This window comes from Hydra viridissima, unplaced genomic scaffold, assembly GCF_058129835.1.
Source record: "Hydra viridissima isolate aposymbiotic clone 2 unplaced genomic scaffold, HvirCarnegie_v1 scaffold_4, whole genome shotgun sequence".
NCBI lineage: Eukaryota > Metazoa > Cnidaria > Hydrozoa > Anthoathecata > Hydridae > Hydra > Hydra viridissima.
The window spans coordinates 18243619-18386491 of NW_028324303.1; the positions used below are offsets into that span (position 1 = coordinate 18243619).

General features: G+C 29.2%; 9 protein-coding genes, 2 long non-coding RNA genes and 8 pseudogenes across 16 annotated transcripts; 10 read left to right on the top strand and 9 right to left on the bottom strand.

The window, feature by feature from the left end:
* The first annotated feature begins 3528 nt into the window (after nt 1-3528).
* Nucleotides 3529-5749, top strand: LOC149890261 (uncharacterized; annotated as a pseudogene).
* Nucleotides 5750-10731: 4982 nt separating this feature from the next.
* Nucleotides 10732-12435, top strand: LOC149890262 (uncharacterized; annotated as a pseudogene).
* Nucleotides 12436-12915: 480 nt separating this feature from the next.
* Nucleotides 12916-15670, top strand: LOC149890263 (uncharacterized; annotated as a pseudogene). Its single transcript, XR_016452237.1, has one exon. The product of XR_016452237.1 is annotated as an uncharacterized LOC149890263 (transcript).
* Nucleotides 15671-15786: 116 nt separating this feature from the next.
* LOC145193253 (uncharacterized) lies at nt 15787-18598 on the top strand. Of its 2 annotated transcripts, XM_090086356.1 has the most exons (9): nt 15787-16094; nt 16182-16275; nt 16399-16535; nt 16608-16741; nt 16990-17071; nt 17230-17276; nt 17539-17691; nt 17930-18089; nt 18321-18598. In XM_090086356.1, exons 1-9 carry the CDS (start codon nt 15896-15898, stop codon nt 18467-18469), a joined length of 1155 nt encoding a protein of 384 aa, XP_089942482.1. In that variant the 5' UTR covers nt 15787-15895; the 3' UTR covers nt 18470-18598. The 2 variants fall into 2 exon arrangements, with proteins under 2 accessions (XP_089942482.1, XP_089942481.1); XM_090086355.1 differs by having other exon boundaries at nt 15787-16275.
* Nucleotides 18599-24121: 5523 nt separating this feature from the next.
* LOC149890264 (uncharacterized) lies at nt 24122-24944 on the bottom strand (annotated as a pseudogene).
* A 39-nt stretch (nt 24945-24983) lies between these two features.
* Nucleotides 24984-25769, bottom strand: LOC149890265 (uncharacterized; annotated as a pseudogene).
* Nucleotides 25770-27867: 2098 nt separating this feature from the next.
* Nucleotides 27868-47913, bottom strand: LOC149890266 (uncharacterized). Of its 3 annotated transcripts, XR_016451700.1 has the most exons (5): nt 47758-47880; nt 46556-46600; nt 46117-46213; nt 45167-45259; nt 27868-27946 (listed from the first exon to the last, which is right to left on the bottom strand). It is a non-coding gene; the product is annotated as an uncharacterized LOC149890266 (long non-coding RNA). The 3 variants fall into 3 exon arrangements; XR_016451699.1 differs by lacking the exon at nt 46556-46600 and having other exon boundaries at nt 47758-47913; XR_016451701.1 differs by lacking the exons at nt 27868-27946; nt 45167-45259 and adding an exon at nt 45377-45406.
* Nucleotides 34222-44399, top strand: LOC149890267 (sialate O-acetylesterase-like). Its single transcript, XM_090084795.1, has 7 exons — nt 34222-34518; nt 34631-34812; nt 38841-38985; nt 42735-42894; nt 43121-43346; nt 43443-43814; nt 43973-44399. Exons 1-7 carry the CDS (start codon nt 34311-34313, stop codon nt 44255-44257), a joined length of 1578 nt encoding a protein of 525 aa, XP_089940921.1. The 5' UTR covers nt 34222-34310; the 3' UTR covers nt 44258-44399.
* A 3037-nt stretch (nt 47914-50950) lies between the features above and the next one.
* LOC149890268 (uncharacterized) lies at nt 50951-51833 on the bottom strand. The gene is made up of 3 exons (XR_016451702.1): nt 51776-51833; nt 51387-51422; nt 50951-51070 (listed from the first exon to the last, which is right to left on the bottom strand). It is a non-coding gene; the product is annotated as an uncharacterized LOC149890268 (long non-coding RNA).
* A 6425-nt stretch (nt 51834-58258) lies between these two features.
* On the top strand, nt 58259-59238 carry LOC149890269 (uncharacterized). Its single transcript, XM_090085243.1, has 3 exons — nt 58259-58741; nt 58838-59060; nt 59138-59238. Exons 1-3 carry the CDS (start codon nt 58259-58261, stop codon nt 59236-59238), a joined length of 807 nt encoding a protein of 268 aa, XP_089941369.1.
* A 13576-nt stretch (nt 59239-72814) lies between these two features.
* On the bottom strand, nt 72815-73417 carry LOC149890270 (uncharacterized). Its single transcript, XM_090085892.1, has one exon. The coding sequence runs from the start codon at nt 73400-73402 to the stop codon at nt 72839-72841; it is 564 nt and encodes a 187-aa protein (XP_089942018.1). The 5' UTR covers nt 73403-73417; the 3' UTR covers nt 72815-72838.
* Nucleotides 73418-78938: 5521 nt separating this feature from the next.
* LOC149890271 (uncharacterized) lies at nt 78939-84327 on the bottom strand. The gene is made up of 8 exons (XM_090084785.1): nt 83831-84327; nt 83621-83732; nt 83314-83451; nt 82933-83154; nt 80655-80945; nt 80302-80574; nt 79315-79522; nt 78939-79165 (listed from the first exon to the last, which is right to left on the bottom strand). Exons 1-7 carry the CDS (start codon nt 84146-84148, stop codon nt 79353-79355), a joined length of 1524 nt encoding a protein of 507 aa, XP_089940911.1. The 5' UTR covers nt 84149-84327; the 3' UTR covers nt 78939-79165; nt 79315-79352.
* Nucleotides 84328-85390: 1063 nt separating this feature from the next.
* LOC149890272 (uncharacterized) lies at nt 85391-86498 on the bottom strand. The gene is made up of 2 exons (XM_090085461.1): nt 86318-86498; nt 85391-86100 (listed from the first exon to the last, which is right to left on the bottom strand). Exons 1-2 carry the CDS (start codon nt 86496-86498, stop codon nt 85610-85612), a joined length of 672 nt encoding a protein of 223 aa, XP_089941587.1. The 3' UTR covers nt 85391-85609.
* Nucleotides 86499-86585: 87 nt separating this feature from the next.
* On the bottom strand, nt 86586-88175 carry LOC149890273 (uncharacterized). The gene is made up of 3 exons (XM_090085244.1): nt 88164-88175; nt 87390-87650; nt 86586-87332 (listed from the first exon to the last, which is right to left on the bottom strand). Exons 1-3 carry the CDS (start codon nt 88173-88175, stop codon nt 86586-86588), a joined length of 1020 nt encoding a protein of 339 aa, XP_089941370.1.
* A 3013-nt stretch (nt 88176-91188) lies between these two features.
* LOC145181652 (uncharacterized) lies at nt 91189-93464 on the top strand (annotated as a pseudogene).
* Nucleotides 93465-94556: 1092 nt separating this feature from the next.
* Nucleotides 94557-99919, top strand: LOC149890274 (uncharacterized). Its single transcript, XM_090084853.1, has 8 exons — nt 94557-95024; nt 95123-95234; nt 95404-95541; nt 95704-95925; nt 97913-98203; nt 98284-98556; nt 99336-99543; nt 99693-99919. The coding sequence occupies exons 1-7, from the start codon at nt 94707-94709 to the stop codon at nt 99503-99505; spliced, it is 1524 nt and encodes a 507-aa protein (XP_089940979.1). The 5' UTR covers nt 94557-94706; the 3' UTR covers nt 99506-99543; nt 99693-99919.
* A 5548-nt stretch (nt 99920-105467) lies between these two features.
* LOC149890275 (uncharacterized) lies at nt 105468-106070 on the top strand. The gene has a single exon (XM_090085895.1). The coding sequence runs from the start codon at nt 105483-105485 to the stop codon at nt 106044-106046; it is 564 nt and encodes a 187-aa protein (XP_089942021.1). The 5' UTR covers nt 105468-105482; the 3' UTR covers nt 106047-106070.
* Nucleotides 106071-124219: 18149 nt separating this feature from the next.
* LOC149890276 (sialate O-acetylesterase-like) lies at nt 124220-127414 on the top strand (annotated as a pseudogene).
* Nucleotides 127415-135033: 7619 nt separating this feature from the next.
* LOC149890277 (uncharacterized) lies at nt 135034-141904 on the bottom strand (annotated as a pseudogene). Its single transcript, XR_016452170.1, has 6 exons — nt 141634-141904; nt 138508-138726; nt 137203-138231; nt 136715-137045; nt 135709-135924; nt 135034-135580 (listed from the first exon to the last, which is right to left on the bottom strand). The product of XR_016452170.1 is annotated as an uncharacterized LOC149890277 (transcript).
* Nucleotides 141905-142873: the final 969 nt, after the last annotated feature.

The following is a 142873-nucleotide window of genomic DNA, read 5'->3' on the forward strand; positions in this document are numbered from 1 at the left end:
TAATGAAATAAGATCCCACAAATCTAATAGTTCAAAATAAAAGTTAAATCTAATAGTTCAATGTTCAAACTTATTATTCAAAGTTCAAACATAATGTAAACTCTCACAAACATAATAATTTCTATTAAACACTGCACTCTAATAGTTCAAACTACATTTTCACAAATATAAGTCTTGCTCTCATTCCATTGGATGAAACAAGATAAAAAGCCTTCCTCTAATTCTTTTGAAGTTGAACCTTAAAAGTGCGCTGAAAATCTGAAATTTTACAACAAACTTGCATGAGAATGAATCTAGATAATTAAATATAGAAATAATTGGAATTTGAAAGGAGATATCATGCTACATAAAAACATAATTAGAACCTTAATTGTTTACCTTTTCATATAGTAGAATTAAGAACAGTTGGAATAACAACATTCAAATTTCCTTCTTCAAGATCAACCTACAAAATTAACTGATGTTAGTGGAATTGAAAGTATTTCTCGTGCCATCATTTAGAGGATTGGTTTATTAATGCTATGCACCTCCCACCAACCTAGTACCTCAAAGGTAAAGTGGATTGACGGTTCACATTTGAAACGCTTTTCCTCAAGATAAAGTTCCAACTCAGTCTTTTCAGCTACTGAATTTGTGTCGCAAAACTGCTCAAAGTCAATAACTTGCTGCAAATTTGAGGAATATTGTTTTTTATCCTTAATGGTTGATCCCGTTGATCCCGTTGTCTCACTTTCACTAACATATGTTTGGTACAACTCTTTGAGCACTTCCATAACCTTCTTGAGATGATTTTGACTATCTACAACATTGTACAGTTGAGGAAAAAAGAACTTCAAAAACTCCATTTTTTAACGAGGATCCAAGACAGAAGCAATTGACATCAACATGTTGCAATCACCCCAATATTTGCCAAATTTAATAGACATAGTTGCTGCCATTTTCCTCCTGTACTCATCATAACTTGCAAGATGTGTGTTCAACATGTGTTTCACACTCCAAACTTGAATAAGATATAAATTTGCTGTTGGATATTTAGTTCCTGAAAATAGGTTATATGTTGTATTAAACACCGAAAAAAACTTGCATATTTTTTCAGCTTTAATCCAATTCTCATCAGAAGGCAACCATTCGTAGTTAGCATCCCTTGCAGCATATTCTTTCAAAACAAGTTTAAATGGCAGAATATGCTCTAACATCGTATAAGTGGAGTTCCAACGTGTTGCGATATCAAGTCGCAACCCCTTGTTCGTTGGAACATCCATTTGCTTTGCAATTTTTCCAAATTTATATAAACGAGCAGGAGACTTCTTTAAATACTTCACTGTTTCTCTAATACTTTCAATAGCAAAAGCAATCTCTTTTATCCCATCTTGCACCAAAAGATTTAATATATGTGCAGCACAACAAACATGAAATTTATGAGATTTGTTATGGATCTTATTTCGTAAAATTAAATTGTTTTTCAAGCAATTAGCAGCTACATCATTTGAACTTGCATTGTCAACAGTTATTGATTGAACCTTTTCTTCTATTTCCCATAATTCCATACATTTGGCAATACAATCAGCAATAAGAACTCCAGTGTGAGGGGGCTCTAATTCACAAAACTTTAGGATAAAACTTTTTAATATCCAATCTTTATCAAAAAAATGAATAGTGACACAAATATACCCAACTGTTTGATTTGAAGTCCAGTTGTCTGAAGTTAAACACACCCTACTAACATTTTTCAACATGTTCTTTAACTTGTCCTTTTCAGTTTGATACACCATGACACAATCAGATTTGAGGGTAACTCTTGACACCTTTTGGTACTTGTAATTCAAAGCCTTTGCAAAGATGTTAAACCACTTGTGTTCAATCATATTAAAGGGATACTCATGTGCAATAAACATCTTAGCTTGTATCTCTCGAATTTTTTTTGGATCATAATTTAAAGAGAGTTCTTTAAGATTAACATCCAATCCAGTATTACATTCTGGCAGAAAAGGTAATACCTTACTCTTCCCTCTAGTCATCAGTGGTATGCATAAGCCTATGTGTCTTTTTAGTTGTGTTGTAGCTCCAGAGTTTTGTTTTTACCAAGACTGAAGACATCCTTTGCACTTCACCTTACTATCAGTTTCAGACACCTCTTCAAAAGATTTCCATACATCAGAAGTTTTTTTCCTCTCTCTTCCATTAACAGCACTACTTGTATTCTTATCTTCCACGTCAAATAAATTGTTACCATTTTCACTGATATTTTCACCATTCAAATCCTCAACATTATACCCAGTTTGAACATTATCAACAACATCCATAATATTGAGTTTTTATCTACATTAATGAAAAATATGAAGTTAATTTCAACAAACTAAACATATAATGGAAGAACAGTAAAAAATATAAATAGTTAGCATCTATAACAAAAGAAAGAAGAGGTACCTGTTTCTGTTTGAACTTTGAATAGACAGTAGAAAAATCGTGAATAGTAAGCTTCTGCAATACGAAGAATTTACTTTGAAAAACTTCGAAAAATTTTTCGAACCTCGAGTTTCGCAGTTTAAAGATATGGACTTCTAAAACACGGAATTCGATTTTTTTGAAGTTGAACAAAATGGTCCTTATAATTGCGTATACAATCAAAGTATTTCGAAGTAATGAAATTCGAATTTTAAATTTTCAAAGTTCAATTTTTCTTAAAAATTTTTTTAATTAAAAGTTTGCTAATTTTTGCTTATCACAAATTATTTTTTTAAACTGTTTGACACTCTCCAACTTGTAGTTCTATTAATTATATTAAAAGTGTTATAATTAACATTTTTATTCACAAAGAGGAAGAGAAATGAATAAACTTTTATAATAACAGAAAGCAAGAAAAAATGTTATTATGCATTTAATCGTTTTAATATGATACGAATTATATATTAAAGTTAGAAAGTTAGTTGTTCGAAGTAATGAAATTCGAATTTTAAAATTTCGAAGTTTATTTTTTCAAAGTTAAAAAAAAGTCTGTTGAGCACTAATTTATAGTTCTAGACTTAGTAAATACAAGTTTTTAACAAAAACAATAATTAACGACTTTACCTGATCACGGTTTGTAGATTTGGGGTCCTAATATCAATGAAATACCCTATGAAAATCCTTTTAAGGGGTGATAGTGCATGCCTAAGGGAGCCCAAAATAAAGAGTTTTGAAATCCCTCATTAACATCCAAAGCATAATTTTGGTCAAGAAGTTTATAAGATTTTGCATACCATAATGCGATCTATTTAAGTGCTTAAAATGCTACAAGACATGCTTTGTTTAAACAATATATATAATATAAAATGTAATGCATAAAAACAAAACTTTTTTATTTTAAAAGTTTTTATCCAAATATGCATCTTATTGCTGTTCCGATGTATCATGAGAAGTTCTCAAGTTCGAACTTTGCCCCTCGGTTAAAAAATTACAAGCCAATAATTTTTTCGGGAAATGGCAGTAATTATTAAAAGAAGAAAGCAAAATGTAAACACAATGAGCGCTTTTTAAATAAATTTAAAGATGCCTATATTTGAAAAAACTCATGAAGATAGCAGAAAATCTGTTTGTGTTATATGCATGAAACAGGGTGATCAAGAGTTGACTGAAAACTATAAGTTGAAAATTCTTCAACAGATTCAAACAGACATAGATTTCAGTGATGAAAGAGTGCCTTTGACTACTTGTGTTTCATGCAGATCTCAAATTGGAAAACTTTGTGCTGGAAAAATCAATCATGTGCCTAAACTTTTTGACTTCAAGTCAATTTCTATCAAACCTACAACCAGAGTTTCGTCAGTTTGTGAGTGCCTTTTATGCCAAATTGCCAAGATCAAAGGAAAGGAGAAGCACCCGTTTGACAAAGTCAAAGAATCCGAGGAAAAAATTCCAAAGCAAACTTCTCAGAGTTCTGAAAAGCGCTGCACAAAGTGCTTGTCAATTGTTGGCTGAGGACTTCCTCACAACTGCACCATTGGAACTCGCCATGAAAACATGTGAAGAATGGCCACAGATGATCCCGTAGGTGCAGAGCAAGTGGCTGCAGCAGTCTTAGCATCCAAAAGCGCATCTCCAAATGGCACTATTAGACTCAGTCAGCCTTGTGGAAAACTTTTGCTATTGAGGAGAGGTAGTTACTTCTATTGTCTAGTTAATTATCATAGTATCATTATGCTAAATTAAAGGCACTCAAAATTTTGATTCACAAACATTTAATTTATGACCTGTAAAAATTAATTATGAGAAAAAGAAACCAGAATGCTTTTATGTTAATTAAAATGCTAATTGCAACTGCTTTTATTGAAAATTCATCTCTTAATTAATTACCCTGCTTCAACTTTATTTCATCAACCTAATTTTACTTTAAATCATTCTCATTGCAAGAATAATGGATGTAATTTTATTGTTTTTAAAGGTCCGTCATCGGCTCAGCAGCTATTCAAAGAACCACTCACAACAGAAAATATGGTTCAAGTTCAGCAAAATACAGGACTTTCAAACAATGGCATTCGAAAACTAGGTTCAGCACTAAATCAAATCAGCCCAATTAGATTGGTGGAGCAACGTTTTCCTTTGAAGTTTGCTCAAGCCGGCCAGGAACTTAATAATCAGTTCATGGTCAGCAACGTCAGATTGGCAGAGAATGGTCAAACTTGTCAAGTTGTGCACTGCCAGAGCCTCAGCATCTCAGTGATGTTTTCAGAGCATCACGAAAACTATCAGAATCTTCCATTTTAAAACTCGGGATTGATGGTGGTGGATCATTTCTGAAAGTGAGCTTCACTACCATTGTGTTGGAAGAAGATGAGACTCCTCCACACAGACCAGTACAGAAGACAATCAAGCTGATGGCACCAAAAAAACGAATGTTAAGCAGCAGATGCTGATAGCACTGTCACAAAACACTCCTGAGAGTTACCAGAATGAGAAAGCCATTTTCGACCTCATTCAAGTCAAAGAAAAATGGCAAACAGGTTCTTTGGTTGTCTCTTGTGACCTAAAGCCGGCCAACATTCTTTGTGGCATTCAGTCTCACGGTAGCAAACACCCTTGTTGTTGGTGTGATGCTGCATCTCAAGGTCTTGAAAATTGTGGACAACTTTGGACTTTTGGCCAGATCAGAAGACAGCATTCTGAATACATCCAGGCAAGAGGAAATTCAAGAAAGTCGAAGGAATTCAAAAATGTCATTCATGTGCCTTTGATTGAATTTCAAGATGACAAGTTTGTCCTTGGGGCTATTCCACCAATGGAGCTCCACTTATTACTTGGAGTTGTGAACCACATCTTTAAAAATCTTTGTGACCTGTGGCCAAGGGCCAAGGAATGGCCTCCATCACTTCATTTCCCTATCCAGCCTTACCATGGGTGGCATTTCAATGGGAACGATTGCATGATACTTCTAAGAGGTCTGGATAAGCTTCAACAGCTTTCAGAAAAAGAAGGTTTCAGTCCAGCTCTTGGCTTCATTCAAACACTCACACTATTCAAGACAGTGGTCACTTTGTGCTTTGGAAAAAGCCTGGACCCTGACTATGAATCCAAGATTGAACAGTTCAAACTTAGCTACACCAACCTTCCTATTTCTGTGACTCCCAAAGTGCATGCAGTGTTTTACCACGTGCCACTGTTCATCAAGATGAAACAAATTGGACTCGGCCACTTCAGTGAGCGGGCAACAGAAGCTCTACATTCCAACTTCAAATCTCACTGGGAGAGATTTAAGAGAGATCCTGGATTTTAATCCAGGATTTTCAAATCACTCATTTTGTGTTCCATATGACATGCACTATCACCCATTAAAAGGGTTTCCATAGGGTATTTCAAGGATATTAGGACCCCAAATCTACAAACCGTGTGATTAAATAGCAGAGTAAATAAACAAACATTCAATATATTATCACGAAACATTTAGTTTTGCAACTTGAAAAAATACCTCTCTACAAGTTAAAAAATGGCTCCTTCAACAAAATCATTGTGAAAAGAGTTTGAAAAAAAAGTTTTATATATTTATTTTTCTGTTTTGCATAATTTGTACACTCTTAAATCAATTAAAAATGGTCTAACACTATTGGGCCTGTTGGCAAATGACAATAGTCAATAGCAGCCTAACGTATTTACATTGTTTATATTGATCAATTATTTAGTGTTATAAGAGTTATATGGGTTATATCTCATATGGTTACACTTACACTATATTTTTATTATATACTAATATATATAATATCACAATTTTATTTATTACATATATATTATTATATTATAAATAAATAAATAAATAAATAAATATATATATATATATATATATATATATATATATATATATATATATATATATATATATATATATATATATATATATATATATATATATATATTGGAGCTTTAATCGAGCCTATATGAACAAGCCTACGATGTTCAAGCTCGGCTCGTTTAATAAACGAGCTTAATTTTTTGTTCAAGCCCGGCTCGTTTACCATTCGAGCCGAACATGAACGAGCTCTTGTCGAGCCGATCAACGAGCCGTTCACTAACACGAGCCAGGATTTACAGCCCAACGCATCAGCAAAATGATAATGGTGGTTGGTTTTTATTTTCAAGTTTGGTTTCAAGATTGGTCTCAAGCAGACTTGAAAAAATGACTTGAAAATTCAAAAATTCTCGTTTTTCAAGTCTGACTTTAGTTCAAATTCGCTTCTTGCATTCCGTTCAAGTCAGACTTGAGATTTGAAGTCTCACGGTTGTTTTGTAGTGCTATGTTATTACACGCATGCGCAATTTTTACGAAAAAAAATCAACACTTTCAAAATGGCTACGGTACTTTGCAACGAACGTAATCTTTCACTAGAAACCAAGTAATTGCATATTTGCCAACATAAATAAAATCTTTTATTGCTATTTTAATCCAAATTGATTTAACGATAACCCAGTTGTGTACTAAAACACTTAAAACAAGAGAAGGAACATCTAATCGTTCGTTAACATTTGTTGTTGAGAAAGGTGGCTGGTTAACTACACCTGATTTGTATACACTTTTTGGATCCTGCGTTCTAGATTTCTAATCGTGGAAATGTAACCAAATTTTTTGAAAAAGTTTGAAGACACCTTCTTCATTTATTTCTTTTGGCTGTTCTTAGCATTCAATTTTTTTAATGGACAAAAAAGACGCTTTTCTAGATTATCTTATTGATAATTAAAACTACATTTTATTTAGTTATGTTTTTTAATAAAAAAGGAGCTATATATTTTTTAACAATGTAAATGCTGTTGCCAAAAGTATTTTTAACTATTAAAATTTTCGTTTTTTTTCTTTCTTTTACAGGATTCAGGAATTAACACCTTACTTTTAGGATTAGTTCTTTGATGGTGACATTTTAGGATGCTTTTTAACCGCTTTGTTGGGCAAGGGAGAGATTGACAAATGCGCTTTTAATTGTTAAACTCAAGATGAATTGGTTCTCTACCTTGTTCGCTATAGAATCCTAAGCCAGCAATCCATTTTTTCAAAAAATGGAATTGCGTGATCTTCTAACATGTGTAACTTTGGAGGCACTGAAGCCTCAGGCCAAGTTGTACGGTAAAAATTCATCAATTCATCAATATTTTTTTCTAAAGAAAAAATGATAGCAACATGAATTGTAGTGTACTTATAATCCCAGCTTTATAAGTTAAATCATCATAATTATCTTGCTAGGTATTGTAACGATAACACAATAAAGTTTCCAATTGCTTTGAGAAACTCATTAAAAGTAGAAAGAAAAAGAAAAAAAAATCGAATAGTACATATTAAGTTCATTTAATATTTCTGCTGTCATGGTATTTTTTTAGGAGAATATGCTATAACATGCAGAAAATTTATGAAAGAGTAATTTATATTTTCTACTGATTTTAATTGCTTTTTCGTGAATGCTTGTTCCAGAAAATCCTTGATCAAAAACAAGCTTTGGAATAGAATTACACAACATTAGTATAGAGTTTTTCTAAAAAAAAATTGTCTCTTTAAAAGAAATGTTGCAAGATTTTATATTATTTGTTACTATCCCAGTAAACATCGAACAGTTCGTAAGTAGTTGGCCCGATCCTAATAACCAACTATTAGCTACAGTTGGGCCAACAGTCAGCTGTTTAGTTGGTACCGTGAAAAAAATGTAACACTTTTACCAACACTTAGCCAACTGTTTTTAAACTATTGGTTGCCATTAACGGCCCAACAAAAATAAAACAGTTGGCTAACAGTTGGTACCATTACCGGCCCAACTATAAGATATTTTTTCGCGATTTTTTAAATTCACTTTTGCGCTTAAATTGAAAGTGCAAAAGTTATAAATCATGCTTTGAATATTGCTTAGTAACTAAGTATAACTTTTCTTTTTAATATTTAATTTTCTATTTAATAGTGATTGTTTGTATATCAGATTTTACCAGTCAAACAATGCTACTGTCCACACAAAGTATTGTATTATTTATAGATACACTACCGTGCAAAAGTCTCCGCTCATGTGTAATATTTGCAAGGAACAGTAAATGCAATACATTTTAGGATGATTTTAAATATATAAAAAGAATAAAATGTTAATATAAAAAGTTGATGAGGCTAAATCATAATTTTGCATACTTTTTCCTTTTCTTTTTGTTTCAAATAATTTTGTTTACCTTTGTTTTGTTGAGTTCTGCTGCTAAAAACATGGCAGAAATTTTTCTATATGAATAACCTTTTTCACGTAAAATACATATAAAGTTCTTCAGTATTCTTTATTAAATTTAAAACTGCACAAAAGTTTTAACCAAAATATTTTTTGTAAGCTTAGGTTTGACAGTAGCATGATACTTTCCGGCATGGTAAGGATGTTTTCAGTAATTTTAATTGGTTGCTTTTAATAGACTTATGTTTATATTTATACTTGAAAATGGCATTAGTGTGCGCATTTAATGTCTTGAATTTAATAAAGAATTTGAGAAATGGTGAAAGTAAAGAAAGAATATTGTGAAGAACTTCGTGGCAAAATATGTATTTTACGTGAAGAAGGTTATTCATATAGAAAAATTGCTTCCAGGTTAAAAATATCCGAATCAGTGTGAGATATGCTCTACAACGATTGCATGATATTGGTTCCAACAGTGACAGATCACGTTCTGGAAGACCAAGAGTTACATCACGGCAAGAAGATACGTTTATTGTTGTGTCCAGCAAAAGAAATAGAAAAATTCCAGCCACAATTTTAACAGCAGAACTCAACAAAACAAGGGTAAAGCCAGTATCAACTGATACTGTAAAAAGAAGACTAAGATCAGTCAACTTAATTGGACGCATTGCTGCACGTAAACCTTTGTTGAGGGCAGTAAATAAGAAGAAAAGATTGGAATGGGCAAAAATGCATAAAAATTGGGGATTAGAAGATTGGAAGAAAGTTCTATGGACAGACGAGAGTAGGTTTGAACTTTTTGGTACCCGACGTCGCGTGCATGTTAGGCGTTTACCTAATGAAAGAGTGCTTCCTCAATGTATACAAAGTACTGTAAAACATGGAGGTGGTAATATTATGCTTTGGGGATGTTTTGGCAATGGGTTAACTGGAGATTTAGTTAAAATCACATCTACCATGGATAAACACATGTACCATAATATTTATGGTTAAGCACGCGATTCCATCTGGTATTCGCATAATTGGGAAAGGATTCATCATGCAGCAGGACAACGATCCAAAACATGCATCTGGATTATGCAAAAATTATTTGAAACTAAAAGAAAGGGGAAAAGTTTGCAAAATTATGACTTGGCCTCCTCAATCACCAGATCTATCACCCATCGAAAAGTTGTGGGATGAACTGGATCGGAAGATCAGAGAAGCAGGTGAAACATCTTTTATTAATCAGCAAATGCTATGGGAACGTTTGCAAAAAGCTTGGAATGAGATAACAGCGGAAACCATGAATAAATTATTAGCCCGAATGCCAAGATTATGCGCTGCTGTTATACGCTCCAAGGGGTCTCATATTGATGAAAATAAAATTTAACATTTACAACTTAGTATATAAACATTTTCTTGATTTTATATATTTAAAATCATCCTAAAATGTATTGTATTTACTGTCTAGTGAAAAATCTTTCAAATCTGGACAATGAATATTCAAAACTTAATAAGCATTAAAAAAGGGGATCCGCTGCAGATTTGGCAAAGCAACAAGATTTTAGAGTTTACCTGAACAATATATTCTGGCCTGGATCTGATTTAGACAACCTTGAGGATTTGGAGTTTCTGGAGGACCAAGAAGGGTAAAGAAGACTTATACTTGGATCAGAAGATAAAAAGTACAGAAAAGTAGTATTTCTTTTAAACTAAAAAACAAAAGATTGTTAGTCTTTCTAACCAACTTACTTACAATTTACATGCCACTTAAGACGGTTTAAAATAAAAATAGCTTGACCAAAAAAGACGATGTTCATTCACTATTTCAATCTCTCGTATAATTAGATTAAACTAATAAGTAGTGAATTTTTTGTTACATTTTTAGGCAATGGATAGTAGCAGAAAAAGAAAGCAGTCAGTGAAACAACGGTATAAAGAATTAGAGGGTACAACTAATCTTGAGAATAATAAAGATACTAGTGAGGACTCCTTGAGTGATACTGATTTTGATCCTGGAGAGTGGTTTAAAAGAAAACCTTCACAACAAAAAGTCTTTGCTGAAATTCCCATAGATGTTTTTACTGGTAATGTAGCTCTAATGGCTACAATCAGTGATATTTCTCCAAGTGTTTTACATAAAGTTACAGGTGCAATTCTAACTCAATCAGGAGCTGATCTAACAGATTTCAAATGTAGCTAGTCTACAGCAGCTAGAAAAAGGAAACATGCAAATCATAATATATGCATGATATCAAAAGAAGATGTTCAACAAGCAATGACTGAATCCCCATACCCATGCATTGTGCATTTTGATGGCAAAACATTAATTGAACTAAACAAAGAAAAAAGAATTAAAACTGACAGACTGGCTGTACTCGTAAATTTTGAAGGTGAGACACACTTGCTTGGAGTACTTCCATTACCATTATCCTCTGGTGAAGATCAGTGCAATGGTGTAACGGACCTTCTTAAGGAGTACAACCTTGAATCCAAAGTAGGAGGGATATGTTTTAATACAACTGAAAGTAACACTGGGTTAAAGAAAGGTTCTTTAATTAGAATATCCAACAATATAGACAAATATCTTTTACTTATTGCATGCAGACATCATGTATGTAAATTAAGAATGGTTCATTTTTATAATTCTGTTTCAGATGAACATTCCACAGGACCAGATAATCCCATTTTTAAAAAATTAAAAACAAATTTTGAAAATCCTGATTTTAATTACAATCAAACAGAACTGATAAAGTTTGATTGGAAAGTAGTAAGGGGAACCATGAGAAAGCTGCGGAAGAGTCTTTGAACTTTTGCCAAAAATATATTACAAAGGGAAAAGAAAATAAAGATTTTATCAGAGATAATAGAAAGGAGCATGCAGAACTTGTCGTATTTTACCTTTCTTCTTCTTCATTAACACTAAGAAAACCTGGAGCAGTTCATCATGCTAGGTTCTTATCCAAAGCACTTTACTACCGAAAGCTACAGCTTCTTTCCAGCCATCTTGAGTTTGTAAACCAGAACAATAAACTCAAGACAGAAGTCAGGCTAATAAGTGAATTTACAGTTTGCTTTTATGCCAAAAGGTATTTACAGACTAATGACGCTATTAGAGCTCCCTTTCTTGATATAAAAGCAATACACCAAATGCAACAGTACCGAAAACATTGTGCCGAACCAGATGCTGTCGATGCAATTTTAAACTCTCTTTACAAACATAGATGGTATTTAGATTCAAAAATGATTTCTCTTGCTCTGTTGGATGATAATATGTCATTTGAAGAGAAAGCAAATCTTGCAAAAGCAATTTTAACTTTTAAACTGCCGATTTCATCATGGTACAATACCAAAAACAAATCAAAAATAGATATAAAAGATAAAACAAAAATGGGAAACGAAATTAGTGAACATCCTTTTTTCACTTTCTCTGTTGGTTGATGAATTTTCATATCTTATGTTTGATAAAATTGGATTAGAGGAACAAAGGATAAAAGATTGGCTTTCGCTTCCCCCTGAGTTTTGGTTTGCTCAATCTGCTTTTAAAAGCTTTCAGAATTATGCCAAATCTTTAATTGTAGTAAATGATCATTCAGAAAGATCTGTTGGAATGATGTAGCAATTTGTTCACCGATACAATAATGAGGAAGATAAACAGAACATATTGTTAACTGTTGAAAAAGTTCGTTGTGCTTTCAGAACACCTGGAAGACGTTCAAACAAACTTTCTAAAAGTAAATTTGCAGAAAGCTTATCTTCACTTGAGAGGAAGAAAAGTGGTGAAAATGAACTTAAACACAACTGAATTTCTCTGCTTTTGAAACTTAATCCAATAACATGAAACTATTATCAAGTATTTTAATGTTTTCAAATCTAATTACAAAAAATATTTTTTTTTTTTTAAAAAACTGCGATACCATGTATTTTTACTAAAATATATAGGTAAAAATAAACATCCCAGAAAGATAAAAATTTCAAATTTTTTTCATTTAACTTTCCCCCTGGACCTGCAAAATCGGCTGTTTTTGATGGTAAGGATAGAGTGGACCTGTTGAGCTGAAATTTTTTGGGAGTTGTTTTTTTAACATTTGCCCCAAATCTAGTGTATGGTATTTTAGATTTGAAAGTTTCCTCAAACTGACTACCCCTAATATATATATATACCCTCTAAAAAATGAAGCGTTGATTGGATGTTGATCAACGTAGATTTTGCGTTTATATCCGCGATCAACAGAGATCAACTGTAAACGGATGTTTATTCAACGGCAACTTTATCAACAACAAATCAATGTTTACTTAGAAACACTTTACGTTCATTGATTTACAGTTGAGGTCTTAAAAAAGAAAAATTTCGTTGCGTCTTGAATCTAGGTGCCGTTTACTTAAACAAATGGACGACTTACTATAGTAAGTCGTCCATCTCTTTAAGTGTAAGCTTTGTATACAAAGCTACCCTTTAGAAAATTTTATTGGATTTTTTTCAGTGTTTTAAATGTTGATGGCAAAATATGTAAGCAATTGCTATTGTCCTTAAGGACAAATTTAAAAGTTATGTTTAAAAATATGGTATGATAAAATATCAATGTAAGCTGTTGTTTTATGAAAAATATGTGATTAAAGCACTTGCAGTCACAAGCACATTTAGTTAATTTTTTTGTTGTATTAAGAGTCAAGAGTTTGAACACGTCGCCAATGAGTTATATTTAAAAAGTGTTCAAACGCTAAATTCCTAATTTGATTTTCCAAACATGGTTAGAAAGTTAGATGAATGCAGATAAAAACATACTTTCATCTACTCTTTCATTTCTCTACTGTACCATTTAAATTAGCTTTAACAAACAATTCAAATATATTGACCAATTGGAAAGAAAAATAAATGGATATATAATACCAGCTATAAAAATCATTCATCTATAGATTTCTTTTAAGTTTCTCTTTCAAGGTTAGTGGAAAATAAGATAAAAATGCCAAAACGTGACAGAAGCCTATACATGAGAGGTTATATGAAAGAGAAAAGAGATTCAGAAAAAAGAATAAAATATTATCTTGAAGAGTGCAATATTGGACAAGAGAACTGTGAGCCTCTTTCTTCAACCAATAAAAGTATTTCTGATGTATCTGAAGATGTGAGCAGTGATAAAGAAATATCTTCAATCACCTCACCAAAAAGTGAAATTGAAGATTACTTAAGTAAATCAGAATCAAGTTATAGTGATGCTGATGATATTGCAGATACAGATAGTTTGTACAGATATATTGATCCTCAAACTTCAACAAAAGATTTTTTATATGAGTGGTCATTAAAATACCACATAAAAGATGATGCTTTAAATGCTCTTTTAAATCACTTAAGCAAATTTACTCCATTTCTACCAAGATGCAGACAGACATTACGAAAGTCTCTTCAAAAAGTTGATGTAGTTTGTGTTAGTGGAGGTGATTATGTATATCTTGGTGTTAAGAATGCTATTGAGTATTTTATGTCTGTATCAGTTAAAATTGCAGAAAAGTTTGATATAATTGTAAATATTGATGGTGCACCTATATACAATAGTAAAAAGACTTCAATTTGGCCTATGTTAATTACAATTAATAGGAAAGGACCATATGCTGTTGCAATTTGGTATGGTCAGGGAAAACGAACATGTTTAGATGATTACCTTAGTGATTTTATTCTTGAAATGAAAGACTTGCAAAGTAATGGATATAAACAGCTATATGTGACTATTAAAGCTTTTATTTGTGATGCACCTGCAAGAGCATTTGTAAAATGCATTATAGGGCATAGTGGCTACCATAGCTGCGAAAGATGCACGGTAGTTGGCACACAAAAGCATGGTGTAAGATTATTGGAAACAACTGCTTCTTTTCGAACTGATGTGGATTTTAAAAATAATTTATACAAAGAAGAAAGTCACCAACTTGAGAATCTTTCTCCACTTGTACAATTAAATTTTCCAATGATAACTGGATTCCCACTAGACTATATGCACCTTATATGTCTTGGGGTGGTTAAAAAACTTATAATGAACTGGTGTAAAGGTCCTAGATGCATAAGAATAAGTCAATCTGTTAAAGACAATATTTCAAATGAACTGATAAATTTACGAAGTTATACACCATCCAATTTTCAGCGTAGACCACGCTCTTTAAATGAACTTGATAAATGGAAAGCAACAGAGTTTCGATTCTTTCTTCTCTATGCTGGACCTGTTGTGTTAAAAGGAAAAGTAAATAAGAGTAATTATGACTTATTCATTTCCCTCTCAATTTCTATGCACATACTGCTTTCTGATAAAATGGTGCAAAATAAAGTATTAGTGGCCTACGCTAAACAACTACTTAGTTGGTTTGTTAGAGAAGTGCAAATTTTGTATGGGGAAATCTTTGTGACATACAATGTTCATAGCATGATTCATTTAGCTGATGATTGTGTTAACTTTGGGGAGAGTCTTAATCATCTATCGTCTTTCCCGTTTGAAAGCTTTTTAGGTCAAATGAAAAGAATGGTACAAAAATCACATCAGACAGTTACCCAGATAGTTAAACAACTGGATGAGAGAAAAAAGTTAGATATTTTTCTTAAAGAAAGGAATGGTAAAGAAGTTCCTTTCAGAATGACAAATGACAGGATTAAATCAAGTGTGCGAGACAGAGCTATTTTATTCAAGACAAGGGGTTTGTTTTAGTAGAGGAGGTTTTGGTAGATCTTGTAAAATGTAAAGCACTAAATCCTTGTTCAACTAGAAAATTTTTCCCAGGTTATTTTGAGACATCAGATTTAAATGTTTGTTATGTAGATTCATTAACCAACTTAAAAACAAAACATGTAAATAAAAATGAACTTTTTAATAAAGGCTTGATGATACCTATTCAAAAAGGTGGTTATGCTTTTTTTGTGCTGAGACATTGTGATATTGCCTGTGATCAATAACTGCTTGTATTATAAACAGACATTTTTTATATTGCTGATACAATCTTTGCTTCTGTTGTAAATGTCTACATTATATATAATTGAACAGTATTTTTCTTCAGATTGATACCAGATATATATATATATATATATATATATATATATATATATATATATATATATATATATATATATATATATATATATAATCTGCTATCTGAAGATATAAAGTTCTTAATGAAATTGTTGTAGCTAGTCTTTTATGTAGTGTTTCTTATTGTATATTTTGCATAACTTTTTTCTTATATAACTTTGTTTGGAATTAAATAGCATCAAATAGAAGACTATTGAAATGTCATTTGCCATTGTTGAATTTACAAATGGAAATATTAAAGAAGTGGAAGTGATAGCCAAAGGTTGGATGAAAAATGATGGGAAATGCTTCTGGCCCCCATTTAAAAGTTCCTCTGCAATTCGAAAGGCTGTCACTAGTTTGCAGGCACCAACCTCTGATTGGCAGATATATCCTGCTAGGGTTTTATACACCACAGGTTGGAATTCACTATTACCACCAGGTAAAATAATTGAACTAGACCTTAATATTGTGTACTGTATGTTGAGAGTATATCTGTGTATAGATTTCTATGAAGAAGCTCGAACACACTTGGAAAAAGCAGCGGACACTTCAAACATTGAAACTGACACAGAAGAGAAGAGAGGAACAAAGCAGAAGTAAAGCTCCCTAAAATATGTTTTTCTAAAAAAAAAAAAGTTTTCACTTTCTTGTCTAGTCCTGTGAAATTATAAATTATCCATAGCATGCAATTAAAGTTTTTTTAAAAATATATATTAAAGGAGAAAGATGACAATGGCATTTTGTGATAGTGATGATGATGTGGAAGTTAGTGACAAGGAACTTAAAGAATTTAAAAGACATCATTTAATGAGTTCTGATAACCAAAGTAGAATGAACTTGATTCCAAAAATATCAGGTTAATTATTTTCATTAAAATTAAAAACAATATTATGATAAAATAAACATTCATTTCCTTAATAAATTATAGATATTCTGAAACCAATATCAACTCCATGTTTAAGCAAAGAGGCAACTAACTTTCCAGTAGTTGAAAATACCATTGACTTCTCGAAAGCAAACAATGAAGTTACAAGCAAACTGAAATTGTCATCAAGTGAATTGGTACAAAAAGTGTAAATATTGCTTTTGATACAAATATAAGCAAATGTCTATCCTGTTTATAATCCTGTTTTTAATATTTTTTTTTTCATTTCCATAAATCAAAGTGGAAGATAATATTTTGTTATAAGTGTTACTGTAACAAAAGGTTTTATATATATATATATATATATATATATATATATATATATATATATATATATATATATATATATATATATATATATATATATATATATATATATATATAGATATGTACCCGGATAGAAAATGGTGCTAAAACCTTTCAGTCAGAAGAAGAGGATAGGAGACAAAAACAGTTGTCTAGTCATGGTAAATAACCTTTTAAGAATGTATAGCTTTTCTTTTTTTTTCTCTTTTTTTTTTATGTGTTAAATGGCGTTCCATATATATTTGCTAATTTATTTATTTTATATTGATAAACGAATGAAGGTTTCTTTTTCTAAAAAAAATTTACCTTATACTTTGAGATTTTAAAAAAGTTGTCTTGAATTGGATGGCAAAGATAGATAAAAAGGTACAATTACTGTTGTTGTTGTTTTAATGCTAAGGATTACAGCTGTTGTTGGTTATTTTATTATTATTTTTTAAACAAATTTACTTCTGAATGGGCTGCAAGCGGCCAGTACCAATGTCAGGAGTTAATCAAAATCTGATTTTTTTGGCTAGTTTAGGTCCTTTATCAACCCAGAAGCAAAGAAGGTACTAATAAAGGGTTGAAGTAATCTATTTGAAGAATATTATTTAACATGTGGAATATTTTTTCTTACCTTTTGTAGATTGATAAGTTATTGCAGCAGCAAGCCACAACATTATTAAATACTCCTAGCCCTGTGTCATCAGATACCATTTTTGAAAGGTGCCTAACAAAATCTGATGTTGATTTACTTGAAGAAAAGGTGAAGGCTAACAATGTTTTCAAGGGTAGAGTGGTGAGTTGATATTTGGTTGGTAACAGCTCAATCAACACCCAGCAAGTACACAACGTTGAAAAATAACGTTGAAATAACGTTGATCGACGTTGATCAACGTTATTTCAACGTTGTTTCAACGTTGTGTGCTTGCTCGGTATGCACTTAAATAAATATTGGACAGTCTTGTAATTTGAATATTTTGCTGATATTTCTTATTTAAACTTCAACCGTTTCTGTTTTTTCTTTTAATTACTAGTTGAATGTCCTTAGCCGAAGTGGAGGTTGTTCTGCATATAAATCAGCCTTTGCTATTGGAAAGCTGTTGATGAGTGAGGAAGCTGGGGCCTGTTTTAATGTCTCTGGTGGTTTGTTTAAAACAAATTTTAAAACATACACACTTTATCAATTGATAGTGGGTAAGAAAAGTTTTATTGATTTTTTTTAGTTAAAGTTTGTTCCGCCCCAATGTAAAAAAAAAGGAGGAAGAGATACAGGCAATTTTAGGCCTCCATACAATTTTAACACCAGCAAAACTAATTACTAAAAAACCGTCTCAATAACTCGTCTTATACTTAACAGATTTGTTTATCCCAGTCAGTCATTTGCTTATGTAATAATTTGCAATAAGTTCTGCAATTTGATTTTAGATGCGATTATAAGGCAGCATCATGATGCCAAAGTTACCGAATGCCATTCGGGAATTTCAGAATTTCTAAGACAATCTGGAACACGGCACAACCGAAAAGTTTTAAAGACGAACCACGTTGCAAATGCTGAACCTTCGAGCAAATGCTAAACCATCTATAACTTTTTGTTAAGAAAAAACAAAAAAAATTTTCCATTTTTTAATCAAAAATGGAAAAGTAAAATTTTGTAAATATGTAAAATTTTGAAAATATGTCAAAAAACAAGCTCTTTGATCACGCAATGCTTATTCTTTTTCATAATTCCTCTGAGTTTGTTTTGAATTAATCGATGTCCTATCAACAGTTTGTTTAAATTTCCCCAAATTTTTTGCCATCATCCTATTTCCAACAGTAAGTTATTAAATATAATTTAGGCTATATATATATATATATATATATATATATATATATATATATATATATATATATATATATATATATATATATATATATATATATATATATATATATAACAAGAGACAATATTATTAAGTAAATTATTAGCAAAACAACTAAATCGATAATTGTTGATTTAACGTTGATAAGCAACGTTTAATCAACGTTTGTTTTATACAACATATCAACGTTGATAAGTGGCTAACATTTTGGACAGTAAATCAATATGAAATCAATGTTGAAAAGAAACACCGAATCAACATTGAATCAACGCTATATTTTTTAAAGGGTATATATATATATATATATTATTTCTATTCATATATATATATATATATATATATATATATATATATATATATATATATATATATATATATATATATATATATATATATATATATATATATTATTTCTATTCATACATATATATGTATATATATTACTTGCTTCTCTTACTTATACTTCATTCTTTGTAGATCTTCTATTTGTTCTTGAAATCTTATCATGGCTACTTTGATGTTGACTCTGTAGTCCTTTGACTCAAAAATGTTGAAAACAATAGTATTTTCTTTACTATTTGGATTTATAATCTGGTAACTCATCTTAAATCTTCCTCCACCATAATCTCCTCCAATTTTAACTTGAAAACCTCTTTCAGGAATGAATTTATGATGTACAAGACTATTACAACTATATATATGTAAACAAAAATATAAGTAATTTGGCAACTTACAAAGATATACAAGTAAAAAGACCACAGAATGCAGTGGGACCTCAGAATGTCAGGTTTGAATTTAACCAACATAGAACTCGATTTTTTTAATTAAATTCTAAAAGTGTTGAATAGTCTGATTAAAGAATATAATGTTAAATCATTAACAAAAAAATATTACAAATTATCCTTACAAAATAATCTAAATTACGAAGACGTTGAAAATAGTCTATAAGCAATAAACTTATTCTTTAAAAATAATTTTGAATATTTCAATCCCTTCTAAAAATAAGTTTGCAGAACCTTATCAGAAATGTTGCCTTAAGACTCTAAAAACAGTGCTAAAAAGATGCGTGCGCAGAATAAGTCCAATTTTCCTAAAATCGCTTTTTTAAATACCTAGCATTTTTTAAATACCTAGCATTACTTTAGTAAACCCACATTAATTTAGTTTATTCATTTTTTCAAAAGCAAACAAAAAAAACACTCTAAAGTGTGTTTTGAATGAGGTTTTGTGACGAAACTATAAGCAGAATATTCATTTCATAATGTCGAGAAGAAACTGAATGCAAACAACTTTTTTTTTATATGTTAATTAGCTTTCATTAACCTAGCGTTTTGAGGTCCCTCAACCTAACATTGTGTAGTGGAATGCAAAAAGTATAAAAGATAAGTGAACAAAACATTTAAAAATATATTCAGCATTGAAAATAAGTAATATATGCAGAAATTCATTATAAACTAAACAATATTGGCAACAATACTACCTATTATTAAACCTGGCATTCTGAGGTCCCTAACGAAAAAAGCATGTCCTAAATATTTATCTAAAGGCATATGAAAATTGTATTAAAAAACTACTAAAATTTTTTGGCAATCTAGCAGGAGTATTATTTCAACTCTCAAAAGTAAAAACAAAGTATATGCTCAAATATTTGGGGCTTAACAAAATCTTTAAAAACAACTAACATTTTGAGATCCCTTTACCTGTACACTTGCAGTGTTAAAAATTGCTTTAATGTAAGAGATGTATCATTTGCAAAGTGATATATGCTTTATTTGCAGGGTTGGGGTCGTTACCTTTTAAAAATACTTAAGTAAAAAGTAAAAGTACTGACTGTAAAAGTAACGAAGTAAAAGTAAAAAGTCTTGCTGAACAAAAATACTTAAGTAAAAGTAAAAAAGTACAATATCTTGATAGTACTTTTTAGTTACAAAGTAAAAAGTACATTTGCGCGTCGCAAAAATAAACACATTAAACACAAACATACAAAAAATAAGTTTATCCATAAATCTTTTTTTTTTCTTGGAATAAAACAAATATATTAATCAACATTAATAGGTTTATTCCAATAGGTTGGCAGGTCTACCACAACTTTCCATTGACGCGCAATAGCAGTTGCTGTTCAAAATGTTCATCTGTCATTCTAGTGCAGTTTGTCATGAACATTTGTCCTGCTACACTAAATAAACGCAAAGCAGTGTACAGTTCAAGAAAGACATTTTTCAACAGTGGAGGGCCATGAAGATCATCGAGTGATGAACTGGTACTATTAATATATGTTGAAACAATATTATTTGTAGCAGTACTAGTGTCATAAGATGATCTAAATTGAAAGAAATCGTCTTCATTTCAGAATGGCTGCTTCATCTGCTGAATTTGCACTAGCAATTTCACTACTTTTAGTCAGCTGTTGCTGCTGTCGAATCTTGTTCTCTAAGAATTCCAGACCAATTTTTTTTTGTTCACTGTCTTTGATCCAAACTGTCTTAAATTTTGGATGGACAATTGCTGCTGCTATTAACTCAGCATTCATAATATACTGACTGAATCTGCTATCTATGGAAGCATCAATTTTTTCCACCATTGGCTTGCAGCACTGGATTGAGCTGCTGCGAAAAAGGAACTTCATTTTTTCTTTTAAAGTAATTATAGTTGGCAGCAGGTATGCCATGTAGACCTTTGTTTCACACTGCAAGATATCAAAAGCTTGAGCAAGAGGCTTCATAACAGTGACATACTCTGCAATAAATGCTACTTCAGCTCGTCACAAACGCCGTTCATCGCATCAATTCCTTTTTCAGTTATCAGCCTGTTTATGCGTTCCATAGACATGTACATTGAATTCCATCTCGTCTGATTAGGAACAACAAACTGTAGTCCAAATGATTCATTAATAACTTTTGCAAATTTATTACTTCGTGACTGCTTGTTCCATTACGCCTGACATTTTGCAAACGTCGATTGACTAATCTTTTTGAAGGCTGTATCATAGCTAGCAGTTGCAACATCATGAGTAACTATTAAATTCAAAGAGTGGCATGCACATCGCTGATAAGAGGGCAGATGATATTCAAGATCAGATGTTGAATTAGGTTTAGTAAGAATGTCATCAACGCACACAAACTCAATTTCTTGCTCTTCATCTACATTTTTTGGTTCTTCTGAAGAATGTGCGGCATGAGGGCTACTAACTAACTCTTGTGAATACAGGTTAAATGCTTTACAAAAGTTTGAACCATTATCAGTTGTAACTTTTGCGGTTTATCTTGAATGTCAAATTCTGAGTGGATTTGTTCTCGGACAGCTGCTAATACGTTATAGGTATGACATCCTTTCAAGCGTCGACATGCCAATACTGCTGATCCTCTCTTTAAAGGTGACTCTTCAATCCAGTGTACTGTGACACCAACAGTCAGTTGTAGTTGCAACAAAACGCTGTTTCTGTAACAGGCTAGTAACCTCTGACGCATGACTTGGTAACGTTCACCAATTTGTATTATGACAGATTTTCGACAGATAAGTGTTCGGTTTGGTGCCAGAGTTGTTATCAATTTTCTGAAACCAATCTTCTCAGTTGTGCTGAATGGCTGCAGGTCAGTTATTATATAATCAACTACAGATTTATCTAAAGTCTCCTGAGATGCAATTTTAGAGATTCTCACAAAGTTGACTGTTTGCTGAAACTAAACTCGTTGCGTTTGAATGCCCTGATCTTCAATCTTTCGCTTTCTGTAAGCAATCAGTTTGTCATACTCCTTTATTTTAGTGGAATGAATTCTCTAAAGAAACTCAAATTGTAACTATATCAATGCTATATTACTAAAAATACATAAACTTTTTAAATAACAAAAAGAAGCATCAAATATATGACTTAAAAAACATAAAAAGTGAAAAAAAAAACACAGAGAAGATTGTACCAAACAATAAAAACCCAAAAACTAAATAATAACCTGTCATGTTTTTTAAGGTTGCTGTATCCCAGCAAGATAAAAAATATATAACAACAACAGCAGTAACAGACACAAAATTAATCTAAAAAATTATATTTAACACACATGTGTTCAAAGGCAAGATAAATAACATTACAAAATCTCTATATTATAACAACCAACAAATTAAGCTCACAATAGCAACCAACATCAACTCTGGTTTATAAAATAAAACTTCAGTTTATTTTTAAACAGTTGAAGCAAGTATACAACTTCTGTACAAAATAAAAGTTGTAATAAAAATAAAACTGATCAAAACTTGCAACAAAAAACTTAAACGAACAACTAACTTATTTTGTAAATAATAAAATTCATTTTACTTTTAAATTAATTAATCGTTTTACACAACTAACTAAATAAAAACTACAGAAAAAAAATTGTAATTAAATTCCAGAATATAAATATATTTAAAAAAAACTTATAGCAGTGTGTTGAAAAAAAGAAAAGTTTTTGAAACTTACTTTATAGAACAAACAAATGTAGCACAACATAACAACGTTACAAAAAGCAAAGTAAAAAAAAAAACTTTCTCCCCAAAAAAATATAGAATTAAAAAAAAAATTAATTTAAACAGGTAAACATTAAAGACATTCTATCTAAAAATTGTTATATACTCTATAGAGAACTCATTCCACTATTAGTATGGTTTAATAACCATTAAAATGATTAACTACGACTACAAAAAATCTACTAAACACATTAAATTCAAAAAATCCTCTAAATACAAAAAATACATACCTTAACATGTTTCCGGAGGTTAGATGGAGAGTTAGTAAATGATAAAACCTGTTTAGGCTGTGGTGCACACATCAAGCAAACAAATTTACAAATTTTGTCAGTAACGTTAACACATTTAAACATCGGATTTAAGTGTGGCCAAGGAGATTTAGATTTATCATCTTCAATAGCACTACTGGAGGCTGCCATTATAATCAAGCCATATGTCAACAAACCCTAATTTCGATTATGGAAAACTTTAGAACATTTTACGCCTGGTACCGGTTTCAATTTCTTGATAATATCAATTCCTTGATTATATCAAGAAATTGAAACCGGTAAAATGTTCTAGAGTTTTGCACAATCGAAATACGGTTTGTTGACATTTGGCGTGACAATATTATTGTCTATATTATACTTCATTCGAACCAAAAAGTACTTATTTAAAGTGCTTTTTTCTGAAAGTAATTCGATACAAAGTAAAAAAGTCATAAAAGTAACGAAAATAAAAGTAAAAGTATTGCGATGTAAATGTAACTCGTTACCTGTAAAAGTACTTCAAAAGGTAACGAAGTACTGTAACGAAGTAAATGTACTTCGTTACACCCCAACCCTGTTTATTTGCTTAACTAATATTTTTTCTAAAGATTTTAACTTTTGCTTAGGTAACGTTAGACCTTATTAGTTGATCAAGAGGTCTAAGAATATGTGTTGAAAGATCTTTTACAACCCCAAGGTGCTAGATTTATTTCAACCTTTCCATTTTCTTCTTTGTAAAAGGTGAACCACAATGTCATCTCGAGACCAGGTTTCAGCAACTACTCTCTGAGAAGCATATGATGCTGTGCCTATGTCAAATGTTTGAAGCTACCTGTTAAGAAAATAAGTTATTTCAGCTTATGTTGATATCAATAACTAACTGATTAGAAATCAATATTCAATTGCAATTACCTGGAAATTGTTTTAAGTTTTTCCCATGGGATACCCATATCTGTTTTCATAGCTACTATTTAACTTGCACTTATTTCAATATGTCTAACTGTTTAATTTGCTAGTATCGATTGTCTGGTGGAAGAGCTTTTACTAATTTTGAAGTTTGATAGCCAACTGCACTATTTAAAGTGCCTGCTACAACTTCAAGATGTTTACAACTTCAAGCGGGTGGTTGATTTTGCTGCCTGATTGCTACTGACAAAAGCTTTTGGTGTATGTGTAAATAACACTGGCTGGAAAGTAAGCAAGTAAATTAATTTTAATTTATGGTTTGATAAAGCTAATTTTGTTTGTTTGTTTTGAAATAGAGAAAAGTTACTTACTCTTGGCCCTACACTTTTAAATTGAATTGATTTGCCTCCTGACTTTTCCATCTTTTGTTTAATGATGTGAAGTGTGGCTTTTTCTACCTCTAATGGAATATCACTATCTTTAGTTAGCTTAAACATCTCAGATATAGTGATACTTGATCTATATGGTGTGGATGGCGATGATGATGATGATAATCACGATATGATGATGATGATGATGATGAAGATGAAGATGATGATGATAATGATGATGATGATGATGATGATAATGATGATGATGATGATGATGATAATAATGATGATGATGATGATGATGATGATGATTATGATGATGATGATGATGTAGAAGATGAAGATGATAACGACGGTGATGATGACAACGATGATGATAGTAAAGATGATTTTGCAATACAGATAGTTTTATGAAACTTATATGATTGATATTCTTTTAATGCATCGAGTTTCATTTTGCATACAGAACATACAAGTGTCAACATTTTAAGCAGGGAATCATTTTTTTACTTGCCATCAAGTCGTCATAATAAATATTTTCTTTGCATTGTGGGAAAAATGTTTTATTTAAATGCTTTTGTTTCATTTCTTCAACTAGACATAAAAAGCAAAACAAATGTTCACATCGTTTTATTACACATACAGCATAGACATAGCTCTAAGTTAGGGTTTAGTTCATTTTTAAGCTCTGATATATCTATATTTTCACTCAGGCTGTATATAGTTTTAAGTGTTAAGCTTTCCTTTATTGATGTAAGCATGGCAACTGTCCAACGTTAATTTTTTCCAGGTCTTCCTTAAAAATCTTTCTTTGTTTTCAAAATTGAATGTGTGCCTATTGCTCCCTTTCGCAGTTTCTCAGCCATCTGACACACTACACAGTTGCTGTTGTGTAGCTGCCAGCCAGAAAAAAAAGTTACAGATGTTGTTTTTTTTGTTTTGCTAACATTATTAACTGTGCAGTAACATTTATGACATATTCTTTAGGGATGAACACTCTCTATATCTGTCAGTTTGACAAAAAAAACTTCTTCTATCCTGATTTTCAGGCTAATGCTCATAGGGTATGGCTTTTTTCCGAGCCATTTGCCACAAACTCTGCACATGAATTTCAAGTTTGTGTTGTGTAGTTCCATCTAAAGACAAAAAAATAATATTAGAGAATGCAAATTTATAAACAACGCTAGCAGTTTGAGTTGAGTTGTAGCACTTATACATAGTTTAGAACCAGCCAAAAACTGTGCAATATTGTCATCACTTGTAAGCCATCAATGTAAAGTAAAAAAATTGAATGCTCAGTAAAACTTGCTTTTTTGTTTTGTATATAGACTGAATTTCAGTATTAATAAAAAAATCTAGAAATTCTACGATCAGATTTTATTTTATCCTGACTTTAAAATTCTCAATTTTAAATTAGACAAAAATTTTTATCGACAAGCTGCTTTTTCAGTTTTAAATATTCGCGCGCAATCAAATATCAAGGTTTTATTAAGGCTGATGTAAACTTTGCTTATAATAGGAACTATCCCTACTTACCTTTGTTTTAGAAGATTCCTATTTGTAAAATTATTTGAGAATATGTTAGGATTGCAGCTATTGATAAATCATAAATTTTTTTCATTTTTACATCGCTTTCAATTTCTATTTTTGTAAACGACCGTGGTCTGACTTGAAATGTCAAGTCTGCTTCTTGCATTCGGAAAGAATTTTTGCTCTCCCAAGTCTGGTTTGTAGTCAGACTTGAAAACAGTCTATTTTTGGCTGTTTTCAAGTCTGACTAGAGTTGAAGTTCGTTTTATGCATTCGCTCAAGTCGCACTTAAGGTTTGAAGTTTGACTTCAAATTTGAAGTTCGGTTCTTGCATTCCACCCTAAAAGTTAGTTAAACAGATACGTTTGTGATTTGACCTAATCCCAGACAATCATTCCACACATGCAAAGTTTGTTGTCAGTTTTCTTCTTGTATTCCACGACGAACTAGCTCCGTTGCGTATTCTCTTTTTAGTTGTCCTAATTAACCCTCAATACTAAAATCATTACCAAAAATGACGTCATGATATTTATTTCTCAGTTTAATCGTATTTTCTATTGGGCCCATCAAATCTTTTTCTTCACCATTTTTTTCAGCTCACTTTTTTAATATTTGTTTAGTTTCCATTATTATATCTAAAATACAAAATGTAATTCTTTGAAAATACAAATATAAAATTTTAGTTTATCAAAATCAAACTCTTATTAACTTTTATATATACTATTTTCTAAATAATTTAGTTATATTATTTTTTATAAACATTTTTTGTTTTTTCAAATTGTTTTTTACGAAGTTTTGATAATTTTTTTTTTGGTCCTAAACATTTTGTTTACATTCCTTATTTAGCTTCACCAATTGACCACATAAGTAACAATGAACAATCATTAGATAATTTTTTGTCGGTAAACACATTTAAACTTTTACCATTTTGACACATATCTACATATCATTTTCTTTAATTTTGTTTGTTTCGTATTCACTTTTTTCGTCTATTACCTGTTCATAAACTTGACTTGTGTTTCCGTATTTCATTTTAAGTAACTTTCTAAAAATAAAATTTTTTTCCAAATGATTTTTTTATTAAATCATTCACAGTACAATTTCAAAGAGTTTAAACAAAAATTCATTCCAATTTATACACTTATTGGTTCTTATATCAAAAGCCGATTGAGGACCGTTGTATTCTTTTTCATGTTTAAATTCACATTTTTACACACCTGCAACAAACGTACATTACATTTTTTAATATATACCAATTTATTTCCGTGGAAAACTTTACAAAAGCCACACTTTTTGTACAACTTATTTGAACCGTAAAGATCTTAATATCTCATTCTGGTTTTATCATTTTTTCTTTTATTTTTTCTAAAATAAACATTTGTAGTAATATATACATTTCAAACATTACTTTTTAAAACAATATAACTTTTAAAAAAATAAAAAATAATGAACAGAAATGATTTAATGTTGGCATTATCATTTACATGTTTGAAAAATACGGTATATAAATGTTCATTTCTTTTCTTCTTCCCTATTTGTATATAAATTATTTGTAGCTAACCTTTCCAAATGTAATTGTTCGTGTTTTATATATTTGTTCGGTTCCACTGTCCAGTGTAATTGGTTCATTTTTTGTTAATCTAAAGGTATAAAATATTATAAAATTAATAACAATAACTTTTTATTAACCTAAAAATATAAAACATAATAGCTTTTAGGAGTTCGCGGATTCGAACCGCAGATTAGGCGATTTTTGGATGTATTGCATTTCCTTTTAAAACTTTATAACTTTTCAACTGAGTAACATCCGGTTATACATAAAAAAATAAATAAATAATTATTTTAAAATTTTTCACAAAAAAATTATTTACACTTGATAATTATTCAATAAACAACAGCATTTAGTTCCAATTTACGCACATATTTCGCAGAAATCTATTACAACTACCATGATATATATAGTTATCACCAAACACACAAACATAAAGTTTGAACATAATACACCTTTTATTTCAACACATCATGTTTAATTATATTTTGTGTTATTTCTCCCTAAAATATATTAAAATTCAAACAAATAATTGCCAAAGATTTACTTTTACATTTGACATTTTACTGAATACAATCTTCACATATTTTGTTAACACATCTGAGGCATTTACTGTTAGTAGCATTACAAAAGTTCAAATATGAACTACACGATGAATACAGACTTTCACTTGTCATTTTATATTTATCTTTACAATCCCGACAAGTTCTGTGTTCGCAATTTTAACTCAATTTGGGAGTATTTTCATCTTTAGCCGTCCACAGTTCTTCACATTCCAAACAAATAAAATGTTTTTTTTAAAACGGGTTTGTAAATCCAATAATACTTTATCTTATAAAGCGTAGCTTATTTTAATTTTTTTTTTTAATATTTCTTCATCATCTAATTTTCTTTTAGAAATTTAAAATCGGTTTTTAAATTTCTTAATTGCTTTTCTTGCATCCTCCTTTCCAATATTGTTTCTTTTATCTGTCGCTTCATTTTTTGTAAATCCAAAAAACTTTGCATTTGCATTCTGAAATGAATCAATAATACAAAATTTAAGATACTTTGAATTTGGCAAAGCATTTCGTATTTTTTTTTTTTTTTTTTTTCAGCTTCATGATCTTCAACAAATTAATTTTCTTGCAACCACTGCAACACTGTCTGCATTTCAGATTATGTTACATCCAATTCTTTTTCATTTGACCTCTTTATTTCAATGCATAAGGCATTTAAACCAAATGGAATTTTAAATTGACGAAATTCTAAATGAAGAATGGGAAAGCCTTAGAGAAATGGCAATTTAAATGTTGTGATGATTATTACTGTAATACATGCCAAATGTCACATTTGGATACACGTATTAAAGAAATGTGTGATGAAGGAAAGGAATGCTTGTATGATGAATGGAAGCAATATATTTCATGATTTTACAAGTTCATTTAATATGTTTGTTTAGTACCTGTGTGTATAATTTAAAATATTTTTTATAAAATTTAGGTTAACTAAAATGTTTTTTTTATATATAGCAACAAGGGTGTACGACTCCGCTCCATGTATAGCAGTATATTACAAATTATTATTAAGCAAACTACACTTAAACGCAAATATAAAGCGTCACTTATACATTTCGATTTATATTAATTGTTGTCAGCAGTATCATATATTTTGACACACATATTAAGAATAGAACACATGAACTCAATTCTTTCGACTACAGTAATAAAATTGACTTTTACGGATGGTGAAAAAATAAACTAAAACCAAATGTATGGTTCGTTTAGCAAAATAGAGTAAAATGATGATCGTTGTTATGCACACAAATACAACTTAAATTGAAACATTTTTGACTTATCAATAAATAGTGTTACCACCTCTTGATGTTATTACAGCCTGACAGTGCTGTTGCATACTCTCAATTAGAGATCAAACTGTTTCTTGAGATGTATCTTCCCACACGCCGATAAGACTCTGACTTAGTTCGTCTAGGCTGTTAGGTGTTGGATGTTGGCTGCTAACACAGCATCCCATTATGTCCCAAAGATGCTCTATAGGGTTCATATCTGGACTGTAAGTTGGTCACTCCAAAACTTGAATATTAACATTATTTAAGTATTCAGTAACAATATATGCCGTATGTGGTTTAGCATTATCCTACATAGAAAGGAATTGATCTCCAATGTCTGGTACAAAAGGTACCACAAAAGGTTCTAAAATGTCTGCTATGTATTGTTGAGAAGTGAGACGTCCATCATCAACAATAAAAGCTCTGTGCAGGCTGTTAAAGATATTCCGTCCCATACCGTCAATGGGCCCCCTCCCTATAAAGTGGTTTCTGGAATGTTACAAGCGAAATATCTTTCATTTGGTCTTCTGTACACTCTTGGGTGGCGCTTACATTGAAACATTTTTGACTTATCAATAAATAGTTTTGCCACCTCTTGATGTTATTACAGCCTAACAGTGTAAGATCTAATCGCTTCGCAAAGGATATCTTCCCATACGCGGATAAGACTTTGTCGCAGCTCTCATAGGCTGTTAGGTGTTGGATGTTTGCTTCCAACACGGCGTCCCTTTGGGACAAGATGCCCCAGTGGGTTCATATCTGGACTGCAAGTTGGCCACTCCAAAGCTTGAATATTAATTTTGTTTAAGTATTCAGTAACAATATGTGGACTAGCATTAACTTGCATGAGAAGGAATCCATCTTCAATGTATAAAGTGGTTTCTCGAATGTTACAAAGAAACATCTTTCATTTGGTCTTCTGTACGTTCTTGGGCGGCGATCAGAACTTAAAAGACAAAACCTTGACTCATCTGTAAAAATGATCTGTTCTTAATCATGTATTTCCCTATTCATATACTTCCTTGCAAAAACCAGTTTCTTATGGTATCTTGACTAACAGCAGGTCTATGAACCTCAGCAAGTTGTATTTGAAGACTTCGCGCAGAAGTGAACCTTTCTCTCAGTGTTCAAAGTATTAAAAATCGGTCCTACACGGCATTGGTAGCTCGTGGTTTGCCTTGGTCAAGTCTTCTAGCGTGATCATTGGTCTCTACAAACCTTTGTAGAACCCTACTGACTATTGTACACTCCAAATCTTCTATCAAATCGCAATTTGATAAGCCTTCATTAGACAAAGTAACAATTGCAACACATTCATCACGACTTCAGTTTTGTCTAGAACACTGATTGCGAACAGCTGTGTTGGTCAAATGACATTTATCTTTTCTAAGGTTAAAACAGTTTAAAACCAATCCATACTTTTTTAAAAGCGATGTTTAACTACAGCAAAACATGCTACTTATGAAAAGCTGCAATATTTTCAAAATAAAGTTAGGGAAACGGAATAAAACCTACGAAAGGCGTAACAATATCATCATCTATGTAAATGATAAATCCGGGAAATACATAATATTTCTCAAAATAAGCCAAAATTTATAAGTGGGGCGTTAATTTTGCGGTTAAGTATACAATTCAAATACTTTGTAAAGACAAACAGGAATAGGATGAGGAGATTCCAGAGTGCGTCAAGTTTCTATGGGAGTCCTTTGTATTGCAGCTTTCAAAAATTCAGCAAATATGCTTTCCACGATACGCTATAAGAGAAATTAAAGAAGATATTATACCAATACAGTTACATGCCTTTTCAGACAGTTCAATCCAAGCATACCCTTCTGTTTTTTACATTCGTGTTAAACTAACATTAAAAAATAAAGTTGCACCAATTAAAACCTTGTCCATCTCGCGATTAGAACTGTTAGGTTGTCCTTTATCACCCAAACTCATGAAACAGGCTTTCATTCCAATTGTGATAAGGTTATTATCTCAAAAATTGTAGCATGGTCAGAGCCTTTAGTCGCATTACTTTGGAAATAAAGGTAAATCATGTTTTGGAAACCAAGCGTAGAAAATAGAGTAGTAAAAATCAGGGGGATAATTGGTTGTGACAGTTGGCACCTTGTTCAGGATGAAATAAGTCCTGCTGATATTCAACTCATACTGATAATTTGCCTAATTGTAAAAGCAGTAGATAGGCGGAAGGCTCAGGACTTTTTAGAGAGGAAAGTGTTATTTTCCCAATGTTTAAGTTTGATAAGAATCATTTTATGAGAGATGCTGATAAGAAATGTAGTAAATATGTTAAATTTGGTGATTCAGAGGTTGTTAATTTGTCATCGTGTACATTGTTTTGTGGGAAGTCGTCCTCAAAAACAATTGATATAAACGTAATAGTTTTACAAATTTTAGTTAGAGTCCCCTCATAAGTTTTAGGTTTTGCAAAAAGTTTGTTAAAGAATATTAGAAATGTTAATGACAATAACTTATCAAATGATGATGAAAAGTTGATCAGTACAATTATGGTTTAAATTTATTGGTTAAAGAACATCAAAATGAGATTTCTAATGATGAAAAGTTTAATAAATAAAAATCTACATTTAATTTCTTTGAGGACCAGTGTGGTTTACTGCAACTAAAAGGACCTTATTTTAATAATGAAGTTTTAAGTTTTGATCAAAAGCACCTAACCATTTTTCTGAAAAGCAGTTAATTGTGTTACCTTGTAATAAAGGCACTCTTAATGAAGTATAAAAATTATTTTAGATCACCTAAGGCAGGAAGTCCGTTACATTAATTTTAATCAAAAGCGTCATTTGTAAATTCTTCGAAGGACGAACACTTAAAAAAAAGGCGAACTTGATCTTCCTAAATTTCGAATGAAATCAACCTAGAGCTAATTCTGATCTATTATTTATAAAGGATGGTAACGAGAGAGTTGATCTGTTAAAGGTATATGTATTGTTATTGATTAGTGCAAAAACTAGAGCGATTCAGTTAGAATTAATAAATGATCTTCAGACACTTTAATTTCAAAGAGCTTTGCGAAGATTTATATTCAGAAGTCCTGAGCTTTTAACAAGCGATGATGCAAAAACCTTTAAGGCAAAGCTGTACGTGAACTGATGTTAAATAGGGGCATCCGCCAACATTTTATTCTTACTGCTTCACCCTGGTAGCGTGGGTTTAATGAGCAAATAGTATGTTCTATAAAACTTTTTTTTAAGAAGACCTTACACAAAGAAAGTTACATACGATGGATTGTCACTTTATCAAAATAAATTTTTTCTTATATTACTGTTTGTTGGTTATATTTGTATTGGTGATTACAAGAGATGTAGTCATTAGGGGGACTATGTAAAATCTACGGTGGAGTCTCGCTACGGAGGAGCGCCGTAGCGGGAAAAACTCTACCGTAGATTTCACATACTCCTCCCGTATCTTTTTGTTATAATATATTTTTTGTTGAGAAATAGAGTTGTAGCTGAAAATGGCGTAGTTATTTAAAGGTTTAGTTTAGTAAACGTCTTTTTCCTTTCTTAAAATAATTTATATTTTAAATTGTTAATGAAGTAATGTTAATTATATATTACTTAATTTTATACAGGTACATTTATTTAGCTTAACACTCTTATCTATAGTTTTCTTATAATATGGATCTCATTGGATGTTTTACAGTAAAAAAGTAAATTTGATAAAACCTTTGTTGATATCTACTTTGCTCCAATTCTTATCTTAATCTACTTATTTAATAGGCTTCTTTACTTAAATATTCGTTTTCTTTTATGAATTCGTACTTTTTTTTTGCATTTTTTTAAATTTTGTATTTTAAGTAAATAATAATAAGTAAATAATAAATACTAGAAGATTAACATGCAGGCATTTCTCTCAGTCTCTAACAAACTAAGCAAAAGAAGGTAATAATAAAATACGGAAAAATGATATTTTCTTAGTTTTAATCAATAAAATTATAGAATTGCTAAGTGGAATGTAAATAAGTTAGTATTTATTCAAAAACATTCCATAAACAAGCTTAACTAAAAGAAATGAAAAAAAGAGAAAACAATCAAAATCTAAATATTAAAAGCTATTTTATGTAACACAAAGCAGCTATATATATGGATTTTTAGGTTAAATACAATTTAAGATGAAACGCCATGTTCTCTTTGAGTTTTAAAAGTTAAAAACTTCGAAAGACACACTGCTTAAAAATGCTGATCTTTCATAACTAATAGAACTCTAGCTTACTGATTAATTAGAAAATAAAAATAAATTACCCAAGTGAGCTCTAAAACTTCTTAAAAACTTGAATCTTGTCAATTACCCTTAAAACAGCCAGATTTAAAAAGGTTAGACCAAAACACTTTTTAAAAACATTCTTTCCAAAACAAAAGATTGATACTAAAATGTGGAAGACAACAGCGCAAATATTCCAAGTTTATAACATAAAAGATGCCATATTTAGAAAACGAAAGTTGGTCAAATTTACAGTTTCCTGAGTTTAAATATTTTCACCTTTAAACTTCTCAGCAAATATTTTTCTTTCATGGTAAAGATCTTTCTAAAGTCAACATTGACGATTAATATCGCGTAAAACTGCATAACAAGCGAGAATTGAGTTATAGTGTCGTCGATGAAAATGCTGACATTGTTTGGTTTTTTAGTTTTGTTAAGTAACAACATTGAGAGTTTGCCAGTTTTTCGTTTCGCCAATCACTATGCTGATCATGCTGTCCTACAAAAAAGTCCTTACCAAGCTGTAATTTGGGGTTTCGGTGAGGAAGGGAAGGATGTCACAATAGAAGTTAATGAAAAACGCTATCTAACAACTGTTCAAAAAGGTAGAGAAAACTTATTGGCTGTAAAAATATATGCTGTAGAAGTCTTTTTGGTTTTAAATATACGCTTTTATTTTTGAAATCACAGATGCTTTAATTAACATTCATTTTTTAGAGGCAAGTGGAAATAACATATGGAAAGTAACATTAGACGAGCAAGAGCCTGACTATCCCGTTACTGTGGAGGGTACATCAATTGTAGCTAATAATTTAGTGACCATTAAAATCAAAGATGTTGTATTTGGAAATGTCTGGTTCTGTGGAGGACAAAGTAACATGGTTTTTCCATTACATGAGGTAGTAAAAGGTTTTTTTTATATGTAAATACTTAGGGTATTGCTAAGTTTGCAGTTGATGATGTTGGTCAGTAAAAAGTTAAGTCGCTCATAAAAAATATTAATTTTATTATTAGATCCTTATTCTAATTCAAAAACATCTTTGTCTCTGCGGGATACAGGAAAGATGTCACAGTTGCGTTGTTTAACAACCGCTGACAGGTTATTTGACGCTACAACAGAATATATCTTTCACACTCAAAACAGAGAAAAAAAGTTTGATAAAGTATGTGGATAGAAACTCTCTGTTGAAAATTCATTTGATAAACTTCAAGGATTTTTTTTCTAAAAATTGGTGTTGCATGACAGGCTAGTGGGTCTTACAAATTTATTTCAAAAAGTCTATTTCAAAAAGATATTTTGAAACAGATGTGGAAAGCATATGTACCTCTGAGATTGAGAAGTTTTTTAGCCTATAGATTTATGAGTTGTGATGAATTGTCTATTGTCATCTTTTTTACAAAAGAAATTAGTTCATTTGATAATTCAATTAATGAGTATTTCAAGCAAAGTTTCATTAGTTTGAGATGAAACGCAAAATAAGTCCTTAAATCAAAACTCTATCTGTTAAATCGAAATAAAATATTGAAATGCACTTAATCTACAAAATTGGAACGAGAGAAAATAATGTGGCATAGGAATCTGTCACAAAATTGTTTAGTTTTAGGTTTCTTTCGCCATTTTGGATTTTGGAAAAACTGACGAAAAAAATTTTTTTCCAAATGTTTATTTTATAATATTTCTCATCAGAAAAATATTAGTTTTTAAATATCAGTCAGATTTTTTTAAAAAAAAGTACATTTCAATAGTGTTCTATCTTAAGGGCTCCCAGTAAAGTTCGTAAGTTTGGCCGTTTACTTTAAATTTTAGAAACCATTTTCATTCAAAAAAAAGTCCTATGGAAAGTTAAACAAGTTGCTTTTAGCTTTAAAATATTATTTTTCCGGTTTTTTTTAAAGAAATTTTAAAATTACATTATGAGTCGAAAAAATCATTGCCAAATATGACATAATTTTAGCATTATGTCAATGAGGTGCTGTAAGTAAAAAAGACATATGTGTGATAGAGTTTAATCAATGTTTAAAATTGAATTTAAAAAGGTTGCTGAGTTTAATTCTTGTTTTATCGCTTTTTCTGAATTTTGTTTGTGCCAACGCTCCAACTTATATTAAAGTTTGTGCGGGAGCAAATAAATTATTTCAGCCCTAAAATTATTTTTTCAGCTTCGACAAAATCAGACTAGTTTAGTAATTAGTTACAGAATCAATAATTGATCTTAACCGTTAGCACATTTAAAAATGACTTAGAGAGAGCACATCCAGGAAGCAAATAGTCTAATTTTTTTTTAATTCTTTTGATATTAAAAAACTCACTAACTTAAGAAAATAAAATAGGGGAGATGGGGGAGCAGTTGGTCTAAAAAGACTGAGTATTTGCTTAGTACACGGGCAAATACTAGGCCATTTTAGATCAACTTCAACTTTTGAATGCAGATACCAAATGTTGTTTATAATAACTTCTTCCACAGAAAATACTGTCAGGTTTTAAGCATTTGTTACCTGTAAACATACTTTTGGTTTATCTTGCCGCTAGGTTGAATTTTTGCACTTTTACCTGTTTATAGTGAATACGCTACTTTTTACAGTATTTTTTATCATTTTAATTTGCTCAAACTTAAGTTTAAACCTTAAAATCTAAACAAAAATTTAAAAGTTTTTAGTACATAAATAATTAGAAGCACTCACTACAGGGCCGGCGCAAGGGTATATGGCGCCTGTGGCCATTTTTCAATTAGCGCCGCCGCCCCTCCTCCCCCGTATAAAAAAAAAAAATTGTATTATGGACATTCGTGTTAAACTTTCAATATTTATTTACAATTTAATCTTTCTTGCTTTTATAATAGCAAATGATTTAATCATATCTTCTAAGTCAAATTCTTTTGTAATTGCTTGTTCTATTGATAGCATTGCCAGACCATACATTTTATCCTGTGTCATTGTGAATATATACGTTTATGATTAACTTTACTAGGAAAAGCTCCTCTCTGCTGTTGCAACAGATACAGGTATAGTTAAAAGTATTCTGAGAAAGACAAATAAGTTTCCCAAAGCTGCATTCAAATTGTTTAAACAAATAAAGTCTAAAGTATTTCTTGGAGAGTAGTTTCCCTTATAATGATTTTGCAAATATTTCATCTCTTCAAACAAGTCAGTTCCAGAAACATCTTTCAACTCATTGCAAGATAATGATTTTTCTAAATCCATGCATCTTTTTAGTAACTCATCTTTAGTAATGTCCTAGGCATTTAAACTGTAAAGAAAGTTGAACTGATTATTATGCTGCATAAGCATTTTCAAACCGATCCTGCAAATGCTGTTGAAGAAGTTAATCTTAAAATTGTCTTCTTTAGTCATTGATTTCTCTTGACTTTCATAAGCAAACATTCTTTTTTTGGTACGACCACGCTTTTTTTCAAATTCGGGCTCAATATCTAGCTCAACAGACAATTTTTTTAGGCCAGCTTCCAACATTCAAGTAATTATGGGAAATTTCTGGTTCAACTGCGCATGTTGTAGACTCAATGACGGCGTCCATTTGGTTGCTTGCTTCAGAATGATTACAGTTGAGATCATTTTGGCTAGTTGGTGGCTCACACTTAATCAAATTTTTAAATATCACTCAAATTTTTAATGATATTCTAGCCAAATTTAATATACGATGAATTGTTAAATGTTTGATTTTTTCTTACCTGAATGCTTTGAATACTTTTGGTATTAATAGATGGTACTGACACAACTTCTGAGCAAGTTTTTAAATACTTCTCCAAACTTCCCAAATACTTTAACTGAGAAACGTCTTTTTCTTGTTTTCTTTTTAGGTTTTGAGCTCTTGATAATTTTTTATTTCCAAACATAATGGTTGTTTTTATATCCTCTTTTGAAACATTTTTTTGTTCACTTAAATTTTTAAAGAGTAAAAAATGTAATATGCATTGAATTGAGTTAGCTTAATGAGCAAAAATGTATTTAATGTGGATTATACCAGTAGTACTGTATAAACTGGTTTTTTAGAGTTCCCACAATTATAGAAAATTTTCTTTAAAAAATTTTTTTATAAAATTGAAATCTTAATCTAAAAACTACCTTATTTTTTAATTTTTAATTTGATTTTTGAATTATCTATTTTTTTTGCGCCCCCTTTGAAGCGGCGCCTGTGGCCAAGTGGTGCTTGGCCACGCTGTTGAGTTGGCCCTGACTCACTATTAAAGGGTGAGGATTTGTACATTCAAATCGGGAAGCATTGGTACAGAATTTTTAATATCTGTTCTGTAGATAACATATATACTTGGTAAAGTGTGGTAAAATACATTTTTTACAACGTGGTTCTTATTCTTAAATGCTTTGATAATGCTTTCATTCACAATGCACTATGCACCTATGCAATTTAAATATAATTGTTGAAATACCAGTTATATAAACAAATTATCTATATATTTCTTGATATGTTATAAAATATTTTGTTGGTTTGAAAATCTGTTTTATTTTTCAATCAATTTGCCTTTTTTTTTTGATGAAATTTCTTACAGCAATAATGTAAACACTATGTGTACCAATGCTTCTTATGTAAGGGAGCGTTGGTACTAAAAAGTACGTTTACAAAATTCAAAAGTATTATACTTAACCATTAATATTTCTGAACATATGTTATGTTAAAATGTTGCTAATACATTTAAAAAATAGCGAATATTTTTTAATTCCGATTTTTTCTGAAATTCTTTTTGTTTTATAATTTCTTGTCGATAGGCACCAATCCTCCACCCTCTCCCCTGCTATTTGTAATCGACTTTTGAACAAGCCTACATCCAAATTCAAATTCTAGCCAAATTTTTTATTTCACATGCTGCAAGTATAAAATTGTTTTCATAAAGGAAGACCGTTTAGAGGATTGCTTTTACATCAATTTACATTTTATTGTGTATATTACTTTAAGGCAACTACCTCAGAAGAAGAAATGAACATATCCTCAAGCTATACAAACATTAGATTCTTTACCACCGGAAGATATTACTCAAGTCTTCCTGTTAAAGAAATTTCCACTAGCAATATTGAGCAACAGTGGACTTTACCATCCAAAGGTAAATAAGTAGCAATTTTAATTCCTAGTAAGCAATACTTAGTACATGAAGGGAGCTTTGTAATAAAATATTCCAAGAAACTAACAGCTTATTTAAAAAGTAATAATAAGGAGTAATAATTTCTGTTTTTTTTAGCTAATTATGCTTTTATCCCCATATTTTTCTTCAATTTGTAGTTTGTATTTGTCATTTCGCGCTTTATATTATAAATAGTTAAAGCAACCGATTGAGATGGGTTTAATAAATTAAACCAAATTTACTTGCAAGAGAAGTTACTCGTAATTTACAATAAGTTAATTTGCGAAGGTTTTTAAAGAGGTCAATTTGGTTCAATTTTAGTTGCTTACTAGCTTAAGTTTTTAAATATATTTTTCAAAGTCTTTACGAAACACTTTTTTCTTTTTGTACTATTGAATTTCATCAATCTCTAAGTTAGTTTCATTTGCAGTCGCGATCTTAAGTTTTGAACATATAAAAAACGTAGTTTTGCACTTTATTATTTTCTAAGATGAGGAATCAGAATATGTTTATTTTATATTAATGCAATGGGAACAAAGTAAAAATAAGAACTTTATTTCAACTATAGTTTATCTGGGAAAATTTAATAGACAAAGAAAGGTGGCTTGGGAACCAAAGTAACATAATTTTGCTAATATTTTGTTTTACTTTTTCTTAAAATCATATTTTAAAGAGCCTTTTGTAAAAAAATAAGAGTTGGGTTTTTTTGAGTCTTTTGATAAATAATCAAACAGATTTGAGTAATAAAGTACGTTTCGGGTTTTAGAAAATACTTCTTTAGAAATTCTTGAATCTTATTGATTATCAATAGTGTACTACTCCTGTGGCTGAATAACTTAAAAAATGGGCCTTAGGCAAATGTTCTGTGTCTATCTGGCATTTGTGGCCTGTTGTTAAAAATGACGGTGTTTTTAGCATAATCAGGATATGAGATTGAGGAACCCAACAATAATCATCTCTTCTGGACCAATTGAAAGAAGAGTTGGGTAAATGAGGATGCATGAATTTTTCAAGGGCGTCTTTTTTTTTTCATCAACTTTTAATACCAAGCCGACCCTCTTAAGAATATCGTATATGCAGATATAATATTTTCCAGCTTTAATTTCTTGGAGATAATGCATTGAGCCTGAAAGATTGAATGTTAAATTAAATTTCTCCTGCTCAGAGACTCTTTTGGCATTTATGTTTGTTGTATCGTGTGGAATAAGTTGATGAAAATTTCTTGTACCAGATAAAGTCTTTACATAATTGAATCGCGGAGAAAAAGATATACGGACTGAACAAATACCTTCAACTTTTTAAAACACGAACTTGATATCAGATATGTTGTCTTTAGAAAAATCGAACATTTCTTCAGCATTCTGAATTTGTGAGTCAATTGGAAGTTGAAGGCTTGCATCGGAAGCAAGTCTTTTAATCGTCCCACTAATGCCATCACATGGTGATGTTTCATGTGATATCGCTAAGAAGTTCAATTCACATTGCATCTTAAAATCTTTAGTATAATAACATAAATTTAAGATATGCTTGCAAATTTTGTACTGGCCAGCACAACCATCAGAAAAGTAGTAGATTTTTGTTGTATTGGGGAACATTTCTTGTAAAAATGTGACAGTTCTTTTCATAACACAAAAAACAAATTTAACATCATGTGCTAAGTCTTCAAACGTGAAACAAAAAGACGTTGGTTGACTTTCAGTACCACTCTGATCATGTTTTATATAAATAACTAGAGAATGACTTTTCTCCAAATTAACTGCACTAAGCTTAAGCTTTAGGTTCTGGTGCATCGTACAGACGCATACAGCATGGGTTCCTTTTTGCCAAGCATAAATATAGCATTTTGGTATATTTATGCTATACCTATAATTATTAACAGTAAAAATGGTCTATAAAAGTAAGAAGTATAATTTTTGAACTGAGAAAAAGAAACTAAAAAATTGTTAAACTATTTAAAAGCATAGTGCATGAACTCTTTGTTAAAGGTATTTGCATAATTAGTAAAAAAACAATTAATTTTACCTTTTATATTGGTTTAATGCCTTTTAAATGTGTTAAAGCAATTCTTCTGAGAATTAGCAAATTTGCTAAGTAAAAGTTGTTCATGATGAAAACAGTTTTTAACATTAGCATTTAATTTTCATAACCCAGATCGACATTAAAAAATCTCTCTCTGAATAACTGTGAATAACCCAATTGATTTAGTATATACCATTTTATGACATTTATCATTTGATAAAATAACAACTGTACATAAATCCTCGTTCATTTTAGATACATTACTTTTTATGAGTCAACAATAAATAAACACAAAATACACGGACTGCTACTCAGTGTCGTTATCATTTATAATTTAAGATATTGAACATGTTTTGTAATTTTCATTGAAAGGCTTGTTTTTTAATTTTACAATTAAATAGGGAGAAAGAACAACAGCTGGCCAGATGACTAATAATTTGATTAATCCTTAGTCTTTCAGTTTTAAAATTCATTATTTTATTTGCTTTAGTAAAAAAACCAACAGACTAAGTATGTCAGTAGTATTTAAAACGAAACAAACATTTGTTGATTTGAATAAAGTTCTCATTAGGAAAAAGAGTGAAGTAAGTTTTACTAACTTTTCTTTTGTATAAGTTTTCTGATTTGATTAATTAAGAAAAATGAATAACTAACAAATAGCCACATCCTTTCAATTATTTTTACACAAAAATGTCCTGCATTTTTAAAACAAATCCACAAAAAACCTATATCTCAATTTTTTACTAAAGCATTGTAAATATTTACTAAAACACGTATTTTGATTACAGAAAAAAAAATTGACAAAAAGTAGGCAACCTCGGTTAACAGGCCTCTTTTCTTGGTCTATTACAGTTTTAGAAATAAGTTGTAAAAGAAAAACAATCCTCAATTTGACTTGGTTTGCATTATTTTTATGAAAAATAAATGTTATATTCTGATTTCTCATCTTCAAAACTATTAAGGTGCAAAGTTTCTGGTTGATCACTTTATGTCTTACAATAACATGTAAAACAAATACAACACAAAAACCAAGATGGCCGCCAAACCAAAAAAGTCCCCCAAAATAGGTGATTTTGAAATAACGATATCTCAAAAACCAGTACTGAAATTTCACAAGATAATCTTTGTGAAATCGGTGATCATTTTGATAATCTGAGATGGTGGGTTACATGCCTGCCCCACTTTCTCATGGAGTACCTTTTTTGTCAGCCACGTTAACATATCTGACCTTTTTTTTTACAACAAATTACTCAAATGTCTTTTCTGCCAAAGTGTTAGGTTGTCTTGATCCTAAATATATTTTATGGTTGTTAGTGAACACTGCTCAAAAAATAAATATACTTTAAGCTGTATTGTTAAAAGATTTTTTCTAACCTTAATTGGAATATCACTATTCCGAATGAAAGAGATTGGTGATTGGAACAACTGAGATAATTCTTTTATTCTGTCCACCAATAGAATGCTTTTTTATGATGGAATAAAACCTCATGTTTGTTACATCACATAACGATTTATAAATTTTTTGAAATTTTGTTTTATCAAAATTGATCTAGATTTTTTGCTTATCAGCCTCTCCCATAGCTCATTCTTTTTAACACTTTCCAAATAATTTTTAAATTGAATGTTAAACTTTAATGTTTTAATAGTAAATACTAATATAAAACTCATGTTTAAGATATTATAGCTATATTACATATTTACTGTAACTTTAGAGACAGTCGGCTCATTTTCAGCAGTTTGCTGGATGTATGGACGACGGCTTTATGATCTTTATAAAGTTCCGATTGGTCTTATATCATCAAACTTCGGAGGAAGTTGTGTTGAATCTTGGTCCTCTCCTGAAACTCTCAAGATTTGTAACTCTTCATCTCCGTAATTTAATTATCTACTTCTAATTGCTTCTAAACTTTTTTTAAAAAATTTTTTTTTAATGATTGAAGTTTTACTATCATAGAGTTGATACTTAAAATAGAAGGCCGTTTATTAGAACTCGTCTTTTTTTTTTTTGACGAAATTGTGAAAAGATTTAGAACAAATTATGAGAAACAGTTTAAAATTTTTTTGACTATTTAATTTGTATTTTTAATGTAATTTGCAGCTACCCTCAATTGTACAACAAAGACAGCGTCCTCTGGAACGCCATGGTATCACCTTTTCTTATGACTACAATTTATGGAGTTATATGGTATCAAGGAGAACAAAATGCATTCCAACCAGATGGATACATTTGTTCTTTTCCGGCATTGATAAATGGTTGGAGAAATGATTGGAGTAATGGAACTGGTGGAAAAACGGATTCGAAGTTTCCATTTGGTTTAGTTCAGGTGACTAACACTTTCGTTAAAGAAATACACTATAAACATTAACGGAGATACGTATGTTATAAGTTAATAGATTGTCGTTTATGTATTCTTACTTAGCTTGCATCACTATCCGATGAAGTTATTCCTGGATTTCCTGTAATTCGGTGGCTTCAAACTGCTGGATATGGCTATGTACCCAATAAGAAGCAAGAAAATGTTTTTATGGCGGTCACAATGGATTTAGCTGATAATAATTCTCCTTATGGAAGTATTCACCCACGCGACAAAGATGATGTAGCGTTTAGATTGGTTTTAGGTGCGCGTTCAGTTGTTTTTAAAGAAAGCGTATACTGGACTGGGCCGTTATTCGATAGAGCTATTGTTTGTCTTCCAGTTAAAGGGGTGAAGTTACAGAGCATTGTTATATACTATAAAACCGAATCAACTCCTGCTCAGGGAATTAGCATTTTAAGCAAAAAAGGATTTGAGGTTTGTTACTATTTCTCAACTTTCTTGTTTCTCATGTTTTTGCATACCTGTTTTTGAGTTAAAAGATTAAATTCATAAATGTAAAAACGTGTTTGAGATCTCAGTTTTTTCTTTCTATTAGTTCTTAGATTTCATTTTTCAAAAATTCTAATCAACAGGTCTTAGAAAGCAATGGATCTTGGACAGAAGCTGAAATTTCATATACAACAGATAACAAGGTTATTATTGTCACAAATGCCACAAACGTTAACGGGATAAGATATGCTTGGAAACAAAATCCTTGCACTTTTAAGAACTGCGCAATATACTCAACTGAGTCAAACTTACCAAGTCCACCATTTATCAGTTACGGCCCATTTCAACAAGTTTCCGGATTAAATGATAGTCCAAAGATGAAAAAGCTCCGTAGCAAGGAGCGTGTTCAAAATTGCCAGAAAGATTGAAATAAAAAAAATCATGCGTTGTGCAAAAAAAAAAAAGCATATATTGAAAGCATAAAAACTGTATTTTTTAATTCTCAAATATAAGATAATTGTAAAGTACTAAGAAAGAGATATTTTATAGCTATTTTATAGCTAGTTATCATTTGCATTTTATTGTTAGTAGAAATAGGATAATAATAAAAATAATAATAATAATAATAATAATAATAATAATAATAATAATAATAATAATAATAATAACAATAATAATAATAATAATAACAATAATAATAATAATAATAATAATAATAATAATAATAATAATAATAATAATAATAATAATAATAATAATAATAATAATAATAATAATAATAACAATAATAATAATAATAATAACAATAATAATAATAATAATAACAATAATAATAATAATAATAATAATAATAATAATAATAATAATAATAATAATAATAATAATAATAATAATGATAATAATAATAATAATAATACTAACAATAATAATAATAATAACAAGATTATAAAAATGCTAGACAACACAATGTAGTAACACTGGAAAATAGCACCACAACTTAATAAGATATTTTATTAACTAAAATACTTGGACTAAAAACTTTTTATTTATTACAATATTTGAACAATCAAGGGACAATTATAGTTAAACAATTTGAGCAACTCTATCATAAAATAGCAAGCAACTCGTAAAATATTTCTTATAAATGTGTGGTATTAAGAAATACGTAAGAGCTCAGTAATTACATAAGTTTTATTAAATCTCCCTCTTATCTTAGAGAGAGAGAGGGAGAGAAAGAAAGTGTTTCCAAAGCAGCATGTTAACAAAAGTAAAAAAAACACGGAATAAATAGTAGTAACTGGTTTTATTATGTTACCAGTAAACAAAATTATTTTTACCTTGATTAAAAGCTAATTTCCAGCATTTCTTAATTAAGCTCCAGCTTCTCTGTAACTGTTGACAATGATTAATAGAGTAAATATCACATCATACTAAATTTACAAAATTAAAACCATGTTTATAATAGAAAAAAACATGATTATAATAGAAATTGTAAAAAAATTTAAATTATTTAAATTTAAAAGTGTCAATTTTTACTATAAAGAGTTAAACTCATACTTTGCTTTGTTCTAAAGTGTCTAAAGTTAAATCAAAATAACAGACATTAACACTGCTTGACACTGAATTCTGTCAAGTAAGTTTTCTGCTCACCAAGCAGCATTTTTTACATTTCAACAATGATTAATTTCATCCTGCCTAGATCTATTTTTTTCATTTTACAACTATTTTCAAGTTACCTATTAGCATTTACATTAATAACTTCGTTGAGCCTAATACTATCTATTTCAATTTCACTATTATCATTAAACATATTACCAGTAATCTTACTATTGTTACAACTGAATAAATGAACATAAAAGAATCTTACAAATTGTGATCTTTTCTAATCAAAGACTTTATTTAAACTTAAGATTTATTGAAGTCAATATCTTTTTATATGTTTATACACATTAGTCATTTATCAAAAATATTAAAAAATATTTATTTACATCAATTATTTTTAATTCAACAAAGAATCTAGACTGCAATGCACAATGGAAAAATATCATCTTTTTTTTTCAACTACTTTCTAAAGGAATTTTTTTATTTTTTCTATTCTGTTATTTTTTCTAAGAAAGAATATTTATATAGATACAGAGAAATATAAAATATACTGAAATATAGGCAGATTTATGTTTATAAACTTTCATGTCAACAGATTACAGTCAGTTTTCCATAATAAATACATAAAGTATATACCTAATATGAAGTAAATCCAATATAAAATAAAACAAAATCATAAACTTACTCAAATCAGTATCAGTTACACTGTGTGAAGTAACTAAAAAGCACTTCAGTTCTTTTCAATTGCTCTAAAAAATAACTTTCAGCTCTTTCCAATTGCACTAAAAAATAAAACAAAACTTACTTAGCTGAGTTGCCTAGTTTATAAAAATCTGAAAACAGATGAGTAAAAAACCAAGAGCAAACAAACATTTGTTTATTCGAACTACTATATTTTAAGCAAATTAAATTAAACAAAGAATAACGCCAATTCTCCTTAAAGGCTAAAAAAAAAATTTCCAGCTCAAATTTGCTTGCAGACCTTGCTTGTAAAACCATGTGAATAAGAAACACATTTAGAAAAGCCTAGAAACTACTTAAAAATGACATATGCAACATTGAAGTTTGAACGTTGACTGGACTAATTATTAGCAGATGTTTTTAAAAAATTCATATAAATTTACATATATTTGCTCTTTTATATCGTATAAACTCATCATATGATAAATCTGAAACGAAAAAATGTAATGGATAAGTGGATAAGTAAATACAAAGAAAAACATCATATATGAATCATAAATCAATATATCTGATAGAGATAAGATGTCATGATAAGAGAGTAGTAGTTGTTAAATATTGTTATTTCATGTTAGCTTTTAGAAAACAATTCGTGTTGGTATGTCATGGTTCTAAAAATTCAAATTAAGATATAAACAAAATGTATATACGGCAAAATGATTTTTCTTGAGTGCCTTTTAGTAAATGATTAAAAGCAGTGAGTTTCAATAATAAAACCACTTATAATTTTTAATAATAGACACCAACATAAAGGTAAGCCAAATGTAACAATATTAGTAACATAAATAACAACTTTACGCAAAATCTTGCTCAACATGTTTGCCAAGTCACACACTTTGAAAACATGTAAACAACATAATATAAACATATATGCTAACTATAAAACACAACATATTTATTTAACTTTACATAACATATATAAACACCTCATATAATATTTATATACACAACAGATACATTTTATACTATTTTAAAAACACATTTATAAAACAATTATATAACACATATTACCACATACATATATTTATCAAAAACTTTTTAACTTTGAACATAATATAAACATATATGCAAACTATCAACATATATAACTTGAACTGCGCGAACAAAAAATTTAAAAACAACATGAAAAAATTTAAAAAGATTCATATATATATTCATATATAAAGACATATTTTGTAATAAAATATCAAATTATAATCATATTTAATTTAAATCAAACACTTATCGAATAAAGAACAAAAAACAGATAGAAGAACTGCAATCCTTATAACAAAATTTAATGTTTAGCAACAATAAAATGTCAGTGTTGGCTCAAAATTTTAATTTATTTTCTAAATTTTCTAAAACAGAACAAAAAATTCTGTATATAATCTATATCTGATAAAAATAAGTAAATATTGCACTGATAATCAGTAAAAACTGTACTGGAGATATGTGATACTACTTTAGCAGAATGATATCTCTTCATATAACTTTTAATAACGCTGATTATGATATAGAAATTGAGATCATTTACTTAACTACTTTAGTATATGTATAACTAGAGAGATAATAAATAATACAAAATATCAACTAGTTTTGTAGCTACCTAGAGTAAAATGGTTTCATGTACAGGGAACTACTCCAACTATTATATTGCTGTAAACTTCCAGTTTATTAATATTATTGAATTTTCTATTTGGGCTTGCTCCATCAGACATTATAGCTCTTACTTTAAGTCCAATGGATTCCAATATACTATATATATATATATATATATATATATATATATATATATATATATATATATATATATATATATATATATATATATATATACATATATATATATATATATATATATATATATATATATATATATATATATATATATATATATATATATATATATATATATATATATATATATATATATATATATATATATACGTGTTTAACAACAGCAATATATACAGTTAAGGATAAATAACTTATACATAAAGTAATATAAATGCAATAAAGAAAAAAAATAATTTGTCACAGTTTTAAAGAACTTAGCAAAGGCAATTTATGGCAAAACCCAAGTATAACTAAGTATTTAATATTAACAAAATATGATTTACCAGCTTTACATAAACCAAATTTTATTTGAAAAAAACAAATGGGTTATTATGTGCTTTTAATGACATATGAAATAATATATGAAATATGAAAAACAAATCTTTCGGGTACGATATCGTACCCGATTATGATCAAATATAATGCGTATTTTTGATAAATAAGTGGTATTGAACTCGAATTCGAAACTTAAAACTAAATGCGTATTTTTCTGGTATCAACGGCGGTATGTTATACGCGATCAATACTCCGAATATTTACAATACTAGATATGCCGACTGGGTAGTTACTAGGCTTTGAATTAGTTACTAGGCTTTGGATGAGCGTGTGCTTCAAATGCACGCGGCCATTGGAGAAAGATCTTTTGAGCGAATTAAAACTTTTTTCCTTTTGGAATTTAATTATTAGTTTAGATATATTACACAAAGAATCATCTTAATCAATTATATATCATATTATAATTGAAGTAAGTATATGAAATAGTTATATATACATTTTTATCAGATAAAGTAGAAAGGATTAAAATTTTTATTAGATAAAGTAGAAAGGATTTAAAGTAGAAAGGATTTTAATTTTTTAAATCGTTTAGATTTTGTTTGTTTTAGTTTTTCTTTTAGCAGTTTTATTTTTATTATTTTTTATTTTAGAAAGAAAATAGGGGTATGGATGTTATTTAAAGTTATACTAATGCTATTTCCATAAAAGGGTTATTAATACCTTGAAATTTCTGTGATGTAGGTACGTGGACTGATTTTTTAAAACTGAGCATATACTAAAATGTTATATATCATTAGAAAGCCCTTCAATACAGTATTTTAAAGGTGAAAAAATTATTAAAAACGAACAATTTAAAAAAAAGTTATGACGTTTTTAGTAACAAATTTTCGATACATGGATTTATTGAAGAAATTGGTTCCAAAAAAAATTTTTTTTCACTGAAATTGTTATAACTTTGTCAAATCTTATCCAAATGCCTAAACCTTGGTATCAAAAGATAGATGTAAGAGTAGGCTACAAGTTCACATAACTCTATAGATAGAAGGGGTGTATAGAGGGCCAGAGGGGGAACCGGAACACCATCGTAACCTTAAAAAATACAAGTTTTTCACACGAAAGAGTGTTTTTCTGATAAAATATGTTATCTTTATACACAAAAAGTTAATCTAATTTGCTTCCATTCCATTTCCAAATATTAGTGGTCTTTTTTAGATTAAAGGGTGGACCTCTTTGTTATGTTTTAACACTCTCGTAGTGAAATGTTACATTCTTAAAAATATTTAAACCTAAAAAACACTTATTATATTTTGTGCTAAAAAGTTTAAATTATATTTTCTTACTTTACATCATATACAAGTGGTGTATAAATTGACATTAGAGGCGGGGCATGTGCCACGCTTAACGCCCCGCCCCCGCCCCGCTTCCTGCCCCCCCGCCCAGTCTTATCCAACCTAAAAAAAATTTTTTAAATATATATGAATAAAGGTTTTAAATAGAGTTTATGAAAAAAGAGAAATAAGTATTCAAGATTATTTTACTATGTTAGTTAGGGAAGGGGCATGTGCCACGCCCAAAGTCCCCCCTCTAATTCTTATTTAAGCTTGAAAATGTTTTTAAATTGTGTTTACTTAAAAAAGAGAGACATAACTTTACAAATCTTACCCCATTATAAGATGCAAGTTGGAGTATCCACCCTAAAAATAAGCCAAAGATGAAATAAATTTAAAAAATTTTTTAAATACAAAATATAACAAATTTATGTCTTGGCTTTTAGTAAATGATATTATTTAAAACTCCAATAATGAAACTAATCATTTTTAACAATAGACACCACGTGAAGGTAAGCCAGAGCTGTCTATCAAAAATGTTTTGCAAGCTACACAACTTGCTGTACCATATTTGCAAATAATAGTTTTTAAACTTACTAGTTGTAGTGGATTAGTACTTAAAAGCATTATTTAAATTTTAACATAAAAAAATTAATTGTGAAAGTCATAGGCTGAATAAATAATATGAACAACATATTAATCGATGATAGCTCAAAAAATGCTAATAAGATTGGTCATTTCATTCTACTGCACTTTGAGGGATAACACAATACTAATCCATTAAATAGTGTATATAAATAGAAACATAAATTGAATAATCATTCAGAAACATTTCTAAATCATAAATTTACCAGCAGAAGGTTGTGCATATGTAACTAAAGATAAAAAAAGTTTTTATAAAAATTTGCAATTTATAGGAAAGGTGTGTACATGTTTGCAAATGATAGTTTTTAAACTTACTAGTCGTAGTAGCCAATGAAGATGTAAATATAGGTTATCAAAGTTGTAATTAAAAATAAATACTGTAATTGCCAAGATATGCATAAACATAATGAAAGGTAAAAATTTGTACACATACCACTTATAGCAGATGTAGAAGGAACTAAGGTTAAAAATTATTTAATAAAAAATTTATATTGCAATTGTCAAAAATATATACACATATTAAATAGTAATAGTTATTAAACTTACCATTTGTTGAAGACGAGGATGTAACTAAAATTCAAAATTTGTAATAAAAAATAAATATTTCAAAATAATGACTTTGAAATTGGTATTCTTTGAAATCTATTCACAGATTAAAAAATAATTCAATAATAATTAACATATACAAACTGATACAAACTTACCAGCAGTAGACCGTGTAGATTCGACTAAAAATGTTAAAAAAATTTTACACAATATAATTTGAAATTGTCAACATCAAGTTACAAATGCAACAATCGTTAAAGCTGTTCTGCTTAAGGTGCAACAACTATACTAAAAAAATGAAAATAAACAATGAAAATATAACTATTCAAATATAAAGACATTTTTATAAGCAACAAGCTGAAATTAGGAATGGTTATAAACTTATGTAAACAATAAACACAGATAAAGATAAGTATACAATAAGCAAAGAACATTAACTTAAGTTTTTTAAGTGTTTCTATATATAGGAAGATATTATAACTATATATAGGAAGATATTATAAATGTTTTATTAATATTTACTTAATTTTAACTATTTTCTCTTTGTGATTATGTAAATGTTTTTTTAATTTATAAACCCAATATTTATGTGACTTATACTTACGAAATCTTAAAAAATCTACAAAAAGCTGGGTAGGATCTAAACAAGAAATAAATGTTAGACATGCTTGTATAATGATTTAAACACTAATCCACAGATAAAGAAGTATATAATCCATATATGATAAAAGACAACAACAATGATTATCATTGAATGATATGTTTTATAATAAACCACATATGAATACATACTTCATTAGATTAATCTTAACAAAAAACTTCTTAGTGCTTTTAAAATATTAAATGTTAGTGTTTTAAAATATTAAAGCTGTTCCTATTGAATGCCAACAGTTTTAATCTGAAACATTAATCTTTTTTTATGTTACATAAAAAACAATTAAGGTTTTACATTTTTCATTATTTTTGGATATGAGAAAAAAAAATTGAACTTACTATCTGTTAGTGTAGCCATAAGATTTTTGTTGGCATTGTCCATATTAAATTAAATATAACAATATAAATCAAAATAATTAAAAACAAAATTTTCATTTGAATCCCCCCCCCCTTATCCAGATTTCGGCCCACCCGGATTTCGCTTAAAAAAAATAACAGAAAAACCGAAATTAGGTACCTAAAGTCCAACACTAATTAGAGTAATTGCTAATCCTTGTTTTTCGTTGAAATTTGGCATGTTCATAGAAAATGCATAAAGCAAACTATTTTAATAATAAAAAAAGCGGACTTTACATTTCTTCGACTACAAGTCCAAGTGACAACATCAACCAAATTTTCATGCAAAATTCTCAGCAAAATACTCCATAAAAAAGTATGGTAGCGATACACAATAGTGATTTAAAAAACAAGCCTAACCTTTCTTTTTTTCTAAAGTTGTCAAGGTTTATATATGTTTCTAAAAAGAACCACCTCAAAAAACCGTTTGCCTAGAGCTACCTGAAAAAAGTGGTATACTTGGTATAACACAAATTAAACTAATTGCTTATCCTCATTATTCGTTGAAATTTGGCATGTGCGTAGAAAATACATGAAAGAAACTATTTTAATAATAAAAAAAGCGGACTTTACATTTCTTCGACCCCAAATTCAAGAAAGAACATCAGCCTAATATTTAGGAGCAAAATATCACATAAAAAAGTTTAGTAACCATAATAAAAGTTTTAAAAAAGTGAAGATCAGTCTTTCTTCTTTCCAAAAAGTATCTATGTGTATATATGTTTCTAAATAGAAACTTCACAAAACTACGTCTGCCTCACGCTGCCTCAAAAAAAAGGTAAAAAAGTGAGAGCCAAAATTTTAGCATAAAAATCGGTTCCGTAAATCGCTATTTCCGCGTACCTATGTGATGCTATTAACTATTTTTGTTCTTTTTTAGAAAATTTAGAAAAATAAATTAAAATTTTGAGCCAACACTGACAACGCATGTCACATGTTAATGTATGTAAAGGTTAAATTTTGTTATGAGGATTACAGTTCTTATGAAAAAAAAAAAAGAAGGTAAAGATTATTGTTTGTAAATATATATTTTGTATCTTTTTAAACTTTCTCGCATCATTTTTAAAATTTTTGTTTGCACACGTTTATTGTTTGCATATATGCTTTTTTGATATGTATGTGTATGTGGTAATAAGTGCTTTATAGTTGTTTTATCAATGTGTTTTTATAAAAATGTTTTTTTAATAATGTAAAGTGTTTTTTTACTGTTTGTGTATGTGTTAATAGGTGTTATGTAATTGTTTTAAAAATACGTTTAAATATGTATATAAGGTATATATTTAACCGGCGCTACTGCAGTTTCTCCCCTCCCTCCCCCTTTTTTTTATGATTGATTCTGATAGAGAATTTTATGCTGATTCAGAAAAATATAAAAACATATTAGGGTTTTTAGTGGGATTTTTTACAACTTTGACTTCGAATTAGAGCACTTTTAATTGATTTTCAGGTCTATGTGTTTATATTTTTCTGAATCAGCATAAAATTCTCTATCATAATCAATCATAAAAAAAGGGGGGGAGGGGGGAAGAAACTGCTGTAGCGCCTATTTAACCTTATACATATTTAAACGCATTTATTGTGTTTATAGTTGGTACATATGTTTATATTATAATGTTTCTGTGTTTTCAAAGTGCTGTGACTTGGTAAACATCTACCTTAAAATCAATTAGTGTATTTTAGAGAAGGAGCAGAACAAATGGCTTAAGATTGTGCTGCTCAACGTGATACGCACCTAACGGCATGGTTTAAGTTAAATGCTGAAAATGAAAGAGCACATTGCTATTCTTATGTAGACATTCCTTATCACTTTATATTTGATGATAAACATTGTAAATGGAAGGTTAGACAAAGGGGTGGTAATAAGGTGATAGTAAGAATGTATAAAGTTAATCCAACTGGAGAATTGTTTTTTCTTAAACTGTTACTTTTGCAAGCAAAAGGAGCAATATCTTGGGAGGATGTGCGTACTGTTAATGGTGTTGTCCTTGAAACGCTTTGTGAAGCATGTGTTTTGAAAGAATTGTTGTAAGATGACACTGAATGGCAGAATACTCTTTCTGAGGCAGTTTTAACAAGTACGCCATAGCAAATTAGACAGTTGTTTTCAATTATTTTGACCTTTTGTGAATCTGACAATCATTTACATCTCTGGAATACATGCAAAGCTTTTATGATGGAAGATTTCATTCATCGCTCAATCCCACTTCTAATAGCTGAACAAGCTACTCTTCATCAAATTGAAAAGATTGTTAATCAAAGTGGTAAAATGCTGACTGGTTACAATCTGCCTGTTATTGATGAGTTTATTGGCTTAAATCTAGAAAATTTTGATGAAAATGTTCAACAACTGAAATAGTAGAATTGTGTATAAACGCAACCAGCTGAAATAGTAGAATTTTGAGTAAAATGTTCTTTGCATTGGCAATGGGTGCAGAAGTTTGCATTAACTGAAAATAAGAGAGTACAAGATGGGGAAGGTGAATTTTCCCAATGGCTACTAAAACTTGGGAATCAAACAATACCTGTCAAAGAGGAGGATCCTTTTAAGGGATGCATTGAAATACCAAATCAGTGCGTTATTAGAGAAAATGAATTGATTGTTGAAAAGATTATTGGAGATGCTAATCAAAATGGTTATTCTAAACACAGGATTTTAACACTAACTAATGTTGATTCATTATTAATTAATGAAGAAGTGCTTGAATGTTTGCCGGATAAGGTCAATTTTGTTTAAGTGCTGACCAAATTAAAACTGATGACCTTAATGAAAGAAATAACTTTCCTTTTGAGTTTTTGAACCGCTTAACTTCTTCAGGTATGTCACCTCATTGTTTAAAATTGAAAATTGGTTCTGTGATTATGCTACTTAAAAATTTAGATCTCAAAGCTGGGTTGTGCAATGGAACTCGAATGAAAGTTTGTGCTCTTCAAAATAGTTATATTGATGCAGAGGTTTTGACAGGTGTGTCTGGTGGTAAACGGGATTTTGTTCCTTGGATTCAGTTGGCTCCATCAAATTCTAATTTACCTTTTGTTCTGAAACGTCGTCAGTTTCCTTTCAGATTGGCTTATTCAATGACAATTACTAAAAGTCAAGGTCAAATTTGATAGAGTTCGTGTATATCTCAAAAAACCGTGTTTCTCTCATGGTCAACTATATGTTGCATGTTCAAGAACTAGGGCATTTAATAGTTTGTTTTTCAAAATTGATAAACATCTCATTCAAGATATGGTAGGTGAAAAGTATTACACGAATAATGTTATATTTTTTTTATTACTTTAATATTTTTTTCATAGTTTTTGATAAATTTACCTGTCATTTAATATGTTTATATGTGTTATATGAAACCATATTTGTTTATAGTTGTATATATGTTTAAATTATATTGTTTCCATGTTTTCAAAGTGGTTTGAGTTGGCATTATATTGAGCAAGATTGATAACCTTGCCAGCTAAGCGGTGTACTTATAGCAAAGGTGTGACTTGGCAGCATTTAGTGTCAGGCGGTTTTACTGCTTTAGAGCTAGGTTGTGTTGGAAACACAATAATGTCTGTTAATGTTTAGCGTAATGTGTATGGGAGAGTTTGCAACCTTGATCTTTAAATCTAGGGTGTTTTCATGTCCTAAATTTGAAGTAATTGAATAACTAATATTGAATATAAAAACAAATATACTTTTATGTAGTTATATGTTTAGTAAAAAGATAAATATGTAGTTAACTTTAAATTGGTTTTCTACTTTTGCCTTTCATATTTTATTTTGGTTTGTTATTTTCGCTGGATTTTAGGATCAAGGGTGTAAGTATTCTATTGTTATGTGTAATTGTTGTGATGTTTTGTGTTGATAGACTGCTTGGCTTACCTTCACATTTGTGTCTATTGTAAAAAATGAATAATAGGTAGTTTCATTATTGGAACTTACTGCTTTTATTTATTTACTAAAAGCCAACATTATTCTAAAAATGCAGTTTATATCTTAATTTGATTTTTTTTTATTTTAGTATTGTTAATACTTTGCACTTCGAAACAGATTTTATAGTTACATTTTCGATAAATGTTTTTATTAACCGCCATGTCAAAATAGGTTACTATAAATAGGTAAATCGATTTTCAGTTTTTATGTGGTTTTTCTTTTTTTTTCTTTAAGATTTACGATTGACGCATTTATACGATTTATAAAAAGAAAATCTGATTACCTTTTATTGTAAATTTTTGTCAGTTAAAATGATATAAATAGATGTAATTAGTTCAATTTTTTTTTTAATTTTCTCTATTTTATGCCTAATAATATTTGTTTTACGTAACTTAGGGGATCTTTTTAAACAAGGTGGGGGGGGGGGGGGGGGGGGAGGTGAATATTGTAGTTTTTCGCATTTCTCAAATATCGAGTTACTTAAATTTTATACGGTGTTTAACTAATTAATTAGCTTAATTTTGAGGAAAGAAAAATTCTTTTATATGTTAAATTCTTAAATCATTGTTTCACATTTTATTATTCTGGTAAAAGGTCTTCATCAAAAACTTTATTACTCTTAATAAAAATAGCTCTATTCTCCTGACTACCATTAAGGCAAAAACGGGGAAGGGAGATCCTTTATTAGAGTCAAAATATTTAAGAGAAGTAAATTTCGAGTAACTTTATACGGTGTTTAACTAATTAATTAGCTTAAATTTTATTTTTATATTTTATACGGTGTTTAACTAATTAATTAGCTTAATTTTGAGGAAAGAAAAATTCTTTTATATGTTAAATTCTTAAATCATTGTTTCACATTTTATTATTCTGGTAAAAGGTCTTCATCAAAAACTTTATTACTCTTAATAAAAATAGCTCTATTCTCCTGACTACCATTAAGGCAAAAACGGGGAAGGGAGATCCTTTATTAGAGTCAAAATATTTAAGAGAAGTAAATTTCGAGTAACAAATGGAATTTTAAGTAAATGGTAGCAAATTGCCGTTTATTAAAAACTGTTGAAACGAAGAGGCCATATACAAAAATGGTCAGATTAGTGCCATAAATAGTAATGGTCAAATGTTCAGTTATTTCTAATTTATTTAGTTGTGTGCATTTAACGTTTTCAAGACAATTTCCTTTTTTAAAGAAACATGTATCAAGGGGATACCAAAAAATTAATAATTCATGTATAATTAACGTTCGCATTATATTACTCTTTTAATTAAAGTTTATGTGATAAAAAATATAACAAAAATTTAGCTTTTTTCGTAAATTTAAAGCATTATGAAGTGTTATTATTTTCTGTCAGTAACTAAAAACGTACTGTTTTGAACTTAGTAGTGTCGAGGAAAATGGTTCTGTCTTACACTGATATGACATGTCAGTTTTAAATTTCTCAAATAATGTTAAATAATTGGTAAATTATTTTACCTCCGCATACTTTTTATTTTAATTTTACAGATGGTTTAATTTTTTAAATTTGAAGGCGTTTTTCTAAAAGGGTATTAGTAATGGTTTTGCAACTTTAAATTGTGGAAAACAGCCACCATAAATTAACAGACCGACCATAACCCGTATTACGAATTGCTTTTTGCTAGTTATTATTATTATTATTATTATTATTATTATTATTATTATTATTATTATTATTACTATTATTATTATTATAATTATTATTATTATTATTATTATTATTACTTTTACTATTATTATTAATATTATTATATTTATTACTATTGTTATTTTTTATTATTATTATTATATTTATTATTATCTTTATTATTATTATTAATATTATTATTTATATTATTATTATAATTATTATTATTACTGTTAATATTATTATTATTACTATTATTATTATTATTATTATTATTATTATTATTATTATTATTATTATTATTATTATTATTATTATTATTATTATTATTATTATTATTATTGTTATTATTATTATTATTATTATTATTATTATTATTATTATTATTATTATTATTATTATTATTATTATTATTATTATTATTATTATTATTATTATTATTATTATTATTATTATTATAAGCATTTGTCTGTGGGAAAATTTATATTATCAGAATTTTAATATTTTTATTATTACAACAGAATGTATGTATGTATGTATGTATGTATGTGTGTATGTATGTATGTATGTATGTATGTATGTATGTATGTATGTATGTATGTATGTATGTATGTATGTATGTATGTATGTATGTATGTATGTATGTATGTATGTATGTATGTATGTATGTATGTATGTATGTATGTATGTATGTATGTATGTATGTATGTATGTATGTATGTATGTATGTATGTATGTATGTATGTATGTATGTATGTATGTATGTATGTATGTATGTATGTATGTATGTATGTATGTATGTATGTATGTATGTATGTATGTATGTATGTATGTATGTATGTATGTATGTATGTATGTATGTATGTATGTATGTATGTACTTATTTGCTATAATGATTTATTGTGGATTATTTGTGAGTTAAGTTCATTAGAACGATCAACCCAGGAGTTATCAAATGCAGTTTTGCAGTTAAACAAGCCCCATTTTCTATCTTCTTTGACCCATCATATACCGAAATTGACAAATACTTTTACATCTAACTCAAATCAATATTCAGATTTATTAAATGATTCTGTTGAATTAGAAAATACATGTGGCTTCGACGTAACTCAAAGTTTTCATTCATCTTTTCAGAAGCGGAAGACACCCAGCGATTCATATGGGTCTAGTAGAGTAACCTCTCATATTCTTAACTTTTCTGATATGTCTGATCAATTTAATGATTCATTTAGCATAACAAATAGTAATGCGTGTAATGACAGTCTTGTTTCTAAATCAAATCTTACTGAAGTTCCTGTTTGCATATCCATTCCAATCTGGAAAGAACCTAACTACCCAGACGGATCTAATATAGTAAGATTTTTCATGTTGCAAAATTTATCTATTTTTTTTATTTGTATATTTAATTATATGAATAGTTTTCATAAAAAATTCTACTTTTTAATTTAGAAACAACTAGTGCCAGGTCACAAAATATACATTGACCATGTAAAATTCAGCAAATGTAACAAATCTTATGGTACAAATAGATTTGTAAACGGTCTTTTTGTGTCATTGGTGGGAAACACAGACAATCTAAGAAGTTTCAGTTTTTCTGGCAAGCAAAGTAATGCTCACTCTGACATAATGGCAAAATCCGAATTTTGTCAAGACTTTGTTGATGGTGTTGTTGGTAAATAGTTATAGCATTTGAATTTCTTTATTAAACGAAAGAAATCAATAAGCAGCTGAACCCTATTGTATTTTTAGCTTGTACCTGTCAGATACTGGGAGTGTCGTCAAACGATGTGCGAACAGCAATCAAAATAAAATTTAATATTGCACGAGCTTTAAGAAGAGTAAAAATATGAAAGATTTTATAAGAATGTGCATAGTGTGTTTCTGTCTTTTTTGATTATTTAATATAAAGTCATTTGTGTTAAAAGTTTATAAATGCTCTTTTTCTTATTTTTTCTCCCAATTCCAAATATTCCTTATGTGTAATATACAGATGGTTTATAGAATATCATAAAATGTCTATGAAATTGGTATAGGTAGCAATTATATAGTCTATAAGATATGTAGTATAATATATTTATGTAATGTATAATATATGTAATAATCAGTACTGGGAGTATTTTAAATACCAAGTATTTAAAATACTATTTTAAATACTTTCACTGTATTTGTTCTTGTATTTTAAATACCTTTGTTGGAAGTGTTTAGTATTTGTACTTAAAATACTTTTTGTTAGTGTTTTGTATTTTATACTTTTTGAAAATACTTATTCGAAATACTTATAATTCAAATACTGCTGAAACCATTTACAATGCACTTTGTCCACTTTGTCGTTGTTTATTCTGAAGTGTCAAAGCCACAATTTTTTCTGAATTATTTCTTGTTTTATTTATCTACCTTGGTTTCATTATGGTAATTATTAAATCATATCTCCAGAATTATTTTAAATTAAAGATGGCTGCGGTTAACAGCGAAAATAAAAAGGACTTTTGAATCAGTAAATGGAAATCAAGAAAGTAATGAAATTTTACCAGCCATTGTAGATGGTAAGTTTTTCAAAATCGTAGCCAGATCAAAAAATAGTAATAAAATATCAGCAATATGCTTATTATGTGTACGTAATTTAAAGCCATTATCGGGCACGCAGGCATCAACATCAAACTTTGTAAAGCATTTGAAGGTAATTTTCAGTTTGGTATTAGTTAAATTTATTTTATCTTTTTGAAAAAAATGCAATTGATTAATAACTAGCAATTACATTATGTTGCTCTATAAATTAATAATAATAATCGAAGTTGACAATATTTACTCAGTTACAGCAAAGTAAAAACTTAACTTTTAAAGGGTTTCATGTTTACTGTATAGAATTTGTACAAGAATCCCTTTGAAGACTATAAGTAACATAAGGCAGATGTTCAGAAGAAGCGTAAGCTGTGCAAAGCTGGTGTAGAAAGAATGGCTGAGGAAGGCCCTGCTATATAGAAGTTCAAACAAAATACTTACCATGAAGCAGTATCAGAGTTATCAGCACAACGTCGTATTATATCGCAAGAAGAAGCTGACAACATAATTGTGGATTGCATTGCTGAAGAGTTGCGTCCGGTTTTTCGACGGTAGCCAAATACCGTCGAAAAACCGGCTTTTCGTCGACTGTTTCGTGGATTCAATCCTAACGTAAGGATCATGTGTCGCAAGACTCTTAACAAAAGTTTAAATTCAAAGCTTTCTAAGAGGCATGAAAAAGTAAGAAGCAAACTGAAAAAAGCATCATTTGTTTGCACAACTGCTGACATATGGTCATTTTAAATAGAAAAAGTTATCTTGGCATGACTGCACACTTTATTGAAATGCCTCTAAACGAATCTTGTTCGGTTTCACAAGCATCACTATCCCTTGCTTGCCGTCGATTTTATAGTAGTCACACATATGATACAATTGCTGCAATGATTTCCCAAATTCATCTTCAATATGACCTCAACGTAGAAAAAATATCAGCAACTATCACCGACAACGAGTCAAATTTTGGAAAAGCATTTAGAGAATTTTTTGAAGAGTAAACTACAAGTGCTGCAGCAACTAGTGTAAGTGTGACTATCACACCTAATTCGTCTGAAGAACAAGAGGACATGGAAGAGGATACAGTTAATGATTAAGAAATTGATGTAATTAATATTGTTAACATTCTTTCATTTTCATCAAAAATTGATGATGATGATGATGATGATGATGATGATGATGATGATGATGATGATGATGATGATGATGATGATTCTTTAGATGAGAGAACTTCTTTGCCATCTCAAGAAACATGTATCAGCCGTTCACTGAATCTGTTGACAACTGATGATGCAAACAAAGCATGTGAAACAGATAGTGCGTTTAAGCGCATTTACCGTGCAGCTCTTGCAAAATACACTTCAATATGGAATGAAACTCGACAAAGTTGTAAAGCATCAGATGCTGTGTCACATGTTACAGACAAAGCAATACTTTGTCCCGTGCCAACTCGTTGGAACTCTCAGTACGATGCTATCAAGCGTTTACTTGAGCTATGTGACAAACTTAATGATATATGTAATGCATTGAGTGTGCCAAAGTTTAAAAAGCAAGAAATAGAAAGCCTGCAAGAATATGTTATGGTAATGAAACCTGTTGCTGCAACTTTGGATACATTACAAGGAGATAATGTGTATTATGGCCATGTACTTCCACATTTGCATAGCTCACAAGTGAAATTGCAAGCGTTTCAAAAATGTCAGTTAAAATATGCTAAATTATTTGCTGCAACAATGTTAGCACAAATGAAATCTCGTTTTGAAAAGAAGTTGAGATTTGTTGTAAGTAACTCATGCAGGATTGTTGCAGCAGTTTCTCACCCACTGTTTAAGTTACGGTGGGTGCCAAATAATAAACGAGCTATCTGCAGAGAAATATTTGAAAATGCCATACTTGCTTCTAGTGAGCCGTCGATAGCGACCAATCTCAATGTGACCACTGACAGCACAACCGAAAGTTTTGTTGTATATTATGATGACAATCCAAGTGCTGGTGCAACAAATGGTGCTTTTCAAGAGTGCATGTTGTATTTGAATAATAAAGATACAAGTTTGAATGCTCTGAATAAGTATAAGACTGTTCGGTCACTGTTTGTCAAATTCAATACCACTGTACCATCGTCGGCTTCAGTTGAACGACTGTTTAGCACAGCGGGACAAAAAAAAACGCCTAGGTGTCTAAGTGATATGATGTTCAAAAAACTGAATGAATTTGACTGACTGAATGATATTTTGATAATGTAGTATAATGACTAAAGATTAAATTCGAGCAATGACAAAAATAAATTTTGAAAATTGCTAGAGTTGTAAATTTTTGTAAAGTATTTTGTATTTAGTATTTTAAATACTTTTTTAAAAGTATTTTTATTTTAAATACTTTTGAAGTATTTGCAATTGTAATTGTATTTAAAATACTTTTTTTTTCCAGTATTTAAATTTGTAATTTAAATACTTTTATAAAGTATTTTACCCAGCACTGGTAATATATAAAATAGACTATAATCGATGGAATATATTCCATCGATTCTATAAACAAATCTAATAGAAAATATTTTCAATTCACTCTCGAAAAATACGATCTATGGAAACTTCTATAGACATTCTGTAGCTAAACTTGTATAGACCACGTTTCAAAAGTCTATAGAAAATAGTATTGATCTTTTTTACAGAAACTTCTATAGACTTTCAATTGCATATTCTATAGACTTTAAGTAGTTGAATTTCTATAGATAATATGTTCAAATAGCCTAAAAAAAAAGGGTTGATTTTTTGTATAGAGAATCTATACAAATTTTGTCCTGGGCTGGGTTCTAAAAATTTTGTCTGTAGAATTGATCTAATATTAGATCATAGAGAAATTCTATAAAAGAACATGTGTCGTGAGAAAATAACGTCTATTGAGTTTTATATTGCGGATTTGTAGATAAAAAATTGTTGTAACATAAAATGTTTTAATAATATTTCACACAAATATATTGATATATATTTATATAAAATATTATTGCAGCATTATAGTGATATATATATAAATAGATTAATTTTATCTATTTAAATAAATAATAGTGGAGCTGTATTAAACCAATATTTCTTTTCATTGTTAGTACCTTCTTTCTTTACGTAAACTTGAGGAAGACATTGCCCATTTACACTTATATATATATGTGTGTGTGTGTGTGTGTGTGTGTGTGTGTGTGTGTGTGTGTGTATGTGTGTGTGTGTACACCAATCAAAAAAGGGTGCCTCAATTTTATTTTCTTTGAAAAGTTGTAGATTTTAGTGTAGATATATATTGATTTAACTTTATTTACAAATTTTAGGGCAATAATTATTCATATGCTTTTGGTGCCATTTTTATTCTTTTTCAAAATTGTTCGGTAATTTTCTATATTGGATCTACTATAGCAGGGGTTAGTGACTTTTCCACCTTCACAAATTTTTCTGTTGTAGATTAAATTTAATAATACTATTAACTTTAATCTACAACAGAAAAATAATAAATATAAAATAGTATTAATTAGTGATAGTGAAAACATTTCTTATCACTAACCATTTGTTTTATTGCAGCACTTTATTTCTATTTTATTTCTTTTTTGGCTGGTATAAACAGAAAAATAATTTAATGTGTTCTATCTGCCTGTGGGAAAACTTATATCATTTGTATTTTAGTACTTATTACTAGTCAGCTAATTTCATTTAAGTTGGTCGAAGGGACTTAATTAAAGGTCATATTGTATATGAAGAAATTATTGCTATACAGTGGCCATCAAGTTATTTCAATCGATTGTTGCTGAACCAGGCGTTAAAGTCTAGTTCGCCTACTTGGAAAAACTACGAGGCAAAGATCTTAAAATCGGAGGTAAACTGAATTAATTAAGGAATTAAGGATATATATATATATATATATATATATATATATATATATATATATATATATATATATATATATATTATAAAATGAAGAAACAACAACTATGTATGGTACTTAAAGTTTCATGCCTAGCGGCAATCATCAGCCATGAAATACAAATCAAAAGTCTAAGAAAAGCGTTACAAATTGCAAAGAATACTGTATCGTGTGCTGTGACATCATATTAGGAAAAAGAAGAGGAAAAGAAATAAATAAAGAAAGAAAGGAAATAAAAAGTGTATAAAAAGTATTTTAAAGTTATATTTTATAACCTATTTTTATTGCGATTAAGTTAAAACTTTTAGATTTTATATCAATTCGTATATAATATACATCAATCTCAGGGTAAATTCGATTTTTTTCAGGTTATTTTAGTCTATATTTTTATTTTTATTTTAAGAAAACCATTTTAATGAAATGATCCACTATTTTAAAAATGTTATCTCTTAGTTAGAAATAGTACTTTATTTTAACAATGTTCAGATGTACAAAGTAATATCAAAACTAATAAAATATAATAAGTCATACTAGACTTAGTATGTTAACAAACAAACTTTTAAAGACATATTGTGTATTTGTTTGTCTGTATAAAAGATACATGCTTTTTTTAAAATTTCACAAAAATGTATATAAATATATCTGTACAAAATGAATTTCAGCTCAATCAGTAGCAAACTTTGAACATTTTTAAATTAGTTGTTGGTAAAATAAATCATTAAAAAACTTTTGGTCATAGGAGGTATTTTAGTGGGCAAAAATCCTGTGGGAAAAAAATTTTTCAAAAATATTCAAAACATGACGGCTATTTGTATATAGACATGTAAATTATATATATATATATATATTATATATATATATATATATATATATATATATATATATATATATATATATATATATATATATATATGTATGTATGTATGTATGTATGTATGTATGTATGTATGTATGTATATACATATATATATATATATTTATAAAATGAAGAAACAACAACTATGTATTGTACTTAAAGTTTCATGCCTAGCGGCAATCATCAGCCATGAAATACAAATCAAAAGTGTAAGAAAACCGTTACAAATTGCAAAGAATACTGTATCGTGTGCTGTGACGTCCTATTAGGAAAAAGAGGAGGAAAAGAAATAAAGAAAGAAAGCAATAAAGAAGTAAAGAAATGAAAGAAATCAATAGAGAAATAAAGAAAAGAAAAGAAATAAAGAAAACAAAAGAAGGAAAGAAAGTAAGAAAGAAAGAAAGAAAAAAAGAAAGAAAGAAAGAAAGAAAGAAAGAAAGAAAGAAAAAAAGAAAGAAAGAAAGAAAGAAAAGAAAGAAAGAAAGAAAGAAAGAAAGAAATAAAAGAAAGAAAAGAAAGAAAAGAAAGGAAAGAAAGAAAAGAAAAGAAAAGAAAGAAAGAAAAGAAAGGAAAGAAAGAAAAGAAAGGAAAGAAAGGAAAGAAAGGAAAGAAAGAAAAGAAAGGAAAGAAAGAAAAGAAAGGAAAGAAAGAAAAGAAAGGAAAGAAAGAAAAGAAAGGAAAGAAAGAAAAGAAAGGAAAGAAAGAAAAGAAAGGAAAGAAAGAAAAGAAAGGAAAGAAAGAAAAGAAAGGAAAGAAAGAAAAGAAAGAAAGAAAGAAAGAAATAATATAGGCCTAGTCACCAGTATCAAACTTCGAAATAAGAAATTTATTTCTATGCCTGCATTTTGAAAGCAATTCGTTCTTCTTATTCAATAAGGTACCTTCATTAAACATAATAATCATGTACTTCTCATGCAGGCATAGCATTTAACATTTTGTGGCGGGGTTATACGGTTTGCAATGTTTGATTATCTTCCACTTAACAATAGGTGTGAAATTTTCTTCTTTTATTTTTCATATTTCTTTCGATAGTTCTGTGTCGTTCTTGTATTTTTCAATGTTAAAGGATTTTTGGTGGTTTGCGTACCTTAGTTTGAAAGGTGTTTCGCTGATGCCGAAATATATTTTTTCTTTCATTACTGGCTTGCTGGAGGAGATGGTGGCTTGGTAGACTATGTTTTTTGTAAGGCAATTTTGATGTAAAGGATACTTAGTTTTATCGATGCAATTTTAGGTTTTTTCTCTGACGTTGGGGTTTTTTTGCTGCTGGTTTTTTTGCAGAATGCTTTGGTTGTGGGAATTTATGATGTCTTTTATGTTCGGCATGCAGCTGTAGCTCACTTTAATGTAATTTCTATTGAAAATCTTATGGAGTTTGTGGTTTACTGGGAAATGTTTGTCGACCAGGTTTAAAAACCGTTTTCCTATATTTGTGCAAACATTTTTGCTGTAGGAGGATTGAACCAGATAATTCTTCACTTACGGCTTTTGTTGTTAACAGGTTGTAAATTGGGGATGTATTTAAGCTTTTGGTCGTAACCTGATTTTTTTAAGACTTCCTCGTACATATAAGAAGACTTTCTGAAGATTTCTTCGCTAGATGAATTGGCAGACAATCGTAGCTCGATGGAATGCGGGATCTGCTATAAAATGTTAGGAGGATGGTTGGATTCAGCATGAATATAGCTTAAAACATTTTCAGGTTTACTATAAGGCCGGAAAGAGCAGTCATTGAAGTTTAAAGTGACGTCAAGATAATTGACTATTTTCAAATTACATTGGGTAGAAATAAGTAAGCCATTGTCTTTGAAGATTTGAACAAAGTGCGTTTTTATTCTTTCCATTTGCGTGCCGCTGGTGTTTCTAAATATAGCTAGACCATCGTCTCGATATTGTGAAAGCGGTGGATTTTATTTATTTATTTGTTTTATTTTACTTTATTTTAATACTTTATTTTAAAGATGTGATGATTAAATGTGACAAAAGTGGTTGGTTCTATGTAAGTGTAATGGTAGCGCAAATACAGAGAGTGATAGAATGTGAGGTAGGACTGTCAGTGTTTAACGCAGATGTGGTAAAAGCGCGATAGGAGCATCAGACCTTTTTTTTCTTTTTTCTTTTTTTTTAATAACAATAGTTAACGCATAAAGCAATAATCAAATTTCTAATAATGATATTGCCTTAATCAATATAAAAATTAAAATACTTACGACTGGTGTTCTTCTCTTACTTATTTTTCTTAATCAATAATCTCAATTATTTCTCATCAATATACATTCTCTTAATATTAACTCATACATATAACAATACATTAATTCTCATAATAACGCATATTGAAAGTTACTCAAATATTTTCTTACCAACTTTCCTCATAAAGTTCTCTTTTAAATTCTCCTTTAATTCTTCTCATAAGTTTCTCGTTAAATTTTCCATAAATTCTTTTCATAAATTTCTCATTAAATTTTCCATAAATTCTTATCATAAGTTTCTTATTAAATCTTCGAAACTCTTTTTCTCTTAAGATCCTTTTTAATATCTCTTAAAATTATTTTCTAATCAGATTCTCTTATAAGGAAAATTTCACAAAATCTCTTTAAACTCTTTTAATCTTCTTCTCCTCCTTCTCCTTCTCGTCCTCCTCGTTCTCTTTTCCTTCTCTCGTTCTTTTTATAGTTTTTGGCTGTATATCGTTGCCTTACTCATTCATCATTTATTTATCAAGACAGGTTGAATTTGTCTCCATGTATACGTCTTTAGTTGTTATCTTTAGCTTTTCTTCTTTTTCGCTTAATCATTTATTTATATGACAGGTTTTTACAAATTTTCTTTTTATTAGTCTTTGTCTCAGAAAGGTGGAAGAACTTTCGAGAACTAACTAAATTAATATCATTGTATTTCTAACAGTTTTAAACATTAATGATGTGAGTCACTCATTGAACATGTGTATCCACCTGGTATTTTGGTTGACTCATTCTTTTCTTCGTTCGAATGCTATATGCTTGAGTTGGGTTAAAACTTAAGGATAATTTTTACAATTTTCTTCATCTTCCCTTCTCACATAGCTCCATTCTTCAAAAAAAATCGTCCCTTGATTTTTGACTATAGGGTCAGTTCTTACGTGTGGTATGTATGTACTGTTTATTGTATTGATTATCAAGATCTAACTTTTCGAGATTTGAAGTTGGTATTATCTGTCTTCTATTCATGTAGGCTTCGAGAATATTTGAGTAAACTTGATTTGCGTTTCTAACAAATGTTTTAAACCGTGTAAATATATTCTTAAATACTCCAATACTATAATATCGTGCATAAACTTTCAATTACATATACTTCAATTACATATACTTCAATTACATATACTTCAATTACATATACTTCAATTACATATACTTCAATTACATATACTTCAATTACATATACTTCAATTACATATACTTCAATTACATATACTTCAATTACATATACTTTAGTTACATATACTTCAATTACATATACTTCAATTACATATACTTCAATTACATATACTTCAATTACATATACTTCAATTACATATACTTCAATTACATATACTTCAATTACATATACTTCAATTACATATACTTCAATTAGTTTTTTAATAATACAATGAAAATATATTACCCCTGTAAATCTTAAAACACAATTAGGAAAATGAAAAAAGAAAATAGACAAATCATCTCAAAAATAAAATGGCGTAGGCACTGAGTAGCAAGGGCTAAAGTCTGAAAAAGTGCCTTGAGAAAAGCTAAGTTTAAAAAGGTGAAATGCAAAAAAAACTGGATTAACTAATTTAAACCTCGATGTTGCATTTCACATAAAGTTTTGCTTGTAAATGTCATTGTCATTGATATCGATAACGTTGTTGTTGTCGTTGTCGTCGTTGTCGTATCATCTTAAATCATCATAAATCATGTTCATCTTTATCATCATAATCAATCATTATCATCATCATCATCATCATCATCATCATCATCATCATCATCATCATCATCATCATCATCATCATCATCATCATCATCATCATGATCTTTAGTCATCATCATCATCATCATCATCATCATCATCATCATGATCTTTAGTCATCATCATCATCATCTTTAGTCATCATCATCATCATCTTAAGTCTTCATCATCATCATCTTAAGTCTTCATCATCATCATCTTAAGACATCATCATCATCATCATCATCATCATCATCTTAAGTCATCATCTTAAGTCATCTTCATCTTTATCATTGTAACCAATCATCATCATCTTTATCAAAATTATCATTATATCATTATCATCATCAATAAAATTCAAATCATCAAATTAAACGTACTATATTTTATATCGCTCACGTGGGTAGGGTTCGTGAATCTCCCTATGCGTTATCCAAGCGCATGTTAGCCGTTATACCTTTTTTTTACTTTCCTTAAATTCGTTTACCCTTTTGGTAAACCTGGAGCAAAATATTAAAATGAATAAGTTATTTGTCATTAAATCTACTTTGTTTAACTTCTGATTGTATTCTTGGGTTTTAACTATTGGTGCTCTTACTGGTATATTTAATTCTGACGGAACTTTTAACATAATAGCCAAGGGAACTTTAATTTCGTTTTTCGTTACTTTACTTAATGCATTATAATCATTCATAAAACGTTGAGTTTTTGTAGTCGAGTACTGCTTAGATAATGGTGACTCAAAAATATTATTCTCCTGATAAGAGTTAGCAACTATATAATTCCTTATACTTGGTATTTTGAGAAAGATGGGGAACTTTGAAACGCTATGGGAGTATGATATATGACTTTCGAAGAAAGCTTTAAACTGATTTCCTACTTTGTTTATGTGTTCATTGATAAGTGGTTTAATCATCTTAAAATCATGTCGGTTCATGATCGGTGACTTTCGAACAAAGAAGTAATATTGGAATGAATAAAACGAGTTGCAAAAGTAGAGCAGTCATAGTAAGGTTTCCACTTTCCTTATACGGCTCAGAAAAACGAAATGAACGATTGAATGGCATGTATTTGGTTGGAAAGTGGGGTAGCTGATCTGAAGTAACTTTCTTTAGAGTTAGAGGATGAAGCTTTTTAACTGGTTCAGAAGTATACTCTAATTCTTTTTAGAGTCTCAATTTTGTAGGGAAAGTGGGGTAGCTGATCTGAAGTAACTTTCTTTAGAGTTAGAGGATGAAGCTTTTTAACTGGTTCAGAAGTATACTCTAATTCTTTTTAGAGTCTCAATTTTGTAGGGAACACATTTGCATATTTGAGGATTTTGATATCATGATTATCATTAACTTTCAACTGAGTTGTGCCTTGGTTTTCTGAACTTGAACTTAAGTCTTTTAGAGAACTTGAATTCATTTGGTTTAAGATACTACTTTCTCTATGTTCTTCCATTGTCGTACAATACTCTTCTTCAGTAATTGCATTCAAAATGACATTGTTAAAAGGTGTTTCAATAATTCCCAGCTGATCTTCTTTATCATGATTATAATTACCGCTCTCTGATTGAATTTTAATCTCTAACTCAGAAGTTGTTGTTTTTCTGCTATTTATGTCATTTTCATTAAGATAGTCTAATACTTTTGGCTTAGAGGAAGTATCAATATGTCCTTGGTTTTCGTAACATAAATTTGGTATTTCAATCGGAGTTTCATCAGTTACATGCTGTTCGTGTATATCTACTATGGTAACAGGAATAATTGTCTCTTCTTCTACCTTTTGTTCAACTTTATCGTTTATTTATTCGTTATGTTCTGGAGTGAAATGTTCAGGTGTAAAATAATCTTCTGTCTCAACTTTAGAATTATCATTAAGCATTTCGGGGTAGGTATTTGTGACTATTTCGTCAGTGTTATTTTGATCAACTTCTACATTACTTTCAATTTCATGGGAACTGCTTAATGAAATTGTTTCATTTTTGATAATTACTAGATCTTCACAATTGACGTCTTTCATACTTTGGGGTTCATAAATTGTTGTGTTTGGTTGATCAAAATCTTTCTTGTCCATTTCCTTGTTCTCTTGTTGCAGTGAATTTCATTTAGTAATGTTTTGTAACAAATATCGAAACTGATCTTGTAGACAGTTCATCTAATGGGTGATCTGTTTATTATACTCACGTAAGTTCTGAATCTTTTGTTGCATAAGGTTATCTTCATCTTTATTTGGGGTGTTGAAATGCGGACAATCCATCCTATAAGACCTATAATTTCTTGCTGGTGCATTATCGTAAAAATCGTTGTTGGTTTCATTTGGGTATCTTTCATCAAAAGTTGACATCTGATTGTTTGTGTAGGGGTTATACCCGTAATCATAACAGTCATTTCTATGGTAATCATCTGTATCATCATACTCCATGGTTATGTCGTCATCATTTTCGAAATAATTCTCCTGATATTGAGCAATACTATCTACGCCTAGTATACAAATTGACATATCATTTCTTTGACTTTCATAGGTACCTGCTCGTGTATTTTGAAAGTTATTCCACTTGTTATTTTGTGGTCTTGATTTTACGTAATTATCCTTATAAGTTTGTTGTGGATTATTTGAGGTAATGGATCTCCCATTTTGGTTATTCGAATCAGGTTGAATGTATTTATTGCCCATGTTTCTGTTCTGGTCATCAAAATGTTGTGGAGTCCAGTCTCTATTGTTTCTCCATTGCGGTTGTTGCGTAACGTTTTTCCTGTACAGATACTACGAGTTGTTACTTTGTGGAATCCTGGGATCTTGATATTCTTGTCTGCATTGTCTTGCCAAATGTCCCGTCTTATTGCATATAAAGCAGGTTGGTTGATTTACTGTAGCTTGGTTATAATCCTGATTTTGGCTATTCGTTTGCCTCTGTAGACGCATTTTTAGCTTTCTGTTCTCGTCTTTCAGCCTTGCAACTTCTCTGGTCGCATTTTCGCGGTTGGCTAAATTTGCAGGCGTTGCACTATACGCAGCCATGGGTGGTGTGTCGCTATCGGCAAAAGATACAGTGTTATGCTCTTTTCCTTCTCTCGTTCTTTTTGTAGTTTTTGGCTGTATATCGTTGCCTTACTCATTCATCATTTATTTATCAAGACAGGTTGAATTTGTCTCCATGTATACGTCTTTAGTTGTTATCTTTAACTTTTCTTCTTTTTCGCTTAATCATTTATTTATATGACAGGTTTTTACAAATTTTCTTTTTATTAGTCTTTGTCTCAGAAAGGTGGAAGAACTTTCGAGAACTAACTAAATTAATACCATTGTATTTCTAACAGTTTTAAACATTAATGATGTGAGTCACTCATTGAACATGTGAAGACTACACGGGAAGAAACGGCAGGGTCACATTTTTTCGTTTTGAGATAATTCATTTTTAACCTTTTAAACCTATATAGGTTTTAAATTTTTAGAAAAAATGTGTGGATTTTTAAAGTATATTGCAAAAATAACCATTTTCGTATGCAATTAGAGTTATACTTTCAATTTAAGTGCAATAATTTTCATTTTTAAGTGAAATTTTCATTTTTAAGTGAAATTTCTTTTTTAAGTGAAGTTTATTTTTTAAGTGAAGTTTATTTTGGACTCTGCCGTTTTTTTCCCGGTATTGTCTTTTTTAGTTTTTAGATCAAGTGAAAAGTTAAATTATTAATTATTTTATATTAGCTTGTAAATAAAATCAGGCAGGAGCTTTTTTATCAACCGACTTCACCACTGGAATCTAGTATCGACCTTAATTTTAATTTATACTGGTCTTGGGGCCAGTATAAATTAAAAATACTTTTTTGTTGTTGGTGACAAAATGCAATTTTTCTTTTTAATTCTAAGGTTTTAAGCTTTGTCCATACAGATGTCACTTTTCTTTCACAAAACTATATGTACAAACAGGTATTTATTGCAGGGAATCTTTCCTGATAATAAATGAGTTTTAAATTTTTATGGATAAATGTAACTACAAAGCTAATATTTATGTGTATTCTCAATTTTTATCTTTAACATCAATATTTCAATATCTTGTGATTATTAATTTTATAAATTGATTCAGTTTAAATGCAGAGAAAGAAAAACATTAACTTTTAAAAATCTTTCAAGAAACATTAACAAAAAAAGAAAAAAGAAAGGTCAAACTACAAATGAAAAAAGGCGTCTATTTATTCATCATCTTCAGAGTCAATATTTTCATGAAATGCCTCGACAAGCTCCTGATTGTAAGGCAGAGAATCATAAAACTCTGTATTGGATGTGAACTTTTTTAACACTTGTAGGTCTCTGTACTTTGCCTCGGAGATACAAAGTTTTGCATTATATAGAATCGGGATCTCACCTTTTATAGCAATCTTCCTATTATTTTTTAAATTTGTTTTTAATAATAACCCATTCCACGAATCACGATGAAATATAATGCCAGTTGAGTCTCCTCTAAAACAAATTTCACGAGGAGGACGTGTTGGAATTGGACATTTGTTCTTATAAAATGGTCTTAAAAAATCAGTTATATTTTTTACCATATCTTGCATCAATTCTACAACTTGAAATGGAGTGGGTCTTTTACGAGCATTTCCGAATGTGTTAATCCAATCTGATGGAATACATGCAGTTGTTTTGCAATTAATTAAACCCATATCTTTATCACACTCCATATAAGAATGTCCGCAGAATAGCTCTACAGATCGAATTTCTTTGTCTAAATGTTTCATAAAAAGATCATATAACATTGACGTTACCTCATCAGCCCCTTTTCTAGCAATAGTTTCATCATAACAATACAAAAAAACTTCATTACTTGAAAGCACGTGAATATTAAATGAATAAAATGCCAATTTTCTTCTGTAGTAAAAGTCACTGGTTGATAGATTCGGTAAATTGAGATTTTTTTGGAAATCAAAAGCAATTGACTCAAATCTTTGTTCCCTTTGTGCTTTAAACTGTGCATTTCGTTTTCTAACATAAAATGTTTCGGCATCTTTGTGGTGTTGTTCTTTCTGTAATTCTATCTCATCTAGTTGTTATTTAAGCTTTTTGCACTCTGAATTAAGAGATAGTTCAATTTTAATTGATTCGAGTTTAATTTTAAACTCATCATATTTAGAACAAGTGTCAGTTCTAGGGTACCCAAAAGAAATGTTAAAATTAGTGTTAAATATGTTGCGATAAGATTCATATGACAATTTATCATTTCCATACTTGATTTTAAACAGGTTAAACATCTTGGTAATATTCAGTTCTTCAGGAAGATATAGTCGCCTAGTTTTATTTTGAGAATAGTGAGACTCTTGACCTCTGAAAGAAGAAATGTGATCACATAACTTATTTTTAAGTTCAGGAGTAAAATTATTATAATGATTTTTGTGTTTTCCTGTTTGATCGTGGGGTGAGTGACCTATATAATGAAAAAACGTAATTTTTATATAAGATTAATGTTATTAAAAACTTGCATTAAGAAAAAAGATTTTATAATTATTAATGTATTCAATAAAAAATTATAATTTGCCTGTGGTTAAAAGACTTCTTTTTATTGTCTCCAATCTTCCCTTCTTTATCCCAAAGATTGAAGTAAATGCAGAAAAGCAAACATGAACAAACAAATTCTTACTCGTTATTACCTCTTGATTTGTAATAAAAAGTTTATATTTGTAACTGCTATTATAACTTTTTGAATCGATATTTCGTGGTCTTCTTCTTGAAACATTATTTAAAGTTATTAAACTAGCAAGACACGAATCTTGAGCATCCTTGCTGGCTAGAGAGTTAAAATAACTTAATAAAGAAATTCTATCTTCTCTTTTAACAATTTCGAAACATTTCAACCTTTTACAATTACATTCAAGTCCTGTTTTATGTGATGCTAGTCTTTGTTTTTTTTTTACTTTCACGTAATCTTTCCTTACTTTTTCGTTTTTTGAATTTCTTTAGCATTTCTAATGGTTTTTCATTAGCCGCCATTTTTACTAAATTTACATCAACCAAGTCATCTGTTACTATTTTGAAAAACAAGGACTTAAAGCTATCAATATCAGTCTTGATAATTCAAAAAATAAGGAAGGTAAACTTGGTTGATGTCTTTTAGTAAGTGCTGAACATTATTCACATTCTTAAAAATTTGCTTTTCGGGGAGGTAATTTTTTGTATAATAAAGAAAAGAGATTTCATTCCGTCAAACTTTAAATATGCATTAATTTGTTTGTTTGATTTGAATTCAAATACAAACTATACTTTTGTGGTTAATAAAGCTAGAATGCGTAAAATGTCAAAATTTTCAAAATGTGACCCTGCCGTTTCTTCCCGTGGAGTCTTCATCTGTATCCACCTGGTATTTTGGTTGACTCATTCTTTTCTTCGTTCGAATGTTATATGCTTGAGTTGGGTGAAAACTTAAGGATAATTTTTACAATTTTCTTCATCTTCCCTCCTCACAATATAGTCCCAAATCAGCTTTGTTATAATGTTGCGATAGTTGGAAAAGTAGGAAAATACCAACAAGTTCACAAACCTCGGCACCGTCAAAAGCAGCCATGGTAACATCAAACAAACCGCTTTTCTTTTTAACCCAAACTTGATCATTATTGAAGAGTAACGGTTTTCTTGCGCGTTTGATAATCATTTTTTGATCATTATTAACTGTTATGTGCTTCTCAGCAAAACTAATTGCGTTCTTTAAAAGATTTTCATTGCCATTATTGAATAAAAAGAACGAATTGGTTTCAAAATGCAGGCATAGAAATAAATTTCTTATTTCGAAGTTTGATACTGGTGACTAGGCCTATATTATTTCTTTCTTTCTTTTTTTCTTTCCTTTCTTTTCTTTTCTTTTCTTTTTTTTTTTTTTCTTTTCTTTTCTTTTCTTTTCTTTTCTTTTCTTTTCTTTCTTTTCTTTTCTTTTCTTTTCTTTTCTTTTCTTTTCTTTTCTTTTCTTTTCTTTTCTTTTCTTTTCTTTTCTTTTCTTTTCTTTTCTTTTCTTTTCTTTTCTTTTCTTTTCTTTTCTTTTCTTTTCTTTTCTTTTCTTTTCTTTTCTTTTCTTTTCTTTTCTTTTCTTTTCTTTTCTTTTCTTTTCTTTTCTTTTCTTTTCTTTCTTTTCTTTCTTTCCTTTCTTTCTTTTCTTTCTTTCTTTCTTTCTTTCTTTCTTTCTTTCTTTCTTTTCTTTTCTTTCTTTCTTTCTTTTCTTTTCTCTACTTCTTTATTGCTTTCTTTCTTTATCTTCTTTATTGCTTTCTTTCTTTATCTCCTTTCTTTCTTTCTTTATTTCTTTTCCTCCTCTTTTTCCTAATATGACGTCAGAGCACACGATAGAGTAATTTTTGCAATTTGTAACGGTTTTCATAGATTTTTGATTTATATTTCATGGCTGATGATTGCCGATAGACATGAAACTTTAAGTACCATACATAGTTGTTGTTTCTTCGTTTTATAAATATATATAAATATTGCTCTATTTATGCAAAATATTGAGCACTCTTATACGAACAGGAGATATTGTATTTGAAAATAATACAACTTGAATATATATATATATATATATATATATATATATATATATATATATATATATATATATATATATATATATATATATATATATATATATACTTCTATATGCAGTTGTACAATTTCCATTTTTTAAAATGAAACAAGTATTATAATATTTTATATTTCAAGAAATTAATAATTGTGTGCATTTGGTGAATTAAAAGTGTCACGTTTACGTGGTAAAAATCTTGCAGATAAACGTGATTTTTACCACGCATTCATTTATGAGTATTCTAATGGCTATTGTTGTATGAACCTCATGGGAATAGAACGTCGTATACATAGATAAGATTTTATGTAGTAGGGAAAGAAAAACGCTGATACTGAGTTTATATTAATGTTTGTTTTTAAAAAACCAATGCGAGAATGCAGCAAGAGGAGCTGAACAATCAAGCAAACACCCTTGTAAAAGTTGTTCCATCATAACCAAATCAGATAACTTTAATCCTGTGGTTATGATGAACATTTTTGAAAACTGTTTTTTATTAATGTTAAATACTATTTTAAAATATTTCATTCTAGTTCCTCAGCTTATTTTAGAATTGTGATTGAAAAAGTTGTTCAAAAAATAAATGATTGCGTGTTAAACAAAATATTGAAGTTGTTGAAAACATTGCCTATTTATGGTATGTTACAAATACTTCTAATTTTTGCTAGTTAAACTCAGTATTCCTTTACGTTCTTATTTTAGAATGAAAAAAGTGAATGATGTTTTGTTTTCTATTTGCCTATATTGTTTCTTAAATGCAGTGCATTTAGTAATATTAATTTTAGTTGTTTTAACTTATCTCTTTTAATGTCTTTTTTAGGGATTAATTGTGTTTAGTTCACTAGAATGATCAACCCAGGACTTATCCAATGCAGTTTTTCAGTTAAACAAGCCCGTGAACTTTCTTCCTTAACTTATGATGTACCAAAAATGGCAAAAAGTCTTACTTATAGTTTAAATCAATATTCAGACTTATTAAATGATTGTTGGATTAGGAAATAAATGTGACTTCAACGTTGCTCAGTTTTCATTCCTGTTTTTAGAAGTGGAAGACACCCAGCGATTCATATGGGTCTAGTAGAGTAACCTCTCATACTCTCAACTTTTCTGATATGTCTGATAAATTTAATGATTCGTTTAGCATATCAAATAGTAATGCCTTCATAGTCTTGTTTCTAACTCAAATCTTACTGATTTGCCTGTTTGTTTATCCATTTCAATCTGGAAAGAACGTAATTGCAATGACGGATTTAGTAGAGTAAGATATTATCATGTTGCAAAATTTATCTATCTTTACATATTTAATTCTATGAGTTATAGTCATAATACTTTTACTTTGTTATTTAGAGACAATTAGTACCAGGTCACAAAATATACATTGACCACGTAAAATTCAGCAAATGTAAAAAATCGCATGGTACGATTAGATTTGTAAATGATCTTTTGGTGGGAAACAAAAACTATTAAGTAGTGTCAGTTTTTCTGGCAAGCAAATTAATACTCACCCTTAAAAAGTAGCAAAACCCAAAGTTTATCAAGACCTTGTTGATGGTGTTGTTGGTTATTAGTTATAGCATTTAAATTTCTTTATTAAACAAAAGAAATCAATATCTAATTGAACTTTTTTGTATTTTTAGCTTGTGTCTGTCAGATATTGGAAGTATGTGCAAACAGCAATCAAAATAAAATTAGACATTGCGTTGAAAGTTAAGAAGAGTTAAAATATGAAAGATATTATAAGAACATACATATTGTATTTCTGTCTTTTTTAATTATTTAATATATAGTCATTTGTTTTAAAAGTTTGTAAATGCTTTTCTTCTTATTTTTCATCCCAATTCCAAATATTCCTTATGTGCAATTATGTCCAAATATTCCTTATGTGCAGATGGTTTGCAGAATATCATAAAAAGTCTATAAAGTTGCAATATATAGCAGTTTTATAGACTTTTTAAATTCTACAACGTATGAAATATAATATAGACTATATTCGATGGAATGTATTCCATCAATTCTAAAGACCATCTGAAATGATAATAAAAAGTATTTTCTTTACACTTTCGAAAAATACGTTCTACATAAACTTCCATAGGCTTTCTATAGTTAAATTTCTGTAGACCATGTTTTAAAAGCTTATAGAAAATAGTATTGATCTTTTTTATAGAAACTTCTATAGACATTTAATTGCGTATTCTATAGACTTCTGATAGTTGAATTTCTATAGACAATATGTTTCAAAAGCCTATAAAAATAAGATTAATTTTTTTTAAAGAAAGTCTATACAAATTTTGTCCTGGGATGCTTATTTTACATCAATCGTGTTTATTTACAAATAGTCACTCGAGTTTACAAATAATTATTAGAATTTACGAACAATTCAAAAATGTTTCAAAAAATATTATATAAATCTTTGATATATTGTTTTGAAAAATCATCTATATTATGTTGTTGCATAACATAAAAAGTTGAAATAAAAAAACTTCCACCTAGTTTACGAGATGATTAGCAGGTGTACTGCTTCATACCTAAAATGTGGACATCTTAAAGTAGAATATTTATGATTTTGTATACTCCCATTGTATTGCATAATGCAGTCAGGGCCGCAAGAAAATTAAAATGCTCACCTTGAGTTCATTTTAAACGCAAATCTAGTTTAACCGTTATGTGAAAAGTTATTTTAATTTTTTTTTTTTACACAGATCGTTCATTTTCATATTCATTTCAACAAAAACATAAAATTAGTTTTGAAAAACTTTTTATTTAAAGAGTTTATATAAACACTAATTGAAATTCCCTTATATATTATAGATTGAATTTTATTATGGCTTAAAATTAATTCACATAAATATAAAGTTTGTATATACGAGGCGTTTAAGTTGTTTCGATGTTTTTGGTTAGAATACTGCATGTTTTCATTCACGTGTATTTTTTTTTTGGTATCTTTTTTTAAACTCTTCATTTGAAACTAAACAAACAAAAAAAACAACAAAAAAAATTTTTACTAACGTAAACAAAGATAAACAACAGCAAAGTGATATAGTTCGATGTGACAGTTATAGGTAAATTTAATTTTACATACTTAATAGTAATGTAGTTTAATGTGGAAATACTTGCCTATTTCGATAAAATGTTTTTTGACAAATGTGTGATGACTAATAAGTGCGTAACAAAAACCTAATCCACTGCAAGTTTACTTGTGATCTAAAGCGAGCTCCTTGCACTGAGTTGGGATACATCATACTTGCGTCACATGTGTATGACCACCATTTATTACAAGGAAGAAATTGAGCCCCTTGAGAGTTAAATCTATCAATTTCACCAGCTAATAAAAATAGCAAAAAAGTTATTTAAATATGTAGCTGCTATCAAAACAGTTTTGTATATTTTTTACAGATCGTATATTTAGTAAATTATCATTTCTATATATGTAGAATGTTTTGAATATTTAATAATAAATGTTTTCTAATTTTTTTATTTTTTATTTTACATATTTTATATACTTTATGCTTTCACATATATACTTGATGGACTTTCGCATAAATACTTATGGTCAAAAAATCCGGGACTAACTCACTGATAGTGTGACAAAACAAAAATTCGTATGTTACAAAGAATCTGCTCTTTAGAAAATATCTTTGTCGAAGTTTGCAAAGTTTAAAAGTGATTTTTAACACGCGGGATGTCCTAATGACGTGATTACACCAGAAAACATTAAAAAAACCTCAATATGGAGAAAACCTCTGACATAAATTATTTACCGAATTTTTTGCGCCTCTTTTGTGTCGATGGATAAAATGTGTATCTGCATGTAAACATTCGAACGTGGAAATGTTTAAAAAGCGTTGGAGTATATCACTCTTCAAGGAGGGCAGATCGATGAATAAAGTGGAATTTTGTACACACAAAGTTTCTTTTTAGGTAGTGACACAGGGGATTTTTTGACTGACGTATTAACAAAAAGTGTGAGGAAAAAACTTTACAAAAATATGTAAATGGCTATGCCGCTTTGAATTTAAATACCCAATTACAAAATAATCTTGCACTCCAAAGGACTACAATTCAGCTTATTAACTTACATGTTGTTAACAACAGTAAACTTACATCCTCTGTCGTCGTAGCTTGAGTAGGTAAATCTGTAAAGTTGTTCTTCGGTATCAACATGAATATTATTGTAAATGATACTAATAGTATTATCCCCTCGGAACGAATAATCTATTCTCATGTCAGTATTTAAAGATTTAGTTAACTGATGAAGATTCTCCAAACCAATCCATTGCTGGTTATCAAGTCCAAAACCATTTTTATAAGCCTCGTAATCTTTGTTCCAATAATCAGACTCCATACTAGAAAATCGTGTCATCATGGGAATCCATACTAAAAAAGGATTATAAATTATTTAACTTAAATTAGATTTTTTTAAAGTAAATTTTAAGTAAACTTATGGACTGACAAACCTGAACTGTTAGGTAAGGTTTGTGAAGACTGGAGAAGTTGTAATATACAGTAAGAATAAGCGGGATCACTTCCTCTTATAGTTGCATAATATCCAAGGGCGCATTTACATAAACCAGCATTAAAAACAACATCTATTCCACGCAATTTAAAATTTGGGTCTATGTTGGGATTGTCTGTGGAATAAAGTTTGCATGTCTGTACGCAAAGATCGTTTGAGAAAGTTAGCGAACTTACAGTTTTCCCATTTATATTTACATTGCCAGAGGTAGCTTGACATTCACCATGAGCACCTGTATAAGAAAAAAATTTTGATAGTTAACATAACGGGTGATGAGAAAAAAATGAGACTGCGTTTAAAAAGGCTTAAGTCCCTTATTTTAAACGATTTTTTTTCAAACTAAAAAAAAAAAAAATTCAAGTAGAGAATTTTTTATGCTTTTAAAATGTATATTTCTTTAATAAAACTCCATTTCTTCAAATATTATCGATTTGACCATTTACTGATCCCATTAGACTTTGTATGGCAGTAAAATCGATCTTATTCAAACAATAATTTATTCTATTGCAACGTTGATCAACTGTTTCTGCTTTCCAGTGTTCTTGTATACTGTTCCAGTAGTTCCAGTTGTTCTTGCACCTTCTCCTTTCAATTCCAAAAGTCTTCAACAGGCCTACATTCTGGTACGTTGGGAGGGTTGTCTTCCTTTTCAACAAAATTGATGCTACCTTGCCTGAAATAATCCAATGCAGTTTTTGCATAATGTGACGTTGTTAGGTCAGGCCAGAATATTTAGTTGTTATCTAAATGGTTTAATTTGATGAAAGGAACAAATCTTTTTATGTTTTTATTTGCAATCGCTCAGGTATAATTCTTGCTTGTTTGATGGTTTAAAAAGTGAAAAAAACGAATTACAAATACCTTTACGCGAGGTTAGAATTATTTTGTTCTATCTCCCATTTTAAAATTTGGGAGAAAATGATTTATTAGTTTTAGTTAGTAATAATAACTTTTAAAAAACGCTTTATTTTATAAATTTTTTTCTAAATAATTTGCTTAAACATAAACTATTTAAAGCATGAGTTATTATTTCTTTAAAAGTTAAAGCTAAAGATTTAAACAACTTTTACTTTTAGAAAAAATTAAAAACTTTCTCCCAAAGTTTAAACTTGGAGATAGAACAAAATAATTCTAACCTCGCGTTTAGCTGAAATACAAATCCAGAAAAACACTTTTTGCTCGTATTTTTCAACTGGATTCTATTTTACGATTGGTAGTGTTATAGAAGTGTTTCTAGGGTAGAAAATTTGTTGTCCATTAACAGCGTTGTGCTTTAAAGTTAAATAAGATTCGTCATTAATTATTGATTCATGATTTTTGTATTTTTTGAACAAGCGACTGGATCTCGTTCTTATTTAGCGTTTTTTATTCTTATTGGAATCTTTTTTTTTTTTTTGTTTTTTTTACATTTAATATCTGAGTATTTCAACTATATTTTGCAGATAAAAAACTAATCGCACAAAAAGTTTCTAGCTGCTCGCCTCTGTGAGACACCATCATTGTGTTCAATCATGGTCTTCAGCTTAGCGACTAAACCACTTCCTTTAACTCGTTGAGTTCCAATTCCATTATCTACACGTTCAGTTATATGGTGTAGGTTGCTTTTGGTATTTTTTCTGCTTTAAAGTAACAATAAGTGTAATCTAAAAACTATATACACGCTCACGGCGGAACCCCTCCTCAGATTATTTTTATTTTCATTTTCATACGTAAAATTTTAATTGCTTATTTTTAATTTAAAACTAAAATAAAACTGTATTAAAATAAAAACAATACATATAATACGCAACTAATAGATTTAGTGCATCCAAGTTTCAATTAAACGCAGTCTTATTTTTTTTGTCATCAACCGTTAATTTCTCTAATCCGAAAAATATTAGTTTTGTTAAGAGAGTGTATTGAAGTTGTACTTTTTATGCTTAATATCTTAATCTTATTTGATTATCAATGCACAAATATTATTAGTGTTATTTAAAAAAGTAACAAGTTTAAGTTACTGTTAAAGAAAAATACACTTTCATGGTTTGAAATTCTTGAAGTATATTTAATTAGCTAATAAACAAATATTATGTTATTAGCGTGTATTTATAGCCAGCAAGAACAAAATGCAGAGACGAAGGTTTATTTCATCAATACCGAAACCAACTGACTGCTTAAGTGTCTAAAAATTTCATTTATTAAATTTGATAACGTTAAACCAAAAACTTACGGCTGTTTACCTAAGATGCAGTAAGTCGTTTTGGTTCCACTAGGATCGTTCGTAATCAATCCATTTAAACATTCGCATTTATCATTCAGCCAAACAACTGAGTTAATTTCATTTTTACCATTTTTTTTTTCAAAAATACAAAACTCTGGGCATTTGTTGTCACCTGTTGGATATAAATCTTGGTTACTGTTTCCCAAGACATAGTAGCCATTTTTAAATAGACACATATTGACTAAGAAAAAAAAAAAAAAAGGATATGAATATATACAAATATATATATAAATATATATATATATATATATATATATATATATGCATGTATATATGTATGTATCGATGCTTTAACCTTAAACTATAATAAAAGGATTTTTAGTTGTTATTTGCTCTTTACCTTCGTTTTGTAGTTCTTTCTTACTCATCTCGCACAAAGTAAAAAAGGATGCATTTCCACTTGGATTAATTTTGTATAAAGCGGTAAGGTTGAACCCTCGATCAAAATGACTTTGACAACTTCTTGCTTCTCCTGCCACTGAAAAGAAATTTTTAAACGAATGTTTTCAACACTTTTTAACAAGCTAAAAGTGGCTTTTAAAAAATGTTTAAAATATTTGAACATAAAACATTTCAAAATTTTGTGGCGAACATGAAAAACGAAAATGTTTAAATTACTTTCCAAATTCGATATTTTAAAAAACCACCTTCTATACAATTGCACATGTGCTGCCTTCTGCTTTTTACAGAGCAAGAGGGATTACATTTACACTTCCCACACGGGTTTTTTGTCAAACTACAACTCTGAGAACATTTAGCCTAAAATAGACGAGTTCAAAAATATATCATACGCTGAGATATGGGAACAACAACTTAGAAAGCTATTTGATTGTTATTATTTGTAGAGTCCCACTTACCTTTTCTTGTGTTACAAATAAATACCCTTTTTCTTTCGTGGTTTCAAGAACGTCTTTGCTAAAAAAAGAACAACTAACTGTGCTTTCATTTATGTTTTGAACAGAAATTGATTTGCAAGGAGAGTCAGGTTTAAAACAGTACGTAATGCATTCTTCGTAAGAGTGACGATATTCTTTGGATATATAATGTAACTCAGTTGTTCTTGTACTTTTATACACTACGGCGGAGTATATAGAAGATTTTCGCTCAGGATAAAAATATTCTGTGAGTATTTCCCTTAGTTTCCCTATTACTAAAATGAAATACAACAACTTCATGTCTCTTTTCCTTTGAGAAAAAGTTTTTGTTTTATAACTTTATACTTTGTTTTTAACTACTAAGTTCCAAAAAACTAAATCATTTATCAATATTTCTACCGATTACTTTGCATAAGTAAATACATACTTATAAAAAGAGCTTCATTTAAACTTCAATATTTTATCATTTCCAATTGAACAAACTATTTTTTTTCTAACTCAATATCCAATTCATGAGTTGTTGCATTTTTAAGTAGCAAGTGAATTATATAAATGTTAAATTATTTTTGCCATATGTTCTAACTCCATCAAAAGAATTCATAAAAACAGAGCAAGTATTTTAGAACGGAACAAAAATATCAACGAGTAGATTTAGAGTTTAAAACTTTTTAGAGTTATTCCTATACATTAAGTGATTCAAGTGATTGGGCACTGTAATTTTAATCATTTACGAGGAAAAAATGTATTTAAACTTTAATAAACTATTTATAAACAAATTTTAGAATTATACTTGATACATAGCGTCATAGCACTCATAAAGAAGGTTTGAAGGCAACCCCCAGGACAAAATGTTCTATAGATTTTCTATAAAACTAATTCATTTCTATAGGAGTTCTGTAAAAATAATTAAGTTTTATAAAATTTCTATAGACAATTTTTTGAAGTCTATAGAAATTTCTATAGACTTCAAAATATATTTTGATCTTCTATAGACTTCAAGAAATTGTCTACAGAAATTTCATAGAACTGTTTAAGGAGATTTTAAAGGGAAGTAATGCAATCAAAAATAGTAGGGTAATTTCGGCGTTTTAAGCTATTTTGTTGTTTATAGACAATGGTTGCTTTAATAACGTTAAAAAATCATGCATATCGATGTCCTGCAGATATATCTATTAAATAATAGTTAAAAAATTGTTTCAAGCTTACAAAGTTTTATGTAAAATTTGTTTTACAAAATACTCAAAAATGACGAAATTAGCGACCTAGTATGGTAATTTCGGCACAATTATACGGTAAATTCGGCATACTTAAGAAAATTAGATGTTCATTGAAAACGCACTAATATAATTAAAATATCATAAACAGCTATAAATCTGCATTGTATAAAGTAATTGTCTCTTAAATGGAATTTGTTACACCTAATTGGCATTTAATCAAGGGCGTTGCAATTGCAAAGATTCATACTTTTTGAACCACCTATTTTAGTAAAGTATGAATACATCACCCAAAACAGAAACCTTATTAGAAAAATGTGCTTCCAAAGTAAAATTGTAAATAAAATGATTACTAATTTCTATGATTTCGATGATTATTTCTAAATTCTGTTTAAATAAGAATTCATGTTTATAAGCTCAAAAGTAGTTCATAAAATAATATTTTACATAACTACAATAGTTAAACATAAAAAAATTAAATACAAAACTCAAAGAAAACTTTATAAAAAGAGATTTATTTAAGAAAGTTAAAAAACAGCTTAAAGAATCAGTGTTTCATACAGTCATCACAAGTAAATACTTTTTTAGCATAAACACCACATAAAGCAGCACATGTTTCATGCCACCATCTACAGCATTTATGGCATTTATCCCAATTATCCTTTAAGTATGGATCGACAGGATCCCCATAACTGTATTGACACATTGCACAAAGTTGTTTATTAATCGCACTTTTAGCATCAAGGTTACTCAAACACGTCTTTTGATGTGTAGATATATTTTCTTTAATGCACTTTTTACGTGGCTGCCTGTTCTTACATTTCAAAGATAAAGATTCCTCTAGCTGAGATTTATATGGTGATCCAGTAATTTTTTCAGCATGATTTACCCTCCTTTTTATACCTGTTCGTTTTTTATTTTTAATGTCAAGTCCAGCTAGTGATCCAAATGTAACACCATGAGGTTGTGAGGTTTCATCAGAGGTGGCTAATTCTAATGACTTCTGAAGTGTAAATGATGAGTTTGGTGAAGCAGATTCTAAATAAAAATATTTAATTAAAAAAGGTGAATAAAATTAGGCAACATGTAAATTATAAAAAATTTAAACTATTTATATTTTTTTAAGAAACTTTTTTTTAGGTTAATGAAACAACAGATAACTTATTATTTTGCTTGATTTAAAAAAAATTTACATTTGTGTTTTAAATAAATGGTGGAAGATGGTAAAAATAATACATCTTTTAAAATGATTTACCTTTCTGAGAAGCAATTACACATTCAGTAGCAAAATCAATATGATCTAAATCTTTAGCAGAGTCTAACCCATTGTCGAGAGTAGGGTGCATTTCAGAGGTAATATTTGGTTTTGAAATTTTTGATACAATATACGAGTGATCAGTAGCCTTAGCTGCAGCAAAGTCTTCTTCAGTAAGCATATTTCTATCAAATGAATATATTCCACATTTTTTAAACCCTGACTGACAATTTTGAACAGTTGCAGCTTTCCCATAAGCTATTCCAAATTATTCACTAACCTCTAATTCAGTTACAGGACGACCTGGATGGTGACGAAGCCAAGTACCAACTTCTTGATCATAGAATATTTTAAGACTTTTAAAAAATGAAACATCAAGTGGTTGCAGTTTGTGCGTGCAGTGAGACTGAAGTGATAGTATAATAACATTTGTCTTGCGAGCTTTTATAATAACACTAAGATTTTTTTTATGACTTGAATGTCCATCTAAAATTAGAAGAACTGGTTGGTCTCTTGACTGTGGCTGGACTGCTTTTAAAAAATGATCAATCCATTTTTCAAACAAATCAGTTGTTATCCACCCATTTTTGCTGCCACCATAAATAGAACCGATTGGGGCTTTATCTAAAAATTCAGGTCTCACTCGAATACGTGGATAAGTCAACATTGGAGGGACAAAAAATCCGCTTGCTAATTGACAACAAACTATTGTGATTGTTTTTCCTCTTTCAGAGCTTGTTAAGCTACCAACACTATGTTTTCCCTTCAGGGCAACAACTTTTCCTGGTTTATGGCATATAGACAATCCAGATTTGTCTACGTTGAATAAGTTTGCTGGTGGAATAATCTGCATTTCATCAGCATTAAACATTATTTTTTCTAGTTCATCATAAAAACGATTAACTTTTATTCTGTTAAAACCAATGGCTCGATGCAATGACATTGATTCAGCAACTCTTACAGAGAGTTTATTATGACGTTTCAAAAAACCCCTAAACCATTCTTTTCCTGCTGACTTAGTTGCACAATTAAACTTATGAATAATCCCATTTTCTTCACAAAACTAGAATACCATTTGCTTTACATCTTTTGGAGACAGACCAAATAATCTCTGTGACATAGTCAGAAGAACTTCAACAAGTTCTTTTTCTTGAAAAGCTGAGAGTGTTGTTGGGTATCCTGCTCTTAACTTTTTAACACAATTATCAACAGACACTCGTTTTATATAGTCATGTAGTGTTTGCCTTGGTATTTTATGTTGTTTAGCAGCAGAACATTTCGAGCAACCATCAACTAAAACTGCATTTACTGCTAGTTTTAATGATTCATTTGACTAATTACCATATTTTACACGCTTTGAACCCATTATATAATGCTAACACACAATTATATATATATATATATATATATATATATATATATATATATATATATATATATATATATATATATATATATATATATATATATATATATATATATATATATATATATATATATATATATATATATATATATATATATATATAATAAATTATTAATTTATTGTATACATATTATTATATGACAGAAATTTAATTTATATTGTGGGGAACTATTATTTTATTAAGTTTCACAGAGACACTGACGAATTCAATTTTTTCCTAACTCGTTATTATCTTATTACTATCTGAATTACTAAAATCAACTTCTTCTATACATAATATTTTAAACGGTAATTTCCATTTTGGTTTCAGAGAAAGCACGGGTCGGCAAATTCGGCACTGCCGAAATTAAAAACTATTTATAAGCCGAAATTATCTTCTTATAGCAGTCCTTGGGCAAACTGTTATATCTTGTAACATACTTTGATTTTCATCTTATTGTTGCTCACATTTTATTCAGTTTAAATTTTTGAATAAAATAAATAACAACTTTTGGTAAAAATTTTCGAGAAAAAATCATTTATCCAACATTTTCAAATAGGTAAAAATGTTAAGAAAAAGCTAATAATCATAAATTAATGCACCTATAATGTAAAAATAAAAGTTTAAAGCAATTTTTTTAGGAAAATTGTTTATCTTGCTACAATACCCAACTATGATTTGATTATTCCAATAAATAAATATTTTTAGGTGTTTTTTGAAGGGGTGCCGAAATTATCTCCCTGCCGAAATTACCCTACTTTACCCTAAGTAAAGCTTTGAAATGCATTTAAAAATAATTTATGCATCGTTGAAAAATTTTAAATAATTAATTAAATAGGAATTGCTCAACTTTTCACAACAATAAAGACATCCATGAAATAGCATTATGAATATGAAAAAAGTGAATGATGTTTTGTTTTCTATTTGCCTATATTGTTTCTTAAATGCATCACATTTAATAATATTAGTTTTAGTTGTTTTAACTTATTTGCTTTAATGACTTTTTTAGGGATTATTTGTATGTTAAGTCAATTAGGAATATCAACCCAGGACTTATCCGATGGAGTTTTGCAGGTAAACAAGCCCCATGATTTATCTTCCTTAACACATTATATGCCTATATTGACAAAAAGTCTTTCCTCTAATTCAATTCAATATGCAAGTGACTTCAATGTAACTCAAAGTTTTCATTCATCTTTTCAGAAGTGGAAGCCCAGGACAAAATTTGTATAGATTTTCTATACAAAAAATCAATCCTTTTTTCTATAGGCTTTTGAAACATATTTTCTATAGAAATTCAACTACTAAAAGTCTATAGAATATGCAATTGAAAGTCTATAGAAGTTTCTATAAAAAGGATCAATACTATTTTCTATAGGCTTTAGAAACAAGGCCTATAGAAATTTAACTACAGAAAGTCTTTAGAAGTTTCTACAGATCGTATTTTTCGAGAATGTATAGAAAATATTTTCTATTATTGTTTAGATAGTCTATAGAATCGATGGAATATATTCCATCGAATATAGTCTATACTAAATATTACATATATTATTTACCACATATAATAAAGACAATAAAAATGCTACCTATACCAATTTCATAGACTTTTTATGATATCCTATAAACCATCTGTATGTTACACATAAGGAATATTTGCTATTGGGATAAAAAATAAGAAAAAATTGCATTTAAAAACTTTTAAAACAAATGACTATATATTAAATAATAAAAAATGACAGATATACACTATGTACATTTTTAAGGATATTTTAAGGAATATTAAGGAATATTTGCTATTGGGATAAAAAACAAGAAAAAGTGCATTTAAAAACTTTTAAAACAATTATCTATTTAAAACAATCTATTAATACGTCCTTGATTCTAGCGAAAGCGTATTTTATTGAACCAATAGTTACTATTAACTATTGGTTTCAGAAGTTTAATCTAATCTAAACAATAATAGAAAATATTTTCTATACATTCTCGAAAAATACGATCTGTAGAAACTTCTAAAGACTTTCTGTAGTTAAATTTCTATAGGCCTTGTTTCTAAAGCCTATAGAAAATAGTATTGATCCTTTTTATAGAAACTTCTATAGACTTTCAATTGCATATTCTATAGACTTTTAGTAGTTGAATTTCTATAGAAAATATGTTTCAAAAGCCTATAGAAAAAAGGATTGATTTTTTGTATAGAAAATCTATACAAATTTTGTCCTGGGCTTCCACTTCTGAAAAGATGAATGAAAACTTTGAGTTACATTGAAGTCACTTGCATATTGAATTGAATTAGAGGAAAGACTTTTTGTCAATATAGGCATATAATGTGTTAAGGAAGATAAATCATGGGGCTTGTTTACCTGCAAAACTCCATCGGATAAGTCCTGGGTTGATATTCCTAATTGACTTAACATACAAATAATCCCTAAAAAAGTCATTAAAGCAAATAAGTTAAAACAACTAAAACTAATATTATTAAATGTGATGCATTTAAGAAACAATATAGGCAAATAGAAAACAAAACATCATTCACTTTTTTCATATTCATAATGCTATTTCATGGATGTCTTTATTGTTGTGAAAAGTTGAGCAATTCCTATTTAATTAATTATTTAAAATTTTTCAACGATGCATAAATTATTTTTAAATGCATTTCAAAGCTTTACTTAGGGTAAAGTAGGGTAATTTCGGCAGGGAGATAATTTCGGCACCCCTTCAAAAAACACCTAAAAATATTTATTTATTGGAATAATCAAATCATAGTTGGGTATTGTAGCAAGATAAACAATTTTCCTAAAAAAATTGCTTTAAACTTTTATTTTTACATTATAGGTGCATTAATTTATGATTATTAGCTTTTTCTTAACATTTTTACCTATTTGAAAATGTTGGATAAATGATTTTTTCTCGAAAATTTTTACCAAAAGTTGTTATTTATTTTATTCAAAAATTTAAACTGAATAAAATGTGAGCAACAATAAGATGAAAATCAAAGTATGTTACAAGATATAACAGTTTGCCCAAGGACTGCTATAAGAAGATAATTTCGGCTTATAAATAGTTTTTAATTTCGGCAGTGCCGAATTTGCCGACCCGTGCTTTCTCTGAAACCAAAATGGAAATTACCGTTTAAAATATTATGTATAGAAGAAGTTGATTTTAGTAATTCAGATAGTAATAAGATAATAACGAGTTAGGAAAAAATTGAATTCGTCAGTGTCTCTGTGAAACTTAATAAAATAATAGTTCCCCACAATATAAATTAAATTTCTGTCATATAATAATATGTATACAATAAATTAATAATTTATTATATATATATATATATATATATATATATATATATATATATATATATATATATATGTATATATATATATATATATATATATATATATATATATATATATATATATATATATATATAATTGTGTGTTAGCATTATATAATGGGTTCAAAGCGTGTAAAATATGGTAATTAGTCAAATGAATCATTAAAACTAGCAGTAAATGCAGTTTTAGTTGATGGTTGCTCGAAATGTTCTGCTGCTAAACAACATAAAATACCAAGGCAAACACTACATGACTATATAAAACGAGTGTCTGTTGATAATTGTGTTAAAAAGTTAAGAGCAGGATACCCAACAACACTCTCAGCTTTTCAAGAAAAAGAACTTGTTGAAGTTCTTCTGACTATGTCACAGAGATTATTTGGTCTGTCTCCAAAAGATGTAAAGCAAATGGTATTCTAGTTTTGTGAAGAAAATGGGATTATTCATAAGTTTAATTGTGCAACTAAGTCAGCAGGAAAAGAATGGTTTAGGGGTTTTTTGAAACGTCATAATAAACTCTCTGTAAGAGTTGCTGAATCAATGTCATTGCATCGAGCCATTGGTTTTAACAGAATAAAAGTTAATCGTTTTTATGATGAACTAGAAAAAATAATGTTTAATGCTGATGAAATGCAGATTATTCCACCAGCAAACTTATTCAACGTAGACAAATCTGGATTGTCTATATGCCATAAACCAGGAAAAGTTGTTGCCCTGAAGGGAAAACATAGTGTTGGTAGCTTAACAAGCTCTGAAAGAGGAAAAACAATCACAATAGTTTGTTGTCAATTAGCAAGCGGATTTTTTGTCCCTCCAATGTTGACTTATCCACGTATTCGAGTGAGACCTGAATTTTTAGATAAAGCCCCAATCGGTTCTATTTATGGTGGCAGCAAAAATGGGTGGATAACAACTGATTTGTTTGAAAAATGGATTGATCATTTTTTAAAAGCAGTCCAGCCACAGTCAAGAGACCAACCAGTTCTTCTAATTTTAGATGGACATTCAAGTCATAAAAAAAATCTTAGTGTTATTATAAAAGCTCGCAAGACAAATGTTATTATACTATCACTTCAGTCTCACTGCACGCACAAACTGCAACCACTTGATGTTTCATTTTTTAAAAGTCTTAAAATATTCTATGATCAAGAAGTTGGTACTTGGCTTCGTCACCATCCAGGTCGTCCTGTAACTGAATTAGAGGTTAGTGAATAATTTGGAATAGCTTATGGGAAAGCTGCAACTGTTCAAAATTGTCAGTCAGGGTTTAAAAAATGTGGAATATATTCATTTGATAGAAATATGCTTACTGAAGAAGACTTTGCTGCAGCTAAGGCTACTGATCACTCGTATATTGTATCAAAAATTTCAAAACCAAATATTACCTCTGAAATGCACCCTACTCTCGACAATGGGTTAGACTCTGCTAAAGATTTAGATCATATTGATTTTGCTACTGAATGTGTAATTGCTTCTCAGAAAGGTAAATCATTTTAAAAGATGTATTATTTTTACCATCTTCCACCATTTATTTAAAACACAAATGTAAATTTTTTTTAAATCAAGCAAAATAATAAGTTATCTGTTGTTTCATTAACCTAAAAAAAAGTTTCTTAAAAAAATATAAATAGTTTAAATTTTTTATAATTTACATGTTGCCTAATTTTATTCACCTTTTTTAATTAAATATTTTTATTTAGAATCTGCTTCACCAAACTCATCATTTACACTTCAGAAGTCATTAGAATTAGCCACCTCTGATGAAACCTCACAACCTCATGGTGTTACATTTGGATCACTAGCTGGACTTGACATTAAAAATAAAAAACGAACAGGTATAAAAAGGAGGGTAAATCATGCTGAAAAAATTACTGGATCACCATATAAATCTCAGCTAGAGGAATCTTTATCTTTGAAATGTAAGAACAGGCAGCCACGTAAAAAGTGCATTAAAGAAAATATATCTACACATCAAAAGACGTGTTTGAGTAACCTTGATGCTAAAAGTGCGATTAATAAACAACTTTGTGCAATGTGTCAATACAGTTATGGGGATCCTGTCGATCCATACTTAAAGGATAATTGGGATAAATGCCATAAATGCTGTAGATGGTGGCATGAAACATGTGCTGCTTTATGTGGTGTTTATGCTAAAAAAGTATTTACTTGTGATGACTGTATGAAACACTGATTCTTTAAGCTGTTTTTTAACTTTCTTAAATAAATCTCTTTTTATAAAGTTTTCTTTGAGTTTTGTATTTAATTTTTTTATGTTTAACTATTGTAGTTATGTAAAATATTATTTTATGAACTACTTTTGAGCTTATAAACATGAATTCTTATTTAAACAGAATTTAGAAATAATCATCGAAATCATAGAAATTAGTAATCATTTTATTTACAATTTTACTTTGGAAGCACATTTTTCTAATAAGGTTTCTGTTTTGGGTGATGTATTCATACTTTACTAAAATAGGTGGTTCAAAAAGTATGAATCTTTGCAATTGCAACGCCCTTGATTAAATGCCAATTAGGTGTAACAAATTCCATTTAAGAGACAATTACTTTATACAATGCAGATTTATAGCTGTTTATGATATTTTAATTATATTAGTGCGTTTTCAATGAACATCTAATTTTCTTAAGTATGCCGAATTTACCGTATAATTGTGCCGAAATTACCATACTAGGTCGCTAATTTCGTCATTTTTGAGTATTTTGTAAAACAAATTTTACATAAAACTTTGTAAGCTTGAAACAATTTTTTAACTATTATTTAATAGATATATCTGCAGGACATCGATATGCATGATTTTTTAACGTTATTAAAGCAACCATTGTCTATAAACAACAAAATAGCTTAAAACGCCGAAATTACCCTACTATTTTTGATTGCATTACTTCCCTTTAAAATCTCCTTAAACAGTTCTATGAAATTTCTGTAGACAATTTCTTGAAGTCTATAGAAGATCAAAATATATTTTGAAGTCTATAGAAATTTCTATAGACTTCAAAAAATTGTCTATAGAAATTTTATAAAACTTAATTATTTTTACAGAACTCCTATAGAAATGAATTAGTTTTATAGAAAATCTATAGAACATTTTGTCCTGGGGGTTGCCTTCAAACCTTCTTTATGAGTGCTATGACGCTATGTATCAAGTATAATTCTAAAATTTGTTTATAAATAGTTTATTAAAGTTTAAATACATTTTTTCCTCGTAAATGATTAAAATTACAGTGCCCAATCACTTGAATCACTTAATGTATAGGAATAACTCTAAAAAGTTTTAAACTCTAAATCTACTCGTTGATATTTTTGTTCCGTTCTAAAATACTTGCTCTGTTTTTATGAATTCTTTTGATGGAGTTAGAACATATGGCAAAAATAATTTAACATTTATATAATTCACTTGCTACTTAAAAATGCAACAACTCATGAATTGGATATTGAGTTAGAAAAAAAATAGTTTGTTCAATTGGAAATGATAAAATATTGAAGTTTAAATGAAGCTCTTTTTATAAGTATGTATTTACTTATGCAAAGTAATCGGTAGAAATATTGATAAATGATTTAGTTTTTTGGAACTTAGTAGTTAAAAACAAAGTATAAAGTTATAAAACAAAAACTTTTTCTCAAAGGAAAAGAGACATGAAGTTGTTGTATTTCATTTTAGTAATAGGGAAACTAAGGGAAATACTCACAGAATATTTTTATCCTGAGCGAAAATCTTCTATATACTCCGCCGTAGTGTATAAAAGTACAAGAACAACTGAGTTACATTATATATCCAAAGAATATCGTCACTCTTACGAAGAATGCATTACGTACTGTTTTAAACCTGACTCTCCTTGCAAATCAATTTCTGTTCAAAACATAAATGAAAGCACAGTTAGTTGTTCTTTTTTTAGCAAAGACGTTCTTGAAACCACGAAAGAAAAAGGGTATTTATTTGTAACACAAGAAAAGGTAAGTGGGACTCTACAAATAATAACAATCAAATAGCTTTCTAAGTTGTTGTTCCCATATCTCAGCGTATGATATATTTTTGAACTCGTCTATTTTAGGCTAAATGTTCTCAGAGTTGTAGTTTGACAAAAAACCCGTGTGGGAAGTGTAAATGTAATCCCTCTTGCTCTGTAAAAAGCAGAAGGCAGCACATGTGCAATTGTATAGAAGGTGGTTTTTTAAAATATCGAATTTGGAAAGTAATTTAAACATTTTCGTTTTTCATGTTCGCCACAAAATTTTGAAATGTTTTATGTTCAAATATTTTAAACATTTTTTAAAAGCCACTTTTAGCTTGTTAAAAAGTGTTGAAAACATTCGTTTAAAAATTTCTTTTCAGTGGCAGGAGAAGCAAGAAGTTGTCAAAGTCATTTTGATCGAGGGTTCAACCTTACCGCTTTATACAAAATTAATCCAAGTGGAAATGCATCCTTTTTTACTTTGTGCGAGATGAGTAAGAAAGAACTACAAAACGAAGGTAAAGAGCAAATAACAACTAAAAATCCTTTTATTATAGTTTAAGGTTAAAGCATCGATACATACATATATACATGCATATATATATATATATATATATATATATATATATATTATATATATATTTGTATATATTCATATCCTTTTTTTTTTTTTTTCTTAGTCAATATGTGTCTATTTAAAAATGGCTACTATGTCTTGGGAAACAGTAACCAAGATTTATATCCAACAGGTGACAACAAATGCCCAGAGTTTTGTATTTTTGAAAAAAAAAATGGTAAAAATGAAATTAACTCAGTTGTTTGGCTGAATGATAAATGCGAATGTTTAAATGGATTGATTACGAACGATCCTAGTGGAACCAAAACGACTTACTGCATCTTAGGTAAACAGCCGTAAGTTTTTGGTTTAACGTTATCAAATTTAATAAATGAAATTTTTAGACACTTAAGCAGTCAGTTGGTTTCGGTATTGATGAAATAAACCTTCGTCTCTGCATTTTGTTCTTGCTGGCTATAAATACACGCTAATAACATAATATTTGTTTATTAGCTAATTAAATATACTTCAAGAATTTCAAACCATGAAAGTGTATTTTTCTTTAACAGTAACTTAAACTTGTTACTTTTTTAAATAACACTAATAATATTTGTGCATTGATAATCAAATAAGATTAAGATATTAAGCATAAAAAGTACAACTTCAATACACTCTCTTAACAAAACTAATATTTTTCGGATTAGAGAAATTAACGGTTGATGACAAAAAAAATAAGACTGCGTTTAATTGAAACTTGGATGCACTAAATCTATTAGTTGCGTATTATATGTATTGTTTTTATTTTAATACAGTTTTATTTTAGTTTTAAATTAAAAATAAGCAATTAAAATTTTACGTATGAAAATGAAAATAAAAATAATCTGAGGAGGGGTTCCGCCGTGAGCGTGTATATAGTTTTTAGATTACACTTATTGTTACTTTAAAGCAGAAAAAATACCAAAAGCAACCTACACCATATAACTGAACGTGTAGATAATGGAATTGGAACTCAACGAGTTAAAGGAAGTGGTTTAGTCGCTAAGCTGAAGACCATGATTGAACACAATGATGGTGTCTCACAGAGGCGAGCAGCTAGAAACTTTTTGTGCGATTAGTTTTTTATCTGCAAAATATAGTTGAAATACTCAGATATTAAATGTAAAAAAAACAAAAAAAAAAAAAAGATTCCAATAAGAATAAAAAACGCTAAATAAGAACGAGATCCAGTCGCTTGTTCAAAAAATACAAAAATCATGAATCAATAATTAATGACGAATCTTATTTAACTTTAAAGCACAACGCTGTTAATGGACAACAAATTTTCTACCCTAGAAACACTTCTATAACACTACCAATCGTAAAATAGAATCCAGTTGAAAAATACGAGCAAAAAGTGTTTTTCTGGATTTGTATTTCAGCTAAACGCGAGGTTAGAATTATTTTGTTCTATCTCCAAGTTTAAACTTTGGGAGAAAGTTTTTAATTTTTTCTAAAAGTAAAAGTTGTTTAAATCTTTAGCTTTAACTTTTAAAGAAATAATAACTCATGCTTTAAATAGTTTATGTTTAAGCAAATTATTTAGAAAAAAATTTATAAAATAAAGCGTTTTTTAAAAGTTATTATTACTAACTAAAACTAATAAATCATTTTCTCCCAAATTTTAAAATGGGAGATAGAACAAAATAATTCTAACCTCGCGTAAAGGTATTTGTAATTCGTTTTTTTCACTTTTTAAACCATCAAACAAGCAAGAATTATACCTGAGCGATTGCAAATAAAAACATAAAAAGATTTGTTCCTTTCATCAAATTAAACCATTTAGATAACAACTAAATATTCTGGCCTGACCTAACAACGTCACATTATGCAAAAACTGCATTGGATTATTTCAGGCAAGGTAGCATCAATTTTGTTGAAAAGGAAGACAACCCTCCCAACGTACCAGAATGTAGGCCTGTTGAAGACTTTTGGAATTGAAAGGAGAAGGTGCAAGAACAACTGGAACTACTGGAACAGTATACAAGAACACTGGAAAGCAGAAACAGTTGATCAACGTTGCAATAGAATAAATTATTGTTTGAATAAGATCGATTTTACTGCCATACAAAGTCTAATGGGATCAGTAAATGGTCAAATCGATAATATTTGAAGAAATGGAGTTTTATTAAAGAAATATACATTTTAAAAGCATAAAAAATTCTCTACTTGAATTTTTTTTTTTTTTAGTTTGAAAAAAAATCGTTTAAAATAAGGGACTTAAGCCTTTTTAAACGCAGTCTCATTTTTTTCTCATCACCCGTTATGTTAACTATCAAAATTTTTTTCTTATACAGGTGCTCATGGTGAATGTCAAGCTACCTCTGGCAATGTAAATATAAATGGGAAAACTGTAAGTTCGCTAACTTTCTCAAACGATCTTTGCGTACAGACATGCAAACTTTATTCCACAGACAATCCCAACATAGACCCAAATTTTAAATTGCGTGGAATAGATGTTGTTTTTAATGCTGGTTTATGTAAATGCGCCCTTGGATATTATGCAACTATAAGAGGAAGTGATCCCGCTTATTCTTACTGTATATTACAACTTCTCCAGTCTTCACAAACCTTACCTAACAGTTCAGGTTTGTCAGTCCATAAGTTTACTTAAAATTTACTTTAAAAAAATCTAATTTAAGTTAAATAATTTATAATCCTTTTTTAGTATGGATTCCCATGATGACACGATTTTCTAGTATGGAGTCTGATTATTGGAACAAAGATTACGAGGCTTATAAAAATGGTTTTGGACTTGATAACCAGCAATGGATTGGTTTGGAGAATCTTCATCAGTTAACTAAATCTTTAAATACTGACATGAGAATAGATTATTCGTTCCGAGGGGATAATACTATTAGTATCATTTACAATAATATTCATGTTGATACCGAAGAACAACTTTACAGATTTACCTACTCAAGCTACGACGACAGAGGATGTAAGTTTACTGTTGTTAACAACATGTAAGTTAATAAGCTGAATTGTAGTCCTTTGGAGTGCAAGATTATTTTGTAATTGGGTATTTAAATTCAAAGCGGCATAGCCATTTACATATTTTTGTAAAGTTTTTTCCTCACACTTTTTGTTAATACGTCAGTCAAAAAATCCCCTGTGTCACTACCTAAAAAGAAACTTTGTGTGTACAAAATTCCACTTTATTCATCGATCTGCCCTCCTTGAAGAGTGATATACTCCAACGCTTTTTAAACATTTCCACGTTCGAATGTTTACATGCAGATACACATTTTATCCATCGACACAAAAGAGGCGCAAAAAATTCGGTAAATAATTTATGTCAGAGGTTTTCTCCATATTGAGGTTTTTTTAATGTTTTCTGGTGTAATCACGTCATTAGGACATCCCGCGTGTTAAAAATCACTTTTAAACTTTGCAAACTTCGACAAAGATATTTTCTAAAGAGCAGATTCTTTGTAACATACGAATTTTTGTTTTGTCACACTATCAGTGAGTTAGTCCCGGATTTTTTGACCATAAGTATTTATGCGAAAGTCCATCAAGTATATATGTGAAAGCATAAAGTATATAAAATATGTAAAATAAAAAATAAAAAAATTAGAAAACATTTATTATTAAATATTCAAAACATTCTACATATATAGAAATGATAATTTACTAAATATACGATCTGTAAAAAATATACAAAACTGTTTTGATAGCAGCTACATATTTAAATAACTTTTTTGCTATTTTTATTAGCTGGTGAAATTGATAGATTTAACTCTCAAGGGGCTCAATTTCTTCCTTGTAATAAATGGTGGTCATACACATGTGACGCAAGTATGATGTATCCCAACTCAGTGCAAGGAGCTCGCTTTAGATCACAAGTAAACTTGCAGTGGATTAGGTTTTTGTTACGCACTTATTAGTCATCACACATTTGTCAAAAAACATTTTATCGAAATAGGCAAGTATTTCCACATTAAACTACATTACTATTAAGTATGTAAAATTAAATTTACCTATAACTGTCACATCGAACTATATCACTTTGCTGTTGTTTATCTTTGTTTACGTTAGTAAAAATTTTTTTTGTTGTTTTTTTTGTTTGTTTAGTTTCAAATGAAGAGTTTAAAAAAAGATACCAAAAAAAAAATACACGTGAATGAAAACATGCAGTATTCTAACCAAAAACATCGAAACAACTTAAACGCCTCGTATATACAAACTTTATATTTATGTGAATTAATTTTAAGCCATAATAAAATTCAATCTATAATATATAAGGGAATTTCAATTAGTGTTTATATAAACTCTTTAAATAAAAAGTTTTTCAAAACTAATTTTATGTTTTTGTTGAAATGAATATGAAAATGAACGATCTGTGTAAAAAAAAAAAATTAAAATAACTTTTCACATAACGGTTAAACTAGATTTGCGTTTAAAATGAACTCAAGGTGAGCATTTTAATTTTCTTGCGGCCCTGACTGCATTATGCAATACAATGGGAGTATACAAAATCATAAATATTCTACTTTAAGATGTCCACATTTTAGGTATGAAGCAGTACACCTGCTAATCATCTCGTAAACTAGGTGGAAGTTTTTTTATTTCAACTTTTTATGTTATGCAACAACATAATATAGATGATTTTTCAAAACAATATATCAAAGATTTATATAATATTTTTTGAAACATTTTTGAATTGTTCGTAAATTCTAATAATTATTTGTAAACTCGAGTGACTATTTGTAAATAAACACGATTGATGTAAAATAAGCATCCCAGGACAAAATTTGTATAGACTTTCTTTAAAAAAAATTAATCTTATTTTTATAGGCTTTTGAAACATATTGTCTATAGAAATTCAACTATCAGAAGTCTATAGAATACGCAATTAAATGTCTATAGAAGTTTCTATAAAAAAGATCAATACTATTTTCTATAAGCTTTTAAAACATGGTCTACAGAAATTTAACTATAGAAAGCCTATGGAAGTTTATGTAGAACGTATTTTTCGAAAGTGTAAAGAAAATACTTTTTATTATCATTTCAGATGGTCTTTAGAATTGATGGAATACATTCCATCGAATATAGTCTATATTATATTTCATACGTTGTAGAATTTAAAAAGTCTATAAAACTGCTATATATTGCAACTTTATAGACTTTTTATGATATTCTGCAAACCATCTGCACATAAGGAATATTTGGACATAATTGCACATAAGGAATATTTGGAATTGGGATGAAAAATAAGAAGAAAAGCATTTACAAACTTTTAAAACAAATGACTATATATTAAATAATTAAAAAAGACAGAAATACAATATGTATGTTCTTATAATATCTTTCATATTTTAACTCTTCTTAACTTTCAACGCAATGTCTAATTTTATTTTGATTGCTGTTTGCACATACTTCCAATATCTGACAGACACAAGCTAAAAATACAAAAAAGTTCAATTAGATATTGATTTCTTTTGTTTAATAAAGAAATTTAAATGCTATAACTAATAACCAACAACACCATCAACAAGGTCTTGATAAACTTTGGGTTTTGCTACTTTTTAAGGGTGAGTATTAATTTGCTTGCCAGAAAAACTGACACTACTTAATAGTTTTTGTTTCCCACCAAAAGATCATTTACAAATCTAATCGTACCATGCGATTTTTTACATTTGCTGAATTTTACGTGGTCAATGTATATTTTGTGACCTGGTACTAATTGTCTCTAAATAACAAAGTAAAAGTATTATGACTATAACTCATAGAATTAAATATGTAAAGATAGATAAATTTTGCAACATGATAATATCTTACTCTACTAAATCCGTCATTGCAATTACGTTCTTTCCAGATTGAAATGGATAAACAAACAGGCAAATCAGTAAGATTTGAGTTAGAAACAAGACTATGAAGGCATTACTATTTGATATGCTAAACGAATCATTAAATTTATCAGACATATCAGAAAAGTTGAGAGTATGAGAGGTTACTCTACTAGACCCATATGAATCGCTGGGTGTCTTCCACTTCTAAAAACAGGAATGAAAACTGAGCAACGTTGAAGTCACATTTATTTCCTAATCCAACAATCATTTAATAAGTCTGAATATTGATTTAAACTATAAGTAAGACTTTTTGCCATTTTTGGTACATCATAAGTTAAGGAAGAAAGTTCACGGGCTTGTTTAACTGAAAAACTGCATTGGATAAGTCCTGGGTTGATCATTCTAGTGAACTAAACACAATTAATCCCTAAAAAAGACATTAAAAGAGATAAGTTAAAACAACTAAAATTAATATTACTAAATGCACTGCATTTAAGAAACAATATAGGCAAATAGAAAACAAAACATCATTCACTTTTTTCATTCTAAAATAAGAACGTAAAGGAATACTGAGTTTAACTAGCAAAAATTAGAAGTATTTGTAACATACCATAAATAGGCAATGTTTTCAACAACTTCAATATTTTGTTTAACACGCAATCATTTATTTTTTGAACAACTTTTTCAATCACAATTCTAAAATAAGCTGAGGAACTAGAATGAAATATTTTAAAATAGTATTTAACATTAATAAAAAACAGTTTTCAAAAATGTTCATCATAACCACAGGATTAAAGTTATCTGATTTGGTTATGATGGAACAACTTTTACAAGGGTGTTTGCTTGATTGTTCAGCTCCTCTTGCTGCATTCTCGCATTGGTTTTTTAAAAACAAACATTAATATAAACTCAGTATCAGCGTTTTTCTTTCCCTACTACATAAAATCTTATCTATGTATACGACGTTCTATTCCCATGAGGTTCATACAACAATAGCCATTAGAATACTCATAAATGAATGCGTGGTAAAAATCACGTTTATCTGCAAGATTTTTACCACGTAAACGTGACACTTTTAATTCACCAAATGCACACAATTATTAATTTCTTGAAATATAAAATATTATAATACTTGTTTCATTTTAAAAAATGGAAATTGTACAACTGCATATAGAAGTATATATATATATATATATATATATATATATATATATATATATATATATATATATATATATATATATATATATATATATATATATATATATATATATATATATCAAGTTGTATTATTTTCAAATACAATATCTCCTGTTCGTATAAGAGTGCTCAATATTTTGCATAAATAGAGCAATATTTATATATATTTATAAAACGAAGAAACAACAACTATGTATGGTACTTAAAGTTTCATGTCTATCGGCAATCATCAGCCATGAAATATAAATCAAAAATCTATGAAAACCGTTACAAATTGCAAAAATTACTCTATCGTGTGCTCTGACGTCATATTAGGAAAAAGAGGAGGAAAAGAAATAAAGAAAGAAAGAAAGGAGATAAAGAAAGAAAGCAATAAAGAAGATAAAGAAAGAAAGCAATAAAGAAGTAGAGAAAAGAAAAGAAAGAAAGAAAGAAAAGAAAAGAAGGAAAGAAAGAAAGAAAGAAAGAAAGAAAGAAAGAAAAGAAAGGAAAGAAAGAAGGAAAGAAAAGAAAGGAAAGAAAGAAAAGAAAGAAAAGAAAAGAAAAGAAAAGAAAAGAAAAGAAAAGAAAAGAAAAGAAAAGAAAAGAAAAGAAAAGAAAAGAAAAGAAAAGAAAAGAAAAGAAAAGAAAAGAAAAGAAAAGAAAAGAAAAGAAAAGAAAAGAAAAGAAAAGAAAAGAAAAGAAAAGAAAAGAAAAGAAAAGAAAAGAAAAGAAAAGAAAAGAAAGAAAAGAAAAGAAAAGAAAAGAAAAGAAAAGAAAAGAAAAAAAAAAAAAAGAAAAGAAAAGAAAAGAAAGGAAAGAAAAAAAGAAAGAAAGAAATAATATAGGCCTAGTCACCAGTATCAAACTTCGAAATAAGAAATTTATTTCTATGCCTGCATTTTGAAACCAATTCGTTCTTTTTATTCAATAATGGCAATGAAAATCTTTTAAAGAACGCAATTAGTTTTGCTGAGAAGCACATAACAGTTAATAATGATCAAAAAATGATTATCAAACGCGCAAGAAAACCGTTACTCTTCAATAATGATCAAGTTTGGGTTAAAAAGAAAAGCGGTTTGTTTGATGTTACCATGGCTGCTTTTGACGGTGCCGAGGTTTGTGAACTTGTTGGTATTTTCCTACTTTTCCAACTATCGCAACATTATAACAAAGCTGATTTGGGACTATATTGTGAGGAGGGAAGATGAAGAAAATTGTAAAAATTATCCTTAAGTTTTCACCCAACTCAAGCATATAACATTCGAACGAAGAAAAGAATGAGTCAACCAAAATACCAGGTGGATACAGATGAAGACTCCACGGGAAGAAACGGCAGGGTCACATTTTGAAAATTTTGACATTTTACGCATTCTAGCTTTATTAACCACAAAAGTATAGTTTGTATTTGAATTCAAATCAAACAAACAAATTAATGCATATTTAAAGTTTGACGGAATGAAATCTCTTTTCTTTATTATACAAAAAATTACCTCCCCGAAAAGCAAATTTTTAAGAATGTGAATAATGTTCAGCACTTACTAAAAGACATCAACCAAGTTTACCTTCCTTATTTTTTGAATTATCAAGACTGATATTGATAGCTTTAAGTCCTTGTTTTTCAAAATAGTAACAGATGACTTGGTTGATGTAAATTTAGTAAAAATGGCGGCTAATGAAAAACCATTAGAAATGCTAAAGAAATTCAAAAAACGAAAAAGTAAGGAAAGATTACGTGAAAGTAAAAAAAAAACAAAGACTAGCATCACATAAAACAGGACTTGAATGTAATTGTAAAAGGTTGAAATGTTTCGAAATTGTTAAAAGAGAAGATAGAATTTCTTTATTAAGTTATTTTAACTCTCTAGCCAGCAAGGATGCTCAAGATTCGTGTCTTGCTAGTTTAATAACTTTAAATAATGTTTCAAGAAGAAGACCACGAAATATCGATTCAAAAAGTTATAATAGCAGTTACAAATATAAACTTTTTATTACAAATCAAGAGGTAATAACGAGTAAGAATTTGTTTGTTCATGTTTGCTTTTCTGCATTTACTTCAATCTTTGGGATAAAGAAGGGAAGATTGGAGACAATAAAAAGAAGTCTTTTAACCACAGGCAAATTATAATTTTTTATTGAATACATTAATAATTATAAAATCTTTTTTCTTAATGCAAGTTTTTAATAACATTAATCTTATATAAAAATTACGTTTTTTCATTATATAGGTCACTCACCCCACGATCAAACAGGAAAACACAAAAATCATTATAATAATTTTACTCCTGAACTTAAAAATAAGTTATGTGATCACATTTCTTCTTTCAGAGGTCAAGAGTCTCACTATTCTCAAAATAAAACTAGGCGACTATATCTTCCTGAAGAACTGAATATTACCAAGATGTTTAACCTGTTTAAAATCAAGTATGGAAATGATAAATTGTCATATGAATCTTATCGCAACATATTTAACACTAATTTTAACATTTCTTTTGGGTACCCTAGAACTGACACTTGTTCTAAATATGATGAGTTTAAAATTAAACTCGAATCAATTAAAATTGAACTATCTCTTAATTCAGAGTGCAAAAAGCTTAAATAACAACTAGATGAGATAGAATTACAGAAAGAACAACACCACAAAGATGCCGAAACATTTTATGTTAGAAAACGAAATGCACAGTTTAAAGCACAAAGGGAACAAAGATTTGAGTCAATTGCTTTTGATTTCCAAAAAAATCTCAATTTACCGAATCTATCAACCAGTGACTTTTACTACAGAAGAAAATTGGCATTTTATTCATTTAATATTCACGTGCTTTCAAGTAATGAAGTTTTTTTGTATTGTTATGATGAAACTATTGCTAGAAAAGGGGCTGATGAGGTAACGTCAATGTTATATGATCTTTTTATGAAACATTTAGACAAAGAAATTCGATCTGTAGAGCTATTCTGCGGACATTCTTATATGGAGTGTGATAAAGATATGGGTTTAATTAATTGCAAAACAACTGCATGTATTCCATCAGATTGGATTAACACATTCGGAAATGCTCGTAAAAGACCCACTCCATTTCAAGTTGTAGAATTGATGCAAGATATGGTAAAAAATATAACTGATTTTTTAAGACCATTTTATAAGAACAAATGTCCAATTCCAACACGTCCTCCTCGTGAAATTTGTTTTAGAGGAGACTCAACTGGCATTATATTTCATCGTGATTCGTGGAATGGGTTATTATTAAAAACAAATTTAAAAAATAATAGGAAGATTGCTATAAAAGGTGAGATCCCGATTCTATATAATGCAAAACTTTGTATCTCCGAGGCAAAGTACAGAGACCTACAAGTGTTAAAAAAGTTCACATCCAATACAGAGTTTTATGATTCTCTGCCTTACAATCAGGAGCTTGTCGAGGCATTTCATGAAAATATTGACTCTGAAGATGATGAATAAATAGACGCCTTTTTTCATTTGTAGTTTGACCTTTCTTTTTTCTTTTTTTGTTAATGTTTCTTGAAAGATTTTTAAAAGTTAATGTTTTTCTTTCTCTGCATTTAAACTGAATCAATTTATAAAATTAATAATCACAAGATATTGAAATATTGATGTTAAAGATAAAAATTGAGAATACACATAAATATTAGCTTTGTAGTTACATTTATCCATAAAAATTTAAAACTCATTTATTATCAGGAAAGATTCCCTGCAATAAATACCTGTTTGTACATATAGTTTTGTGAAAGAAAAGTGACATCTGTATGGACAAAGCTTAAAACCTTAGAATTAAAAAGAAAAATTGCATTTTGTCACCAACAACAAAAAAGTATTTTTAATTTATACTGGCCCCAAGACCAGTATAAATTAAAATTAAGGTCGATACTAGATTCCAGTGGTGAAGTCGGTTGATAAAAAAGCTCCTGCCTGATTTTATTTACAAGCTAATATAAAATAATTAATAATTTAACTTTTCACTTGATCTAAAAACTAAAAAAGACAATACCGGGAAAAAAACGGCAGAGTCCAAAATAAACTTCACTTAAAAAATAAACTTCACTTAAAAAAGAAATTTCACTTAAAAATGAAAATTTCACTTAAAAATGAAAATTATTGCACTTAAATTGAAAGTATAACTCTAATTGCATACGAAAATGGTTATTTTTGCAATATACTTTAAAAATCCACACATTTTTTCTAAAAATTTAAAACCTATATAGGTTTAAAAGGTTAAAAATGAATTATCTCAAAACGAAAAAATGTGACCCTGCCGTTTCTTCCCGTGTAGTCTTCACATGTTCAATGAGTGACTCACATCATTAATGTTTAAAACTGTTAGAAATACAATGGTATTAATTTAGTTAGTTCTCGAAAGTTCTTCCACCTTTCTGAGACAAAGACTAATAAAAAGAAAATTTGTAAAAACCTGTCATATAAATAAATGATTAAGCGAAAAAGAAGAAAAGTTAAAGATAACAACTAAAGACGTATACATGGAGACAAATTCAACCTGTCTTGATAAATAAATGATGAATGAGTAAGGCAACGATATACAGCCAAAAACTACAAAAAGAACGAGAGAAGGAAAAGAGCATAACACTGTATCTTTTGCCGATAGCGACACACCACCCATGGCTGCGTATAGTGCAACGCCTGCAAATTTAGCCAACCGCGAAAATGCGACCAGAGAAGTTGCAAGGCTGAAAGACGAGAACAGAAAGCTAAAAATGCGTCTACAGAGGCAAACGAATAGCCAAAATCAGGATTATAACCAAGCTACAGTAAATCAACCAACCTGCTTTATATGCAATAAGACGGGACATTTGGCAAGACAATGCAGACAAGAATATCAAGATCCCAGGATTCCACAAAGTAACAACTCGTAGTATCTGTACAGGAAAAACGTTACGCAACAACCGCAATGGAGAAACAATAGAGACTGGACTCCACAACATTTTGATGACCAGAACAGAAACATGGGCAATAAATACATTCAACCTGATTCGAATAACCAAAATGGGAGATCCATTACCTCAAATAATCCACAACAAACTTATAAGGATAATTACGTAAAATCAAGACCACAAAATAACAAGTGGAATAACTTTCAAAATACACGAGCAGGTACCTATGAAAGTCAAAGAAATGATATGTCAATTTGTATACTAGGCGTAGATAGTATTGCTCAATATCAGGAGAATTATTTCGAAAATGATGACGACATAACCATGGAGTATGATGATACAGATGATTACCATAGAAATGACTGTTATGATTACGGGTATAACCCCTACACAAACAATCAGATGTCAACTTTTGATGAAAGATACCCAAATGAAACCAACAACGATTTTTACGATAATGCACCAGCAAGAAATTATAGGTCTTATAGGATGGATTGTCCGCATTTCAACACCCCAAATAAAGATGAAGATAACCTTATGCAACAAAAGATTCAGAACTTACGTGAGTATAATAAACAGATCACCCATTAGATGAACTGTCTACAAGATCAGTTTCGATATTTGTTACAAAACATTACTAAATGAAATTCACTGCAACAAGAGAACAAGGAAATGGACAAGAAAGATTTTGATCAACCAAACACAACAATTTATGAACCCCAAAGTATGAAAGACGTCAATTGTGAAGATCTAGTAATTATCAAAAATGAAACAATTTCATTAAGCAGTTCCCATGAAATTGAAAGTAATGTAGAAGTTGATCAAAATAACACTGACGAAATAGTCACAAATACCTACCCCGAAATGCTTAATGATAATTCTAAAGTTGAGACAGAAGATTATTTTACACCTGAACATTTCACTCCAGAACATAACGAATAAATAAACGATAAAGTTGAACAAAAGGTAGAAGAAGAGACAATTATTCCTGTTACCATAGTAGATATACACGAACAGCATGTAACTGATGAAACTCCGATTGAAATACCAAATTTATGTTACGAAAACCAAGGACATATTGATACTTCCTCTAAGCCAAAAGTATTAGACTATCTTAATGAAAATGACATAAATAGCAGAAAAACAACAACTTCTGAGTTAGAGATTAAAATTCAATCAGAGAGCGGTAATTATAATCATGATAAAGAAGATCAGCTGGGAATTATTGAAACACCTTTTAACAATGTCATTTTGAATGCAATTACTGAAGAAGAGTATTGTACGACAATGGAAGAACATAGAGAAAGTAGTATCTTAAACCAAATGAATTCAAGTTCTCTAAAAGACTTAAGTTCAAGTTCAGAAAACCAAGGCACAACTCAGTTGAAAGTTAATGATAATCATGATATCAAAATCCTCAAATATGCAAATGTGTTCCCTACAAAATTGAGACTCTAAAAAGAATTAGAGTATACTTCTGAACCAGTTAAAAAGCTTCATCCTCTAACTCTAAAGAAAGTTACTTCAGATCAGCTACCCCACTTTCCCTACAAAATTGAGACTCTAAAAAGAATTAGAGTATACTTCTGAACCAGTTAAAAAGCTTCATCCTCTAACTCTAAAGAAAGTTACTTCAGATCAGCTACCCCACTTTCCAACCAAATACATGCCATTCAATCGTTCATTTCGTTTTTCTGAGCCGTATAAGGAAAGTGGAAACCTTACTATGACTGCTCTACTTTTGCAACTCGTTTTATTCATTCCAATATTACTTCTTTGTTCGAAAGTCACCGATCATGAACCGACATGATTTTAAGATGATTAAACCACTTATCAATGAACACATAAACAAAGTAGGAAATCAGTTTAAAGCTTTCTTCGAAAGTCATATATCATACTCCCATAGCGTTTCAAAGTTCCCCATCTTTCTCAAAATACCAAGTATAAGGAATTATATAGTTGCTAACTCTTATCAGGAGAATAATATTTTTGAGTCACCATTATCTAAGCAGTACTCGACTACAAAAACTCAACGTTTTATGAATGATTATAATGCATTAAGTAAAGTAACGAAAAACGAAATTAAAGTTCCCTTGGCTATTATGTTAAAAGTTCCGTCAGAATTAAATATACCAGTAAGAGCACCAATAGTTAAAACCCAAGAATACAATCAGAAGTTAAACAAAGTAGATTTAATGACAAATAACTTATTCATTTTAATATTTTGCTCCAGGTTTACCAAAAGGGTAAACGAATTTAAGGAAAGTAAAAAAAAGGTATAACGGCTAACATGCGCTTGGATAACGCATAGGGAGATTCACGAACCCTACCCACGTGAGCGATATAAAATATAGTACGTTTAATTTGATGATTTGAATTTTATTGATGATGATAATGATATAATGATAATTTTGATAAAGATGATGATGATTGGTTACAATGATAAAGATGAAGATGACTTAAGATGATGACTTAAGATGATGATGATGATGATGATGATGATGATGTCTTAAGATGATGATGATGAAGACTTAAGATGATGATGATGAAGACTTAAGATGATGATGATGATGACTAAAGATGATGATGATGATGACTAAAGATCATGATGATGATGATGATGATGATGATGATGATGATGATGACTAAAGATCATGATGATGATGATGATGATGATGATGATGATGATGATGATGATGATGATGATGATGATGATGATGATGATGATGATGATGATGATGATGATGATGATGATGATAATGATTGATTATGATGATAAAGATGAACATGATTTATGATGATTTAAGATGATACGACAACGACGACAACGACAACAACAACGTTATCGATATCAATGACAATGACATTTACAAGCAAAACTTTATGTGAAATGCAACATCGAGGTTTAAATTAGTTAATCCAGTTTTTTTTGCATTTCACCTTTTTAAACTTAGCTTTTCTCAAGGCACTTTTTCAGACTTTAGCCCTTGCTACTCAGTGCCTACGCCATTTTATTTTTGAGATGATTTGTCTATTTTCTTTTTTCATTTTCCTAATTGTGTTTTAAGATTTACAGGGGTAATATATTTTCATTGTATTATTAAAAAACTAATTGAAGTATATGTAATTGAAGTATATGTAATTGAAGTATATGTAATTGAAGTATATGTAATTGAAGTATATGTAATTGAAGTATATGTAATTGAAGTATATGTAATTGAAGTATATGTAATTGAAGTATATGTAACTAAAGTATATGTAATTGAAGTATATGTAATTGAAGTATATGTAATTGAAGTATATGTAATTGAAGTATATGTAATTGAAGTATATGTAATTGAAGTATATGTAATTGAAGTATATGTAATTGAAGTATATGTAATTGAAAGTTTATGCACGATATTATAGTATTGGAGTATTTAAGAATATATTTACACGGTTTAAAACATTTGTTAGAAACGCAAATCAAGTTTACTCAAATATTCTCGAAGCCTACATGAATAGAAGACAGATAATACCAACTTCAAATCTCGAAAAGTTAGATCTTGATAATCAATACAATAAACAGTACATACATACCACACGTAAGAACTGACCCTATAGTCAAAAATCAAGGGACGATTTTTTTTGAAGAATGGAGCTATGTGAGAAGGGAAGATGAAGAAAATTGTAAAAATTATCCTTAAGTTTTAACCCAACTCAAGCATATAGCATTCGAACGAAGAAAAGAATGAGTCAACCAAAATACCAGGTGGATACACATGTTCAATGAGTGACTCACATCATTAATGTTTAAAACTGTTAGAAATACAATGATATTAATTTAGTTAGTTCTCGAAAGTTCTTCCACCTTTCTGAGACAAAGACTAATAAAAAGAAAATTTGTAAAAACCTGTCATATAAATAAATGATTAAGCGAAAAAGAAGAAAAGCTAAAGATAACAACTAAAGACGTATACATGGAGACAAATTCAACCTGTCTTGATAAATAAATGATGAATGAGTAAGGCAACGATATACAGCCAAAAACTATAAAAAGAACGAGAGAAGGAAAAGAGAACGAGGAGGACGAGAAGGAGAAGGAGGAGAAGAAGATTAAAAGAGTTTAAAGAGATTTTGTGAAATTTTCCTTATAAGAGAATCTGATTAGAAAATAATTTTAAGAGATATTAAAAAGGATCTTAAGAGAAAAAGAGTTTCGAAGATTTAATAAGAAACTTATGATAAGAATTTATGGAAAATTTAATGAGAAATTTATGAAAAGAATTTATGGAAAATTTAACGAGAAACTTATGAGAAGAATTAAAGGAGAATTTAAAAGAGAACTTTATGAGGAAAGTTGGTAAGAAAATATTTGAGTAACTTTCAATATGCGTTATTATGAGAATTAATGTATTGTTATATGTATGAGTTAATATTAAGAGAATGTATATTGATGAGAAATAATTGAGATTATTGATTAAGAAAAATAAGTAAGAGAAGAACACCAGTCGTAAGTATTTTAATTTTTATATTGATTAAGGCAATATCATTATTAGAAATTTGATTATTGCTTTATGCGTTAACTATTGTTATTAAAAAAAAAGAAAAAAGAAAAAAAAGGTCTGATGCTCCTATCGCGCTTTTACCACATCTGCGTTAAACACTGACAGTCCTACCTCACATTCTATCACTCTCTGTATTTGCGCTACCATTACACTTACATAGAACCAACCACTTTTGTCACATTTAATCATCACATCTTTAAAATAAAGTATTAAAATAAAGTAAAATAAAACAAATAAATAAATAAAATCCACCGCTTTCACAATATCGAGACGATGGTCTAGCTATATTTAGAAACACCAGCGGCACGCAAATGGAAAGAATAAAAACGCACTTTGTTCAAATCTTCAAAGACAATGGCTTACTTATTTCTACCCAATGTAATTTGAAAATAGTCAATTATCTTGACGTCACTTTAAACTTCAATGACTGCTCTTTCCGGCCTTATAGTAAACCTGAAAATGTTTTAAGCTATATTCATGCTGAATCCAACCATCCTCCTAACATTTTATAGCAGATCCCGCATTCCATCGAGCTACGATTGTCTGCCAATTCATCTAGCGAAGAAATCTTCAGAAAGTCTTCTTATATGTACGAGGAAGTCTTAAAAAAATCAGGTTACGACCAAAAGCTTAAATACATCCCCAATTTACAACCTGTTAACAACAAAAGCCGTAAGTGAAGAATTATCTGGTTCAATCCTCCTACAGCAAAAATGTTTGCACAAATATAGGAAAACGGTTTTTAAACCTGGTCGACAAACATTTCCCAGTAAACCACAAACTCCATAAGATTTTCAATAGAAATTACATTAAAGTGAGCTACAGCTGCATGCCGAACATAAAAGACATCATAAATTCCCACAACCAAAGCATTCTGCAAAAAAACCAGCAGCAAAAAAACCCCAACGTCAGAGAAAAAACCTAAAATTGCATCGATAAAACTAAGTATCCTTTACATCAAAATTGCCTTACAAAAAACATAGTCTACCAAGCCACCATCTCCTCCAGCAAGCCAGTAATGAAAGAAAAAATATATTTCGGCATCAGCGAAACACCTTTCAAACTAAGGTACGCAAACCACCAAAAATCCTTTAACATTGAAAAATACAAGAACGACACAGAACTATCGAAAGAAATATGAAAAATAAAAGAAGAAAATTTCACACCTATTGTTAAGTGGAAGATAATCAAACATTGCAAACCGTATAACCCCGCCACAAAATGTTAAATGCTATGCCTGCATGAGAAGTACATGATTATTATGTTTAATGAAGGTACCTTATTGAATAAGAAGAACGAATTGCTTTCAAAATGCAGGCATAGAAATAAATTTCTTATTTCGAAGTTTGATACTGGTGACTAGGCCTATATTATTTCTTTCTTTCTTTCTTTTCTTTCTTTCCTTTCTTTTCTTTCTTTCCTTTCTTTTCTTTCTTTCCTTTCTTTTCTTTCTTTCCTTTCTTTTCTTTCTTTCCTTTCTTTTCTTTCTTTCCTTTCTTTTCTTTCTTTCCTTTCTTTTCTTTCTTTCCTTTCTTTTCTTTCTTTCCTTTCTTTTCTTTCTTTCCTTTCTTTTCTTTCTTTCCTTTCTTTCCTTTCTTTCCTTTCTTTTCTTTCTTTCCTTTCTTTTCTTTCTTTCTTTTCTTTTCTTTTCTTTCTTTCCTTTCTTTTCTTTCTTTTCTTTCTTTTATTTCTTTCTTTCTTTCTTTCTTTCTTTCTTTTCTTTCTTTCTTTCTTTCTTTTTTTCTTTCTTTCTTTCTTTCTTTCTTTCTTTCTTTCTTTCTTTTTTTCTTTCTTTCTTTCTTACTTTCTTTCCTTCTTTTGTTTTCTTTATTTCTTTTCTTTTCTTTATTTCTCTATTGATTTCTTTCATTTCTTTACTTCTTTATTGCTTTCTTTCTTTATTTCTTTTCCTCCTCTTTTTCCTAATAGGACGTCACAGCACACGATACAGTATTCTTTGCAATTTGTAACGGTTTTCTTACACTTTTGATTTGTATTTCATGGCTGATGATTGCCGCTAGGCATGAAACTTTAAGTACAATACATAGTTGTTGTTTCTTCATTTTATAAATATATATATATATATATACATACATACATACATACATACATACATACATACATACATACATACATATATATATATATATATATATATATATATATATATATATATATACATATATATATATATATATATATATATATATATATATATATATATATATATATATATATATATATATATATATATATATATATATATATATATATATATATATATAATTTACATGTCTATATACAAATAGCCGTCATGTTTTGAATATTTTTGAAAAATTTTTTTCCCACAGGATTTTTGCCCACTAAAATACCTCCTATGACCAAAAGTTTTTTAATGATTTATTTTACCAACAACTAATTTAAAAATGTTCAAAGTTTGCTACTGATTGAGCTGAAATTCATTTTGTATAGATATATTTATATACATTTTTGTGAAATTTTAAAAAAAGCATGTATCTTTTATACAGACAAACAAATACACAATATGTCTTTAAAAGTTAGTTTGTTAACATACTAAGTCTAGTATGACTTATTATATTTTATTAGTTTTGATATTACTTTGTACATCTGAACATTGTTAAAATAAAGTACTATTTCTAACTAAGAGATAACATTTTTAAAATAGTGGATCATTTCATTAAAATGGTTTTCTTAAAATAGAAATAAAAATATAGACTAAAATAACCTGAAAAAAATCGAATTTACCCTGAGATTGATGTATATTATATACGAATTGATATAAAATCTAAAAGTTTTAACTTAATCGCAATAAAAATAGGTTATAAAATATAACTTTAAAATACTTTTTATACACTCTGCATGCATTCTATTAAGTTTTCCTTGCCTTTTCATTATGGCAAACTATTTTTGTAATGGCTATATTAATGAGAGAAAATTTGTCAATGTGCTACTTCCTCAACGTTGCTAAAGCAACGTTTTATTAAAGTTGGCAAAAAATCACTTTTTCAACGTTTTTTAATTACCACATTTTCAACGTTGGTATATATTAAGTTGAACAAACGTTGTTTTGTAAAGAGCTTAAATACATTGAAAAGCAGGTAATGTCTAAGCTTGATAAACCTTAAACTTTGTGACGTTTTTACTGTGATTATTTGCGTACTTTTATTCAACGTTGAATAAACGCGATTTTTTGAGAAGATAATATACGTTGAAATTTATACGCTTTTTCAACGTTGAAAATGAAACGTTTAAAAAGCGGTTTATTTTTAACGTTGATACTCGGGTGATTTAAGGCCAGTCTGAGAAAAATTCGTTTTTTTTTTCGTGTTATTTTTGTTTAAACGCGTGTGATGTATTTTTAACCTACCGGGATTGATTGCATTAAGAGTTAGACGTTAAGTATACCGTTATCAAAGGCCGACATTGTTTTTATAGAAACAGCCGATAATAGATAAAAATATACATCTATCAAATCTATACATTCATATTTAACAAAAAATAGTACTTTATTTTTATTAAATATAAATGATTATACTTACCTATTTAAAGTGTAAGTTCTTATTGAACTTGAGGTTCAAAAATATCACATCATTTTTGAGAATACCGCTCAGAAATGCTTTTATTGGTTCAACCAAATTTTTCTTAAGGAAAAAATTGGACAATTTACTAGATCTTTCTTTGATAGGAATGTGAAGAAACCGGTAGTAAAAATCTTCATACTTTTTTTGAATGATGGATTTCTTTTTTAGGCCTTCTAAAATTTTAGCTCTCGTATAAAAACACTTATAGAGTTTAGCTATGTTCTTAGGTTCGAATTTAAATGTTCCAAATCTATTCAACTTTGTAAACTTTTTTTTTTTTTTTTGCCAAATTCGAAATTTGCACGGTAGAAATAGGAAAACGTAGTAAATACCCTCTAAAAGTCTTTTGACTTTATAAGGGGATTTGTCACTCGCCTATAATACAAAAAGGCTAAAGGTCAACCCTGGTGTATATTTTTCCTGATATTTTTATTTTTTCACTTTTAATTACCCCAAGCACAGGCTTCATCTTAACATTTGACTCTACCAAATCAGGAGATAATAACTTATTTGAGTTTAGGAAATAAAAACTTATAGATAAACCTAAGGTAGTAAAATATTTTCTTTCTAAAACAAAATACACTTAAAGATTGTCTTTTAAATTGCATTAAAATTAGGTTTACTAACCCTGCCATCAGTCTGATTCACTATGTGCTTTACATAACCTTGGATATATCAGCCTTTGTCAACTTCCAAAAGTTTTCCAAAGAATTTTCTAAAAATTAACAATGGAGAAGCTGGATGAAAGAATGAAATTTAGCAAAACCCTATTGTGAGATTTAACACATTTATTTAAAGTGATCAATTATTGGTAAAAAAAGAAAGATTAATTAGTATTAAATATTATCATTTCTTACCTTTGCGATGAAACAATCTGCTTAAAGGTATGATCTCATTCCCATGTATTGTATTTTGAAGAGTACTTGATATTTATTTTTCATTGTCCTATGAGAAACAAGGATTAAAAAATTGTCAATATTAATACAGCACCTTGCATTTTATACACATTATAATGTAGTTATCATATAATGAAAAAAAAAAATTTCATGGAATTCAAGGAAGAAATTTAAAAAATTTCTTCCTTGAATTCCATTAAATTTTTTTCATATTTCTATATGTTTTATTTAGACCAAGTACCAATTAAAACTTCAAGGTTACTAAAGACAAATAATTAATAAAAAACATTTGGATTTTGCAAATTTTCCTTGTACTTTCAAAACTTGTCTTGTTTTTTATCATTATTACATTTGCTGAAAAATGAAAATTTCACAAAACTTGTAGTTATTATATACAAATCATTATAAAAACGAATATTGTTTTCAAAATCAGGATATTATTCCGATTTGCTTGAGACCCTGGTTGATATTTTTAATTTCTCAACCTGAGAAAGAAAATAAACAGTTATATTAGGACCTGTCAAAAAAGTTGAGAACCAGAAAAACATTAAGAGCTAATCAAAGTCTTAAAACATTTTAAAAAAAATTTTTTTTAACAAATAAAAAACTTTTCGTTCAATAAAATTTATTTTTAAAATTTTTTTTTAATATGAAAATATTTTTCATAGTACTTTTTATTTGCCCTAATTAACCATTTTTTGCCCCATCATCCAACTAGGCAAAAACTGATATAAAAAAGTTATAAGTAAAGTAAATGAAAGAAATAAATCACATCAAATAATATCAACTATCTCTACTATGCTTAACCAAATGCACTAAAACAGAAACAACAAATCCATCTTTAACTGCCATAAAAATACATTTCCGTAAAAAGCTGCTTCTTCTTTTAATGCATAGAATAGGATTTATGGTATTCCTGATAAAGTAGATAACCTTTGAAGAAACAAAAACAGTAAAATATTTATCTAAAAACTGTTTGCTATAACACAAACACTCATAATGATCTTCATTAACCAATTTTTGAAGAAACACAACACTATCCTCAGTTAAAAAATAAGAATCTTTTTTGGTGGTGGTCATTCTGCTTGTAACTTTTTTAGGTTGGTTGTATTCACTTAATTCATCTTTTACATACTTGAGCCAATGAATTATGTTTGCTTCTTATATATCTTTTCAACTTCTAAAGATAGTTTTCAAACTTCAAGGCAGATAACCTATCAAGCGAGACACCATAAAACTCTACATCATCACGAATATGTAAAAGTCCATGTACGTTGTATACACAAAGTAAATCACCATAAACCTCACTAGAATTCACAACAAAATACTGAACAAGTCGTCGAGCATTTTCCAGATTATAATTTCTCATGGCATCACTTTCACATAATAACCTTATAGCAACAGACAAACTTAAAAAATGCTTTTCAATTCACTGTAGAAATCGACAACTCAAACATATCAAACATCAGCAAATTCAACTACTTACTGGAATTCGTCGAAGGAAAGCCCAGAGAGGACATACTTGGTTTACCACATTCGTTGGAGGGATACGATGAAGCTAAACGCATACTACAAGAAACTTACGGATAAGATTTTTGGGTTCACAAAGCATTGATAAAAGATTTGGAAGGATTGACGGCTATACACAACACGCACAAAATCAAAGAAGTTGACGACTTTTACAACAAGCTTGCGAGAACTGTACGAACATTGAAAACTATGCAGAAACTACAAACGGCTCAATCATTTGTGTATTCATTAATGGATAAACTTGGACCAGTTCGTGAAATACTCTGTAATAGAATATCACCGCACCTTAGAATATCACCGCACCAGTAGAAATAATGAAAACGAGGATGCGTTTTGAAGTAATAGAACTTAGTAGGGTACCGAGTGCGTCCGAATAATACAAGAACGCAACAAATACATAAATGAAATTCATAATTAATATGTTGGTATATACGAAGTCCGCAAGACATGGTACTATAATTTAATTTTTAATTCTAAAATTGATGATTTTCTAGTAATATTTTACATATTTTACATATTTTCAACCAGATGTTATGCAATATTTTATATATCTATATGAGGGGATGTTACATTCTAAGCACTATTTGGTTTGTTGTTTTTTAACAAAATACAAGGGCGATTTGATATTCTACACATATAATAGTAGCATGCCAATATTTCTTAATTTTATTAAGGGAAGGTGATATTCTAACATTCTAAGCACTATCTAGTATGTTGTTTTTTAACAAAATACATGGGCGATGTGATATTCTAAGCATTTAATACTGATAGTATATAATATATTTTTTAATTTCATTAAGTTGATGTGCTGTTCATAGATTCTAGGCTGCAAATACAACTATGATAATTAGAAAGAAAATACATTGAAATTGTTTGTTTTGTTGTTTTTGATTATATTTAAAAAAAAGAGCTCAGTAATTTATCTTTGTTCTACATAACTATTTTCTTTTTTTTCTTTTATGATGTTTGCTTTGCTTATCTTAATCGCAAGGCCTAAAGTATTTTTGATTTTCCTAAAATTATTAATTAATCTTTCTTTTTTTCCCTTGATTTTAGGTTCTTAATCTTCCTAGTTGTAGAATCACAATAAAAACCGTCAGTCTGTCAGTTTGTCTATAAAGTACACATTTATGTACAGTTTATAGACACCCCCAACGCATACAGTTTTGTAAAGAGAAAGGGTGTTAAAGATAACCTTATAAACATGTTTGGCTGTCTTACTTACAAGTTTTTTCTTAAACCTGATTCTTGATTTTAACAAAAGAATCTGTATTATTCCTCTGCCTTTTACTTGTCTGTCTGTTTTTAAATGCCATTTTAAATTGAGCTTGATTAATTAAATCCATAAAATGTGCAATTAACAAATAGTTTGACTTATTGATATTTTATGATTTTATTCTCCACTTTTTATTTCAATCGCTATTTGGATCTATATTAATCGAAACTAAATATTAAGAGAACTTCAATGCCACTACATCTTTTATGAACCCATTAATTAAAAGCTGTACAAGTAATAGCGTTTTGTAGATTACAACCCCAGGCTAATAAATTTAAAATTTGTTTGTAATAACCCTTATTTACATATATATATATATATATATATATATATATATATATATATATATATATATATATATATATATATATATATATATATATATATATATAATATTATATTATAATTATTTAAACGATTTTTTTTTTATATTCTGTAATTTAATTAATTTTTTTTTTCCATTTTAGATTTGGTACCGAGCAGCAGTTTTACACAGAAGTTTTTATATCTAGAGTTAGAAATTTGGAAACTTGAAAAACTCAACAAGGTTGCTGTTCAAGTTTAATGATGATGATGAAAACAAAATCCTACTTTAATAATATTTTTAATTTTGAAATTGAATGTACAATCAATAGTAAGTTATACTGAAGAAGAGTTGAAAACTAGATTGAACTTTCCTAAACCAATAATTAAAATCTAAAAATATAGAAGAAAATTTCTAGTCGTTGTGCTGTTTTTTCCTCATATAAATTAACTTTATTATTTTGCAGCTAATTTAGCCATTATGTAATTTTTCCTTTCATTTATGTAATTTGAATGAAACGTTTGGATGCAAAAATGTTTGTAAAATTGTTTATAATATTAAAATAAACAACCGGCTAAAGGATTTTTATATGTTTTACTTTGTATTTGTTTTTTTAATATGATGTTAACATTGCTTGTAATTAGTTAGTAAATGTGAATCAAAGAAGAAGAGAAGATGAAATTGAGCTTCATATTTATGATTACTCTCTACTTATTTCGTTGTTAAGAAATTATAGTTTACGATACTTTATAATAAGCTTTTGACGCTTGATGTAAGAGGACTTAAAAATAATTAATTAAGCACTTAACAACGTTTTATTTAACCTGTTTTTACTAAAGTATATTCTTATTTAACAGTATCATAAAATAATTTTGTAAATCACTTTTTGGCTCATAATCTAAACATGACTAAGATTATGAGCCAAAAAATTCGATTTTAATAGCGCCCCAAAAAAATAGAGAATTTTTTATTTTTGAGTAACCAAAATTATTACCCCGAGCAACATTCATAGCAACTGTGCAACATAGCAACTTTTAACCTTGGTAAAAATTGTTATTTAATTACCTAACTTATTATTTCACCACAACGAAATGTGTATTTTATATTAGTATACGTTACAAACACGTTATTCCAAAATTGAATTTTGCAATAACGCTATAATTATAAATTTATTAATTTCGATTTTTGTTGGAATGCACTCTTACGCAATTGTAATTGTGAAATGTCTCGCACTAAAAAGTATATATAAAGCTTTAAATGTGCGATTTCATAAGTCACACAGTGGTGGAACAAAAGCTCTAGTTTTTGCCTCATCAGATCTGTAATGCTGACGAAACGGAGATAAAAACGTTTTAAGTGTCCTAACACAAACGTGCTAAAATGGTTGAACACAAAGTATCTGTCAGTGTAACTTATTCTTTATAGTTATTCTTTTATAAACATTCTGTAAGCGCATTTCAAGAACACTTCATCATTAACATTTTGAGGTAATTTTTAACAAGTAGCTTATGTTGGTTTCAACCCGACAAGTGAAAAGATGATTTTTTTGTTTTTCAAAACCAGGTATAGTGTCTTGCATTTATTTATTTTCTGTGTTTTTGAACAGCATTAATATAAGGTATTGAATTATTTTCATTATCCTATTTATATTTTTAATCAAAAAGATCACAGTTAGACAATTTAGTTTTTTTTGTGAAGGGTATATAATGTTTATCGATACTTTTAAGGTTACAAAATTGGATTTTTTCATCCAAATTCTTATCCACATTTACACCAGCAACAATGTTTAACAAGATCAGTTCCCTGCAAATTTTAACTCAAAATTGTTTCCTAGAGCTAGAATAATAAAGGCAACTAACAGCGGAAAGAAGAAAAATGCCGCCGGTATTTTAACATATACTTTAGAAAATCTCTAGATTTTAGACGAAAGCAAATCCAAGAAGCAGAAAATGAAAGATACTTGTTTTTAGAGACGAAATTTCCTGGCGGCAAATAAAGAACAAAACAGTAACAATGCCGCGAACTTGTTTTACCTTTTAGCTTTTTTTTATCGTTTATTGAATGTTTTTAGAGTAACAAAGGAGCTTTTAATTTCTTTAAAAGTATTTTCAAAATCGTTTTGGATCTTAAACTTATCATTTTTTTACCTGTTTTATAAAGAGTTGGTTCTTCAAATAATCTACTGTACCAATAACCAGTGATTAATTCAATATTTTTATAGTGTGAACTTGTTCGATATATATTTGGTTATTTCAGTAGTTACTGTTTACTAAAATAACTGCTGTTTATTTCAGTACATTTAGTATCCGCTTTTTATTTTAGAACAACATGAAGTATTGAAATAATTGCTTTTTATTTCAGAACTCCGTGAAATACTGCAATAACCATAAAAATACTTGTAGTATATTGAAAGAAAAATTCATTATTTTATTCGTTGGATTATTACTTTATAATATGGTTTACAATATTATCATGATATAACAATATTAGCATTTAACATTTAGATAGACAGTAACAATTGCATTTTACATTTGAATAACATTAATAATAGTAATTTAATTTTAGATTTATTTTAACGCTTTTTTCTTCAATTTTTTACAACCACATGTTCTTCCTGGCATTGACCGTTTCTTCAGATCAAGACTGACGGTTTTTATTGTGATTCTACAACTAGGAAGATTAAGAACCTAAAATCAAGGGAAAAAAAGAAAGATTAATTAATAATTTTAGGAAAATCAAAAATACTTTAGGCCTTGCGATTAAGATAAGCAAAGCAAACATCATAAAAGAAAAAAAAGAAAATAGTTATGTAGAACAAAGATAAATTACTGAGCTCTTTTTTTTAAATATAATCAAAAACAACAAAACAAACAATTTCAATGTATTTTCTTTCTAATTATCATAGTTGTATTTGCAGCCTAGAATCTATGAACAGCACATCAACTTAATGAAATTAAAAAATATATTATATACTATCAGTATTAAATGCTTAGAATATCACATCGCCCATGTATTTTGTTAAAAAACAACATACTAGATAGTGCTTAGAATGTTAGAATATCACCTTCCCTTAATAAAATTAAGAAATATTGGCATGCTACTATTATATGTGTAGAATATCAAATCGCCCTTGTATTTTGTTAAAAAACAACAAACCAAATAGTGCTTAGAATGTAACATCCCCTCATATAGATATATAAAATATTGCATAACATCTGGTTGAAAATATGTAAAATATGTAAAATATTACTAGAAAATCATCAATTTTAGAATTAAAAATTAAATTATAGTACCATGTCTTGCGGACTTCGTATATACCAACATATTAATTATGAATTTCATTTATGTATTTGTTGCGTTCTTGTATTATTCGGACGCACTCGGTACCCTACTAAGTTCTATTACTTCAAAACGTATCCTCGTTTTCATTATTTCTACTGGTGCGGTGATATTCTAAGGTGCGGTGATATTCTATTACAACTCACACAAAACGATGATGGATGGGAAGAATGGGGACTGGAGCAACTTGTTGAAAAGTAGACGATAATTCCTCTGACTTTTTTTTCCCGTGAACTTTGGGATGTCAGACGAGAAAACTTTGGTTATTTAAAAAAATGATTAATGGCGAAATATAATTACGGTTCGCATGTTTAAGGATGGGAGTAATAAACGTTTCAAAAATCGACTATTTTCAACCAATTATCAACCATTTTGCCAAATGTAAATATACGTTGAATATATCTTGTAAACCCGTATTTTGTACTTTCAAATTAATGTTTTTCACAGCCTGTTGGTTGGCAAACAAAACAATCTATGCCATTGCTGGGAGCTATTAAAGCTTCTTTTTGGTAATCCTTTAAAGACTTAAAAAAAAAAAAATCACAAACTATTTTAAAAGCATATTCTAAATTATCCTTTTCGTTTGTCATATTGCTTCTGAATAGCACTGACAATTTAATTAACTAAATTTTGGCGAAACTTTTAATTAACCCCCCCGAAACTTTACGATATTTCATTAAGATCAAAGAAAAGCCGCAGGAACATATTTGTTCCGGTAGATGAAAAATTGCATTAGCGCAAAAACCAAAGTTTTCTCGTCTGACTTCCCAAAGTTCACAGGAACTTCACAAAGTTCCCGTGAACTTCCCAAAGTTCACGGGAAAAAAAAGTCAGACGAATTATCGTCTAACTATCTTGCTACCACAGCCATAAAATGGAGGTTTAATTTATCAAGAGCGCCGTGGTGGGGAGGTTTGTTTGAAAGATTAATTAGAATAATGAAGAAAAGTTTGTCAAAAACAATCGGTAAGGGCATCCTAAGCTTCTTTGAATTAGAAGAAGTATTGTTGGATGTGGAATGCGCAATGAACAATAAGCTACTTTGTTACCAAGGTGACTAATTCGATAATCAATTATTGACGCCAAATGTATTAATGAGGGGGAGACCTGCAGTTCTGCTTGAAAAGATATTGATTTAATAACAAGGGACGATTGCGCACTATGGAGAGTCAAGTTTATGAAATATTGTAAGGATCACTTAAGGAAAAGATGGATGAACGAGTACGTGCACACAATGGAAGAACGACAACAAGCAAGGGGAAATAGAGGCAACGTGAAACTCCTAGGTGTCGGAAGTATGGCGCTCATTAAAGACGATGTGAAGGACAAGGCACTTCTCAACATCGGACAAATTGAAAAAAACATTAAAGGGAAAGACGAAGTTATTCGTGGCTTTAAAATACGTCTTGGAAATGGTTATGTAATTGAACGACCAATTTAGTTGGTGTGACACTTGGAAATGAGTTGTGAGGCAGAAAGCGAAATCCAATCAGACGAGAATTTGGAAATCAGAGCCGAAGAGGATACCTTGAAAAGAGAAACGAGACTGGCGAAATTGGATGCAAGACAAAAGATCAATTACATCATGGAAGACGAGATGGAAGATAGCTGATTAAAGCCGAAGTCTCAGCTTTAATCGGGGGAGGGTGTCGTGAATATAGTCTTCAGGATGTAATAAGCGTGTACGAAGGTGTTAATGTTTGTAGGTGCTAATGTGTGTAGGTGTTAATGTTTATAGGTGCTAATGTATGTTGGTGTTAATGTGTGTAATTGTTATTGCATTAAATGTGTGAAAATGACACAATTGTAAAAGTGTATAAAAAGAGAGTGTATTTTGTAAAATGTATTGATTCGCAGTCAGATGTAAAAAATATTAGCAAGTTCAAAAAGTGACTTTTTAGTATCTCAGGGAAAGTCTAAATACTTCCCCACACTGGGTATAAAAGAAAAACAATCTTCAATTTGACTTAGTTTGCATTATTTTTATGAAAAATAAGTGTTATATTCTGATTTCTCATCTTCAAAACTATTAAGGTGCAAAGTTTCTGATTGATCACATGTATGTCTTACAATAACATGTAAAACAAATACAACACAAAAACCAAGATGGCCGCCAAACCAAAAAAGTCCCCCAAAATAGGTGATTTTGAAATAACGATATCTCAAAAACCAGTACTGAAATTTCACAAGATAATCTTTGTGAAATCGGTGATCATTTTGATAATCTGAGATGGTGGGTTACATGCCTGCCCCACTTTCTCATGGAGTACCTTTTTTGTCAGCCACGTTAACATATCTGACCTTTTTTTTTACAACAAATTACTCAAATGTCTTTTCTGCCAAAGTGTTAGGTTGTCTTGATCCTAAATATATTTTATGGTTGTTAGTGAACACTGCTCAAAAAATAAATATACTTTAAGCTGTATTGTTAAAAGATTTTTTCTAACCTTAATTGGAATATCACTATTCCGAATGAAAGAGATTGGTGATTGGAACAACTGAGATAATTCTTTTATTCTGTCCACCAATAGAATGCTTTTTTATGATGGAATAAAACCTCATGTTTATTACATCACATAACGATTTATAAATTTTTTGAAATTTTGTTTTATCAAAATTGATCTAGATTTTTTGCTTATCAGCCTCTCCCATAGCTCATTCTTTTTAACACTTTCCAAATAATTTTTAAATTGAATGTTAAACTTTAATGTTTTAATAGTAAATACTAATATAAAACTCATGTTTAAGATATTATAGCTATATTACATATTTACTGTAACTTTAGAGACAGTCGGCTCATTTTCAGCAGTTTGCTGGATGTATGGACGACGGCTTTATGATCTTTATAAAGTTCCGATTGGTCTTATATCATCAAACTTCGGAGGAAGTTGTGTTGAATCTTGGTCCTCTCCTGAAACTCTCAAGATTTGTAACTTTTCATCTCCGTAATTTAATTACCTACTTCTAATTGCTTCTTCACTTTTTTTTTTTAATTTTTTTTTTAATGTTTGAAGTTTTACTATCACAGACTTAATGCTTAAAATAGAAGGCCGTTTATTAGAATCCGTCTTTTTTTTTTTTTGACGAAATTGTGAAAAGATTTAGAACAAATTATGAGAAAAAATTTAAATGTTTTTTTGACTATTTATATTGTATTTTTAATGTGATTTGCAGCTACCCACAAGTATACAACAAAGACAGAGTCCTCTGGAACACCTTTTCATATGAATACAATTTATGGAGTTATATGGTATCAAGAAGAACAAAATGCATTCCAACCAGATGGATACATTTGTTCTTTTCCGGCATTGATAAATGGTTGGAGAAATGATTGGAGTAATGGAACTGGTGGAAAAACGGATTCGAAGTTTCCATTTGGTTTAGTTCAGGTGACTAACACTTTCATTAAAGAAATACACTATAAACATTAACGGAGATACGTATGTTATAAGTTAATAGATTGTCGTTTATGTATTCTTACTTAGCTTGCATCACTATCCGATGAAGTTATTCCTGGATTTCCTGTAATTCGGTGGCTTCAAACTGCTGGATATGGCTATGTACCCAATAAGAAGCAAGAAAATGTTTTTATGGCGGTCACAATGGATTTAGCTGATAATAATTCTCCTTATGGAAGTATTCACCCACGCGACAAAGATGATGTAGCGTTTAGATTGGTTTTAGGTGCGCGTTCAGTTGTTTTTAAAGAAAGCGTATACTGGACTGGGCCGTTATTCGATAGAGCTATTGTTTGTTTTCCAGTTAAAGGGGTGAAGTTACAGAGCATTGTTATATACTATAAAACCGAATCAACTCCTGCTCAGGGAATTAGCATTTTAAGCAAAAAAGGATTTGAGGTTTGTTACTATTTCTCAACTTTCTTGTTTCTCATGTTTTTGCATACCTGTTTTTGAGTTAAAAGATTAAATTTCATAAATGTAAAATCGTGTTTGAGATCTCAGTTTTTTATTTCTATTAGTTCTTAGATTTCATTTTTCAAAAATTCTAATCTTTAAAATTGCAGTAATTTTTCAACAGGTCTTAGAAAGAAATGGACCCTGGATAGAAGCTGAAATTTCATATACAACAGATAACAAAGGTTATTATTGTCACAAATGCTACAAACGTTAACAGGATAAGATATGCTTGGAAACAAAATCCTGGCACTTTTAAGAACTGCGCAATATACTCAACTGAGTCAAACTTACCAAGTCCACCATTTATCAGTTACGGCTTATTTCAACAAGTTTCCGGATTAAATTATAGTCCAAAGATGAAAAAGCTCCGTAGCAAGGAGCGTGTTCAGGATTGCCAGAAAGAAAAAAAATCATGCATTGTGCAAAAAAAAAAAAAAAAGCCTATATTGAAAGCAAGTAAACTGTATTTTTTAAATCTCAAATATAAGATAATGTATATTGTAAAGTACTAAGAAAGAGATATTTTATAGCTATTTTCGTTACATAACCTGACCACAATTTCAATATTTCTAACTAATTTGTACGGCCAAAGGGTGAATTTACAAAGGTATAAAAGATTTCGTCTATTCATTCCTCAAAGATAAAGAAAAAAACAATATAAAAGGTTACCAAAAGTATGTAAAGGATTCCCAGCTAGTGGTTGGAAATGGAGCTCATTGAGAATGATGTGTAAATGATAATTGCACAAATATCTTTCAATGAGTTCCATGAATATTACTATTTACCTCAAAGAATGAAAATCATATTTCGTTAGCGCAATTTTATTGAGTCATAAAGGTTCAGTTAACGTATAAAAAGTGACTAAGTATAGTTAAGATTGCAAACCATACTTTCGTCTTGTTTATATAGATGCACTTCTTATAAACATTTGTGATTACAAAAAAATTTGCTATTGAAAATAGATATTTAAGAACAGAAAATTGCAAACAGTTTAAGTTTGTCATAAAACATTCTAAATAACATTATTTAAACTGTTCAACTCACTTAACTCTGGAAAATTCGCTCTCTAGGTTGAAAACTGTCAAAAAGTTCTTGCCCTCCAATATCTTCAAAACTGTATGCAAGATCAGAAAGATCGTCCGGAGTGGAAAGATTAAGATCGACATTTAGAACGTTTGCTGGTTGTTTGTTGATCTGATATTCCAATTCGCTTAAAGCTATTTCATTCGTTTTTTCAATTTGCTTTAAGAAGCAGTTATTAACGTCATCTCGTTCTTTGATACTCGGTGTGAATTGTGAAACATCATCATTGTATATACTCGACTCGTTGAAGAGAGAACTTAAATTACGTCTTGCTTTCATTTGAGCAGGCTTACCAAAAATGTCTTCACTATACAGATATTGAGGAGTTAGTGGTTGATGTACATTAACATTTCTCTTGCTTATTGATGGTACAGACTGACAACGCTGGGCGCTATTATACTGATTTCTTGTTGAAAATTCGCCACAGGGAAAGTTAAAAAACTCAATTTCGAAAGGTGACATATCTGAGTATCAAGTAGAAGGCGAAACGTAATGGAAAATCCTGAAAATCGATTAAGTCACTTCTAGAACAGTAAAGTTTGATAATTGAAGGAAAAAATAAAAAAACTTACTTTATGCAGTGAAGGTTTTCTTAGTGCTACAATTTGGTCATAAAAAATGATATTTATAATAATAAAACTCTTTACAAAACAAATACTAACTCTCCAGTTGATAATATTGGTTTTTGAGTAGTTGCTATACTCTGTTGTAGAGCATTTGATACATTTGAGGAGAATGAAGCATATGGTGATTTATTTTTAATAGACCTTTGGCGTCCTTATTTCGAATATCATTTGAATAACGTCCTCATTCAAATGTTACAATTTCCTCATCTTTCAAAAATTTCCAAAGATTCCAAAAGGTCTTTTAAAGTTATTTTATGCTAAAAACATTTTTCAGCTAGAAGACATTGTTGTTTGAAACTGTGCAAGTAGCATTTGGTACTATAAAAAAATCTACCAGTTAAAAAAATTCCAGAACAAACAAAAACTTAAGAAAGCATAAATAAACAAAGGGTTTTTACACTCAGATACAAATGGCGTAAAGTTCATGTGATGATTTTTTAAATCCTAGTGAAAATTTTTCATTTTCAGTAATTTATGTACCATTTCAATAATAATAATACAGTTTTAAAAGCGTACAATTATACAATTTATAAAAATATACAATTTACAAAAAAATTAAAAAAATTTCAAAATCTTCAAAAATTTATTCAAAAAAAGGCAATAGGAAAACAGTTTGTTTTTTTTTTTTATAATAATTATCTTGAATATGTAAATTAAATTTGTAAAATACCAAAATAGTTACTCAATAAGATATCAGAAGTTTTAATTCATATAATTTCTACTCATTAAGTATATTTCTTTTGACTGAAAAATAGTATATATATATATATATATATATATATATATATATATATATATATATATATATATATATATATATATATATATATATATATATATATATATATATATATATATATATATAAACCTGACGGCTCATCAGTTCAATCTTGTTTAATATTTCTGTGCTATGTAGTAACTTTAGTATTTTTTTTTAGTATTTTGTTTAGTATTTTGTTTGTTAGATTTAATAAGCCCATCTGTTCCATATATTGTGTTAAGAAGAAAATATCTTGATTATCATTATAAAAAGATAACCAAATTTGCAGTGAAATATGAGAGTAATGCAAATGCTTATTAAGTATTTAATTCTATTTTCTGAATGAAAATTGAGGCACAGTGAACAGGTTTTTTAATATTCTACTTCTCTTAACTTCACCAATAAACCTTTAAAAATACAAAAAAAACCTGCTACTGTCCAAAAGCATATTATAAGTTAAATTGCGATGAAAGAGATGCATTTTGAGAGTTCTAATTAAGTTTTTAAAAACTCTTTAAGGTGGTAGAGCACAATTAAAATACAAATATTTGATCAAAATATGAAAAAAAAAATTTTTCATTCATCTTATTTAAAATTTTATCCTCTTTCTTTTGATGTTAGTATGAAACTGAAACTATTTTTGGAAATGTGTTAAAAATCTACATTTGCAAAATTATTTACCTTAGCAACGCCATAGCAACCACAAACATACCCTCGTTTATTATATACGTTGAGCAAAATTGCAAGCTAATTTGTCTTTTTGTTGTGTCTATCATGCTTTTTATTGTTTATTTATCAACTTTGCTTTTAAAGAAATTTGAATTTTGAGAATTTTGTTTTTCTTTATTTTGTACTTATTTTTGTTTTTTCTGCAAGTTGAGTTTTTCATATTTTATCAAGATTTCAAAACATGATTTTTTCTGATTGAATAAAGCTTTTGTTCTGAAATTTTCAGGACATATTCCTAACAACATTAGAATTCATTTGACAGATAGATTTTATTTAATTGTTTTTAAAACTCATTATTTTTAGTTTTAACTTCTTTAAACTGCTTGTAAATCGTACTAAATTTAACTTATCTTAAAAAATAGGTCATATCTTTACATATAAAAGGACTAATTAAAATTCTATCTGTTAAATGGAATAAAATAAGTTCATTAACAGATCTGCAAAGTTTAATTAATGGTTCTTAAGTCTAACTCAAGTTAACGTGTTTTGAAAACATAAGAATTAGATCTTTAATTACACTGTTTTTGCGCCATTATGGGTTTTTGGTAAAGTTTTTCAAATTTTTTTTTTTGCAAAAACATTTCATTTCTCTTAGTGAAGCATTTCTGCATATTTTTAAAACTATTTTTTAAATCTTTCATGAAAAGTGTCTTTTTTGTGCTCTACCACCTTAAGATCTAAAGAAAACCAAAGTTTTCATCAAATTAAAAAAAACTTTGAAAAATTAGTTTTACTCTACTTTTTTATATTTCAAAGTTTTTTTTACTGATTTTACATTTTTTTCTAATCTCATATATGTGTTGGGAAGATGATATCTTTTAGTAATCATTGGAAAACACGGTTGTTCAAACTCTTTTAATATGCGACAGGTTATTGTGCGCAAGCGCAGTTGGATCATGAAACTTTTAGAACTTCTTTACGAGTAGGTACAAACGGCGGGGCGGAGCGGATCAGCGGGGCGGATCATTTAAATGGTACAAACGGCGGGGCGGATCATTTAAACGTTACTAAAGCGAGTTATAATTCATTTAAAAAAACAATTCAGATATAGTTTAAATTCACTAACGATATAATATTTAGAAGGAATTTGCATATTACAATTTTATTAAACGACAAAAAAAAAGTATATAAGTTTATAATGTTTTATAAATTTAATGAACTCAAAAAACAACGTGATCCGCCAATTTGTATCAAGTGATCCGCCAACTTATATCAAGTGATCCGCCTAACATTTTGATTATTTGAATCAAACTCCTTCAATTTTAACCATTGTTTTACGAAAAAACAAGGTGATCCGCCAACTTATATCAAGTGATCCGCCTAATATTTTGATCATTTGAATCAAACTCCTTCAATTTTAACCATTGTTTTACGAAAAAACAAGGTGATCCGCCGACTTATATCAAGTGATCCGCCTAATATTTTGATCATTTGAATCAAACTCCTTCAATTTTAACCATTGTTTTACGAAAAAACAAGGTGATCCGCCAACTTATATCAAGTGATCCGCCTAATATTTTGATCATTTGAATCAAACTCCTTCAATTTTAACCATTGTTTTACGAAAAAACAAGGTGATCCGCCGACTTATATCAAGTGATCCGCCTAATATTTTGATCATTTGAATCAAACTCCTTCAATTTTAACCATTGTTTTACGAAAAAACAAGGTGATCCGCCAACTTATATCAAGTGATCCGCCTAACATTTTGATTATTTGAATCAAACTCCTTCAATTTTAACCATTGTTTTACGAAAAAACAAGGTGATCCGCCAACTTATATCAAGTGATCCGCCTAACATTTTGATCATTTGAATCAAACTCCTTCAACTTTAACCATTGTTTTACGAAAAAACAAGGTGATTTGCCGACTTATATCAAGTGATCCGCCTTATATTTTGATTATTTGAATCAAACTCCTTCAATTTTAATGATTGTTCTACCAAAAAAAAAGTGATCCGCCAATTTATATTAAGTGATTTTTCTAATATTTTGATTGTTTAAATGAAACTCTGTAAAGTTTAATGATTGTTCTACAAAAAAAAACGTGATCCGCCGATTTACATCAGGTGATTCGCCTACTGTTGTCATCGGCCAGAGTGAACGCTTATTGCTTGAAAACAAATTGTCACTTGAAATTCTTTTATTTAACTGCTTATTAAACTGCTTATTCATCAAAATACTCTTCTTATCACAAAATTCTTTCTCCTCTTAAAAATCCTCTTTAAATCTCTTAAAAGTTCTTTTCTCTTAAAATCCTCTTTAAATCTCTTCCTCTAACAAAAACTCCAACATCCTAGATTCTTTCTTTTTTTTTTTTCGAGCTTTTATAGTTTTTGCTTGTTTTCCAGTTGCGATATCTTTTCATTTATTTACAGTATTGGACAAAACATTTGCAACCAAATAATGCTAATTTATTTTCTTTATATAAAAGTGCTGCATTTTTTCAATTTAGAGAAATAACTATGTAACTTTTTAGAGACAAAGTTCTTCAAGTTTTATTTATCACAAAGTTCATTATTTGTACACGAAAGTTAATAAATTAATCAAAAGTATTAAAAAAAGTTGATTTCCTTCTGGACAAAACAAGTGCAACTCGACAAAATATTTACCAAGCTGTATTTCGCTATCAATATTTCGTGGCGAATCTTTTGTTGTCAATCACAGCCTTGCATCTTCGAGGGATAGATTCGATCAGGTGATCAAAGAAACTTTGTGGAATCGCTGCCCAGGCCTTTTGGATTTGTTCAAACAGTTGATCCTTATTACGAACACCTTCACGATTAATTCTGCGGTTGACGATCTCCCACAGGTTCTCGATAGGGTTGAGATCCGGATATTGAGGCGGCCAATCCATCACCGATAGGTAGTTGTCTTGAAACCACTGCTTGACTACTTTTGCAGTGTGTTTCGGCTCGTTGTCTTGCTGAAAAACCCATTTTGTTGGCATATTCCATTCAGCATGAGGTAACATAACATCTTTCAGGATATTTTTATACATAAAACGGTCCATTATTCCATCGTTTCGATGTATTGGACCTAGACCGTTAGCAGAAAAACACCCCCTGACCATTACATTGCCTCCACCATGCTTCAAGGTCTTATGACAGTAACGTAAATGGAGGCGTTTTCCGGTCGGTCGACGTACACGGCAAATGCCATCGCTCCCAATGAGGTTGAACTTCGATTCATCACTGAACAGGACAGTTCGCCATTTCTGCACATTCCAGTCAATATGAGATGTAGCAAACAGGAGTCTTTTCTTCTGGTCTTTTAGTGAAATCAGCGGTTTCTTTGCAGGGCGTCGATAAAACAATCCGGCTTTAACAGCACGTCGTCTGATTGTTCGGTCCGATACAGGCAGCTCTAATTGCTTTTGTATCTCGACTGATTATATCCAGGGATCCTTCTTGACGGATTTGACGATCATAGAACCCTCTCTAGAAGTGGTGGAACGCGGTCTTCCACCTTTGCTATCTGCTGCCAACTTCCCCGTAGAACGATATTTGGAACATAGTCTTGATACGGTCCATTTTTTCACGCAATATTTATCACAAATACCTTTTTTGTGACATTCCACTTACGTAATCGCCAGTAATTTTCTTTCTTAGTTCCAATCCAAGATTGTCAGGAGCCATTTTTGCACTTGAAGTCATAAAAATAATAAAAATAAATAATCACGCTTCTCAAGGCTTACCGTGTTACATTTACCTTGTGATGATACAATAATGCTCTGTGGAACACAACTATAGGTTGGATGTCATCGGCCAGAGTGAATGTTTATTGCTTAAAAACAATGTTACTTGACAGTGTAAAAAAAACTCAATGTATTAAAACCAAATAGAAATAACATTATAGTTTACCTTTTATAAATATTACCCGTAAACAAAATTATTCTTATCTTAATTGTTTTGAATGGAATTTCATGTCACAAACTGTCAGTAGGCAAACTAAACCAAAGTATTGATGCAAGATAGAAGAACGCGGTAGAACTAAAGAAATAAAAAAATAATATTATAAAAAGTAGATATGTAAAATTGATAAATGACATGATAAAATATATAAACAGTAAAATATGTTTCTACCAGCTTCGGATGACTAAAGCAAAACTAAATAACTAAACATATATATATATATATATATATATATATATATATATATATATATATATATATATATATATATCCATTTCTTTCTCTTTTCCAATGACCTGTGGGGTGTCACAACCTTTTATGCTTGGTCCAGCATTATGTCTTTTTTCTTCTATATCGATAATCTTCTGGACAATTAAATAAAAATCTAAAGTGGCTATATTTGCTGATGATCTTGCCTTTAAGCATTGTCGCATCCTTTCACATTCATTATCATATATAACTCTAAACACTGTTCTTACTCTAAACACAGTTATAACTCTGAACACCATTATAACTCTAAAAACTATTCTAACTCATCTAATCATTCTAGTAAAAGTTTCATCTAGTTATTTTATTATACTAAAATTTACATTAACAAATATAGAATAGTTGAAAGAATCTGAAAAGGTTTTCTACAAACATTTAATGCATTTGTAAACCTTGGGCAGATTTGCCTTGTACTCTGCAAACATTGATTCGGTTAGACCTATACAAGAAGAATGAAACCATTCTTTACAATTTAAACACTGAATCATTGAGTCTGTCGATTTAAAAATGCTACGACACACACAATACAAAGAGTATTTTGAGGTACGAACTACATTTTTTCTAACAGTTCTATAGCTATCAACAGGGAACTGTGTTATTCTGTAATTTTCAAGACATGTCAGCAAATGTTGGCGCATCAAGTCCTCCCTGTATATAAAGTTACAAGGATCTTTTCCTAAACACAGAGTAACACAATTTGCTATTGCATAAAAGCCACACAAAAGATCTTTCTGACGGGCTATATTGCTTATGTTAAGCTCTATTTCAACAGACTGTAAGCAGGCAAATTTAGAAATTGAGTAAATGCAGTCTTTACTAGGAATGAGTTGCAGACTACAATAAATGTTGATTTGACTATCTTTACAATGGTGGTTAGAGGCAGTTACCCAATGTCCTTTTGTTGAATCATTAAAAATTTGAACAAAAGCCCTGCTAGAAGCATTACATTGACCAGCAAAGCACAGAATCGGGTCTTCAAGACCTTTAATATCTGGAAACTGGCGCTTACATAATAACATTGCTGCAAAAATAACTTTATCATTGAGAAGCCCCATTGGATTTAAAATAAGGCTTCGATCAGCATTGGTGAGATTCAAATTTTCAAATTGAAGCCATGTCACATCTGCAGTAGCTATTGAATTTGTATCATCACAAATTAAAATAGGTGTTTCTAGTGCAGTTTCTAGTGTAGTTGGTTTCATATCTGAATTCAAAACTGATGATAAAAATGGAAAATTCGATAGAGAATCTTCAGGCGTTGAGACACATTTGTCATCAAATTTCACTCTCTTTTGCACCCTTTTTAATACACATAAAATAATAGAATAGTAGAAATGTAGATAACATTGTTTACACTATAATAGAAGATAAAAAAAAAGATGGATAACACCTGAAAATTTAAAGTGCAAACAAATAAAGTTATTTACATTTCATTTTGAGATAACGGAATCTCTGTATTTAAACTTGCTGGAGCGGAAAGGTTACCAACATGCGAAGATTGAGACACTGAGTCGACACTTTGATTCGTACTTAAATCATTTAAATTTCTCATGTCAAGATTGACAGTTGCATCTGGTGCAGGGATGAAACTTAAATCGCCTTTTCTTGGCATCTTACAGCCTGATTTTTTGTCACCTTTTTTACTAAAAATAATAAAAATTTTAAAAACTGACATTCCTATTGTAAATAAGATGTTTCCTTATTGCATTCCTATTTCTGGGATACAACCCAAAAGACAAATCGGTCTATTATTTGAGAATTTAAGTCACCTCTTCCTCTTATATATCTATAAACATATACAAGCATATGTAAATAAATAAATAAATAAATAAATAAATAAATATATATATATATATATATTTACATATGCTTGTATAATTACGTAATAATTTATTTATATATGCAAACATTTATGTATATATATATATATATATATATATATATATATATATATATATATATATATATATATATATATATGTTTGCATACATAAATTATTATATAACTATAAATTTAAAGATGTATAGGACAACTATATGTATTAAAAATAATATCAGAGCTCCAGGTTATAACTCCTAGTGACCTTATAGTTTTGCCAGGGTCACTAAACCTTCATAATTAGCTAGGACTTTGATCACTTACTTTTTAATCAAGTTAGTTATTAAGATAAATCACATTTGTTTGAAACATGTATAACCCAAAATGTCATCAAGGATTAGAATTTATACTTGAATATATATTTTCAACTACTAAAATTGTACTCGGAGATGCCAAATATTAAATATTTATTTAAATTTTTACCCCATTCATCCAGACCTTATTTAGACTGCCTTATGTGGAATAATATTGTAGATTCTTTACTCATTTTCCTAAAATTTCCCCATTTAATAGGATTATTCTTTTATTAGGACCCTCAAAGTAATTTAATGTACCGTGAGTTACGCCGCAATTTGGTCAAATTTATGATTTTTCGTTCATTGCATTCAACTCCAATGCTGCGTTTAACAGCTAGTATATGACAACACAATGTTGAAGAAGGACACGTGCAGTTTTCCTTTGGATACAGCTTCACAACATGCGCATTTCCATCAGGTGCAGAGACTGTAAAAACTTTAAGACTTGGAATATGTACAACATTAAATGAGTTAGAAAGCACACATATTGATGGAGGTATGAGTTGCTGCATTGGTATATTGGCAGCTGCTTGCAGCTCTGCAATAACAAGCTCTGGACTCTCTACTTTTGGTATGCCATCTGTGTTATCTAAAACATTTAAATTTTCAATTTAAAATATCATTATTAAGTTGTGAGTATATTGCATTTTTGTAAATATTTACTAAATAATTCTAAAATAAAAGGAAAAAATAATTAAAAATAAGATTTTAAACAAACAAGTTGTTATATATTAAATGCGACATACTGATTAGGAGACTGCTGTCAATGAGAGTGTAGGGTCCAAAACCACTACAACTCCGCTTAATTTCTGTCAAATAGAAGGTCTGAAGGCGATGCATTGCAACAACCATTGAATCAACAGGTGCTTCTTTCCAATCCTGAAACTTTTTAATGACGGCATTTAATGATTCCGATACATTATTTGTGATTAAATTATCTGTTAAACCAACAAATCTGAGGTGACCAATGTAAGATATTAAAATACGTGAGTGTAAGTGGTCAGAAAAGTAAATAGAGAATGCTTCACTCCAAGAAGGTCTTAATGTATCAATTTTAACTTTTAAACAGATCTCATTTTCACATCTGAGAAGTTCCTGCATTTGAGATTTGTAAACAATTATTTCTGCATGAGAAGCACTGTGTTTTTTCAACCAAACCTCAATATCAGACAAAATGTGATTGGAGCAAGATACCAGATTCCATTTTGGTAATACTTTTTTTATTGCTTTGCTAATCCCACTCTCACCGTCTGTTACAATCACAACCTCATTTAGAACTGGTAATTTTTTTTTTAAAGATTTGAAGAAACTTTTATGCACAGTATCAAACTTCCTGTCATGTAAAACAAATGCTACAGGCATGCAAGGCTTCTCAACAAAACAACTTATTTTAGCCACTAGAATTGATAAATAAAAATCTCCTAAATTAAATGTTGTATCATACGAAAAAAAAGTTTGAGAGCACATGACAAGTTGACTGATTAAATTTTGCATTCCAAACAAAACCGTTAAGTCAGGATAAGTGGATATGGACCACACAAAGCCTGGAATCATATATGCCAGTTCATGTAAAGTTAAAAAAGATTCAGTGCCTAGTTTCATACTAGCGGCTTTTACACTACGCACGTACTTAAACTGTCTTGAATTTCTTGGTTGAAATTGGATCTGGCTATCCTTGCGATCGAGAAGAAGGTCCTTGTAACTGTGGGAATCAGCAATAGCATCTCGCACAGAAGAAGCTGTTGGTAAGAACTTGATTGGTTTTCTGGAATTACCTAAAATATATATACATGTACACAGACACACACACACACACACATATATGTGTATGTGTACATACACTGACGTATGAAGGTCATAAAAACAGGGGAAGGGGGGGGCTGAACCAGGCAAAGTTTGGAATGAAAAAGAGAGGGGGCTACACAACGTGAATTTTAATTAAATATATTATTAAAAGATTTTATTTAAAGTAGGTTTTATTTAGTAATAAATTTACGTAAAACTTTTAAAAGAAAAACAAAAACCATTATCAAAATGCAAGATATATTTACCATGAGGAACTAAAACTGCAAGGTTGTGGTTACCGATGTAATGGATAACAACAAGATCTGTCCGACTCAGATCACAGTACACAAACTTCTGGAAATCATTTGAAATTCCTGTTGGTGTAACTGTGGCAAAATGGATCTTTGTGTAAAGTGGCAAAGCCCGAGGAATTTTACTGGACCCATTTTGCTTCCACCTATACCCATCTGCCCGCCAATCGTCTAAAAAATAATAATAATAATATATATTTATATATACACACACATATACATTGCATATACAATAAACAACGACAATATTTACATGCAACATCACTTGGCAACAAATAAGGAGAATTTAAACTTTTGTGCGAACTAAAAAGAGCATGGTCTAACAACTCATCAATTGTATAGTTAGTAGGTTCCACAGTATAAAATAAAAATAGATATGGCAGGCAAAAAGGTGGAAATTGCTGGAATTATTGGAATTGCTTTATACATGGAGAACAACTTCAAATCATATAAATTAAGTGACAGTAATCAGGACAACCAAAATTGTTGAGTAAAAAGAGCAAAAATATAAGCAAACAAACAAAGTTCAAAACATGCAGAGGTAATAATAAAAAATACAGCTGAGAACAAACCAAGTTTATACCGAGGTACGAATTCCTTATAAACAAAACAGAAAATTTATGGAACATATTCAGGGTGTTAGCTAGCCTAATCATTAGCCATATGGAACAGAGTATACTGTAGAATTCCCAATGGGTTTAAAGTTTCCGAAATTCAATACCTCTTTTTTTTTTTTTTTAGTAGTAGTAGTAGTAGTAGTAGTAGTAGTAGTAGTAGTAGTAGTAGTAGTAGTAGTAGTAGTAGTAGTAGTAGTGGTAGTGGTAGTGGTAGTGGTAGTGGTAGTAGTAGTATAGTAGTAGTAGCAATCTTAGTTGGCCTCATTTTACGATTTGCCTAGCTCTGGCGCTACGAATTTTACCCTCATGTTACAATATTTTGCCTGCGTAACAATATTAAGTTACACAGAATGTTCTCATCTTACGAATCTGCTCTTATGTCACAAAATGTGCATAGCATGAGGGCAAAAACTGCACTCATGTTAAGCTACATAGTAACATCAGGGCATTTGTCATAAAACATATTTATTTTAAAATAAACAATTAAGCAAGCAAATTGGTCAATTTAAACATGGCAAAGTTTGATGTACTAGTGGAACGATTAAGATTGATATAGTAATAAATTTAGATTGATAATATAGTTAGAACAATAACATATTAATAAATAATATTTATGTTGAACATATATGCAATAATATCTAAAATAAATTGAATAATGATATTGACAATATGTTAATTAATTAAGATTGATAATAAAGTTAACTAATACCTTAATCTAACTTTATTATCAGCAATAAACACAAATTTATTGCTACCTAGGTAGTAATTAATCTGTGTTTATTGTTAAACCAACAATGTTATTGAACTTTTTGTTGACTAATCATACTAATTAATAATACCTTTGAGTCCTCATTGATGTAAGTTATATGTTTTTTTGGTACTATAATTAATAGAGATTTACAGAGATAAAGAATAGAATCAGGAGTAATAAAGTAGCAAGCATGGTAAAGAGATACAATCTTAGCAGATGGTTAAGATCAGAAGTAAGATTTGATCCTAGAAGACAAAGGGTAGATTGACTCATTCAGTACATTACTGTTCATAAATATAGGAAGATCTAGATTTTTGCGATAAGGATTCCCCGAATTTAGTCTTATCTGAGTTAAAGATAATTCTCTATCAAAAAAAAGGAAAAATATTATAATTTTATTTTCATTGTAAAATTATAAGTTTAATTTTATAAAAAAGTTTTAAAAAGTTATAACTTTGAAAATATGTCTCACCCATTTTAGGGCTAGATGTTTGGGTTACATGAGGGCTTCGAACCGGGATTATAGATATATTTCTTGTTTATTATAAAATTTATTCCTGGCTAACACCCCAACATTGCCACAAGTCAACAAATGTAAACAGTTTCAAGAGCAAATTAGACAAGTATTTAGCATTAAAAAAATTAACTTAATGAGTTTTAATAGTAATAAAAATTTTTAATACTAACAAAAAGTATAAAAAATTTAAACAAAAATTACTTTTGGTCTTAAGTCTTCTAAGTAGTTTTTGTTTAAATTTTTTATTCTTTTTATTTGTATATACCTATATTATCAAAAGTGAGTTGTTAAAGTGAGTTTCTAATTCACTTGCTGTTAACACATAGCTATGTGTTAACAGCGAGTGAATTAGAAACTCACTTTATATACTACTACTAAATTATATTTTATATACTACTACTAAATTATATATACTACTACTAAATTATATATACTACTAATAAATTATAATTATAATAATAATACACGTTTTATATACTACTACTAAATTATAATAATATTTTTAATAATATAGCAGTTACTATAATGTTATAATTTATGATTATTTTTAAGCAAGTACAATGAAAGCACATTGGTGCTCACATTTTAAAATCATAACACAGATACTTTTAAACAGCATGTATAAAAAAGGTCATTTAAAAATCTGTAGATTATTTTCTATAGTATGTCTTACACTGACATAATATAAATTAGAGACAAGCATGTAAGTTTGCTATGGAGCCATTTTACAATAATAAATAAATCTTCAAATAAATTATAATAGGAAAAACAATTTTTAGCTTCAAAAAAATGTTGCATATTAAATGACATCTTGAAAATATTCAATATAATATTAAATGACATTTAGAAGTCCTTTCATATTTATTAATAAGATATCTTGCTTTACTGAAGCATAGCCTTAAGTAAACGATAAACTATGCCTAATTAAAGTTAGATTTTACTTTAAACATATTAAAAGAAACAAAGCTATATACAGTCTTGTAGACTACATGTAGGCTACAGTCTACATTGTAGATTACAGGTATAACTTCTTTAAATGTGTTTAAAGTCTAACTTTACTTTAGGCATCGTAACTGATTTTTACTAGTATAATCCAAAAACTATGCTATTTACTACATTATACTATTTTAGTATACAAATATATTTAAAAAATACAAATACTATACAAGTGCACTGAAATATTGCTGCCTAATCTTTTCCATCATTCACTTGAATGACATAAACCTCGCCTGCCTTAGGATTGTTAAGTGCAGTTGCTCTGTCTTCATTATTGCTCTTGGCGATTAGATTTGCTACAACCTCTATTTTAAGGTGCTTTATGCAACCTGTCAAAACTGGCACAGCCATTTATTAAAAAGTAATCATAAAAAACTTAGCAGTATGTTCGTTCAGGTTGAACTCGTTTGCAGAAATTTAACTATTAGAAGTGCCGTGTCACTTGAATGATCCGCCCCGCTGATCCGCTCCGCCCCGCCGTTTGTACCTACTCCTTCGTTACGGAATGAATTTTTACTTAGCGACCAATTTTTAATTACTTATCGTGTTTTTTAAAATTGTCTACGTTGATAGCCAGCTTTTAGGCTGTTAGTAGTGTCTCGGTAACTTAATTTTATTAAGAAGTAAGTAAAATGAAAGGGGAATATTATTTTATAATTGAAGAGGATCTACCTAAAAAAACTTTTTCTTTGATTTGTTTACAAATTTGGAAGTCATTTTACTTTTTTTTTGAGCGGTAAAACTTAAAAGTTTTTCTACTTTTACTTATTACAATCTTTTAACTTTTTATTACTTATAAAAAATCTTAGCACTCAATTTTTTTTCTTGTTCAAAATTTATATCTAACTATTGTCCTAAATTGATAACATTTATATCGTTTGTGAAATAAAAAATGTCCTTATGTAAAAAATTTACTAAATTTTTCTGATAATTTTAAATAAAATCTTTTACTTTATATGCAGTTTTTTATTGATTTATTGGCTTAATTTACTTCATGAATATAAACACTACATAATGCATGTGGTTAAGTTTGATGGCTATTCACAAGAACTATCCAAAAAGTTTTATTATTTTTAGATGAAAATCCATTACAAAAATTTGAATCTTATTTACAGGGTCTGTGGATATTTGGTTGGGAATAAAAAGTATCCTGATGAATAAACTAAAAAAAAAACATTGAAATATGTATTCCTTTTCATGTTGTCAGATTTAGAGAATGTACACTCATCTAGAAATTTTCAAAACGTTATGATACCACAAAGAATGGGATCAAAAGAATGAAATCAACAAAACTTCTTTTAAATATGAACTGGAAATCTCATTGTGATGAATGCTATTGTTGTCAGCAGGTAGAAAAACTCAGGAAAAGTTTAAATGTTACTAAATCACTAAAACAAAAATAAAAAGCTTTTTGGTTGCCCTGGCATTGGTAAGAAAGTG

Bases quoted from the DNA above. Each gene is read 5' to 3' on its own strand.
- LOC149890269 (XM_090085243.1), top strand. From the start codon at position 58,259: ATGTATGTACTTATTTGCTATAATGATTTATTGTGGATTATTTGTGAG. The intron at 58,742-58,837 runs GTAAGATTTTTC...TTTTTAATTTAG, and splicing joins ACCCAGACGGATCTAATATA to AAACAACTAGTGCCAGGTCA. The intron at 59,061-59,137 runs GTAAATAGTTAT...TTGTATTTTTAG, and splicing joins CTTTGTTGATGGTGTTGTTG to CTTGTACCTGTCAGATACTG.
- LOC149890271 (XM_090084785.1), bottom strand. From the start codon at position 84,148: ATGAAGTTGTTGTATTTCATTTTAGTAATAGGGAAACTAAGGGAAATA. The intron at 83,155-83,313 runs GTAAAGAGCAAA...TTTTTTTCTTAG, and splicing joins GAAAGAACTACAAAACGAAG to TCAATATGTGTCTATTTAAA. The intron at 80,946-82,932 runs GTAAACAGCCGT...TTTCTTATACAG, and splicing joins AACGACTTACTGCATCTTAG to GTGCTCATGGTGAATGTCAA.
- LOC149890272 (XM_090085461.1), bottom strand. From the start codon at position 86,498: ATGCTTACTGAAGAAGACTTTGCTGCAGCTAAGGCTACTGATCACTCG. The intron at 86,101-86,317 runs GTAAATCATTTT...ATTTTTATTTAG, and splicing joins TGTAATTGCTTCTCAGAAAG to AATCTGCTTCACCAAACTCA.
- LOC149890274 (XM_090084853.1), top strand. From the start codon at position 94,707: ATGAAGTTGTTGTATTTCATTTTAGTAATAGGGAAACTAAGGGAAATA. The intron at 95,926-97,912 runs GTAAACAGCCGT...TTTCTTATACAG, and splicing joins AACGACTTACTGCATCTTAG to GTGCTCATGGTGAATGTCAA. The intron at 98,204-98,283 runs GTTTGTCAGTCC...ATCCTTTTTTAG, and splicing joins AACCTTACCTAACAGTTCAG to TATGGATTCCCATGATGACA.
- LOC145193253 (XM_090086355.1), top strand. From the start codon at position 15,896: ATGTCATTTGCCATTGTTGAATTTACAAATGGAAATATTAAAGAAGTG. The intron at 16,276-16,398 runs GTAAAGCTCCCT...TATATATTAAAG, and splicing joins AAGAGAGGAACAAAGCAGAA to GAGAAAGATGACAATGGCAT. The intron at 17,692-17,929 runs GTGAGTTGATAT...TTTAATTACTAG, and splicing joins ATGTTTTCAAGGGTAGAGTG to TTGAATGTCCTTAGCCGAAG.
- LOC149890270 (XM_090085892.1), bottom strand. From the start codon at position 73,402: ATGTTATATGATCTTTTTATGAAACATTTAGACAAAGAAATTCGATCT.
- LOC149890275 (XM_090085895.1), top strand. From the start codon at position 105,483: ATGTTATATGATCTTTTTATGAAACATTTAGACAAAGAAATTCGATCT.
- LOC149890273 (XM_090085244.1), bottom strand. The intron at 87,333-87,389 runs GTATTCTAGTTT...TGTGCAACTAAG, and splicing joins CAAAAGATGTAAAGCAAATG to TCAGCAGGAAAAGAATGGTT.
- LOC149890267 (XM_090084795.1), top strand. From the start codon at position 34,311: ATGAAAATGCTGACATTGTTTGGTTTTTTAGTTTTGTTAAGTAACAAC. The intron at 42,895-43,120 runs GTAATTTAATTA...TGTAATTTGCAG, and splicing joins ATTTGTAACTCTTCATCTCC to CTACCCTCAATTGTACAACA. The intron at 43,347-43,442 runs GTGACTAACACT...ATTCTTACTTAG, and splicing joins TTCCATTTGGTTTAGTTCAG to CTTGCATCACTATCCGATGA.